At 35.4% G+C, this 144,179-nt stretch overlaps 1 pseudogene; it reads right to left on the bottom strand.

Annotated features, from left to right (window-relative positions):
- Window positions 1-26,843: 26,843 nt before the first annotated feature.
- Window positions 26,844-106,132, bottom strand: LOC102515055 (annotated as a pseudogene).
- Between the last annotated feature and the right edge of the window lie 38,047 nt (window positions 106,133-144,179).

Here is a 144,179-nt window from a genome sequence, read left to right as displayed (position 1 = left end):
CGTGCAGACTTGTTGACTCCTTGTAATCTTTCCCTAAAGTTACCTTATTCACATAGTTTGCTCATAAGAATACTGAAGAGGGGCTGGAAGGAAATATTTAGTCATCCATTAATTACTTAGTATTTACTTGTATTTTTTGATCTAAGGAAAGAATCAGTAGGTGAGACAAGTTATTGTGTAATCAAAAGATTTGAAAGATGTGCTTGGACCAGAGATGAGTGAGCACTAGGGTTCCTGGTTTAAATGCTAGTTACAGTGTGGGTTTGCCAAAGTGACAAGACAAAAGAGCCTCCTGCTAAGAGATGCTTCCTGCAAAGAGCTATTTCCCGCAAAGAGGTGCTTACAAATCCCAACTGTCAGACATCAGTTCATTTCTGTGGGATTATGGGCAAAGGTCCATTTTCTATAACTTCCTCATGCTGACAGAGGGCGCTGTATTCTTAGCATGGAAGATGTTGACATGGGTCTGCAGCACGGCTTTGCTGACAATTTTTAGTTCCCTGTTTACACAAGTGGGCAGAACAAGCCACAATGACGTTGATGCTCACAAAGATACAGAATGAGCAATAGTGTTAATCCCATTCTCCTGGGAATTAATCCCAGCTCTGGGAATTGCGCTAGCCATAGACTCAGTCAGTGCTCAAGATGGAGCAGCTTAAGTCTGCAGTCTGGTCAACATGCAGTTAGCGTCTTCCTTCTGGTGGCAGTTGAAGTTATCTGTAAAACAACTCAGGAATGTGCATCAGAAACATTCTGTGACTATTGTCCTAATCATTAACCACTTGAACCTGCTCTTTTGTGACTGAAGGGGGCCTGGGAAACGTTGGCTTTTCTACAAACAAGAGGCAGGGGACAGGGAGGGACCTTTGTATCGGGGAGTTCAGGGTTCTGCTTAGTTTCAATATAACATATATATATAAAAGAATGCTCAGAGCATAATTTGGTGAATTTTTACAAGTCTAGCACATCCATGTAAATAGCACCCAAATCAAAGAAACGAGACCCCACCCACACCCAGCAGCCCCGCTCAGAACTCCAAACCAGTCACAACCCACAAAAAGGAACCAACCACTATCTTGAATTGTGACACCATATATTAGTTATGGTCATTTTTTTAACTTTATATAAATGGAATCTTATAGTATGCATTATTTTGTGATCAACTTCTTCCTTTCAACATTAAGTTTGTGATGTTAAACCACGTTATTGTGGTATGTAAGTGTAATTTTTTCATCCTTTATTGCTGTGCAACATTAAATTGCACAAATATATCAAAACACATTCATTCAGTCTACTTTTAGTTGTCATTTGTGTAATTTAAAATTGTGGACTATTATTAATAGTGCTGCCATGAGCATCTAAGGGTATGTCTTTTCTTAGACATTTGAATGAAATACATTTCTGGGAGGCATATACACAGGAGAGGAATTGCTGGATCATGGTCTTCGTATATGTTCACCTTCAGGAGATGTTGCCAATGGCTTTCCAAGTGGCGATACCAATTTATACTCCTCACCAACTGTGTAGAAAAATTCAGTTTAAGGAGTTGGTTCTGTCTTGTCATTGTTGTTGTCAGCCATTCTGGAGGATGTTAAAGATTCACATTGTGCTTGCTAGATGATGATTGCTTTTGAGTGTCTTTTTAAATATTTATTGGTCCCTTGATTATCCTCTATTCTCAGGTCCCTAGTCTGGTCATATACTCATTTTTCTTTTAAGCTCTCTTTAGAAGTTTTGAAATTATCATTATTATTATTATTATTATTATTATTATTATTATTATTATTATTATTATTATTATTATTATTATTAATGTTTTATCTTTGTTAAATACAGAACCACACAGTTAAAAAATAATTCTGTTACAATAAAAGACATTACAAGAAAAAAACATAAGCCTTCTGCATTTTTATCTCATTGTTTTCTATCTCAGAAGTGACCACTTTCAACTCTTTGGTAGTCACTACTGGCATTTAAACCTGTATTTCTAAACAACATCCTAGTACAGTGGCATTTCTTCTCAATCTTTATGGATTCCTAGTGCTATTCTTTTAAGGAATATTTATTTTCTGAAATGTCAAAATAAGTTTTCAGGATAAGAGTTGGGAACAGGTGCTCGTTCACCATCTGGACACAGCTCTCACTTTTATATTTCTGAGTGTACTTTCACTGCAAATATTTAAGTTTATATTTATGTGTGTGTATATCCAGTCCATTATCTCAGTCACTGGAAGCTTGGCCTAGGAGTGTCTGGTAGCTATGGGTCATCCTTTTACAGATTCATTTACTTCATTGCAACTTATTTTCATAAAAGTACTTATGATGACAGTTTTGACACAATTTATATTAATTATAAATAAACATAATATTACTTATGTAAATATAAAGTTGTTTATTAGTATAGGCATAGACTAACCACTATATATGTCATATACTTCCCATTAAAACAAACTATATGATCAAAGCTTAGTATAGTTAATTATCATGTCATGCTTTATTTATGCTGTCCTATTCTATCACTAAGTATATATTGCTATTAGTTATAGTACTGTCATGTTTACTAATCTCAATATCAACTATGTTCAACTTCTTGAATAGTAGGAAAGTTATCGAATATTAGGAAATATTTTATTTTAAAAACCAGTGTATATCAATCAAAGTAGAAAGTCTGTAATAAATTATCAAGAATATTAATTAAATGTTATGTAACCAAAAAGCATTCATATGATCAGAAAAATATTGATGTGATGTTATCATGAAAACACAACTAAATGTGAATCAAACATAAAAGAAAGAGTTAGAAATAATGAGTCTATTATTAATTTTTTGAAACTTTATCAAGGTCTTACTAACCTAGGTGTATTTTACAAATGTAATGTAGTTGGCTTTTATCTTAGCTACTGGACTTCTCCCTAAAATATAGTGTTTAGTGTCCTTTGTTCTTTTTTAAATTAATAATATTATAGGTCAGAGACACTAAGAAAACATTTAAAAAAGAAAAGTTGATTTCAAATATAGCATTTAAAAAATTTTTGAATTCTCTTGTTCCTAGAACGTTCAGTTTGTCTAGTTTTCTGATCTTAACGGATATAAACTGATATTATCATCCTCAAAAGTTTGTAATTCTTCAGAGAATAGCTTTCAAACTGCTGCCTCAAACTGACAGATCCCAGGAAGCTGCACAGGTTAGATATATAGCCATTAATAAACTTGTAAAGCCACCAAGGAATGGTAACTGCTCCTCTCCACCTCTTCTTACCCTCTTCTCTTAGCTCCTTGTCTGCATTTCTAATAACCAAGTCCACTTCACCACCGTGTCCTAACTGTGATTGATCCCGCGAAGCTGACTGTCAGCAAAGACAGGGGCAAAACTGTTCAAGGAGACATCCATTTCTGGCAAATTTTTTAATCCTTTCAAAATAGGAGCTGATCGTCCATAAAGTCATTTAACCCTGGGATATATGGCAGGAACGAATCCAAAACGCCTGTCCATATTCAGGGCAGCTTTCTGGACAAGGTTGGCCCTTGTTTGATTTTGCAAATTTACCTAAAAATTCCAGTTAATGAGTCACAAGAATATGGTTAAAGACACAAAGTATCAACTGATACATTTAAAACATAAATTGTATTAACAGCACAGGGATCATTATCATGAGACTGTTTATACAAGAAGAGGTAGTGGAGCCAAGGTGATCTGTCCCTTCTAAAGGACAATTCTTAAATTATTATGCAGGAAAATTCCCAGTATTTCCACAATGTTTTCCCTATAGACTTGTGGTTCTGTATGACAACCAGGGAAATAGATTCTTGCTATTTCTGAAACACCAAACTGCAATAAAATATACATAGCTTTAAAAATCATTTTATATGGTTCCTGAAATTCACTAAATATCTCCAAATAATCAACACTTAATTTTTTGATGTCTTATCATTTATGATTTTCTCTTGAAGCTATGAAAGCTTCAAGTGGAAGAATACAACACTCTATTGTGGACAAAACCTGATATTTTATTTCACTTGACTTTTAAAATAAAGGTTTACTTGTATGTGATTAAGATTACACTAAAATATTAGACAATGTAATTTGTTAAAACTGTGTTCCTACTATAACATCTAATAAATTTTTAATGATATTCTGAAATATTTAGATATCTGTGCTCCATATTTTTTATTACTTGGCAATCCTAAATTTATTAATATCTTATGTAGGCAAATTGAAAGCATTAAAATTATAATTAAAATATTGATTTTAAAACATGTCACACTTTACAAATTATTTGTGAATTATTTATCAACATGAAATGGCTGCTTATAGAATTTTTTCATCACACAAAAATATTTTATAATCTACACAGTTTTGTGAAAAAGGGAATCATACATATTTTTATTTTAAATGGGAGGCAAAGAAGTAGACTTATGTAGTCAGGATGTAAATTGTATTACACATTGTAAATTATACAAATGGTGAATTATTGAAAGCATTAATATTATTACTGACATTTTTAATGATACAATTTTTCAGGAAAGGTTGAATTGAGAACTTGGGAAGTATTATATTTCATTTTGCCCTTGAAGAGCTAAAAATACATTATAAGCTGTTACTTTTTTTTTTCTTTTCTATTTTCCCTTCCCATATCAATTTCCTCTTGATGGACTGAGTCAATTCAAGAAGCAAATTATTTGACTCAGGTAATCTACACTTTACCTCCAAAGCAGAAATCATTGCTCCTAGATCTTCAGACTATTCTTTCCTTTTTTGTATTCATGGCAGATAATATAGAGAGAGAAGGCAAAATAAGAAAATAAAATAGAAGTTGTGTGTGCAGGTATCTGTAGAAGAATTAAGTATCTTAGGATGCAGTTTTTTTTTTTTTTTTATTTTCATGTGAAAAGATGTAAATGGTTTTTACTACATTAGGGATTTGAAAGTTGGCATGCTGTGCCAATAATCCAGTGAAGACTGGATGTTGGCATTCATTTTTGGATTTTAGAGGGGCCCTATAAACAGGTACCAAGTTCCACTTCAGATCTCCAAAATCCTTCACTCCTTACCTCGCCACAATTTTTGCAAAAGATTGAATGGAACATTAGAGAACTTCTAGAGAATTTGTAGTGGCCACTTTAAAGACACAAGTTGCTAGGAAGAAAATTATTGGACATGGTTTCTTACTGGAAATTCTTCTCTATACATGAAGATGCAGCAGCTAAATTTTTCCAAAATGATGAACTAACATTGCTTATTTGTTTTATTTGAAACATTTCTATACTGAAATAATCAATGACAGAAAAAGGAATTCCTGGGAGAGAAATCTATTCACTTCTTACCATATACTGTGGGCGCAGTGGCAGGGAGACAGCTTTTCTGTTCAGTTTAAGATGAGTGATTTCTACCTATCAAATCAATAGCAGCTATAGAGCAAAAATTATTATTTGATTTCTGAGATAGTCCCGAAGTAGCTGCATCCAATACCCAGTCAAAAACAACTAACACTTACCAGTGGTCAGATTCACGCATCACAGTTAGAATGGAACCATAGAGCCAAATTAATTGATGATGGTATTACAGTAAGTGGTGTCATACAGAAATTTCACGTTACAAGGAAATGTAAAGGTGGTCTATGATGGTGAATTTTAACCTCTTGTGAGGGAAGAACTCATTTATCTACTTGAGAAAAAGCTCCTGAAATTAAATTAAAAAGTGAGTTGTTTGATTGTAGCATAGCTTGGTAGCCCAAAGCCCTGCCCCACTCACAGGCCATGCCATCACGCACCTTTGGTGGTGAGCACTGAAGCTCATTCTAGAAGACAGGTCCATGGCTCTTCAAAGCCTAGTTTGAATATGTCAATATCCCAGACATATTAATTTAAAAAATTTGAAGTTGGAAGCCTAGAGATTCTTATTAACAAACTTTCCCATTGACTCTGATGTCCAGTTTGAGAAGCACGCTATAGTTGCTCTCCTTTTTGAAGTACAAACCCTTTCTATGTTTTTCTTAACAGAACATCTCCTGTCCTTAATTTGAATCTACAATAGACAACACTGCAAAGGATACTATTTCTTTATTAGACACTAAAACTACTGGGGAGTTTATTCTTAGCATAGAGTCTATGTTTACCTCACTAATAATTTCCACTCATTAGCTTTAGTTTTGTCTTTAGAACCACTGAGCATGTTTTCTTAGTTTTTCACTTTCATTACAAGATAGATACGATGAAGCAGTAACATTCTAACTATAATGCTACAAAACGCCCTCTCAGTACACACAGGTCATAATAACTGCAAACCTGTCTTTTCCAAGTGCTTTGGTGTTTCAAGCCATCAAGAGAATCAAATGAGCTCAACGAGATACGTGTATAAAATACCCTGCTGCCAAACAACTAGTCAGTAGCAAACGCTCAATAAAATAGTTCCAGAAATGCTTCTTTGAAGAATTTAAAAACTATTTTTCTCTCATCCAGCCACCTGTGATCTTGTTTCCTATGAATCCTGACCCTGGTATAACCTTGCTCTCTGTTCCGTCATCACTCCCTCACCAGTAAGTGTGTGCTCATCTTATGGCTTTAACAGCATTTCATCCTTTAGTACAATGACTTGGCTACCAGTACTCTCTCCTATTGCCTGTGAGAACAAGAATACCCTTTACTAATATTTGTATGGTTTTTGATGTCTAACATAGTTTCTGTTACATGTAATAGATGCTCAGGAAAAGTTCAATAAATGGGTAATTTATTGAATGCCTACTCTATTCCAGACACTGTGCTAAATTCTGGACATCACACGTCAACACAACAGACAAGGTACCAGACCATTCTGAGATGTAGACAATGACCTCGGCAGCTTCAGTTGAAGGTTTTCCTGAATCCAGTTAAAGTGCCCTGTGATTGAAAGCACAGAGGTTAGAGTGTATCACCGATCTAGAAAAGATTTCCTGGAAGACATTTTGTCTAACTGGGGACCTGAAGATATGCTGGAATTAAGACAAAAAGAACAGCCAATTATCTTTCAAACAAAGACTGGAAATGAGAAGTCCTGCCCATTAGGCAGGGAGCATGGCATGTCCAGGACACATTAGGGTTTATCAGGGAGAGGGTGAATTTATTTTGAACACATGTGTTGGTGGTGCTTGTGGGAACATGGAAGGAAGTGGCCGCTAGAAATTTGAATAGGGAATTATAAAGCCTCATTAGTTTCTGCTGAGTGGGGCATAGCAGTTTAGCCATCAGCAGCACACAATGGCAATGAAGCTTTCACATTATCTCAGAGAACTGAGGAAGATGAGAAAAGACTGTAGGACACAGGTCTGAAGGAAGAAAAAACTATTTCATGGGCAAATTTTCAAGAAGTGAATAAAATATTATACACATGTAAGTTTTACTCAGACTTTTATTTTATAATAAGATGCCCTTTGCTCAGAACTCTCTTTTTACCTACTTTTCCAACTGATCATATTCTTACTTCTTTTTACTAATACTTACTCACATATTTTATTTGCTCTTTTTCAATAGTATTCATTTCAGTTATTTCCTGAGTATTTGTTTTAAATAGAACTTTCTCTTTCATGAGGAATTTATTATCAGTGTATTCAGATTGTGTTTAATAAATGTTTTTGCCAGTTCTCCAACTCTTGTTGAAATAAAAGTAGAAATAATAAAAGCAAACACTATTAAATCATACACATAAAATTTGCCAGTAAAGCATAATAGTCTAAAACTATCATTATTGTCATTATTAATTTTTCCAGAACATCCAAAGGAAACATAGACTAACTGTACATATGGACAAAAACAATTTTGTAAACTGAATAGTAATAGAATTCCAAAACAGGAAAATTTCTATCTTTAGGTAATTTTGGAAGAGATATATGTCTAGTAATACTTCCCAGTGCCCATCATTATGCAATTCTAATAATTTGTGGAAATTTAATATATTTGGCAAGGAAGCAGAGGTTTTTTTTTTTTTTTCTTCCCTTAAGAATCCAATTTTCCAGTCACCTGTAATGATCTACAACTCTAAAAGCTGCCTGAACCTGCATGTTCCAGAGTTAAAATGATTTCCTAAACTCATGCTAATTCCCTTGAGATAATATACAGAGGAAATTAGCTTACCAGTCAGGGGAACAGTACAAATAAAGTATGTCTGAGTTTTAGCAAGGCTTGTAACAGACCTTATCTTTGTGATAAAATGGAGAAATGGAGAAATACAGACAGAACAGCATCGCAGTTAACTGGATCTGTAGGGAATAGAAGAAAAGTGCCCAAAGATAACTGTCTAATATTTGTTCTATTAGTAATAGACTAAATTAATAATTATTAAAATATCACATTTTTGTGTGTTTGCTATGTATCATTTACTGTGCTAAGTGGTTTACATGTATTACCTCATATAATGACACTGTGTATGAAAAATAGATTTTGGCCCACATGTGCCAAAAATGTCATGAGCTTGTCAAAACATGCAATAAAGAATTCAGCTGTAATAGTAAAATATCTGTTTGACAACAAAAGTCATTTCTAATCCCTGGAGAATTGGGGTTCAAACCTGAGTACCCTGCTTTTAAGAGTTCTTTGACAGGCTGGCCCCAGGAGTGACTTCAGTGATACGGGTATTCAAATCCATGTTGCGTGAAAAACAGGCAATGGCTGAAAAGACAGAATTATGTGCTCAGTTCTCTGGCAAGTATCCTGTGTTTTAAAAATCAGTTTACAGGACACATTGCTCCCCTCCCTGGGGGCCCATCCTACTGATGAACATTACAGACAAGTTCTTTCCTCTGAGACAAGCAGCATATGGATTGAAAACTTAATGAAAGCAGTGACAGAGCACTAACCAGCCGAGTGAGAGAAAAAACACGAAGAGGGCAGAGTGAAAGAGATGATGGTGCAGAGACCGGAGGCCAAGGTGAAGAAAGGAGCCTGGAGGAGAGAAAGAAGAAGGCTGACAACAGAGAACACCTTTGTTGCCTATCCATCTCCCTAGTGACAATACTTTCTGTCCCTGCCTAGCAACATTTTTTTGGAAAATATACTCATCAGTCATTTAGTCAACAGACAGTATGTGAGCACCAATCAAGTCTCATCTACTGCTCTAAGAGGAGCAGAAATACAACAGTGAACACAGATGGGAAAGTCCTTCCTCTCCTGCAGTGCCTGTGCTAGTGGAAAGATACATATTTGAAGTTGATGGGTCTGAGATACTTATTGTGGGCAGTATCCAAAATATCCAATGACAGTAGGAGTGAAGGAAAGAGCTAGAGATGAATCAAAGCAATTTCTAGGATATTGGCTTAAGTGCCTGGGTATATGGTAGTGCCATGTCATAATAAAGAGAAGGCTTAGAACTGAACAAGGATAGAAGGTGATCAAGCTTCAGATTTGAGATGCAGATTACACTCCCAGGAGGAGATGTAAATCAGTAGCTGGATGTATAAGTTTGGAATTAAGTGGGGTTTCCTAGACTGAAGAAACATATTTGAGAGTTGTTCACTTACAGATGGTTCTTATATATTTAGATAGAGAAGGCAGTACAGGACAGAATTCAGGGGCACTCCAAAGCTTGGAGGTCAAGCACAAAATGAAATTTAAAAATTGCAGCCTGAGAATTGGAAGGAAAACTACAGGAGTCAAGGTTTCCAGCAAGAAAGAAAGAATGTTTCCTGAGGAAGAGAATCATCAACTGTGTCAGAAGTTATTGAGAAGCAAAGAAGGAAATTAGAAAAGAAAAAAAAAAAAAGAGAGAGAGAGAGAGAGAGAGAATGTTAATTCAGAAACATATATGTCCTTGGCAATCTTTAGAGGGGCAATTTGTGGATTAATATGAATTAAATAGTCTGACTGGAGTGGGTTTTGAGGAGAAAATGTGAGTACATAGTCATCACAGATATTTCATCGAAAGCTTTATTTGAAAGACAGAGAAATGGGCCACAGCTGTATACACAGAGGTTGCTGGTTTCCCCTTTTTTCTATAAAGTCACTGAGACTAGGGCATATTTTGCACTTATGGACTGATGGGGACAATTCTGTAGAATGGGAGAAATTGATCCAGTAGATGAGGGTTACCAGCACGAGTGCGGTCCCTGTGAAGGACTGAAGAAGTAAGAGTTAGGAGTGAGGCACAGCAGACATGGCCAACAGCAGGCCTTGGACTGGAGCTGGGACACATCTTTGCAGAGGTGAGAGGAGGAAGGACACAAGAGGTCAACAGACACTAACCAGCTGGAAGTGTTCAAGGTCAAAGACTGCTGGAGCTTCTTTCTGTTTTAACGTGTGTTTGTTCCTTCATGGCTGTGGTCTTTCTCTCATGGCATAAGCTGGGAAGCCAAGCTCTGTGGAGCTGTGAGGGGACAGAATCTGGCTCAACTCAAATCCCTCAAATCAACCCCTTGAAGTGCTCTAAAGGGAACTCCCACAATTGGCCCTGACTGTTCATCTGAAGATCATCAATGAGCAAGAGACAGATGTGTTATCCTAAATGGGCAACAAGGCAAAGAAAAGTCAATGTTTAGAGTTTTAGTAGGGGGAAGGAGCAGATTAAAAGAAAAGACTTTACTATTTCATGAAAAAGAAGGATTTTGGAATGACAGTAGAAGACAAAACTAGAATTAATGGCTCTGAATTAAAGGGAAAGAGATAAAAAATAATAAAGGGAAAGAGATATTAAGATGATTTAAAATAAAACTTCAATATTGGCAGGTTATTAGTTTCAGGGGTCCAAAGTTATTTCAACTCTGACTGGTCAACCTCATGGAAATGCATTCAACAGACAAGCTTTAGGTGAGTGTTAGAGAAAACTGGAAAAGGGAACTTCTGGCCCCTTCCAGATCTGAGATGCTTGAGATCCTGCTATAATATAATAGACACTGGATTCCAAAAGGCCAACTGCAGCAGGATAAAGAATGTTAATCATCAGAATTTACACATTAATGGGACTGTGTAAAACAAAGTATCTATAAATTATAACATTCTTTACAAAGGAAGCTATTGTTATTATTTAGAAATTGCTTTTATATCTATTACCCCCTTTGACACATCAATTATGTGAATTTATATGGAAGTTACTTTTATCCTCAACTTTAATGTTTAAAAAAATTAAAGCCAATAAAACTTTTTTCTTCCCTCAAGTTCACAAATTTATCATTGTAAATCTAGGACCAGAATTGTAGTTTTCCATGACCTGATGTAAAGCAGTATTTATATTGTTAGGCTATTAACATTTTGATAGAAGGAATCAAAACTTACTCATCTTTTTACCTCAAGAGCATAGTATTGTGCCTGGAATTGTTAGTGCAATTAATGTTGCTAAGATAATAAATACAGAATAAAGTGATAATGAGTTTCAACCTCTAAAATAATTTATTTTTTGTAAAAAAAAGAAGGGGAGTTTAACTACATAAAGACTGAATTTTGCTATAGTTTTTCATCTATAATAGTTCCCTCCTGAACATACAAATTGTTGTATTTGGTTTACAACAACTGACTTTCATTTCCTCATGATGCAATTCATTAGAAGGCACAGGGGTGAATGACAGAATTTCCATTTTATTATCACAGTAAAAACTTCCGACTCTGATTGTAAGGTCTTCAGAAAAAAGGGCTAAAGTCTGCCCACTGAATCCTTGTTGCCTGTCTTCTCTCCATCAGTACTGATCACTGCCCCCCAAATGTTACATGAATCAAAAATAATGAATGGATAAGCTTTATGCAAGTACACATTGTATGCATATAGATAGGTCTTGCTTTTAGAAAACTAACCTGCTCTACACATCCATGCATGTGTTATGATGTGACTGCCAAAATATCTGTGATGATTTTTTACAACAAGAATTTTTAAATTAAACTTCTAATGGAAGTTTTAAAACATTCAATTAATAAAAGTTGAGTTCTGAATGAGTTTAGTACATGTATTTTTTTTTATCCTGCCACAAATAATTATTGAATGTTTCCTAAATGGCAGCACTCTCATAAACCCTAATGACGTAACAGTGAGCAAGATAAACAAAATTTCTCCTCTCTTAGAGTTCATATTCTTCTAGAAGAAGGCAATTTCCAAGAAAGACAGGTAACTTCAGTGAGTGCGACTTGGAACACCTGGATCTACTCTTCCTTTTAACATTTTACAATCTCAGTTTCCTCATCAGGAAAGTAAGATTGGACCAAATGATCTATTAGACTCCATCTAGATTCATTGTTTAATAATTCTAACTACACAATAAAGTAGGATTTTAAAAAATAGTACAATGTACTGTTGATGTTTAGACCAAAAAAAAAAAAAAAAAAAGTGAGCAGAAGATGTGCCTGGATTCCTCCTTCTGATGTTTGATTTTAGTTTTTTGTATATCCCTAAAATAGGATCTAGGGCTCTCTATCAATTTACTTGAAAAAATATACACAAAATATAATCATATTATTCATTTAAATCCTCTTCATTTGTATCTCTTGTTACTTAAGTAATTTAGGTTGTAAATTCAAATCTATTGATTTCCTTTTTTTTCCCCCTTTAACAGAGCTCTTACAAACCAAAAATGATTTATCTCCTCACAGCATAAATATTTCCATATTCAAGATGTATTGACAAAGAAGGGTAAAAAAGAAAAATCAATAGAGCAATTCCTGTTTAGTGAAATTTCTTAATAAGAAACATTACCCGTTTTTAAATGTATGATATTGACAGTCATTAACAAAAGCTTTACTACAGAAGTGTTATCATTCTCTTTGAGGACTAACACATTCTTATTTAAGGAGAGCATTTTAGGACTTAATTGTATCTAATTTTATCATAAGCACATCATGTTATCTTTCTGAATATGCTGGTGGCCTATGGAGGAAAGGATAAGAGAAAAAAATCAGTAAGATTGAATATTCTAGAAATCATCTGCACTTTTTAGCAGATATTCATAATGAGGAAAAAGTACTATGAGTAAGAAGCCAAATAGTATTAGATAAAAGTGGGATTAACAGAAGAAATTATAAGACACTAAATCCAAGGAATCATTGTTTCTGGAATATGATAATGAACATATCAGAGAGATACAGTTGCCAAAGAGAACAGTCAGGTTTACTGCCTTCACTTTTTTTTCTACCCAGAACCAGGGAGCTATATCAAGTTGTCCCTGTAGAAGCTATGGGATGTCACAGTTAGAGCAGAGCAGCAATTACATCAAACCTGGGCTGGTTATGGAACGGCCTTGAGCCCTTGTAACAGATTTCTGTACCCTATTGTCTTGCAGTTACGATTTTACATGCCATGTATGGAATTCAAAGATCTAAAATAGACTGAAGAATTTCCCTGGATGATGCAAACACACCCATGGTATAGACCATGGGTACCTTTGAAATCCTGAGGTGAAATGGAAATAAACTCCAATGCCTCTTGGAATTAAATTAGCCTATAATTTTCTAGAAACAGTGTTTCTTATCCTTTTTGTCCATTATCACTCCCTTAAGGAGACTTTTGAAACATTGTTTTTCCTAATTGCCCCATCTCCATGAGACTTAATACCAAAAACTATAAATCTACTTATGACCACTAATGTATATCTATGTTTTCTACATTAAAATGGGGGAGGGTTCCTGCTTAAGAACTAATTTTTGCCTTTTTGAGGGGCACTGTTGTCCAGTTGATAACACATATCCCAAATCATTTCAGACTCAGGCTGTGAACCAGACTCCACTTCAGTAGCTTTATGAACATAGATATTACTTGCACATAGGTCTCTTACAGAATTCTGGAGGCCATGAGGGATGGTGATATTCTCTAAACATTCACACCAAAGTAAACAGCACTTTAATAAAATGCCTTTTAGAAGAGTCCTTTAAAAGGATCGGAAACAAAGATCAGAAATAACTACATCAGTCATTTCCATTCAAAAGTCGGAAACCAGTTTAAGTATATAAAGCAGGAAGACATTTAATGTTAGAATTTAAGTGTTTATAAAACTTCTGAAATGACTTTAAGGGTGAAAGTTAAGGGAGGCCACCTGTGACTTTTAGAATCTCCAAATTAGGTGCTACCTAGAAAACCCAGAAGTTGCTATTGCTGTTGAGAAGTCAGGAAGCAAAATCACTGCAGCAACAAGGCAAGAGACTGGAAGGAGAAAAACTCGTATTTATTGAAGTCCACATATCCAATGCCACTGACAAAGGAACAACATACCTCCTGCTTCCTTTCTGTCTTCCAATTTGAGAGGGCAGTTGCATCACCTGACGCAAGGATTACCCTTATTTCATGTTTCTGCATCCTCAAAACAGCCCTGTAAAGTAGATTTGAAATTGAGTCTTATCTCTATTTATGAGAAGAGGGAAAAGTTCAAAGCAAACTGGAGTTCATTTTCCTATGGGAGCACAGTACATGTGCCAGATCTTGGTTCCTGATTCTGTCTTGCTTTGTTTCAAACTTAGTTCTTTTTTCTTCTTTCTTTTTCTCATCTTTTCCATCCTCTCTTCTTCCTTTTCCTTTTCTTCCTCCACCTTATTAGTGTTTTGGCATTCTCAACATCCCCTGATCATGGTTTTGCACCTTTGGAAGACAGTTAAATCATCTTGTTCTGGCACTTTCCTTGGATGTAGTACTTTGAGAACTTTTAAAGATGTATCTCATGTTATTGGCTTTTTCAAAATTATTCTATCATCTCACTTTTCTGAAATGATATATTATTTTAAAACGTCCATTGTCTCAATTTCTTAAATGAGGAAGCAGTTTAAAAAAAATTAGGCTTCATGTCTCCAAACTAAAGTTTAATCTACAGAAGTCGTCACTTAATTATCCCAAAAATGACTAGGAAATACCAGGAGATGAAGTTGTGAGTTGGGGGTGCCTTTTCCAACCCATTTTCCTCTGCCTCAAATCTAAGAGCCATCCCTCAAAGTTTCTCTGAGGCAGGTGGTATATGCTTTCTTTGTTCCTGGCATCCTTACGTGTTTCTCTTCTACACTGTTGTCACTTGGTCATTGCAGTGGGGGTTTGGTAGGGTAGAACACAGATCCCTAAACTGCTAACTTAACTAGCTTACCTGGGAATGTTCTTGGAACATTTTCAAGACTACAGAACTTGGTTGCAAATAATTATCTGTTAAAATGCAATGAACACAGAAAGATGTTCAGTTGAACTAAATGAGTTCTAAATTGGTAAAAATACATAACTCTTCTTGACAAGAGTTAAGAGTAAGCCCTCTCCAAAGCTGCCATTATGAATATCAATAGAAAAGAAATCACTGGGAGGGGAGGCAGTGAGGGGCCTCTCTTGCCCTTTTCTGGTCCTCCCCGTGAGCAAGATTTCTGTTCAGGCAACTGTTGGTTGCTACAGAGTATCTTTAGAACCACCGTTCGCAAAGACTCTTCTGTTCAGTGTTTCCAGGCTGCAAGGAAATAGGAACTCCCCAGTGAAATTTCTCTGGTACTAGCCATTTTCTTTTAATCACTTTATAAAATGGCTGGAACTTTCAGTTAGATTTTGAATTGCTTTAATTTGTGCCAAATCTGGTACACTACTTCTGATAATAAATCTACTCATGCATTTTGTGGTGCCTATCAACCTTAGTGTCTAGGTGATCAGCCAGAAATATTGAAATAGAAAGCAAGTTTGGAAGTGGGAATCACTCTACTGGAGCCTTGCTTACATAGCTCTATGTAGTTATACCCAGTTTTTGGACCCTTAGTTCACTTCATTTGAATGCATATTTTTTCCTAAAATTTATTTAATAAAATGTTATAAATTTAGACTACTACAATTATCCTTGTAAAGGACAATTTATCTTCCCTAAAGATACCCCGGGTATTACAGAAACAAAATAGTAACAGTTTATCTACTTAGAGTGCTAAATTTGGTAATAAAAATAGCAACTTTGTTTAAGCTAGTCCATCGGGTTGTTGTATTTGGGAGGGCTAATGGGACAGGAAAACAAAGTTGAGTTAATATCTGCTAAATAATGATGGCTCACATCTCCAAAATATGTAGAAAATACGTAGTAAGATGTATTTCAAAACTAAAGTTAATTTTCCTATGGGAAGTTGAATATTCTCTTTTAACTTGTTTCTCTATCTTCAAGCCCTCGGATATTGCACTACAAATTCCTCCAGAGCTTATATGAGAGCTATTTCATGTAGTAATTTTTTTTTTCTAATTTCTACTCTGGACAAAAATGAGATCAATAATTAAAGACACATGTCTGCATCTATCATTTACGAGTTGCTTTCCTCATTCTATTTATTCATACAATTGAAACCTGAGACATTTAGAAGAGATGAATACACATATACACAGTTTAAATTCTTTTCAGTTAAGCCTAAATATTTAACTGTTCTTTAAAAAAATTTCCTTCCACTTTTATTGGGATATAATTGACATAGAACACTGTATTAGCTCAGGTGTACAGTAAATGATTTGACTAACATAAATCATGAAATGATTATCACAATAAATTTAGTTAATATCCACCATCTTTTATAGCTTAAAAATTAAAGAAATAGAAAAAATTTTTTCTTTATGATGAAACTCTTTAGGTTTACTCTTTAGCAACTTTTATATATAACACACAGCAGTGTTATTTATATTTATCATGTAATACATTACATCCCTAGTACTTATTTATCTCATAACTGGAGGTTTGCACCTTTTGACTACCTTTATCCAATTCCACTCCCCCACCCCTTGCCTTGGTAACTACAAATCTGATCTCTTTTCCTATGAGTTTGTTTGTTTTTCTACTTCTTTTTGAAGTATAATTGACCTACAAAACTATGTTAGTTCTTGGTACACAGGATAGTGATATTTCTATATATTTAAAAATGGAAGCTCTAATTTGAAAAGATATGTACACCCTAATGTTCATAGCAGCACTATTTACAATAGCCAAGACATGAAAACAACCTAAATATCCATCAACAGATGACTGGATAAAGAAGATGTGAGATATATATAAAAAATACTCATCCATATTAAAGAATAAAATAATGCCATTTGCAGCAACATGAATGGACCTGGAGATAGTCATACTAAGCCAAAAAGAGAAAGATAATACCATATTTTATAACTTTATATGTAGAATCTAAAAAAAAATGCAAGTGAAATTATTTCCCCCCCCAAAAAAAAATCAGACTCACAGATGTAGAAAACAGACATGGTTATCAGTGTGAGAAGGGGGTGGAAGGGATAAACTGTGAATTCGAGATTTGCAGATACTAACTACTATACATTAAATAGATAAACAACAAGTTGAGCACAAGGAGTTGTATTCACTATCTTGTAGTAGCCTACAGTGAAAAAGTATATGAAAAGGAATATATGTATGTACATGTACAATGAAACATTACACTACACACCAGAAATTGACACAACATTGTAAACTAACTATATTTCAGTTACAAAATGATCACCATGATAAGTGATAAAAATCTCAATTTTTGGATGTTGAGTTTTGTGAAAAGTTTTTTCTGCATCTATTAAGATGGTCATCTGACTTTTATTCTTTAATGTGTTAATGTGGTGTATCCCATTGATTTGAGGATACTGAAACATTTCTTTCTGGGATAAATCCCACTTGATCATGGTGCATAATCCATTTACTATGTTGTTGAATTAGGTTTACTAGTATTTTGTTGAGAATATTTGCATCTATGTTCATCAGTGATACCTGCCTTTAATTCTATTTTCTGTGTGGTATCTTCTTCTGGTTTTGGTATTAGGGTGATGCTGGCCTCACAGAATGAGTTTAGAGACATTCCTGTCTCTGTAACTTTAAGGAGTAGTTTGAGAAAGATAAATGTTAACTCTTCTTTAAATGTTTGGTAGAATTCACCTGTGAAAGCACTTTTAATTTTTAATAGAATTAGTGTACATGTTAATGGCCATGAAGTGTCACTAACATTTACACAATTTATATTATATCCCTAAAACACAGTTCTATAATTAAAATGTCACTAAGGCCAATATAATTACAACATTCAAGTATATAATCAATCAAATATATTTTAAAGGAGTATTATTTAATCATAGATTAAAAATTAATATTTTGAATTAAGATATTAACACTTGAAAGTATGCCAAGAAATAATCCTACATACTTCTTTTTTGATGTTACATTGAATTAAATGACAAGGAAATTATGGCATGAGTAGGATCCAGGCACTTAGGTTTTATAATAATGAATGTGGAATGATTTTGTAACAGATTTATATCAGCTGCATTTTACTGCAGCAATTTTGTCTTTAGTTTCTCCAAGGGAAACTTGTATTATTTATGATTTGGCTGAAGATGAAATGGCTCCAGGGTTTAGCAGTGAGATACAGAAACTTCCATCTCAAAAATTTTAGTTCTAGCATATTATGCTTATGCCTAAGAGTCTGTATCACCTGTTGCTTATGGCATGTGCTAACATGAATTTAGAGAGTTGTTACCTACAATCAAATTTCATCTGTTGCCAGCTACATATTCATAAGTAATCAGTGACCCTTCTGGTAAACTGTGCAAGGACATCATAATCAATTTATTCTATAGATGCTCTAGCCTGTTTATGGCCTAAAAGCCAAACAGAGTTAATTAATCTGTCAGCCATTGCTGGTCCATTAGTCACTGTTGCCTATTCACTGTTGGTCATTTGGTCCCTGGCTTAACCATTAGTCTATTGCTATTATTATATTAATATATATTAGGTAATATTTATTAAGTATCTCTATCAGTTGGTTTACTTTATATGCATAAGATGATTTAATTATATCAAAAACCTTTGAAGTAGGGATTATAAGTTCCATTTTATGCATTGAGTAAATTGAAAGTGGGAGTTCATGCAGTTTTCCCAGAGCCAAAGAGCTATGAGATGGTAGGCTTTGACAAGAGTGGTTTAACTCACTCCCTTTGAATATTTCTTTGAATATTAATAAATTTGGAAAATGTCCAGAATTCAAGGTTATGATGTGCATACATTAGATTTACTTTCCTCCTCCCTACTCTCCACAAAAGAAATAAAAAAGAAAAAAAAAATTAGTAGCACTTTCTTTTATCAAACATTTAAATAAAGCATATCCAAGTCACTTTTTTGCACATTATCCCGAGGTTACAGATGGTAGATGAGCACTATTAGGACAGTTATTAGCAGTTTTAAAATTTTTATTTTAATTTATATATATATATATATATATATATATATATATATATATATATATATATACACACACACACACATATATCTGTGTATATATATTTTTTCAAATACACTATTTTAAAATTTAAATATATGTTAAACACAAAGCACACAGGCAACACACACATACATATTTATAATGTTAATCCTATGGCAATTTTCACTTTAAGAAGCTATAATAACATTTAATGTGATAAACACACTGTAATAGCAATTTACTAAATGGTGTCTTAGTGACATGGATTAATATATGCTTAGAAAAGACATAGGCAGTAAACTCAGTGAGCAACACACACAGTAAGAATAAGCACTGAGTTCATAAGAAAAGTAATTCGAGTTTTGCTTTCTGCAGAAGATGTTGTTTGCTATGTTACTTTCCATATTTCTCCCTGTGTCCCTCTCACAGCCGTTACCAAACAGGAAATCCTGTGTGCTCAGTATGCGCAGAGAATATTATCTTAGAAACTAATTATAGTACTCTAACTGACTTAATGAATTTTTTTGGAGGAACAAATACTCCATGAGTAATATCCTAATGAAGATTTAGACAGTTACTCCCTTTTAAAAAGAAATCAATTTGTGCCAGTTATTTTGTTCATTCATTTAACGTATAATTGTAAAGTCCTGTTTTTTGCAAATGCTACTGTAAGAGAATGTACTAATAAGCAAATAGTAAAATGTATTTGCATCTTTGTGTTTAAATTCTAATTGTCGGTAACAAGATGAATAAAATAAGTAAATAAGGAAGATAATTGGAAAGGAATAATTACTATAAAGGAAACAGACCTGCAATTTTTAGTATTTCTCATACAGATTCCTCTTGTACTAATATGGTAAATCAAAATAAAAATTATGTGAGTGCAGAGAATCTCAAAATGCCTGGTAAAATAATTCTCTATTTATCATAAGTAGCTGAGTACCTCTTTCCTGCAGCAGAGATAAAAAGAAGCTTCCTTGGAGAATTTATGGTAGTTTTTACACATTAAACAAAATATATACCCAAGCACTTCTCTGTTCCCATTCTCAACCAATTTATAAATTTAGCTTTCATTTTCCTATTATGTTCTCAAACGTGTCAGATGAGCATACTATATTGCATCAAAATTTATTATTCATGATTCCTGTAAAGAGGTACAATTTGTGGGAAAAAGAATCCTCAATATGTGTAAGATTTGAATCTGATGCTGTAATTTACAGAATAAATGTAAGCTAATGCCATAGATGTTGAAGTTGTTGAATTGTTCATAAATGCACAAAAATAACTTAGGCCTGGTGTTAAGATGCATTATTTTTTTGTATTGCATGTAATAAATTCTTTGTTGAAGAAAATATGCTGGAATCACCAAGAAAATTCAAGAATCAAAAACAGGAAATAAGAAAGCAGTATTTTTCAGGTTGATTCCATACCAATAAATCACTGTTGTTATCTTTACACACTAATAGTACACTTACTCAAAGTGGCAAACCTCTGACAGTCACTTTAATACATCTTGAGGTTAGTGTCAAGTTGTGTAACTTAGAACAAATTCCAGGTGGTGAATTCTGAGTCTCATGACTGGTGGGAAATGAATGACTGTATTTTTAGTAAACCTTTCAATCCTATGGAGAGTCTATCTGACATGAGAGGGTAAACCATAGATCACTGTGGCAAATGTGATTTGTTTGGGGAAAGAAAAAAACATTATTTACAATATCCTTTGAGGAGAAAATTTTTCCCTGAGTCTCTATTATATATGGTTTAAAAAATAATGTTAATGATTGTCATTTTAATTTATGTATAACCTCAGAAGGAAATGATTTTCACATGTGTTTTCTAGATTTATTATGCAATAAGATTTTCAATTGTTTTTAGCTGCTGCATTTTATTCTAAACAGAGAACTTTCTATCAGAATTTTTGCAGCTTTTAATCCCAAAACCCATCTGATATTCTTTCAAGTTTTTACAGAGTACTAACAGTTTAAAAATAACTTTAATTAAAAGAAAGAAGATGCAATCCTGTACCTTCAATAAGCTTACAGACTAATAGAAAAATATTTACGATTATGTAATAACTGTATTACAAGATACAATGTATTTGGCACAAAAAGTATGGATACTAGTTAGGAGTAAGAGTGCTGAGATCAGAGTGCCTGAAAGCAGACCACCATGGTTCATGAGATAATGTGAAGGTGTCTAGCTATACCAGTTGCTTCAATGGTGCAGGAAAAAAAAAAAGAAAAAATATATATTTGAACAAATAATGGACAGATGCTTCAAATTTAATCAAAAGCAGTAAGTATAGATTGAAGAAGCTCAATGAAGCTCAAGTATGATTGATCAAAAGAAAACCACAATTAGGCACATCACAATCAAACTCCTGAAAACCAAAGAGAAAAGTTTAAGAGAAGCCAAAGTAAAAAGATATTACAATAAGATGAACAATGACGAAAATGAGTGTTGACTTCTCATTAAAGGCAATGCTAAAAAGACAGTGGAATTACATATCTAAAATTTTTTTTAAAGAAGACTAAAAACTAGAATTTTATATTCATTAAAACCATCCTTCAAAATAAGTGCAACACACACACAAAAAAAGTTGTAGACAAGTGAAAGCTGAGAGACTTTATCATTAGCAGACCTGCTCTCAGAAAGTAGCAGAGGAGTTTTTCAAGCTGAAGGAAATGACACCAGATGGAAGTTTCAGTCTACAGGAAGGAAGGAAAACCACCAGAAATATGATATGGGTAAATACAAAAAACTAAATTTTTTCTCTGATCTTAACATCTTTAAAAGACAACTAATGGTGAATCTCAATATATGTAAATTATACCTCAATAAACTTGACTTTTTAAAAAGAATACTTGAAGCTACAATAATAAAAATGTATTATGGTGTTCATGAAATAGATGTAAAATATTTAGCACACTAGCACAAAGATTGGGAGGGAAATAAATGGAAGTGCTTTACATTATATTTGAAGTGGTAAAATCTTAATTCTAAGATAAGTGCAATGGGTTATGGATGCATATTGTAATCATGAGAGCAACTATTAATAATTTTTAAGTAGATGTATAAATGAGGTCATTTTATTCTGAGTAAAAGCACTTGAAGATCAAATTTGAACTTTGGTTTTAATGTGTCCCTGAGAAAGCTGTATTGAGAAAAAATTGCACTGAACACACTAACCCTTAGCTTAAATAAATTCTTCAATAAGCTGTATGTCAACTGCAAGCCAGTAAAGCGAAGGGCAAGAATGCATATGGTGCCTTTCCTGCAAATCTGTCTCACTCTTTGTCATCTCTTGATCATTTCTGGTGTGTCTGGAGACCTCTGCTTGCAGGTGGGTCACCTAGAGCTGCATGAGCAGTTGCAGTCACCTTTTGATTGTTTTCTGGCCCATCAGTCAGCTCAGTGCACCTGAAAGATCCTCAGGGAGTCTGTGCTGTCAATGCTCAGTATGATCTGGTCCTGGGTTTACATGCTGACTGAAATGCTTGGGCAGTAATGAACCCTCCTATTCTGTTAGCTTACAATCGTATCATCCAGTTCTGATTGGTTGTACTCAAAGTCACTTCATACATTACATGTATGTAAATTGTGTATCAGGTTTTGTAAATTGTGTATAACCTTGGGGTTACAGTGGACACATTTTTGGACAAGGTAGCCACTTGTTTATCTCAGCACCAGCATAAAGGCTCTTACAAACAACTTAATGCTTAGCAGTACATGGACTTACATGTTTACAACTTTAAGGCTTTTAGGGCAAAAAGTGCTTTTCACCTCTTTGGAGACATGTTTATGAGTGATTTTGGGAGAAGCATGTTCATAATCAAAAGAATATTTGTGTCAGGAAATTGTCTACAGTTTCAGGCACAATAAGGATATTTATCTTCACTCATAAGGAAGGATGAGGCTTTTTTTACATGAATTTATTTCACACATCACAGAGATATAGCTAAAAGCTAATAGATAAAAATAATATAAGGGCAATAGAAAATAGAAGAAAATAAACAGAAGTAAACAAAACCAACAATATCACTAGTTATATTAAACATAAAAATAATAGACATTTGAATTAACAGGCAGAAAGTGTCAGACTGTGTTAAAAAATGTAAGTTCTAACTCTAAAGTTTATAAGAAAAGTACCTTTAAATATTAAGTAAGTGTATGGGGAATTATATGGAAAGTAAATACATGGGAAAATACGTTATGCAAACTCAGATCATAAGAAAGTTGGTATTCCTATCAGAAAAAAGTATACTTTAAGGCAGGAAGACATATTTCAAAGCTACGAAATGGCCAAGGCCAATTACCCTAGAAGACACAGTTATTCAAAATACAAAATACAAAGAACTTAAAACCAGAGTGCCTAAGTGAAGTAAGCCAGAAAGAGAAAGAAAAATACCATATGAGATCGCTCATATGTGGAATCTAAAAAACAAAAACAAAAACAAACAAACAAAATAAAGCATAAATACAGGACAGAAATAGACTCACAGACAGAGAATACAGACTTGTGGTTGCCAGGGGGGTGGAGGGTGGGAAGGGATAGACTGGGATTTCAAAATTGTAGAATAGATAAACAAGATTACACTGTATAGCACAGGGAAATATACACAAAATGTTATGATAACTCAGAGAGAAAAAAATGTGACAATGAATGTGTATATGTCCATGAATGACTGAAAAATGGTGCTGAACACTGGAATTTGACACAACATTGTAAAATGATTATAAATCAATAAAAAATGTTAAAAAAAAAAAAACCAGAGTGCCAAAATGCAAAAATTGACAGAACTAAAAAGAAAAAGAATGCATCAATGACTACCTTTTTGGGACTTTTAACATTTCTCACTAATTCATAGATATTGTAACCAAATGTATCAGCAATTATGTAGAAAACTGCAACAACACTGTGAATTACTATTTTATTTCTTCCACTCAATTTACTGAGTGTATATTGAACCTGATAAATGTGTTATGTTCTGAATTGCAATGACTGATGATTCAGATTCTTTTTGAGAGGCTCAAATTTTCAATCAGAAGGCACAGGTGGAAACAGATAAATTGTAAGTTAATTTGTTGTTGCATATTTCAATAATTTAAGCACATTTTAATGTAAGCTGGTGCATAAGTGTGAACAGTTAATTGTACAGCAGTTCATTCTCATTAAGGAAATTAGAGATTTTATTGGGGAGATGATATTTGAGTGGAGTTGAGTAGATATTTTTAAGGACAAGAGCAGTTAAAGGAGTAGGATGGGTTATTCCAGTCAAAAGTAAGAGCATTTACAAACAAATTGAGTAGCAATGGGATTTGTAATGTCATGAAAATGCTGCACAAGAAGAGGAAGATGTTCCCAAATGAGGCTGTAATTTTAGACTGAGAATATTTTGCAGGTGCACGTATACCTAGATAAGTTATTATTTTAGCTTATTGGCCTAAAAGTGCAACAGAAAATTACAATGTCATCAGCATTTTTAGGATGAGAAGCCTGGCCACAATAGAGGTCAGTCCTGAATCAAATTAGGCTGGATGTAAAGAGACAATTAGGAGACATCACTTCTAATTTGGTGGTGAAATAACATGCTGGTTTGCTTCCATAAGCTAAAAGAAATGTCATTTGTTAACAATAAAGTACTGAAATTTATAAACTGTTTAGAAGAGATTCAAGGAAATCCTTATAATAAAAATCATCTTATTCTCTTACATTATAAAATATTTTTTCTTGAGTGGGAGCAAATGGATACTATTACAGTTAATAAAACAAACTTGTACATGAACTTTTGTACACCCATATGACTCTGGAACACACACAAATGTTGCCTAATATTTGTGTACCAGCTCTGACCACCGGTGCTATCAACATACCCCCAGATGTCCAAGTCAGTAAGCTGAGCATTATTCTAGACTCCTTTTCTCTCATACTATCCACACGTCAAAATGACAAATGCTACTTCATTAATATCTCTTACATTCTCATATAGTGCCTCTTTTTTTTAATTTTCACTGCTTCTGCTTTTATTATTTTCTTTATTATTTCTCATCTGAAATACTGCTGCTATCTCCTGTTGAATTTAGTTTCAATTATCAGCAAACCTAAATTAAAAGTAGCCACAATCTTTAAAATGATTGTATAAAAAAAGAGAAGTAGTTAAAGTTCTCAGAAACATACGTTACAATTACAGATATTATGTCTAATCAGGCTATAGGAAATTGAATACCATTGTAAACATTACATTCAAACTAATTAGCAGTTTTGTTTTGCCATTAAAATTAATAATGGTGCTTCACATCCAAAATAGGTGTGGGGGGGTTGATTGTTTCCCATTTGAGAACATTAAGTGACTTCTTGCCTCTACTTTTCCATCTTGTGGATTTTCAGGGGTTCACAGAGCAGGTGGGAGCCCTCTTCTCACTTATAGAATTAACTCTGAAGCAGCTCCAAATTAAATATAATCCTTGGCAGCTTTTTAGCAGTCACAGTACAGAAGTATCAGGTTAACTCACTGAATTTGTCAGTCCTCTAATCTAGTCTGCATATGGTTCTTAACCTGCCTCTTTGCTAGGAAAGATGAGAGGGGAGAACTCGCACCCACTACAACCAGAGGTCACAGAGAGCTGTGGGAAACAATGAAGTACAGAAGCCACGTTTCATCATCTGGTCTCACTGCCGATGTTTAAGTGATGACAGTGAGATTTCACACAAGTAAACTGTAATTGAAATTTTTTTCAAAAGATTGAAGATAGGCTTAATTCTCCCAGGCACAGATAGAATGGGTTCTCCTTACACCCTCTCCTGCAAACTCAGGGAGAAGAGATAGTTTCTTATTCTCTTAACAAGCCGTACTTGATTCCCTGCATTCCCTGGCCTAGGATCCATGCAGCAGGGGGCACAGTCAGCTCTGCGAAGTTCTAAACAGAGTGGGTAAATCAATGAAGGTATTATATAGTAGTGATCTTCTTAATCTGGTTATCAATACAACTTCATTACAAAGACATTTCAAAATACTTATGCAGCAAGAGGACAAGAGACTTTTCAACTAAGTACCAGTTAAAAATCAGAGATCTGAATGCACTGACTAAATTATTGCCTAGTGTTCCAGAAAGGTGCCGCACCAACGTGCTGGAAGGCACCAAAATTTAGTGTGAATGTAAAGAAAGGAGCTCAACATATGGGATGGGGCAAGCAATACTGAAACACAATTTGCCAGTCTCTCCTCCTTTATGGCTAAATATTAATTGAGCAAAGAATTAAGACCAGAAAAGAAGGGAATCTCAAATACTGCTCTTTTTGTTTCCATTTTAAAAAGCTCAAGTTTTATAACTGTTATGGGTGATTCCTGGAAACTGTATTCTATTTTGTAAGAATTCTGTATTCACAAGGTGCTTGGTGCTGTTCTTCATGGATGCGATGTTCTATTCACAGTCCGAATCATTTAAATCTAGCCATTACATAGTTGTTGGGTATTTTAAAATAAATGGTTATCTATTTCTTAATTGCCTCTCGAATTAGAAATTGTAATTACATGAGTCTCAAAGTCTGGCTCTTTGTGTTTTATTAATTATTTTTATTGGTCTCCATCACAGATGGAAGTTTTCACTGGTAATTCCTCAGAACTAAATTCAATCATACGGAATTCAGTGCAGGGAAAATAAATTTCATGCTGTAGAGTAGGAAACGCAACAACGAAAAGGAGCAGGAGGGACCTGGGGGCAGCCAACAGGCCAGCTCACTTCTCCACTGGCATCGGGTTTTGCAAAGGCTGGCTCATTATAACCTGTACAACGTAGTCCTCTGGGATCTTCAGCTCTTCCAACTTCATTTTGTCGGTGAGCGGTCGACCAGAGAAGAACCACCGCTGACCACTCGGTTCCACTCCTTCTGCTGCATGTAGCAGCTTCTTCATGTGGTTCACTGTGTCTGTGCTGCGGGCCATGAGTTTGAGGTCTTTGCCAGCGGAAAGGCACAAGCGGAGCTGAGATTCACATCCAGAACTGGGCGGCGGCTCAGGCGTATCCAGTCTCTATGTTGCTCTTTTCCTCTATCATGTTGATTGGTGGCGCCAAGCAGCAGGCTGGAAGCTAGTATCTATTCCCCAGTTCATCATGGCACTCTGTAAGTGCACCATGTGGTAACGTTATATTTGCACCATAAATGATTGCTTGTGCCAGTTCATGATCGTTGCTCTCAAAAGCATGTGCTGCAGCCTTCAAGGTGTCCCAAATCTCTTTAAGGCCTTCAAAAGCTGGTGCAGTATCCCAAAATTCGTCTCTCTTGCTGCGCAGCTGTCCATCTGCCATGGGATAATCACTTTTCCATTTGGGTTTCTCCTCTTTCAAAGGCTGGTTACGACCTAAAGCAACTCCGGTGCCCTCCGAGTTCTCGCTGAGGCTGCCCGAGGAGTCGAGCTGGGCGCCCACCCGCCCATGGGGACCCCTGGCGCCTCGGCCGCCACCTCCGGGAGCCCCTCCGGGCCCGTCGCAGCCGCTCTGCTCGCCCGCCGCGGCCCGGCCTCCGCACCCCGCCACCACGCCCCGCTCCACCCACCGCCTTGGCTCGGCGCCTGCCGCCGCTCCTGCCTCTACCCTTCAATTTCATTTTAAACAACTCCCCAAATATTCCTTTTCTCAAGCAAAAATGTAAATTTAATTTTTGAAATTTAATATCCTCTTCCGTGCTCTTTTATTTCCTATTTACGCTTTATCCTCTCCTTGGGCTGTTGACTGAATGTCACCGATATTTATCTGGAAAATTCAGAAATTCTCAAATATGACTTACGTCTTACACACAAGGTTATCAATAAAGTTATACACACAAAGAACAATGTGTGGCAGTAACTCCTAAAACAAGAAATACTAGTGAAGCTGAGTTGGATCATTAATTTAAGCTCAACACCCAAGCAGATTGTCTCCTTATCTGAAAGTCCCAGGCTTACCACTAACTGACCACCTATGGATGAGAGCACCAGGTTGCACAAAAGAGGGAGAAAGAAAGAGAAGGAGGGAGGGAGGGAAGAGAGGAAGAATGTTGAGTTCTATGTATTCGCCCTACTCTCCTGAAAAACGCAGTCCGAAAAGTGAGTATCCTGGAAGAAATAAACCCACTTAGCATCTCTTTCTTGACGGAAAGTATATGGGGGGTGGAGGGGTAGTTAGGACATTAGTGCGGAAAAAACATTTGAAGAAATAGTGGCCAAAAATGTCTAAATTCAATGAAAAACGTAAGTCCATGGATACAAGAAACTCAACAAACCCCAAGCCCAAGAATCTTGAAGAAAATCTAGTCAGAGAATATCATAATTTAATTGTTCAAAACCAGGGATAAAGGGAAATTTTTTAACATCAGCCCCCAGAGAAAAGATACATTGCATACAAGAGAACAAACAGAAGATGTCCGCAGATTTGGTTAGAAACAGTGCAAGCAAGAGTACACCGGAGCAACATTATTGAACCACTTAAATAGATTCTGGCCTAGAATTCTACACTGATATCTTTCAAAAGCAAAGGTAAAAATAAAAATATGTTCCAAAATACAGAAGCTGAAAGAATTCACTACCAGCAGACTAGCACTACAGAAAATGTTACAGAAACTACTTCTGGCAGAGCCAAAATGATACTAAATGGAACTACAGATCTATCTAAAGAAATAAAGAGCACAAAAAAATGGCAAAGACATGGTTTAACTTATATAATTCTGTTCTTATTATTCAAAATTTTCAAAAAGATACCTTTTTAAACAAAATAATATAAATGCTTTGGTGTAATATTATATACATATACACCACAATAATAGCATAAAGGCTGGGAAGGAAGAAATAGAAGTATACTGTTGTAACTGTCTTACACTATACATGAAGTTATATAATGTCTCTGAGATTTAAAGATATATTCTGTAAACCAGTATCAACCACAATAATAACAAAAGTACATTATAACTAGGAAGCCAAAAAAAGAAGATAAAGCAGAAACATAAAAGGTACTCGATTAATCCAAAATAAGACAGACAAAAAACAAGTACATAACGTATGGTTTCACTTAAATAACATTGTAGAAAATGCAAAGTAATGGGTACTAACAGGAGGCAGATCCTGGGGCGGGGGGAATGGAAAGGCAAGTAGAGATTACAAAGGGATATGAGAGAATGGTGTAGGGGGAGATACTGATCTTTGTGATGGTTTCTCTGGTATGTAAGTATGTCAAGACCTATGAAATTATACACCTGGATTTTGTTCAGTTTATTGTATGTTAATTCTTCAATAATGCTAGAAATACATTTCTAAAATAATCAATAAATATCCCCCAAAAAACTGTAGAGCTGGGCAGCTGTATGGACAAGAAACATATTGATGGTATACAGGAAAACACAGAAAATAAATGTCAGTTTAGGCTGACTCATATGGATTAATAATGGAAGGAATAAAATAAAGATAAGATGAGGTAGTGCTGTCCAATAAGGTAGCCACTAGGTATGTGTGGTTATTGAGCACTTGAAATGCAGCCTGCCCAAACTGAGATGTGCCACAATTATAAAACACATGATGAATCTCCACCTTCCAATTTTTTTAAATAGAATACATTATTAATATTTTTATATTAAGAATTAAAATTGCATTTTAGATGTATTGAGTTAAATAAGATATATTATTAAAATTAACCACCTATTTTTATATTTTTTAGTATGGTTACTGGAACATTTAAAATTTTATGATTGTAAGTGTGGTTTGCATTTTATTTATATAGGACAGTGTTATTATGGGGAGAAAATCTATAAACAGCTAGATCAATTATCTAAGTAGAGGGCAGGGTATAGCTCAGTGGGAAAGTGCATGCTTAGCATGCATGAAGGCCTGGGTTCAATCCCCACTACTTCCATTAAAAAAATAACAACAGTAAGTAAATAAACCTAATTACCCCCCCAAAAATTAAAAATTTAAAAAATAAATAAATTAAAAATTAGCTAAGTAAAATACAGTCACAGCAAAGTTCACCAAAACTAATAATATTTAAGCTACTCAGAGAGTCATTTGGGACTATACAGGCTAATATTTAGCATCGCAGCATTTTCCTTATAGCATCATTTATTAAATGAAAGAGGAAAACTTAATTACTTTCTTTCTGTGTTGCAATAAAATATGAAACTCTTACTAGATACTAATTCTAATTTTCAGATAATCCATAATAAAATGAATAGTATTATAATGAAAACTAACTACATTGAATTGCTATTTATCAGAGATCAAAAGGTACATAAGAAATTTGCCCTGATTTCAAGTTTACAAGTAGATACGGTAATTAAACTCTGCTGTCCCCATTCTTAATCATCATGCTGATTCTTGGGTTAAGCCCAGATATTTTAGATATTATTATCATATCTGTATTCCTGATATAACATCACCAGACACTCCACCATTACTACCTATTGTGACCATTTAAATCATTAGCAGTTAGCCACATAGGAAACTGAAGTTACTAGACAGCCATGATAACCTCAGAGCTCTTCCTGAGCAAAGCCGACTCATTCTTTTACATTGGTTCCTGTCCCAGACAGCAAACTTGAACTTTATATTCATGCTTCACTGAAATAGCTGAGAACTTTCTCTGTTGGTGTTAGATAGGAAAGCCTCTGCCCTCAGCAGGAACCCATCTCTCAGATGAGTGGTGTGTGCTTCAGTACATGTAACAGGAAAGAACACCAGCTGCCAAGAGATGAACGGTACTTTACACAAAGCATAGCTGTGAACTGACTTCAACTGCAAGTTGTGAAGTCAGGACCACAGAGTGCCAAAAATAACTGATCACACTGTTTTTGCTATATGAATACTTATAGAATTGATTGACAAACTTATAAAATTAATCTTAATGTTCCTTAAGGCAATTTGCTTCAGTGGAAGATGTGACATTCATTTTGATTTATTAGTAGCCTGCAGAGTTTTGATTCATCAGCTATATGTTTATATTCCTAAAAAAATTTTAAACAAATTTCCACTTTTTTTATGTGAACATTTAAGGAGATTTTGCTTTAAACTGCCCTTTGATTAAACTGCTACCTAAAATTAGTCAGGATAGGAAAGGCTATGTAGCAGTAACAATCAACCCAGACATTTCAGTGGTTTCACACAGTAAAGGTTTGTCACTCATGCTAGAAGTCCACACAAGTTAAAAAGCAATTTCACATCAACTTCTTATATTGACATCACTCTACTGAAAAAAGAAAAAAAGCAAACAAACAAACTGAAACACTACTACAGATCTGAGTACATCCGAGCTTTACCAGATGCAGGAAAGAGGGATGACGGGAGAATTAAGTTTTTGCAAAAACTTCCAAATCTCTAGCATTAGCAACAGGGTTGTTGGTGATGATTTTAAGTAAGAACAAGCTTAAAGGTCTAGATTACCCAAATTAAACCATAAGCATACTAGAAGAAAACATAAGTGAATCATTTGATAATTTTGTAAAGGAAAAAAATTGTTTGAAATAGAGATATGAGGTACAAACTATAAATGATACATTAACAGATTTGACCTTCAAAAATTTCGAAGACATTTTGACAGAGACACTTATAAAATCAAGATAAAATGAAACCTGGCAGAAAGTATTATCAAAAAATGTGATAAAAACATATCTTCACCAAATAAAGACTTTTACAAATCTATAAGAAAAATAAACTATAAACAATTTTCTAACATCCAAAACATCTGAATATATTATACAAAAATTTTTCAACCTCATCCTAATCAAACACAAGTTAAAATGTTTGAAATATCAAATTGACAAATATTAAAGGATAATATGTAATACCATTTCTATAACAATATATGAAAACAATCATTCTTACACTGTTAGTGGATATGTATAATAGAAAAGTCTTTCTTCAAAATAATTTGGTTCTACATACCACAAGCTTTAAATATGCACATACCCTCTGGCTCAGTGATTTTACTTCCATATTTACCAGAGAAATGTTTTACTTACTATATAAGCAATGATCTGGAACTTAATTAAATGCCCAATAGAAGTGATGGGTTACATTAATATCTGAACATGTATGAAATACCATACTGCTATTGAATAATATGAAATTAATAATAATTGACATGCAAAAAGTTTACAATATGTAGTTAGATGGAATAAACTTATACACTTACAAATAGTTTTAATAAATAGCTTATTAATAAATAGTTTTATCTCATTGGCTCCTTTTTATAAAACTCTGCATGTATATTTAATAAAATACAAGGAGATCCTACCAGAAATCCCCTTGTAAAAATACAATATTTTACTCTGTCAGTCAGGATCCACCAGGAAATAAATAGCATGTCCTATTTGAATAACACAGATTAATTTAATTTTAAAAATGTAAAATATAGCTGAGGCCGGAGGAAGAATCCAGGAAACCAGGAATGGCATCACCTGAGCTGTCACTACTACCTACTGTACTGGCGGGCTGTAAAGAGAGAGAATGGTAGGCAGCCTCTGAGATGACCCCCGATAATCCTCACTCCCCTGGTATTCACGTCTTATGTAATGAATCCCTTTCCCCATGAATGTGGACTGTGCTCTGTGACTGACTTTAATGAATGAATACAGCAAAAGTGACAGGCTATCCCATCTAAGGGTAGGTTTGGAGAGGCTGTGGCTTTCATTTTGGTTTTCTCCTGCTCACTCTCTCTCTCACCATGTACCATATTATGGGCATCCCAGTGGAGAGGCCCACGTGGCATGGTGAGGGGCTGATACTCTCAGCCCAGCAGCTGGCGAGGAACTGAAGGCTGACAACAACCACAGGAGTGAACTTGGAAGAGGACTTTTCAGCCCCTAAGTCTTGGTGATTGAAGCCCTGGCCAACAGATTGGCTGCACCCTCACGAGAGACTCTGAGCCAGAGGCACCCACGTAAACCAATCCTGGATTCCTGAGTCATGTAAATTGTGAGTTAATGAGTTTTTACTCTTTGCTAATGCTTACTGGGGTAATTCATTATGCGAAGATATTGCCAAAGAGATATTCTGAGCCCATGAAGAAGAGCCATGTCTAGCAGACGACCTTGAGAGGAGCAGTGACCAACCATTGAGGGGCCACAGTCAAGCCCACACAGGAAGGAAGGCAGAGGAGACAATTTCCTCACCTCACTCTCTCCCTCTAGCTGATCTAGCTATAGACAGGAAGATGTGGAACAGTAGCAGTTAATCTGGTGAGGCAAACATAGGGTGCAAGGCATGATGATATACTGTATCTATTATTATACATTATGTACTGTCCATAAAGAGGTCTGGAAGGATACAGAATACACGTATTTAGGACATTTATCTCTGTAGTGAGATTATGGTTATATATATTTTGTTTTTTCTCAGTTTTGTGATAAAAATACAATAAAATTAAATTAATTAAGTGAGAGTTATTAAATGGCAATGCAAAAATGATATGCTTACCTTGATCAATCATGTTGATATATAATATTATGACTTAAGATTTCCCTTATATCAAGTCAGTTACTTTACTTTCCTGAAGTAAAATCTTCATTGAAGTGTTCCTGACTGCTGTCTACTCTGATCTTACCTGACTGTTCCATTTTTCATTTCTAAAAGAACATTGGACTATAGTTTTGCTTTTATTGCTGTCATCATCAGGTTTTAGCATCAGTAATGTACTTGGGAGACATCTTATCCTTCCTTCTATTTAGGATCAGATTTGTTTAATAAAAGAAATAGTTATCAGGAATTTGAAGACAATTTCTCACATGGTTATACAGTCGCATTGGCATTTTTAGGAATTGATCATTTTTCATTTGTCTTTCCCTGAGTTAATTTGTTCAGCTTCTTGATATCTTGTTTCAGTTTGATAGTTTTTATTTCTCTAAGAATTACACACTTCGGTAGTTACAAAGTGTGTGTATTGTATTTCAAAATAATTGCGAAGTAGATTTGTATTGATTGCCATGTTTTTTTATTTCTAAATGTTTTATTTGGTGTAGTATTCACAGGTTTATTGTGTCAATGGTGAATTAATTATCTTAATGCTTTCCAAATAAACAATTAGATTTTGTTTACCAGTTCTGTTTCTCCCCTTATTTTGCAATACAGGCATTTTTGCCTAAATTTCTTTCCAGAATTCAGTAGGCCTAGTTTATTTCGTTTATCTTAAATTTTTTTTTGATAAATACATATTCTGCTACTTCTAAATATTTCTAAACTCATTTGACTGAAAAATACACAATTTATACTACAGATTATTATTTATAAGTTTTAAGAGTTGGAGAAAATGTAATTGCTAGCATTTCTCAGTCTCAGGTTATAATTCATTAGGGCAAGGGGAAAACAACTTAAAGCATGATAGAAATCTTTTTTATAAAGAAATAAAGTAGAATAAAAAAGATATGAAAATAAAGTACATTACATATGGCAAGAGTAAATGTTATTTCATAAAATATTTATTTTGGTTGTATAATATTAGCATGTTTGTCATGTGAATATATACGTGTGTGTGTTATTTGTGTGTACAGAGTGAGAATTTATTTTACTTCATAAGTAGACATCAAAAAAAAAAAACCCACAAAGTTTGAAAAACACTACTATAGATAACCTGATCCAAATTTTCATTTTAGATATGAGAAATTTGAGATCCAGAAGGTTATTGTGTTAACCTAGTCACACATGGCAAAGCTGACATGTATCTGTAGAAAGAAGAACTGATCTTCCCTTTAAAAGGTAACATAAAAGAATTACTAAACATTTATTTTTTAATTAATATATTAAATTTACCAGGGAAATACCTTACTACTGTGATTTTCATTAAACATTGTAATTTCTCTGAGTGTCTCTTAAATGATGTTAAAGGTTAATTTGTTCAAACCACAACCCAAACCAAGATCCGCACATGGTAGTTAGTTGATACGGCTCTTATGACTCTTAGTAAGTAGATCCCCATTCCTCTTTTTCCTGGGCATGTTATTTTTCCCATCTACTGAAAAACTAGATCACCTTTCAATGTGAATTATTTTGCATTTTGCATTTTGCTGATTGTATCCCATAGTGTGATTTAAAAGGTTCGTCTATCCCCTGTATTTTCCATAAACTAGTAATTAAATATAGAGGGTTTGATTATTTGGGGTAAGAATAATTTATAAGGAATACTGTGTATTTACATTGTATTTGCATAAATAAGGAGTCATATAATGCATAGTTGTGATTTGTCTACATAATTAATTGGTGGATTCAGCTATAATTGTTTCATTCATTATAAAGTGACAGTTCAGCTTTTTACTTAATTATTCAGCAGTCATCAGGATTATTGCTTAGATTCATTATATCCTTGGGGTTTTAAAATCGATTTTCTTTCTAGTATTTCTTCTTCATTTTTTTGTTGGAATTTTACAACATAGAGGAATGTTGCATCATCAACTATTGTCAGCTCTGAGATTTTGTACAATATGCAGGATAAATGTGTAGTTTGTCTATTTACCAATGTTCAGAAAAAATGAGTTGGTTTCATGGCATCCTTCCTAAGTGACAGATGAGGGATTTTTTAATATCATTATGAATTCATGAATACATTTTAGCATTTCAATCAGCTTTTTGAATAATTATAATCTATTTTGTTGGTATATATTTCTAGCATGTCTTCATTAATTATATTGCTATGTTTCTCATTATGTTTCTTTTAATTATAATTTTAAATGACCTTTGACTACAACTCATTTCTGGTGATCACACTAATTAAGATGGGATTTTCCTGTACTCCTAGGAAGGTGCACATGTGTAAGCAACTGGGGTGACCAAGTACAGCATTTCCAGTGTCATAGTTTGAAGGCTCCTTTTGTTGTTAACAGTCTACTTCCCTTTTCTTTTTCACTTAATGTGAACTTTTTTCTTCCTTTCTCATATTTTCTACACCATGCTAAATTTGCACTCTACTCACATCATCTCATAGTAAGCTTTGTCAAAAGGAACTTGGGCTGATAACTTTTTAGATACTTCAGATCAAGTCTATATGTCATCATGTATTTGTCAAAACCTATAGAATGTACAACATCAGGAGTGAACCCTAATGTAAACTATGGACTTTGGCTGATAATAATGTGTCCATGTTGGTTCATCAGTTGTACCAAATATACCTCACTGATGAGGGATGTTGAAGGTAGGGGTGTATATATGTGTGAGTGGGGAGGGCTATGTGCGAACTCTGTATTTGCTGCTCAGTTCTGCTGTAAACCTGAAATTGCTCTAAAAAAATAAAGTCTATTAAAAAAAAAAAAAAAAAAGACCCTCTCAGTGCTTTCCAGTCTTCTTGCACTCATCCATGACTGTGAGCCTGAGAGGTCCCCTGGCAATTTTGTTGATATTGTTTTGGCCTGCTGAATTTCAATTTATGAACAAAGTTTCCTGCTTTGGGGAGTAAGTGCTTGTCAATGATGTATGGTTCCCAGGGCCACCATAATCCTTTCTTCTGTGTCTTCTTCATTTGAGTCTGACCACACTACTGGCTCCTCCCAGTTGAGACATTCAGAAGATACTTGCATCTAGTCTTGGTGAAGATGCTATTTTGTGGTTTTTGATTTGATACACTATTTATTCTGTCTGTTTCTATGTACTGATTCAAGATTAAAGAATCACAAAAGTGTCCCTGCCATGACGAAGTTGCTTCTTTCCCCTGATAAAGACTTTGAAGTGTATAAAATTTTCACTGAATTCTATTTTATTTACAAGAAAGCCTGCAATTGTGGATTATAAAAGCTACATGGAATATTGCTATTGTTATTATTTACATATACCTCTTTAATTTGGAGAATCCTTTCTTAAAACCTGCATTAATATTATAACCACATTATTAATAATTACTTGGACAGCAGTATATATTTCCTGGTTTCTTGCTCACCAACATTTTCTGATTACTTGTTCACCAGTGTTTCTTCTTTATTGGATTGTATTTTAAGCCTTCGGGGCTATATCTATGTACTTAATTTTTATGAAACTGTGTACTCAAAAAAAATGAAACTGTGTAAATGGAATTCTTTCCAAGTATTTTTTAATGTTTAGAATGTCTTGATTATATTCTGATACTTGGATAATGGCTTGAATGGGTATGCATTTTTAGGCTGAGGTCATTTTCTTTCAAAATTTGAGACACAGTTTATTAGAATTAATGTCATAAGAAGAAATCCACTGTCAACCCTATTTTTATTCTATAATAGATTTATTGTGTTTCCTCTTTGGAATCTTACTGAATTTTTACCTTTTTCATTAGTATTTATAATCTTTATGAGATCACATCAACATATTCATTTATTTTCAAAAATCTATTCGATCTTGGATCTCTCTTGAGTCCTTCAAATAGAAAAGTTAGTTTTTCTGTGCAATTCACATAATGTTTTTTATTAGATTATTACTCCCATGCCATATTTTTAAATTTTCTAACTACTAACAAGTACTAGTTATTATGAAAATTCCTTTTCTTTTTTCCCTTTTTCATCATAATTTCTGTTAACTTTGAACAAGGTCAAAGAAGAGTTCATGTTCAGGCTTGCTGAATTCTCAGTCATATTTCATATTTTCTCTGTTATTCTGCTATTCAATTATACTTATTATTTGTAATTTTTGTAAACATTTTAACTCTGATAATTGTTTAATTATACAACTTCTATTTTAGATAAGCATTTTCCCCTTATATTTGTGGAAAAAAGTATTCCCTTGAATCTCTCTGAGGATACTAATTTGAATTTTTCAAAGCTTTCATTTTTTTTTCACATGAGCTTTATTTTCTTACTCAGTTTTTTTTTTTTTCCTGAGATGCTTTCCTTTCACTGTATTGTATTACCATATGTGTCTGGTGATTTTGTTTTCTTTTGTGTGTATGTGTGTATGTATTCATGTTTACATATACAGTTATATATAGATGTTGGTTTTTCAATTAATGTTGGTATAGAGAGATTTGATAGACTCAATACATAGAGGGAGAGATAGATAGATAGATAGATAGATAGACAGATAAAATTTGTTTGCATGAGTAACTAACATGTAATTACTGCTAGTAATGGAGACTGATTCTGTTTTAGACTTCTGAATGGAGATTCTAACCATATGGCTCCGTGAATATATAGACAGGTTGTACCAACAGGTTGGCTTTCTTTTAGAATAAATGGATTGGGTCAACTCAAGCAAAACTGAACCCTACAGTTTGTTTTGTTAAGCAAAGTTCTTACGTAAAAACAGAGAACTTTAGTGAACTTTCCTTCGGCATACTGCATCGGTCCCTCTCTATCCCAATGTGTGTACCTCAAGGGCTTAACACTCTATTTTCCCTTTCCCATCTGATGCACATCCTAAGATGCCCTGAAAGTAGAATGCACCAGCCATTAATTATATAGCAGTGTTTACTAAGCTTTTCCTGAAGCCAACGTCTCAGCAGTTTCACTGTGTACACTAAGCCTGTGCTCGCCCAGATCTAGCTGTCTCTCAATTAATTATCTGGTTACTTGCCCTAAGGCCTGCCCTTACTTCCAGTTTTTGCTCACTGTGAGGCTGAATTTTTTTTTCCAAGTTTTCATTTGGGTCGACCTCTGATACTCAGATCTGTGGCAGCCTACTCCTCCACAAGGGCTGTGATGCTGGTTCTTTGCCTTCATTTCCAGGTCACTTGCATAATAACTACTGTAAGACACACACACATGCAAATATTGAAATATGACTTTCTATGGATATCGTTCTTCTTTATTTTCTAGCAGTGCTACAGTTTTTTTTCCGTATCCATTTCATTTCAGTGTGATTTAAGAAATCAAAGGCAGCTAATATATAACCAGTGGATTACCATCTTGGACTAGAATCCTGCCCATTGCCACAGGTAAAATAACAAATGTTGAATATTCGTTTATGTTTACTATATCATAATGTGATTACTAATGAAAAAGAGTCAAATGTATTTTATTAAAATTGGGTGCTTGTTTTCTCCTTGAGGCTCTCTATTTTGTCTATTCCCTATTTAATGCTCTCAATCCTGCAACTCAAGGAAAACTTGAAATCACTTCGGAATACTATTTCCTAAAGGATGAGGTTTAGCAGAGGATTGAGATCTTGGAAATTAAATTATTCTACTCCAAGTTTTGCCAGACCTGGTTTTAATCTTGATTCTGTAACTTATGAGGTTTGTGATCTTGTGGAAATAACTTCTTTTCCCCCAGTGATACCTACTTGCAAGGATTATCGTAAAAAAGAAATTAGGTAATGCCTGGAAACCTTTGGTATAGTGCCTGGAGAATGCTAAGTATGTAATCAATGGTTCTAGATACTATGTTAACTATCATAGTCAAGTAAGAAAAGCATTTGAATTAGAATAGTTCAATCATGTCAAAACCTGAACCTTTAAATGTGGAAAAGGAATATTTACCCTTTAGAAAATAATTGTCAGAAACCAAATAGAAGCTTTAAGATACCCAATGGTATATTTAAATGGTAACAGCTAAAACACTAGGCTAAAGATGGCTTGGGCAAAATTGTTCTATTTATAAATAGGTGTATCTTCAGTTCTACAATATCTAATTATCTTCCCCATGATCTGACCTTGATTTCATGATTTTATTATAGTGCCCTGGATAGGCTCCTGGCCCACTGTATACATCTATTCTTACAACACAGCATTTTTTTCTACCTTTAATCCGCCAAAGGTATACTGTATGGGATTGACCCACTTCTGTCGTTGGCTTCTCCTTCTATACAGTTCTTTCTCTGTTGCACTGGGCTCAGCGATGCTAATGCTGCTGTGTTTCTGTTACAAACTGCCTGGTAGTATTTAAATTGGAATTACTAAGTATTTCTGTTCCTTTACTCAGCTCCTATTCAAAGCCAAGGACCTATCATCAGATTGTCCAAAAAGCATTTTGGAACTAAATTGTATGTGCTTTGTTTTCATATAAAATTACTTCTTACTGAAAGGTTTAATAAAGTAGTGAAGGAAAACTGCAGTATCTTGTCTAAGCATTTTGATATAAATATTTCTTTTCTACAGAAACACATCACTAAAATATTTGTCCTACACATGGTGGCATTAAAACATAGAATTATACCTAGAAAACCAGTTTTGGCTATATGGTTGGCTTCCAAGAACATTAGTTCTTTTTTGAAACTCATATTCAAAGATCTTCAGTAGAGAAAATGGGCTTACTCTCAAAAAAAAAAAAGGGGGGGGATAATAAAAAAAAAAAGAAAACAGAATAGCTATTTTTCTCCAGTTTACTGTATTAGATAGTGATATACATGAATCAGTTTAAACAAATGGCTGCCTGTCTTATATTCAGATACGTCCACATAGTGTTAGGAATTATATGTTCTCCCCAGGTAAACTACTCCATTATTTTATTTTGCAAACTCTGCCATAAGTTGAACTTACATTAGCAACTGGTATTCTACTTAACCAATAATGGCTTATTTTTCTTTTATTTAAAAGGCATTTCACTGAAATTACATTTTGACACTCAAACTAATAATTTACATTCTAAAATGATGGCTTTAAGTCTGTTTAGTTTCAAAAACATTGCTTTAGTTAATCTTGTTGACATTTGTGGAATTCACTCTTGCTACATTTGCTAGAAAATGAGATGAATCTTTCAATGCTAAAAATATGGTTTTAGTAATGTTCACGTGTATTTGTAATTAAAGATCACTGTTACTGGGTGTTGGTAAACACAGCTCACAGGTTTTTATTAGCACCTGTCACTTCCTATTTCTGCCTTAGACCATCCTTCAGCCAGCCCACAAACAAATCTGTTTCAAAATTGGCTTGAATAAAATTTGTATTTCATTTCTCTCAGTGGGGTACATAAATAATAAAACCAATGTAAAGTCTTTCATGAACTGACCCTGGTTTATCTCTCAAAATTGTCTAAGAGGGGAGCCTACTCTGTTTTTGATCACTCAGCATCAAACATTTTGGAATACTAAATGCATACAAATACCTCACTCCTGCTATTTCTTATGGCTATAATATACTTCATGTGCACCTCCTTTTTGCTACCATTGCTTGGATAAGAAAGCCATGTGTACATGTTACTTTCCAGGAGGGCTCCCTGACATCTGCCTCCTCCAGACTCTATCAGATACTCTCGCTCTGTGTCCATAATGTTGGTACAATTTTTTTTTCAATGTTTATATCCCTCATAGACTCTAAATCCTTTTGAAATAGGGATATCTCATAATTATTATTTTACTTCCGAATAAAATCACAATGCTTGGTGTGTATTAAGGACCTAATGTAAATGCATTAATCTGTTAACTAAGGTTCCTTTAATACACAACTGTACTGACTGCCAGAGTGTTACCAAGTCCAACCTCATTCTGCTTGCTGCACAACAGGCAATAAATCTGCAGACGGGGTGTTGGGGCAAAGAATAACAACTTTATTCAGCAAGCTGGCCAACTGAGAAGATTGGAAACTAATGTCCTAGAGAACCATTACCCCAAGTCAGAATTCAGGCTCCTTTCATACTAAAAAGGGGAGGGGGTGTGGTTGGTTGTTGCAAACTTCTTGGTGTCAGAATCCTTTGTTCTTTCAGCTGTCCATGTAGGTCAGGCCATGATGTTCCTATCAACTTCCAACAGGACAAATGTTATTCTCTGTTCTGCAACTTTTTATCTTTACGTGAATGGAAAAGTGTTTACCATTAAAGGTCAGAGCCTTGAGAATGAGCTCTCCTGTCTATCTCAGGATGTAGGCAACATTCTTTTACAAAAGGTGCAGAACCAGCATGACTGAGCCCAGGAAACAGAGCACAGGGTTAGAGCTAAAGGAACAGATCTTACATGGAGTCAGATTTGTTCTTCCCTATTACAAAAGTAAGCAGTGTCTAAAGCATTTGTACATTAGTCCTGATCCTACCAGTAAGAAAAAAGTCCCACCCGAATCAAGAGACATACGTTTCTGAAAACTCTTCTACCACAAGAATAGGCAGTAAAGAGATTTTATAAGAAATTATAGTGAGAGATGCAGATTTCCTCAGCAAGTATATGAAAATCTTAGGAAAGGTGTTTTATATGTTCTTAAACATTGCACAATTATAATTTCTTAAATGTGTCATAGTAGTATTCTGTATTTGTCATCTGTATGGCTTTATTAAATGCCAATTTTGAGGTTCCAAAGTTAGAGTGTAAAACAACTCTATTCCCCTCAGTTCAGTGCACCTGTACAGAGAGACAGACTCACAGAGTGTGACAAAAACAAAGGCAGGTTTCACACTTCCTCCTCTTCTACCCAACCACAAAGAAGAACAGAAGAAGTGGAGCTCAAGGCAAAGAGTTACAAGTCTGAGTCCCTACTGGTAGATGGGTGAATGCTGGCGGAGAAGGGAAAAGGGCATAGTTCTGAGGACAGCGGTCTTACCAAACCATACTGGGGTCTGGCTCACCCACATGCAGTAAAGTCAATCTACATGGTGGTGGTGAAGGGAAGTGCAGCCTACAAGTAGTCTGGGACAGCCAGTGCTTAGAAAGCCCAAACTCCTTGATGGGTTGCAAGAAAGCATATTTAAAGGCCAGATGAGGGGAGCAGGGAAGGAGGGCTGCAGAGTGTGTGATCAGCTGGTGCACAATTCTGATTGGTTGATGGTGAGGTAACAGGGCGGTTTCATGGGGGTTAACATTATCAATCCCTAGGCTCCATTAGGCCTGGGTCATCAAGTAGTTAACTTCTCCCATTTGGTGGGAGTTTTAGCATCTATAAAACAACTCAGGAAATGTGCGTCAGATACAGTTATCCAGGTACTTCAGAGAGGAGCTAAAGCAGAGGATATGGGCAAGGTGTCTGTCACAGGAAGACCCCTTAGGGTCTTTCTCAGTTCTTTTAGGTCACCAGAATGTTGACCACGGTAGCAATGGTCCTGAAGACAGCCAGAACTTCCTTTGGGTCCATACTAGCAGTGGGGGGAGAGAGCACTTCCTGTGTCCTCTGGCTGTATTTGGGAGAAACAGACATATCCGCACCTGGCACCTGCCTCTAGGACAAGCTGGTGTGACTTTCAATGGGAATGGCCAAGTAAGTGGAAGACAGAGACTAATCAAATGAATCACGAGAGAAGAAGAAGAATGACCAGGGCATGATTTAAGATTTAATCACATCAGAGGCTACCAGCAAACAGGCCTCCCCAGTCAGAATAATCACCCAACTAACTACCGACCTCATAATTCCCAAAGCTATCATGCCCAGTTCCAAAAAGTTATGATCCATAAAGCTACATCAGTCATTTCATTTTTTTTGCCTACAGGCTTCAACAAATTCAGGGGATAGTCAACTAAGAAAGTATGTCTTTACACTATATTTTGGGGGATCTGTAAACCAATAAAAGAGAATCTTACAGTTAAGAGTCACTCTTTCCTTGTTGAGAACTTGGATTTCCCAGCTCAAGGAGGGAGTGGGAAAGTGGGATGCAGAGAGAAAAGATAGAGAAAGAAAGAGTTTGGCCCTCCCCTGCCTTTTTGCTCTGTTCCTTCCCTGGAGGGACTGGATGATGCCTGCCTGGTGAAGGGGGATCTTCTTTACTCAGTGTACTGATTCAAATGTTAATCTCTTCCAGGGATATCCACACAAACACATTGAGAAATGATGTTTTATCAGAAATCTGGGCCTCCCTCAACCCAGTCAACACATGAAGCTAATCATCACAGGATTTGATACTCAGACACTCTAACTCCTCTCTTACAGTTTCAGTGAAGAGAATGTTTGTGTTGCTTTATTTAAGATAATAAGCATTTTATTTATGAACTTGTTTATGTTTAATACTTGAGTTTATGATATAGAGTTCTATATCTCCAATTTTCAGAATTAGAAATAATAATATGGGTAGAAAAGGCCATAAGTAACCTTTACGTAAAAGACTCGATACAGCTCAGTATGTGTTTTCCAACCTCTGCTCATTATCAGTGGCCCCATTGTCTTTGGCAGGAAACCCATGCCAAAGCCCTTGTATTTCAGCTTCTTTCCTTCCAGGTACAGCAGTGCAGTTTTAGGGTTTAGGTTTATTTATTCCTCATTTTATTTTATTTCTCCTAGATCTTCATTCCAAAATCCCTACTCCATCTCCCCTATTTTACTTATCTTTTCTAATTTCATTTCTAGGCCTCTGTTCCCAATAACTGCTAACAAGAGTGACTTAAAGTTGGAGTGTACTGCACTCCAAACTAAATAAAAAATGTTCACAAATAAATATTAGGACATTAGAATTTTTATAAGTGAGGGTTTTAACTAGTGCAGAATTATAAAACAAATGTTCTATATTCTAATGCATTGTGAATGTATATACCACAAAATATAAACTGTACTTTAGGAAGAATCTTCAACACTGTTTATCATGATTATTTCCACAAAGGGGAAATCAGTAACTGTTACTGGACCAAACTTGGGTCTGTTTACCCACACACAGTAAAGCTAACGTACTGACACTGAGTTGCAGTGAAGGTAAGTGCACCATTTATTGCAGGGCACCAGAAAAGGAGTCCAAGGCAGCTAATGCTCAGAAAACCCAAACTCACTGAAGGGTTTCAAGGAAGCATTTTTTAAAGGCAAGGTGAGGGAGGTGAGACCTAGAAGATTACAGCTTTTCTACAAAGATGAGGCAGGATGAGAACATGGTGGGAGGGGTCTATCTCAGGAAGGCCCTATAGGGCCCTGCTCAGTTACATAACCTAGAGTTAAAATGGAGAAAATAATTTTTTCATATTTCCACATTTGAGATTTTGTGTCTTGTGCTTGCTTTATCTATTCAAATGCTAAATAAATGTTTTCAACTGAGTATTGGCTCTTTCAGAATGTCAAGTTGGTTAACAGAGCACCAACAGGGATAATTTCCTATTTTCAACCTCTTGACCAAATGAGAGACTGAAGATGTGTACCCCCCTCCATAAAAGAGGAAAGATACTGTAATCAGTATGAGTTTCTAAAGGCAGGGCAATAAACTGCTTCATTATGTTTCCACATAGCCTCGCCTAGTCTTCAAATCAGCCATCCTCTGAAAATCCTTCCACGAGTAACCTGAATTTTTTCCCAAGCTTTTCATTTTTGTAGCATCAGTGAAATAGGTTGGCTCAATAGCAGTTTGCACTTATCCTGTTAGATGAGGTATATTTCCTTTCTGTCTCCCCCCAGGATAGTAGACATCTTAGAAGCAGTGATAGTGGCAGGTTCCAGAACAGTCGACAAGGTCACATTTATCTGGGATACAGATGTGAATTCTAGGTCAGAGTTGTCTAGCCCAAGGAAAGCTGTGACCTTGTTTACATTTCTGTGTTTGATAGCTGGCCTTTGGTTGAATTTCTATGGACCAGTAGCTAGGTAAGACATATCTATTCAATTTAGGCTCTTGTGAATTAATAATTACAGAGTTCAGAGAAGTTAGTAAAAAGGATGCATTTTGTTGAAATACAGATCTAAACAAAAGACACCACCCACTACCTATTAACACAGCATTTCTGTGACTTCCCTGGGTATTATAACATGCTAATAGTTAGGTCTACCTAAAACAGTCATCTCAAGCAGAAGAGATTCTAAGGAACAACAAATTTAGGTAGATATTTAGAATTGTTTGATTTTCCAAAAAATTTTAGTTATTCTCAGAAAAAAAATTCTAGCAGTTGAATCTTTATCACGTACAAAGATTACTTATAGCATTACTTTTAAGTCAGAGACAGTCTGTTTACAAAGATCTTCATGCTGATTTATTACTATTGACATGTGCTGTTTATGCTAGTGGTCTATGTTTTTCTCTATACCAAACACTGTGTTGGGGGTGGAGGTGGAGATGGAGAAAAGAACAAAGATGGAATAATGCCACTCCTCAATGGTCAAAAGTTTACTTTTGGCAGTCTCTCCACACTCAATTTGTGACCTTCAATACATCGAGAAAACTTAAGTATTACTTCTTACAGTTTTGAAACTCCAGCCTAAGTGTGAAAATGGGTAGGATTATAAGGGTCATTCATTTTTTTTTTCAGAAACTATGTCAACACCATCATAGGCAACGGGAGTCCAGGAGAAAAAAAGAGCCCAGGAGAACACAGATGGTGCAGTGTAGTGTAAAGTACGTGGGTCCAGGCTCTGTCACCTGTTAGCTGTATGACCTTGACAAGTCAGTTAAGTGTTCTCAGTGGTAACATTTTTATCCTTCATCTGAGGATAATTAACATGCCTGCCTTTTCTTCCTCATGCCATTAGTGTTAGGCTCAAAGGCCATGGCATGTGTAAAAGCACTAAACATCACTAAGATCTGTTCAGATGTTAATTGTTATTATCAATAGCACAACTATCACTTGGGATTGATTTAGGGGCTGGATGAAGCAGTAATTTAATTTGAGTGAAACAACACTTTTGTCAAATTGAAAATAAAAGTCTTCAAAGGGAAGAGTAGCAAAACTTGAACTGATTTCTGTGCCATTAGGATTAGCACTAATGGTTAGGGTTAGCACGGGTCTGATTGTATAATGACCTAGAAGCCTAGACAAGCAGCTTCAATGTTAACACTGGGAGCATATAACTTAGAATTTCTGAGTATTATCCTATTAAAATTAATAAGCCTAGACCAATAATCCTATTTAGAAGATCCTTGCTCCTAAAGAAAATATATCCTATGATGAGTCAAAAAAAAAAAAAAAAAGAAAAAGAAAAAGGATTAATGTTGATAAAAGGAATAGATTTACTCCAAGAACCTATGCCTGTTCTAATATGTTCAGCTATTGAGACATTCCTTTGATGCTGTGGAAAATTGTTCACTAGATTGTAATTTCTGGTGCTTTTATTTTATCCAATTTAAGCATAAAAGTGACAGAAATTTCATTGTTAAAATGTTTAAATTGACCAAAATGTCCATTACCATCCTTTGAAGCATTAAACAGCATTGTCCAGGATCCTGGAAACTGCTGGTATGTAAATGGGACCAATACCCCAAATCTCCAGTTAGTGACTGAACCAGCAAATGGTCCCATGTTAACTGCCAAATTGTTAGCAATGACACAGTGGAAAGAAAAGAACATACATGCTGTAGGTCTCTCGGTATCATTAGGTATTTTTCTTTCCACTTATTTCTGTAACAGACACCTTTGGTGGCTGAAAAAGTAGCTTGTGGCTAGGGAAAATATTATTATAGTTTTTAATAGTCAACTTATTTCATTTTACATAAGTGTAACAAGCAAAAATTTTAGAGCTCTTTGTTTACTTTTGAGTTTCAGAAATAAAAAAAAAACTCAGAACTCAACTTCTTTAAAATGAGAAGTAACAGTTTATAAACAACTGATTTTAAAATTTGAATCTGGGAAAGAATAATTAGTTGGAGCCCTTTGGATTTTAAAACCATTTACAGTTGTCCCTTGGTATCCGCAGGGGATTTGTTCTAGACCCCTCAACCCTGCTCCCAGGCAGATACCAAAAGCCATGGATGCTCAAGCTCCTTATATAAAATGATAGAGTATTTGCATATAACCTACATATATCCTCCTATATACTTTTTTTTATTGAAGTATAATCAGTTACAATATGTCAATTTCTGGTGTACAGCATAATGTCCCAGTCATGCATATATACATATATTCATTTTCATATTCTTTTTCATTAAAAGTTATTACAAGATATTAAATACAGTTCCCTGTGCTATACAGAAGAAATGCATTTTTTATCTATTTTTTTTAATATAGTGGTTAACATTTATGAATCTCAAATTCCCAAATTTATCCCTTCCCACCTCCTTTCCCCTGGTAACCATAAGATGAGTTCATTAGTGTTCTCTCTTTCTTTTTTATTTTTTTTTTTAGATTCCACATATGAGTTAAGTCACATGGTATTTTTTTCTTTCACTTTCTGGCTTACTTTACTTAGAATGATAATCTCCAGGTCCATCCATGTTGCTGCAAATGGCATTATTTTATTATTTTTTTATCAGGGAGTAGTATTCTATTGTATAAATATACTACAATTTCTTTATCCAGTCATCTGTTGATGGACATTCAGATTGCTTCCATGTCTTAGCTATTGCATATAGTGCTGCTATGAATATTGGGGTGCATTTATCTTTAATAATAAGAGTTCCCTCCAGATATATGCTCAGAAGTGGGATTGCTGGATCATACTATAAGTCTATTTTTAGTTTTTTGAGGAATATCCTCTTATATACGTTGTTATCTCTAGATTATTTATAATGCCTAATGCGATGTAAATTATAGGTAAATAGTTGCAAGTACAATGAAACCTGCTATGTAATTAGTTACTGGGTATATAGCAAACACAAGTTTTCTCTTTTGGAACTTTCTGGAATTTTTTTCCAAATATTTTTGATCTGTGTTTGGTTTAATCAGTGGATGCAGAACTTGTGGATACAGAGGGCTGACTGTACTTGGATCCACAAATGATAGATTTAGAATTAACTGGGATATAGGATTTAAGACTGATAATGTCTTCTTGTTTATTTGCTCCACCCTATTCAATTTCTGGTAAATAACAGAAATAATGTTTCTAAAGAGGTAAAGCAAGTAACATTACTGTGATAACCAAAATTTCTGAAATAAATCAGATACAATTCTAAGATTTCACAAATCATATTTAGGTAAAAAAAAATCTGTATCTAATAGTACTAAATTTGTTTTGATTAAAATCTGTGGGAGAAGTGAAGTGATTTGTTTTCAACTTGGAGTTCTCTTTCCAGAAATGTTGATAACAGTGTGTGCTTTATAGTAGATTAAATTCATTTAATAGATTTCAATAAATTCATAATTTTCTTTCTCTATAAGTTTTGGTGGATTTTATTTTTCTGGAAATTTTGCTATTTCATCTGAACTTTCAAATTTATTGCCTTAAAACCATAACAGTGGGTACCAACAGAATCTGGAGCTATCCTGGGTAGCTTGACTACCTCAAACAAATGACAATAGCCAAGGATTTTAATGACCATTATAGAATGAGCAAGGAGGAGGGAAATTAGAACTAAGTTTTTTCCAGAAACTTGGTACTCCTGGTTTCATAAGAGGGATGATTCCCTATTGTGTCCTAGACTCTGTAAGAAAATATTTCCCCTGAAAATTTGCAATCTATGAACCATTTTGTTGTTAAATAAATTTAAGTTTGAGTTTGTATTACTTGTGGCTGAGGAAACTTCTAATCAGGAAATTGACTTATAAAATAGTCTTTAGCTGCCACTACCACTGGAGTAACTAAAAAAAGAGGAAGAAATAGGACCTCTTGCAAAATCAGCATACAAAAAGTGAACCTAATTTTAGTTAGTATAATGAGTGAAAATCAGAATATATTTATCAATTAACAGATATTTATTGAGTAATTTTAGACATACTTCCCACTTTCTCAGATCTCAGTCAGGACATTGAAAGATTGAAGGATTTTGAAGAAAGTGACTTAAAGAAGCACATCATAGACACATTAAGGCTAATGATGAAATGTAGGAGTTAATTTGTATAACTTTCAAAAATTTTTGTTTACCTAATTATTATTTACTTTTAACTGAAGTATAGTTGGTTTACAACATTGCATTATTTTCTGGTATACAGCATAGCCATTCAGTTATACATAAATATGTTCTCTTTTGTATTCTTTTTCATTATAGTCTATTGCAAAGTTTTGAATATAGTTCCCTGTGCTATATAGTAGGATCTTGTTGTTTATCTATTTTATATATAGTAGTTAGTATCTGCAAATCCCCAACTCCCAATTTATCCCTCCCCCAACCCTTTCCCTTTGGAAGCCATAACTTTGTTTTCTATGTCTGTGAGTCTGTTTCTGTTTTTTAAATAAGTTCATTTGTATGATTTTTTATCTATAAATGGTATCATATGGTATATATTGTTCTCTTTCTGGCTTTCTTCACTTAGTATGACATTTTCCAGCTTCATCCATGTTACTGCAAATGACATTATTTCAGTATTTTCTATGGCTGAGTAGTATTCATATATATATATGTGTGTGTGTATATATATATGTGATATATATATGTATATGCATATATATATATATATATGTGTGTGTGCGTGTGTGTATATATATACCACAATTTCTTTATCCATCCGTCAGTGGACATTTAGGTTGCTTCCATGTCTTGGCTATCGTAAGTAGTGTTGCTATGAACATTGGGGTTCATGTACCTTTTCAAATTAGTTTCCTTCAGATATTTGCCCAGGAGTGGGACTGCTAGATTTTATAAGTCTATTTTTAGTTTTTTTAAGGACTCTCCATACTGTTTTCCATAAAGGCTTCACCAAACTACATTGTCATCAACAGTGTGGGAGAATTCCCTTTTCTTCACACCCTCTCCAGTATTTTGTTTGTGGACTTTTTAACAATGACCATTTTGACCAGTGTGAGGTAATACATCACTGTAGTTTTGATTTGCATTTCTTGGATAGTGATATTAAGCATTTTTTCACATGCCTATTGGCCATTTGTATGTCTTTATTGGAGAAATGTTTGTTTAGGTCTTCTGCCTATTTTTTGTTGGGTTGTTTATTTTTTTATTATTGAGTTGTATGAGCTGTTTGTATATTCTGGAAATTTAGCCTTTGTCAGTTGCATTGTTTACAAATATTTTCTCCCATTCTGTAGGCTGTCTTTTTGTTTTGTTTATGGTTTCCTTTGCTGTGCATAAGCTTATAACTTTAATTAGGTCCCATTTATTTTTTGCTTTTATTTCTATGGTCTTGGTAGACTGCCTTAGGAGAATACTGCTAAGATTCATGTCAGAGTAAGCTCTGCCTATGTTTTCTTCTAGGAAGTTCATTGTGTCTTGTCTTATGTTTAAGTCTTTAAGCATTTTGAGTTTATTTTTGAAAGAATTAATATTGTTACAGTTGCTCTACTACCCAAAGTAATCTACAGACTTAATGTGATTCCTATAAAATTGCCCCGGATATTTTTTGCAGAACCAGAACAAATAATTCTAAAATATATATGGAATTACAAAAGACCAAAATCACCAAAGCAATACTGAAAAATATGAATGGAGCTGGAGGAATAACTCTCCCAGACTTCAGACAATACTGCAGAACTACAGTAATCAAAACAGTATGATATTGGTACAAAAACAGACATACAGATCAATGGATCAGAATAGAGAGCTCAGAAATAAACCCACACAACTATGGTCAATTAATCTTTGACAAAGGAGGCAAGAATATACAATGGAGAAAAGAGAGCCTCGTTAACAAGTGGTGTTGGGAAAGTTGACAACCACATGTAAATCAATAAATTTAAAACACTCCCTCACACCATACACAAAAATAAAAAATGGGTATCTTTTTTTTTTAATAAATTAAGAATGTTCCAAACAGAAGTAATAAGATATTTAGAGGTCTCAAACTAGAAGAAATCAGGGCTCAATGTGTCAGAAAGTCTAGAACTTTAGTAGAAATAGAAATTAGGATAGTGGTGTAAGATGAGGCTAGAGAGGGTGGGCAAAGGCAGAATTATCCAGGGCTTTTAGGCTCAAATTTTAGAGCTAAAACTGCTCAAATTTAATAGTGTAAATAATATTGTTTCTTTCTTCATAGACTTTACAACTGTGAAAAACAACACTGAAAGCAAATGGAGATAGAGAAACATGGAGTGGAGAGGTAAAATCATGGAGTTACAGTCAATTTTCAATTTTCCATTACTTTCTACTGAGTCTATAGTTTTGAATGCCAAGCTGCCAACAACTGCAGTAAACCAGAGTGAAGATATGACCATGCATTGGGTGACTAAGGAATTATCATAGATATGAATATGTGTGTGTGTATGTCTATGTGATGGCACCCCTTTGTCATTACATCAGCTATAATAGACTTGGGTGCATTTATGATGGATGATGCCATAGCTAATGATCTCAGATGGGTGAGACTTAAGAGCTTGCCAGGAAGCCAAATGTTGCCCTTATAACATTAAGGAAAAAACTTCTACTCAGAGACCAGCTAAAAATAAGACAAGGTGAAGCAAACAAAGATGTAGAATGATCCCCACTCCTTTTCTTGGCAGATAATTGCTCATCTTTCTCTGGACACAGCCCATTTTTTCCCAATCCCCATCACTTTTCCTGAGTGAATGTGCTGTGCTCTTTACTCCCAGAAATAAGAAATAACTTTTATTTAGCCTAAGCCTTAAGCACTCATCAAACCTCTTGAGTGATCTGATAGAGTCATCTGACATTTCACTCCTTCCTATACTTTCATAGCTCCTGTGACTAGCTCAGGCTTCTTTACATTTCTGACCATGAGAAAAACTGAAAGATCTCCAGATATCAACCATGGCTATTTCTTGACATTCCTAAGACAAGGTTCTGGACTCAGCTTTCTTCCAGTAAAGCCAACCAGGACACTTAACATGTAATGGAGAATAACCACCATTTTCAGATCTGAGATCCACAGAAGTGCTGGGGATCCTAAGGAGAGATTATGCAAAAGCTGATCACATACCCTGAGATCCCCACTTCCTCACCTGGCTTTTAAAAATACTTTCCTAAAACCCTTTAGGGAGTTGAGCACTAGCTGTCCCTGGACTCCTTGCTTGGTGCCCTGCAATAAACACTGCACTTTCCTTCACCATAACTCCATGTCAGTAGATTGGCTTTACTGGTGCAGGTGAGTAGACCCAAGTTTGGTTAGGTAACTGAAGAGGTATGAAAAACAAGTGACTCACTTCATTAAAGTGTTTAACGTGAAAACAGTCTATTCTCCCAAGAGTGATGCATGAGGGGCAGTTGTGTAGTTACGTTAGCTTGCAAAGACAAACAGGACTGCTTTTCACCACAGCAGAATCTGTCAGGGCTTTCTTCTAGTCCACACTTCATTCTTTAACTCACAGTTGCATGACTTATGTATGTTTTTCTCCTTGTTTTACATTGTTTACTATCTCTTCCTCTCTTGACTCCTATTCCACTAACTCGTCCTTAAGCCTCAAAACCTCCCACCTATACCATTACGTTAGCCACAGAGGCAATGCTTAGGGCAGGTTATAATATAGGGAGAGATTGCCTTTATCTGGCAAATTCCCTTTGTGCATACTTTTCAAACATCTTTGCATGTTTGCTGCCTTCCTCATGCATGATCACCAGTTATGCCCATGACCTCAAGTGAAATCACTGTAATGCTTGTACTAAGTGTTATGATAGCTTGGACAGGATGGTATTATGGGACTCTTTAAAGGAAATAGCAAACCATTATGCAAGGCTTTCTAGTGGAGAAGAAATCTCAGGTTAGGCCAAAGTGATAATCTGGAGGTATCCAGGCAAAATGTTGAGGTAAATAAATGTTGTCAGAAGTCATGGAATAAGAAAGCATTCAGAGGAGAAAGAACTGGGGGGTTTGAGGGAGCTGCAGGTGACTTGGCAGAGATGGCGTATGGGCAGTGAATCTGGGATGGGCATGAGTAATGAGGCTGGCAGGGTAATCAAGGCCTGGATTGTGAAAGGTCTTGGATGCCATAGCATAGATGGTGTCCTTCATCCTGAAGGTAACAAGATGCCACGGACAAATTTTAAGGAGGAGTGTCATATGAAAAGATACAAAGTTTTAGGTAGGTTTTTCTAGCTGCAATGTAGAGAACGGGTTAGTAGTGCTCACAACTGGAGATAAGGAGTTCAGCTAAGAAGCTATTTTAATATTCTTAATGGGAGATGACAGAGGCCTGGCTTAGAAACTGGGTAGAGAGGACTAAGTGAATAGGAAATCTCCAGCAATATTACAGGACTAAAATCAACAGGGTTTTGTGCTTAACTGGATGTGAGAAGTGAGTGCAAATAAAACCTAGTCTCTGAGGATTAAAAACTGTAATATATGTCATGTTTGTTCAAGCCAGTGTTCAAAAACATTAGTTATAATTTTAATTGCGCTTATACCATGGTGTTCTGTCCATTACAGAAATAACACTTTGTGTAATTTTATAAAATTGACTTCCTCATAGTCTGAACTTGTTTCCAGTATATGTTTTCAAAAGAATCATCATACGTGTATAGTTTGCTGAATTCCTATGATAACGTTTGTCAACTGTCTTTATCCAAGTATTACTAGACTGGCAATGGCTTCTCCTTCTGTTTATGTAGCTTCATAGTCTATCTCTCTCTCTCTCTCCTCTCTCCCTCTCTCTCATACTTCCAGTTTATTTCCCAGGTGGTGATGAGAGGGATGTTATCCTGATTTGATCCAAGCTGAAGCTAGGTCCTTGCTTTCACAAATTATGGACCCTGTTTCATGTCAATCGTTATTCACTTTTGTGTGTGTTGGGCTGGGGGAGTATTTTTCTGCCTCTTGTAAGGTGGGCTGCATAAAGACAATACTAGACATTTTTAAAAATAGATTTTGTATGAAGAAATAACAGCAATCTAGATTCTAGAAGAAATGTATAAGCAAGGGTTTCTTTCTCCTTTAGTTTATGCCAAACTGGCAAAGCTGTCATGACCTAAAAGAAGGGTCAGCAAAATGATCTGAGACAGCAGAAATGAGCCTGCTTCTTATACTGAGACACAGGCTTTATATATAATCTGCTTTATAGATTCTGTCAAAATTTTAATTTTAAATGGATTTCTAAATATCCTCCCCTTTTCTTCTCTTACAATCAACATTTTCTGCCTCTTGTCTGTATTTTTTACGTGTTAACCCACAAATTGAATACAGCCTGTGCTTGGCAAATGAATATTAAATGCTTTTTCCTGGAAAATGTGTTTGCTCATTAAATTTGACAGTCATTGCTTATGTGGTAAATGCTGTCAGTGCCAAGAACTATCTGGCATGGCTGCCAGCTACAGGTCCATTATTTTAATTGCCTTTAACCTATAATCAATATTTACTGCTTTCCATAGAAAGAGACTGCATAGCTAAGCAATATGAAAAGTAAGTTTATTCTTCTGAACCTTAGTTTTTGCTTTTACATCTAAAAGATAATATTAAATGCTTCCTCTGGGCACTACTTTTTTTTTTTTATCAAAAGTGTTTCCTACCACTTATTTTGTGAAATGCTCACATCAGCCAAATCATGTCTATTTGAAATAAAACAGTTTGAATTTATGGTTAAGTGAGATCCAAATTCTGCTTCATCATGAAGTTTTCTACATCTTTTTGTTTTTGTCATTGGAGGAGGATTCTGAATTTTAATAGCATTTATTGAGGGATACATACTTTTAAGCATAAAACCACCAGGATTTGCTCTGGGAATTTGAAGAACTAAGCCTACAGGTAAAAATCAAGAGGCCCTAATTGGGAAAAGGCAGAATACAAAGGCTAGAAAGATGCCTAAGATCTTTTAAACATGCAAGTTGACAGTGGGGAACCACTGAAGATTATTAAACTGAAGAGTGGAATTTCATAAATGTCATTATAAAATGGTCACTCTGATGGTAACGTGAGAAGAGACCGAAATGGTAGAGTCAGGAAAAGGGGGTTTAATATAAATAAACATAGTAAGTAAAAGAAACACTGCCATATACACATCAGGAATATTATAATAATGTGTGTCTATGTGTGTGTGCAGACCTGGGCACATGAGTCTCCACTGCAAGAGTTTTTTATAATAACAAATATTTGGAAAGAACTTAGATTGTCAAAAATCAGGGACTGGTAAAATTATTATGCTGCAATCCAGTTTTATGAAGTCATTGAATTTGACTTCTAAGAAATATATTTAGTACATAAAGTAATGCTCATGGTACATAGTTGACAGAAGATAATGTTCATGACACACTAAGTGAAAAGTTGAATATGTATATGATATATTCTTATTATATATAATAAGCACATCCAGAAGGAAACACTAAAATATTATCCCTAAATGACCAAATTATAGTTTATTTTTCTCTTTTTACTCAGCTTTATTTTCTAAATTTTTACTGCAAGTGAGCACTGCATGCATAATTTCTGCAATTGCCCATAAGATGAAAGTTAATGCTACGCTATGGATGTGGTCATGAAATTTGAGAGAAAGGCACAATTTTGGAAGTAAATGTTAGATTTAACTGGAATTCGATGAACTCCTTGAATTCATCTAGATCCCTAAAAAATTTCAAGTGATTGACAATTGTCACCAACAGTGAAGCTCTACAATGTAGTCATTTCTCAAACTTTACACTGAAGTATATCATAACCTTACTTCATTGGAGAGGAAATGTTTGAAGAAGACATAAGCAAGGGACTTCCGCATGGTAATTCTTACTGTATAGTTCCTAGCTACCTGGCATAATTATACTAGGCAAGTAATATCTACCATGAGCAAATCACTGAAGTCTTCAGCTACAAAAAGAAATTAATATCTCTTTCCAAATTAAAGTTTAAACTAACTTAGATTCTAACAATGTATTTCTGGTTAAAATAGACAATAAATTAAGTGAAAAATGCATGGCATCAGACAAACCTCACATATGCTTAGTATAGAAAAAAGAATATTTTTTCCAGTCACAGACAAAATGTGCTAACCAGTGCATTATTATTTACTTCATTTAAAAATATATGTTTCATTATCTGTCATGTGCAAGGCACTGTGTTAAGCCCTGCAGGGCATACAAAACTTATGAAATACACTCTGATCTCAAGGTGGTAACAGTCAAATAGATGAAATGACATAAAGGTTGACAGCCAGAAAGCAAGACAAATACAGCAAAGTAATTATAATAACAATAAGAATCATGCAGATCATCTAATTAAACTGGGTAGCAAACAAAACTCCTTAAGTCTTAGATTTTCATAAGAAGCTGAGAACAATACAATAGGTATTGGGTACTGTCCCATTTCAGAGAGGAGCAGTAGAAACAGGGCTTGCCAAGAAATTATGAAACCTGTTATGCCATTGTTAGCCCATCATGTTCCTACAGACAAAATGGAACCCATTTTATTGTTTGGAAAAGTTTCAACTAAAAGGGGGTTTATATAGAGGAGGATTTTAAGAATTACTTTATTAAGTATGTAATTGGCAATTGATAGCTACCAAGAAACCCTGATAGATCACCCCCTCAACAGTCCTAGGTCTTGAATGAGTAGAAGTAAGAATGTGGGTATATAAACACTTTTAATTTCCTTAAGAAAATATTAATTTCTCATTTTGACTATAGAGTATATGTTCACAGTGCCAAAATCAAGTGATTGCTAATGGTTTCAGAGTACTGCTTCATTTAGGTAGATAGAAAACTCACATCCACATGAATCACATAACTACATCCTGAAGAGTTCGTCATATGACACATGATGGCATAAACAATATATATTGTTCCTTTTAAAGACTGAGAGTAATGATTCAGTGGCATATAGAGTTAGAGAATTTTTTCAAAACAAGCTTTGTTCTTACAGGGCATATGTATTTTATAATAACAAGCAATTATAGGAATTTCAGAAACAATCTGTTTATTCTTACCAGAATGGGGTAAAACGCCACCATTGTGCATTTCAAAACAGGGAAAGGAAAGTTGAATTATTTAATAAATATTTTTGAGACAACTAGCTCACTATTTGGACAAAAGAAATAAAACAAAATCCCTACCTCATTCTTTGCAACATCCAAATTGTTCAAGTAGGTAAAACATTTAAATATAAAAGTAATCCATAAAATAATGTAAGAAAACATCCTAGACTTTAGTTTTTTAAAAGTATTCTAAGAATAAGGAAGGCCTGAGGATAGTAACAAATTCAGACAACATGGAAGATAAACTTGAAAATATAAACATTTTATGGGATGCATGCACCAAATCAAATACATAGAAAAGATTGCTCTGCATCTGTCATAGGTACACAGTTTCTGAGGTGGTTCATAGTGATCCTTATCCTTGTGTATTATCCTCCCCTTATGTTTGCGCTAGATCTGGTGACTACTTTCTAACAAATAGAAAAAGAAAAAATGATGGATGTTACTTCCATGATTAGGTTACAAAAGGCTGCAGCTTTCTCTCTTTCTGGCTTCCACACCCTTGGATCACCTGCTGCCGTGTCATGAGGACACTTGGGCAGCCTGTGGAGAGACCCATGTTACAAAGAAAACAAGACTTGCCAGCAACCACTTGAGTGATCTTGGAAGGAGACTCTCCTCCAGTTGAACCTTGAGACAATGGTGGCCTCTGCCAATACTCTGATGGCAGCCTGCCTGAGACCCTGAGCCAGAGGCTCCCAGCTTAAGCTGCACCTGTCTTCCTCTACCTGTTTCCACAGAAACTGTGAGATAATGAATGCTCGTTGTTCAAAGCTGTTAAATTTGGGGGTGATTTGTTACACAGCAATAGATAATTAATATAACTCATAATTCTTAAAATATAAAACATTAGAAATAATTATTTACACATCATATTGACAAGGATTGAAGGTTAATGATGACTATTCTTGATAACGTGTGGAGAAAAGAGACTTGCTTACTGTTCGTAACATGTAAATTGGTTCATTTGGTTCATTTTTTAAGGGAAGATAATTTATTGATGTGTTCTAAAGTTTTAAATGTTCATACCCACTCACTCAGTAATTTATCTGACAGAGTATCTACACAAGTATACAGACTGTGTCCACCAGTAGATGACTGACTGTATTAATTATAATTCACACAGGCAATGGAATATTCTGTGGCTCTTTATAAAGAATAGGATATGTCTAAATGCTTACATGTAAAGTTGCCAAGAAAAGAATACTGTTACCTTCTATTATATTCTATTTTGCTTTGCTCAATTTTCTCAAGACTCTCTCCTCTGACCCTGACAGTGTTTTCAGCAAAGTTTATTCTACCTGTTAGTAGGATAATCTGGAGATTAAGCTGTTGACTCTGGAAGGAGACTGTCTGGATTCATCTCTTCTCTGCTACTTCTTTTGTGACCTTGGACAGGTTACTCGGTGGCTTTATCACCAGTTAGTGGTAACTGTCTCATAGATATGTTGTGAAAATTGAGTTAACGTAAGTCAAGGATCGTGCTTGGAACACAGTACATGTGTTGATTCTTTTCTAAATTATTGTATTTGGATATGGATGTTTCCTCTAGATTAGATATTTCCCAAAAAATAATTTGGAAAAGTTTTAGGGGAAGGTTGGGCAGCAGGCATTTTCAAGGATGTGGTCTTAGAGGAGTCTCATCAGATCTCTGCTTGGTACATGTCTCTTTTTAGTTCCCTCTGGGTTTAATGTTTTCCTCCTTTTTGGTTACCAGGAAAGCTCTGTGGACTGAGTTAAGCCCCTCTTTTAAAAATATTATTTTCACCAATCCTGGAAAAATACACTATTGCATTTTCTTTTGAAAAAATTAAAAAAAAAAGAAACAAAGTGTCATTTGACCCCACCAACAGCTTCATTCCATTTCCAGATAAAACCACCCTCATCAAAATGCTGGTATCCAGACACCACCCTTAGTCTCGAGATGAACTCGGAAATGCTTATGGAAAACTAGAACCCTAAGGATGGAATTGAATATGACTGACATGCAAGGGGAACACAGCTGATGGGGCAACTGTTTCCATACATGGGAATAGGAAATTATGCACAGAACACACGGCATAAAAGATATTAAGAAAGTGGCCGGTGGCCAGAGGGAAACTGGAAAGAAAGACTGGACTTCAGTCAAGCTTAAATGTTTGAAATGACTCTTATATCTAAAAAAGAAAAATGCCAATAATAATACAATGTTTAGATGATAATTACGAAAGTGGTATAGAAAAAATGTTAAAATTGCATAGAGATTGATGGTGAAAAGTCAGAGAAAGGAGGGTGCAGGCCTAAATTAAGGCAGTGGCAGGGAATGGGATTGGATTTCAGAAACTAATAGGAGGACATACAAATGAGATGAGGGTGTGGATATAAATATATATGAATCTGGAAAATTCTACTATATATCTAAAATAATTGATTTATTTAATTTGTATTAAATACCTAAGAAAACACCTCTTAATCATGGTTGTATGTACATAAAATACAACTTCTACTGTGCAAGGTAAAAGAAGTGTATGGGTAACAAAATGCAGGTTGGTTTCACTATCTAGTCTGGAATCATTTTAAAATAAATTATCTAGCCTAATCTTTAAAAAATAACATATAATGTTGGTACCTATTGCAATATTAAGATGGATCTATATTGCTAGCATATTTATGTCAGCCCAGATGATGTCAAGTTTCTTTTATGTAATGTTAAAGGTAAGTTGCGCATTTCTGGTTTTTTTAACCAAATTTTTGGTGTTACTGTTAGGCTTCCTTAACAACACAAACCTCTGAGCTCTCACAAACTGTTTCGTCTAGGTGGAAGAGGTTCAAAGTATTGATATTTCATTACATAACTACATAGATGAGTAAAGTAATACATGCAAAATCTCTTATAGAGTGTATTGCAAAATATAAATGTAAAGTTTTTATCAACGTTACTAACATAGTAAACATAACTTACTTTTCACTAAAAGAGTATTTAAAATGTTATCTATTTATAGCAAGCACTATTCTTTCTAGAGCTTTCTACCCTAATTGTCTAGATCAATATAGCATTTAGAAATATACTATAAAATTATTTCTCAACTTTCTACAATGTAAAAATCCTAACAGCTTAGACTAATTTTGGCTTGGAAATATTTTCTGTAAATAAGTTTTATATATACATATATAATGTACACTACCTATATACATGTTATATATTATAGATATATTTTTCAACAAATTACCAATGTCTCTATATGCTGTTATATTAATATTTTTCTTCATATTTAAATGTGTGTATATGTCTGTGTCTATTAACTTATCATTAGATATCATGATTAGAGAGCTCTTTAAAATTCAGTAAATTAAATTAGCCTTCAGGATACTGTCAAGAGCCATGAAAGATCTGAGATTTTGTCCTGTTTGCAAGTTAGCAAGTTTCATAGATACTGTCAGTTTCATAGATACTGAAAACGGACAAGACACCTGGATCAGAAAGAAAGGACCTGATCACTTGTGGCAAAGTAAGCAGCATGAGCACATATTTGTGTCATTTCCCCTTGTGCCCAAGTTCACACACAGTGTGAATGAGGGGAGATGGATGCCTGCTCACGCAGTAGCTCTAGTGCAGGAGAGGAACTCTGAGCTTACCCAACCTGAATGTTTCTGAATGGGCAGTAAGCCTGCCACCCTTTGCTCTGCAGGAAGAGATTCTCTTTATTCTACTGCATAGTAAGCAAGCCTGCTTTTGCTCCAGAGGGAGACACCATTTCTATCAAAATCCTTGAAAATACAATTTGTTAACAACAGCCAGTTAATTATAAGTAACCCTTGAACAACATAGGTTTGAACTGCAGGGGTCTATTTATATGCAGATTTTTTTCAATAATAAATACTGTGATAATACATCCACCCTTGGGAGAATCTGCAGATACAGACAGCAGACTATAAATTGGCCCACAAAAAGTTATGTGCAGATTTTCAACTGCTAGGGGGTCAGGGTCCTAACCCCTGAATTATTCAAAGGTCAACTGTACTTGTTTGTAAAGCATGTACAAACGTGAGTGACCCATGGAGAACTGTCTCCATGCACAGGATCACATTGCCAAATTCACAAATGTTGTTCTAGTGACAGAATGTTAAACCGCCAAAGGTGATAACAATCACCAGTTTAAATAAACAGTTTGATTCAGATGATTATTATGAATAAGAAAAGAGTATTCTAATTTGGTGACCTCTAGTAGATATTATTTATTTATTATTATTCATACTGCCCCAAAAGTTTGATTTAGTTACTCTATTTAATATAAGAGAATTCAATAAAGATCAGCTTACAAAAATAAGAATACAGAAAATTATGTTCAACTGGATATCTATGCAAATATGACATTAGCATGAGACACATATGACTCCTGTTTTTATTTCTTCCAACATTCCAGTATAAATTTTTTCAAATAAAAAATAGAATAGCACACTGAAAACCCATGTAGCTTTCACATGAACTGGTAATTATTAGGATTTTGCCATGTGCCCTCTTTTTTTCAGAGCAATTTAGAGGAAAGTTATATATATTAAAATACTTCACACTTATGGACTCCAATATGATTTTATGTTTTTTCTCTTAAACTGAAAAACCTCACTTCTCACAGTACTAATACATTTACTTATTTTATTCATCTTGTAATAAACACAATATGGTTTCAAAACGACAAATACATACAGATTTTTATTTTTATGGAGGTGTATCTTCAGTGTAGAATCCTAGAAATGTGTTTGCTGACTCAAAAAATAAATGTATAGATAATTTTGTGGGATATTTCTAAGTCTCTTTTCATTAGTGGTGTAACATCTGGAACTCACACCAATATTTGAGAGCAATGATTTCTCTGCAGCCTTACCATCAGATTCTGTTTTCAAGCTTTTGAATTTTTGCCTATCTAATAAAAAAAAAAAAACTTTTTATTTAAAAAAAAAAAACTGCCTCAAACTTAAATACTCAGATGCTAACAAAATCTAGCATTTTTTCCTATGTTTATCCAATATATGCTTAAAATATATTAACTGCAAAAAAATTACTATATATATCACAAATTCAAGGGCAATGCATTTTGGGGAACAGCTTTTCATGGCACCATATTGATGGGAAAATCTTAACTTTTTAACTTGCTCAATTTATCTGTTTAGATATCAGTTGATGTCACTGAATAAATCAATAAAAGTGGTAGTATTTGAAGTCTTTATTAACCACAGTCCAGTGATTGGTCTGGAAAAACATAAAGTAGTAAAAATTGAGGGACCACTTATTTAAGTAATTATATATGCTGTTTGAGAAATTTCCATGGCTTTATACTGAGGGGGAATGAATATGTGAAAAGAGAAGTTTACTTCTTTTTATATCATCATTTGGCAATTTTATCAAGTGTTTTACTATTAAACTTAATTAAATTAAGCCAAAATCCACTTTTGGTTTAGTTTTTTTTTTTTTTTTTTTTTTTTTTTTTTTTTTTTTAATAAAGACCTTTAAAAATGCCTAAGTACTTTTACACTTTGAAGTACTTTTAGTCAGTGGCTGCTTTCCAAATGTCGAGGTCATATTTGAACTTTGTAGCTTCATTCTATTCATAAGTATGTCTAGAGTGAATGTCATGATGCAAATCCAAACCTGAAAATAAATCCTCTTTTGTGATTCTTTCCATTTACTGCCCAAGCCTCTGTGGCAGCTGGCTGGAACATCAGCTTATTCTTAATGCTGGTAAGAGCTTGGAAAGAGAAACGATATACTTACTACCAGGGAAGATTTTATAGATCTTCAGATGTGGGTAGAAATGTAAGGATTATAAAATTTAAATCCCTGGTTTTTCAGGTTAGTAAACTGAGGCATGGAAAGGTGAATTATTGCATATATATAAATGTATATGTGTATGTATATATGTGTGTATTTAAATATATCTCTCTATCCACCTATCTACACACATGTATTTCCTAAATCTGATGAACTTCATATGCAATATTTTAATAATGGATTTAACAGTGTTTTTGTGTTTGTGTTGATTTCCTCATAGTAATAATATATCTATTTTTAAATTTTGTAAAGTGTAACACACTGAAACATGAAGCTTATTCAAACCATCTGAATATTATTTTCAAGCCTCTTTTATGAGTAAGGTTGCATGGTTACAATTTTTCCATTAAGGGAAAAATATCTTATTTCTCCTGTCATCTCCATGAACTAGCAAGATACTGTCTTATCCTTTCTTCCATGATATGTTTAATAGATGTAATGTAATGAATGAACTGTACTATGTAGTTATTATAAAGGCAGAGGAGGGATGGGAACAGACAATAACTTCCAAATTTCTGGTGACCAATACTTCTTTTTAAGTATTATACTTTAGGAGATAAAAGATTTACTTGGCATAAGAACAGGGAAAGTTCCATGTTGGGTCATATTAAGATATAACTGATACATAAGTTAACTGTAATTCAATCCATTTGTCCTTCAAGAGTCAAAGAGTAATGACTGCTTCTAACATTTAAATTTTAATAGTTAGTAAGAACTTAAGTCCAGTTTGGTCACTTCCTGCATACTTGATCAAGTTATATCACTTTTCTTAAACTCCATATCTTCATCTGTAAAGTTGGAATAATCACAGCTTCTTTATAGTTTTGTCTTTTGGAAAACTCTATGGAGATGGATATAAAGTAGCTAACTCAGAGCTAATTAATGTTATTTACCTTCTTATTCCATATTCTGTAACATTTTACAGACACTGACTGTATTCACTTTATTATCTACCTTAAAAGAATCTCAACTCTTCAATGACAACAAAGCCTCAACATTTCCTGAAATTTAAATTGAGTGTATTATAACAGGACATCAGAAATGTCAAAATGAACAGCTAATAAAGATTTTTAAAAAAATCTAGTCTTATGAATATGTTCATGTACTTCCAGGATTCTCTGTGCTTTACGTTACCTCCTCCTCTTCTCCCACAATTAACATATCCCTGATGATAGAAATAAATCCATTCTAATTTTAAGGGGAGGAAACATTTAGTTCAGAAGTTGAGGGTTGTGTTGATACAGTTTTCCAAAGAGAAGTTACAAATACTCAGCAAGCACAGCGTTCAGAGCCTTTTCATGTGGAGTTCTTGTTCTGAATTACATGGCTGAACTTCCCAATGTTTAACTGCAAAATCTTCATTTGCCTAGCTAATGTACTGTGATGTCAATTCTAAGTGGGCCCATATAGCTTTTAAGAATGAGATGCAAAGAGCTTGCCTTGTAAATGAGATCTTTACTTGCAAGGTGTTCTTAAACTCTGTCTACCTAGCTGAGAGTAAAGTGGAGATTTGATATTTTCCCCTTTGTTTGTAATTGCACAATCATTCATTTTGATTTTCTCTGCTCTCTCTCTCATTCAAACCTTTACTATTCCATGTTAGGACAACTGCAATAAATTCCTGTTTTATCTCTTAGGTGCATTTCCTCCCCTCTTACGTCATTCTACACTATCACTAGACATCAGAATGTGATCAGATTACTCCTTAGCCATCTGTAGGTTGATCTGGGGACTCCTTATGTGGCATTTAATGTGTTTCACTGTCACAAGCTCTCTGGGTCTCTCTCTTACACAACTTTTGTGGCACAGTCAAATGACTCATCCCTTGAAACCCAGAATAAACATTTTGGTTTTTGCCTTATAATATTTTCTTACTGTTTTCTTTATCTTTTCCAGCACTAAATCCTAATCACCACATATGCCCTAATTAAGTTCCTCTTTACCATCCACACTCACTACATCCTTAGCCTTTTCCTCTTATATCAGTAGTTCTGAACCTTAGCTAAATAAAGGACTCAACCTTAAAAAGAATACTGGTACTTCAGTGTCACTTCCACCGGTGCATATTTAATTTGTCTGAGGTATGATTTGCGTGTTCATATTTTTAAACTCTCCCCAGTTGATTCTGTGCAAAGCTAACCACCAGAGTCATATGCATTCCAGTTATATACTACATGCACAGTTCATTAAGCAATTTAATAAGATACACACCATCTTTGTGAGATTTGTGAATTTTAAATGTTTTCTGGGTGCTCATTTGCATCTGTATAAACTTCTGTATATTTATTACCCATTAGTGTCATACATAAAATTATTACTGTATAAGTTTTCTATATTGTAAGTATAAGAAATATAGAAAACCAAAATAATTTGAATCACCAATAGACTTTTTAAATTTTGAAATTATATAAACTAAGATTAAAATTTCTCTGCCTGTTTCTATTGCCCCTTGCCACCAAAATCAATCATCATCATAAACTATTACATAGCATTATAGAGAGTTTTGTAAAAGGCAAAAAGAAGACCAAGTTCAAAGGTTCTGACTGTGCTCGGTAAGTTCAGAGAACATCTAGGAGGCTAGTGTGGCCGCAGAGAAGTGAGCAAGGGGACAGTGATGGGACAGAATGAAAGCCATAAAGCATCATGGAGGGAAAATCATTACGCACTATGGTGTAGGACTTTGTGGGGTTTTTTTCCCCCTATTTTTTTCTTAATTGAAGTACAACTGACCTACAATACTACAGCAATACCTTAGTTCCAGGTGCACAATGTAGTTATTTAATATTTTTATACATCAGAAAATGATCAACCTTCCTTTCAAGATGGCAGAGTAGAAACAGCTGGAGGTCACCTCCTCTCACAGGCACACCAAGACCACAACTACCTGCAAAACAACTAGCAATAAAAATGACTGTCAAACACCAGAAAGGATCTTCTATGGCTAAAAACTGAGGGCAGAAGCCACCACAAGAACAGTAGGAGGGATGGACTCATGATATAGTCAAGTCCCATTCCTCCTGGGTGGGCAGCCCACAAGTTGGAGAATAATTATATTGCAAAATTTCTCCCACAAGAGTGAGAGTTCTGAATTCCATATCAGGCTTCTCAGCCCAGGGGTCCAGCACCAGGAAGAGACCCCAGACTGTTGAGCTTTGAAAGGGAGTGGGGCTTGATTACAGGAATTTCACAGTACTGGAGGAATCAGAGACTTGAGTCACACAGAAAATCTCATGCTTACTGAGACCAAGGACAAAAGCAGTAATTTCATAGAAGCCTGGGCTGGACAGACCTGCTAGGCTTGGGGGTTTCCCAAGGAGGTGTGGGGTGGCTGGTGCTCACCCTGGGGGTATGGACACAGTGGTGGACATTCAGGGATGTTCCTCTGAATGAACTCTCCTTCCAGGAAGCTAACATCTTGCTTGGACATTAGACATGGCTCTATCAAAAAGCTTTAGGCTCCAAAGCTGGGATGCCCCAGGCTAAACAACTAACTAGGAGGGGACATATCCCCACCCATCGCTGTTTAAGACTGACCCCACAGCTTCCTCTAGACATAGCCCTGCCCAACAGGCCAAGACCCAGGTCCACCCACCAGTGGGGAGATACCAGCCCCTCCTACCAGGAAGCCTGCACCAGCCTGTAGACAAGCTTCACTCACCAGGAGGCAGATATCAGAAGCTAGAAAACTTTGATCTCTTAATATGCAAAACAAGTCTGCAACACAGTCCAGAATCTACCCTGGAACCAGTGGCCCACGGGCCCCTAGGTGATAAGAGGGGAGTACTGCTGGGACACATAGGACATCTCCTACAGAGGGCCACTTCTCCAAGGTCAAGCAATGGAACTAAACAACAAAAAATATGAATAGAAATTCAAACAAAATGAGGCAGCCAAGGAATATGTTCCAGGTAAAGGCACAAGATAAAATCCCAGAAGAAATATGTGATGGGGAGATAAGCAATCTACCTGAGAAAAAAGTTTAGAGTAATGATTGTGAAGATGATCAGAGAATTTGGGAGGAGGATAGAATCACAGAGCAAAGTTTTCAGCAAAGAGAAAATATAAATAACGCCCAAACAAAGTTGATGAACACAATTACTGAAATGAATAATATACTAGAAGGAAAGAAGAATAGACTAAATAAGGAAGGACATATCAGTGAGCTAGAAGGCAGAGCAATAGAAATCACTACTGCACAAGTATAAAAAAGAAAAAACAATCAAAAGAAATGAAGATATTTTAAGAGAACTCTGGGACAAAATGAAGTGCACTAGTAATCACATTATAGGAGTCCCAGAAAGAGAAGAGAGAGAAAAAGGACCTGAGAAAATATTTGAAGAGATAATAGCTGAAAATTTCCCTAACCTGGGGAAAGAAATAATCACCCAAGTCCAGGAAGCACAGAGAGTCCCATACAGGATTTATGAAAGAAGAGCACACCAAGACATGTTATAATTAAAATGTCAAATATTAAAGGTAAAAAAAGAATTAAAAGCATCAAAGGAAAAGCAATAAATAACATACAAAGGAACTCCCAAAAGACTATCAGCTGATTTTTCAGCAGAAACTCTGCAGGCCAGAAGGGAGTGGTGAAATATATTTAAAATAATGAAAGGGTAAAACTTACAACCAAGAATACTCCATCCAGCAAGGCTCTCAATAAGATGTGATGGAAAAATCAAAAGCTTTACAAGCAAGCAAAAGCTTAAAAAATTCAGCTCTACCAAACCAGCTTTACAACAAATGTGAAGGGAAATTCTCTAGGCTGAAAGGAAAAGGCCACACCAAGAAACAAGAAAATTATAAAGTGGAAAAACTCACTGGTAAGGCAAACATACAGTAAAGGTAGGAATAATTCCTGCACAAACTAGTAGGAAGGGTAATATACATTAATAGTAAAATCATCAGTTTCCACAACAAGCAGTTAAGAGATACACAATACAAATGTAAAATGAGACAATAAAAACAGTAATTGTGAAAGGAGAGTACAAATGCAGGTACTTAAAATGCATCTGAAAATAAGATATCAGCAACTTAAAGCAATCACAAATATACACAGAATGTTTTAGCAAAACTTCATGGTAACTGCTAACCAAAAATCTATAATAGATATACACACAAAAAAGAGAAAGGAATTCAAGCATAACACTAAAGAGAGTCACCAAATCACAAGAGAACAGAAGAAGAAAAGGATGAGAAAGACCTACTAAAACAAATCCAAAACAATTAACAAAATGACATTAAGAACATATATGCTGATAATTAGCTTAAATGTAAACAGACTAAATGCTCCAACCAAAGACAATGACTGGCTGAATGGATACAAAAATAAGACCCATATATTTGCTGCCTACAAGAGACTAACTTCAGATGTAGAGACACATACAGACTGAAAGTGAGGGGATGGAAAAAGCATTCCACACAAACAAGTTTTTTTTTTTTTTTTTTTTTAAAGCTTGAGTTGCAATACTTGTTTCAGACAAAATGGCTTTAAAGTAAAGACAGTTACAAGGGACAAAAAAGGACACTACATAATTCTCAAGGGATCATTCCAAGAAGAAGCAACAATTGTAAATACATATGCACCCAACATAGGAATACCTCAATATATAAGGCACCCGTTAACAGACATAAAAGGAGAAATTGGTAGTAACACAATAATAGTGGGGACCTTGACACCTCACTTACATCAATGGACACGGTATCTAGACAAAAAATCAATAAGGAATTACAGTCTTAAATAACACATTAGACCAGATGGAATTACTTGATATTTACAGAGCATTCCATCCAAAAGCAGTGGAATGCACATTGTTCTCAAGCGCACAGGGAACATTCTCCGGGATAGATCACATATAGGCCCACAAAGCAAGCCTCAGTAAACTTAAGAAAATTGAAATGATGTCAAGCATCTTTTCCAACCACAATGCTATGAGACTAGAAATACACTAACTACAAGGAAAAACACCTGTAACAATCACTAACATATGGAGGCTAAAAATGTGCTACTAAACAACAAATGGATCACTGAAGAAATCAAAGAGGAAATCAAAAAATGCTTAGAGACATGACAACCCAAAGCCTATAGGATGCAGTAAAAGCAGTTCTCAGAGGGACATTTATAGCAATACAAGCTTACCTCAGGAAACAAGAAAAATCTCAAATAAGCAACTTAACCTTACATCTAAAGCAACTAGAGAAATAAGAACAAACAAAACCCAAAGTTAGTAGATGGAAAAAAAATCATGAAGATTAGAGCAGAAATAAATGAAACAGAGACCAAAAAAAAAAAAAAAAAAAAAAAAAAAAAAAAAAGAAAGGATCAATGAAACTAAAATCTGGTTCTTTGAAAAGAAAAACAAACTCAGTAAACCTTTTGTCAGACTCATCAAGAAAAAAATAGAGAGAGCCCAAATTAATAAAATCAGAAATAAAAAAGGAGAAGTTACAACTGGCACTACAGAAATACAAAGGACCATAAGTGGCTACTGTAAGCAAATATATGTTAATCAAATGGACAACCAAGAAAAAATGGACAACTTCCTAGAAACGTACAATTTCCAAGACTGAATCAGGAAGAAATATAAATTATTAACAGACCAATTACCAGCATTGAAATTGAATTAGTGTTTAAAAAACTCCCAACAAATGAAAGTCCAGGACCAGATGGCTTCACAGGGGAATTCTACCAAACATTTAAAGAAGAGTTAACTATACTTCTGAAACAATTCCAAAAAACTGCAGAAGAATGAACACTTCCAAACTCATTCTATGAGGCCACCATCACCCTGATACCAAAGCCAGACAAAGGTATTAAAAGAAAAGAAAAGAAAGAAAAAAGAAAAGACAGTTGCAGGTCAATATCACTTATGAATATAGATGCAAAAATCCTCAACAAAATACTAGCAAATTGACTCCAATACATTAAAAAGATCACACACCACGATCAAGTGGGATTTATCCCAGCAATGCAAGAATTTTTCAATATCTACAAATTAATCAATATTTTATACCACATTAACAGACTGAAGAATAAAAATCATATGATCATCTCAATAGATGTAGAAAAAGCTTTTGATAAAGTTCAACATCCATTTATGATAAAAAAAAATCTTGAGAAAGTGGGCATAGAAGGAATATAACTCAACACAATAAAAGCCATATATGACAAACCCACAGCTAACAATATTCTCAGTGGTGAGAAACTGAAAGCATTTCCTCTAAGATCAAGAGCAAGACAAGTATGCCCACTCTCACCATTATTATTCAGTAGTTTTGGAAGTCCTAGCCACAGCAGTCAGAGAAGAAAAAAATAAATAAATAAAAGGAATCCAAATCAGAAAAGAAGAAATAAAACTGTCACTGTTTGCAGATGACATGATACTATACATAAAAATCCTAAAAAGTCTCCCATGAAACTACTTGAGCTCATGAATGAATTTGACAAGTTGCAGGACACAAAAGTGATACACAGAAATCAGCTGCCTTGCCATACATGAAAAACAAAGCTTCCTACCTAATTTATCTTAGAAAATATACAAGCAAAATCAAATCTGAAATTTGAGTAACAGATTCAATATCTAGAAAATGAATTTGTTATAAAATCCTAATTGAGGCTTCTGTAGTTCCGCAATATTTGGACCATGGCAACTTGGCAGGTGATGAGAACACCCCACCTTCATAGCACTGCCAGCAAGCAACACTGGCTTACAGCAGCCTGTGTAGACATATTGTATGAGACTGAATTCTGCACATGAAAGACGATTTAGAACTGGGTTGGACTATGTAAGATGTAGATAAAGCCTAGAATTGAATATGTAACATGAAAACTTGGTGTGTAGAAGTGAAATAAAATATGGGTGATGATACAATTATAGTAAGAAAAATAATTATTATTTAAGGTGTGCTTATAGCTTCCTTTAACCTTTCATCTCTTTCTCTTTGATAATGTCAACCCCATTATATAAATACATTTGAGTCTTGTCATTGAATCTACCAAAAAGCAGTGCATTTCCCTGCTTACATATTGCACTAGAATTCCACTTCAGTGACACCTTGAACTGAGGATTCTTATGGGAAACTGAAAATGGGCCTCAAATGTTGGGTTGAACCCTAAGAGCAAAAATTATACATATATCTATTTAAATATGACCATTGAAAATAAGACATATCTTCAAGAAAGGCATCTTGCCATTCAGATATTAAAACACTGGTTCTCAAGAATATTTTTCACAACTTACCCACATCAAAAATGTTCATTTAAATCCATATAAACATGGACTTTAGTTGCCTTGCAAAGGGTTCCAGTTAAATCTTCAGAAAAGGAAAGAGTAATCTAACAGAGCTGGGCAACTTTCATGTATTTTAGGGCCTTACCTGCAAGGCCTTTCTTTGGGCATATCATCAGATCTTTGCTAGCTGAAAAATCATTTTATTTGAGGGCTTAAAATGTAAGCCAGTGCTATTTTTCAGTTGATTTATAAGGTGCCTGCGCACTAAGAGCTGAAATTACCTGCCCATGTTTACTCCATTTTCAGTCAGGAAAGCTCAGGTTAGTCAGTTGCTCAGTCATTCTCACTGCAGTGAAGTAGCTCAAAATTTGTTTTCTATTTTTATTTTGACTCTCTTGTCAGTGTTCTTTATTTTACCCTTTACATTCTGCCAGGGTCAAAGTCTAGACTTACCTTAGACAATGTAACTGAAAATGTTGCTTTACACACATCTCCTAAATATAGTTACTTTCTGTTGTTATGAAGTAGAAGAGACAGGTGAGTGGGAGTTTGTTTCTTCATTATCTGCACTTTAAAAGGCTTACATCAAAAATCCTGTTATGATAAAAAAGAATAATGTCTTGGCACATGTGAATCATGACTATATCCACAGGTGCTTGTGTATTACTGGATTCAAGTAAAAGTATTAAACTGAGTATGTGAATGGAATAAATATCATAGGGACACCATGAATATGACTTAAAGCAATGCAGGACAGCCCTGCTGCCTGTGCTGGGAGCTACAGCTGATAAAGAGTATGAGGCACTCTTTATAACAAAGCTTCATTTATGCAGCCCTTTATTTATCAATTATTTATACCCTTCTTACTTCTAGAGACCATTTATAATACAGACCTATGGAGGTAAAAACATTAAAATAAGAAAAAAGAAGGAAGGCAGTAAAAAGAAAAATGTCTAACAGGAAAGATTTGTAAAGAGAATAACAAATTCAGAGAGGATCTATTGTGCTAGATGCACTAGGCAAAAGCATGGAATCACACATTCAATTCAGGGTCTTCTGGCAGCCAATGTAAAAAGGGAAACAGATGTTTCTCATACTTTTCATTGTCTATTTATAGGGTGTATGCCTATTCCTTCAGCAAAAACCACTTTCCCAGTATTGGCGGAGAATAGGTTCTTGTCTCCCACAGGAAAGAATTCAAGTGCAAGGTATAGTAAAGCGAAAGTAAGTTTATTTAGGGAGCTACACACTTCATAGACAGAATGCAATCCATCTCACTCAGAAGGGAGAGCGGCTTAAGAGAGACACTCCATAAACAGAATGCAAGCAATCTCAAAAGGTTAGTGGGAAGAGGCCGAGGGGTGTGGGGGTGTTTAGTTTGAAATATAAGTAGATACGTACTTGGTAAACAGAGTGCAGGCCATCTCAGAAGTCAGGAGTGGTACAGGGTTGTTAGTTTCTATGGGCTCAGTAATTTCATACGCTAACAAGTAGGAGGGTTATTCCAACTATGTTGGAGAAGGGGAGGGATTTCCAGGAATTGGGCCCCACTCACTTTTTGACCTTTTATAGTCAGCCTAGGAACTGTCATGGCCCCGTGGGTGCATCATGAGGCTCAAGGCCTACTGGAAGTCAAATCTTTCACCATCTTGGTTCTAACCAGTTCATCCTGTCCTCAATGGCTGTGTAATTACTTCAGTGCTTGTGCCCTGCCCCCCTTCCCTCCTGTCTCACTAGGACTCACTTTTAAGAGGAATTTGTTCCAGAATATTCATAGAAAAAACACTGAACATAAGTGACAGACTTTTAAAAGCAGTATTATAAAATATTTAGACAATTTTTATATATATGATTATCATGTAAAACAAAAAAAACAAAGAAAAAACTGAAATAACAGTAACTGTTGAAACTGAACAAAAAGCATGTTTCAGGCATTCATTATGCAGTGATAAATATTAGGACGATACTTTAGTTTCATTAACAGTGCTACTTTTAAGGTATGAATGATATTAAGATGTGATATAGAAGTATATTAGCAAACCTTAAGAGCTTTAATAATTTTGATATTTTAGTAACTCTATTTGATATTTAGAATCTGAAAAAGAGCATATAAATTATGACGTGATGTTTATACATAATTGCAATGTACATATATGTATACACACATACACACACATGCATATAATCTTTCTAGGCATTTTGGCATCTCAATCACCATGGTTATAAGGAACTAAATTGAAATCTTGTAAAATTGGTAGACAGAAAACAGTGAAAGTATGCTCAGAGATTAACTGTTTAGAGAAAAAGTATCTTTCAATTTCAACCTAATTATATGCCTATACAAAAGAAAATGAATTCATATAAATTACAAATATCAAATGACAATTGGCACTGTCACATCATATATCAGATGATGCTGAGTAGATAGGACTCTTTAAGTGTTGCCAGATGTTTCTGATCAGTGTTTATCTTTTTTTATATAGTTCACTGAGAGCTTATATGTTAACATCCAGCTGAAGTAAGTACTCTACCTTTCAAACTCAACAAGCCCAAGGAATGTTTCAGCTGACATGGCACACAATGGAGCTGGAATTACTAATCTTTGGAGAAAAAGGAGGAAATGAGGCAATGCTCAAAAGAAAATTTATACAAAGTAACTTTATTTCTACATTTGAGATAGTTATTACTAATTTTTGCATTAAACTTCTTTTATCTTGGCATCTTCTTGCTTTTCAGTCAAGCTTGGTGATCCTGAACACATACATTCTATGATAAATGTAAGGGATATGAGTCATGGGAAATTTTTCCGAACTGAATTGAGATCGTAAGGAACTGAATCCAGTTTGGGAGAAAATACTAAGTGAAATACAAGAATAGTAGTGAAGGTAGATCTAGGAAAATGAGCCCCTTAGAGAGTCCTCTGTACATAGGGACTACTTCCACCAGTGACCTCCTTATTCATGGAGAAACAATTTTCCACTTTCTTCAGACTACCTTAGCATGTATATGCTTACTATTATCTGTACATTCAACTTAGGGGGAAAAACAAACTCTTCCCTGATTCTTTTCCCTGGTATTATAACCCATGTAGTGATCTATAAGTAGCCTTATTGGTTACCTAACTGTATCCTCATTTGACAGATGATAAAACTGAGACAGAGAAGATAAAGTATTTGTTTCAACTCACAGAGATAAGAAGTGTTTGATCTGAGATCCAAACCTATTTCAGACTGGAAGTTCTTCCTACATGTAAATAGAGTGGAACACAAAACCAGATTTCTCTGCTTCATTAAATTTTTTTTCTAGAAACACATTATGCATCTTCATAAAAAAGTATGAAGTTCAGAAAAATTTATTTTTTTCATTTGTTAAAACAGTAACTCTCTGCAGTTACCAAATTTACTGCCAAAGTATAATTTGTGAGGACCTAACAAAAATTTTAAGTGTTTTTTAGAAAAAAATTCAATATTGATCCAAAAGATATTGTCTTATTATCTTCATTGATCCTCAAATGAGTTAAAAGAACTGAAATATTCAGTATTTTCAGGAAGTTAACTAATAGTTAAGCACTAGTTCTTCCAAATGTGATCTTGACTTCCGTTCATTGACGCATGGAAAGATTCATCCATCTTTGAGTAAAATTTTGCTGATGCAAAATTTGTTCATTGAAGAAAAAAAAAAGAATATATTATCAGTACAAAGCTCTAGAAATGGTTATAACACTAATCTGGGATCCCACAATGTCCTCTTGCCTCAATCACCAGGCAGTGAACTCTTTGGAGCAAAGAAAATTCTTAAAAAAGAAGACAAAGTAAGACACATTTTCAGTCACACTTGTTTTGCTTTATTGTTGTTTTGGTTTCTTATAACAGAACAGACTGATGACTTGCCTTGATTAGATTAGGCAAATTAACCTCATTCCCATTTTCCAACTGTGAATTTATTTGAAAATTGAGATAAATAGAAGATGAGCTGAATAAGCCAGTTGCTTGAAAACTTCTTTGCATGTTGATTTTATACTGAGTAAAAGGGCCAAGCTCTCTGTTGTGTGTCTTCCCTACTGTGCAAGGTTACTGAAGATATGCAGCAGATTCCAGCTCATTTCCTAGAAAGTGTATGAAACCATACACTTCTCCCCAGACAAGAGCACTTTCCTCTACGAGACTCAATTATTATTTTTGCCTGACACATCACTGAAACTAATAATGAGGAGAGTCATGTAAAAAGATTTTGTCTATGCAGAATCTTAGAGCTTGGAAGAAAGTAATTGAGAATTTTCTTGATTTGTAAACTATGTAAGACCAAAATGAGAGTGCTTAACTGAACTGCTTAACTGAAAGAGTGTAGGGGAAAATTAAATAAATGTGTATACAGGAAATAACTAGAAGAGTAACTGGCATGGAGTAGGGACTCAATGAGTCCTTTTTTTCTTCTCAGAAGGAAAGGTCCATTCTGTATTCCCAATACACTTTTAGAATTATCTCATATGTTGTAATCATTTATTTTTTCATCTGCTACATTCTGGGAGCAGGAGACTTGGCATTTCATCTTTGTCTTCCTTTGTCTAACTTGATATTTATACATAACAGGTTCTCAATAATTATTCTTTGAATAAATTAATTAAAGATAAATAAGAGCCTCATAATTAGATGCAGTTTGTCACTCACAAATTATACTGTCAATAAAGTTGGTAAGAAATTAAATAAAAGCTAGGGACAAACATAAAAAAGTATTGCCTTCTGCTCAGACAACATCTCAGAGAGGCAGAATTTAACTTATTTCCTGGTCTACTTCTAGAGTATATCATCCCCACATGCTTAGGCTTTGGACAATGTGTCATGCTGTTTAATGGAAACTGGAATTCACGTTTTTTGTAAATACGATATATGAATGCAAAGGCAAACTCAGTGTAAGATGTATAGTTAGACCTTTCTGCCAGTTAGCAAATTGGTAACATTCAGAATTCCAAAACAGGGCTTTTCATGCTTTATGTATAATTTATTTCTATTCACCATCCAAATACAGTCAGCAAGCATTTTTTTCTATAAAACAGGAGTTAGTGACCCTATTATGTATTTGCATAAATCTATCATGTATAGATCTTAATGCATTGCTTTTATAAATAAAAGTGTCCTATATTAAAGAATAGACTTGATTTGGGACATGCTGTGCTCTGCTATAGAATTTTGGAAATCCATTACCTGCTCTCAAAAGAGGCAAAAGTAAAAGCCTGGAAACAGCTCATAATTTTGCAACTGGCAAAGGCAGATTATAGCATCTGGCACCCACTTATCATGTAAAGGTTTTAAATTACAATAAGATTCATTTATTAAAGCATCGACTCTCACATGGACATATTAGAATGAGTCTCAAGTAGCAGCCCCTCCAATGGACAGGATTATGTTTACAGACTGTATATACCATTTCATATGCAAAACAAGCTTCCTGTTATTAATACCTCCCTTTTCACCATAGCTTACTTCACAACTTGATAAGTAAAACACTTGTATATGTAAATATCACAACATATACAGAGAGAACATGTTGCTTAAGTATAACATATAGGTATAAGAATGTCAGATATATCAGCACTTCAGTTTTTAATTGATGTGTAAAATACTACAGTAGAATAATGGTATTGCTTTTATAAAATGGGTTTAACTCACTGCTGGAAGAGTAAGCTGTGGCAGACATGCAAACCCAAGGGCCCTGAAAAGTGGACAATGCCATCTGTATTGAAAATTCTTAGCAGTCCTTGCCCCTTAATGACTAATAATTCCCTATCAAATTATTTAATAGTTTGAAGATGATGCAACTATCCAAACAGAGGAGAATTTACCAAATTAAAGTAAAGCAAAATAAACTTTAACTTAATGGAAATACAAGTCACCATATTCTGGAACAGATATTTTGTCACAAGACAAGGCAGTGGCTGCAGCTCCCACAGTGAAAGTAACACCTATAGAATACCTTCTATTGATCCTATGATTTTCTGTGTTTTCTGTTTTAGAATATTACCTAACTACCTGAAAAAAATGATTTTAATGGGCAATTTAAAGTATGTCTCAGATACCAAGTTGTGGGGAGACCCAACCCCCCAAAAGTGATATCTACTAGTGGGAGAGTTCTTGAAAGAAATTCTTGAATGTAGAGCATATTAATCTGGGCGCCTGAAATAAGTAATGTGCTGAGAGGCATCAAAAAGTTAAACCAAAGGAGAAAATCACAGACAGGGGACTTGGATGGTATAGCAGCTATATGTAAGCAGAACCCAAGAGAACAAAATAGAGAAGCCACAAGGGAAATCAAAACGGCACTCTACTAAGCACACATAAGTTTTTGGTGTTTTCTGATTGTCATCCTGGGGTTCATCACAGTTTCCTGCAGTTATCTCATGAAATCATCCCTCAGAATAGTAATTACTCATCTACAACTTTGGTAATTCAATAGACACAGTACCATAGCTACCCATGTACATATGTGGAAGTTAAATAATCATGTGTTGACTGAATAAATGGTACTAATTTGGGGGTATAAGAAACTCATCAACTTCGGTACCAGTGGATGAAAATAATTTATGACCTATACAAGCAGACAGCATCTATGACAAAGCTCAGATAGCTCTGGGGGCACATTCACAGTTGTACTGCAATGAGAGAAGGTCTCTTCTAAAGAATGCTTTAAGGAGATGATGTCTCAATAAACACTGTGAACAGAGAGAGCATGCAAAATATATGTCTTCATTCATTCATAATGGAAGTACCTCAACATGACAACACTTACTATACAGCAAATACATAGAAAAGAAAGACCCTGAAAGAAAGTTGCCATACTTTCTTCTTTAAATTTAAACAATAAAACTAGATATTTAAATAGGACTAATTTTGGCAGATAGCTATCTCCTAGATATTGAGAAGATTTAGCTGACAAGGCGATTGTACCGAAATAAAACATTTTTGGTGACTTTGAGATTTCTATTTTCACTGAATATAAGCACTGATTTTAAGTAGTCTGTGAAATCTGAAGTATTTTCTTACAGGGTTCTCTGACTCTGATACTCTGAACTGCCAAGGTTGTTTAACTCATTTATTTATTTTCACAATCGCTTTTATAAGATTGATAAAATCACTTGAAAATTTAGTAACAATTCCTACTTCTTTTACCAAAGAAATAAATGAAAAATGATAAGCTACAGAGCAATTCAGTAATATAATCTTATGGTTAATGCATTTTCTAATAGTCAAAATTTAGGTGAAATAGTGAGAGTTTTAAATATTGTTTTTTCTACTTGAGGTAATCATAAATGCATTTTATGTATTTATTAATATGTGGTCATTTAATGTTCCATAGATTGTGAGAATAAAATTCTGGAGATTTTTAACCAGTTACTAAATGGTCATTATTAATGTCTCTAACAATTATTATTTTTAAATAAGTAATTTGGCTTGCATTTAGTATCTCAGGGATTTCCAAATAATATTTTTAATAGCACTATTTTAATTGTATTAATCAAATATCACCAATATAAACTAATTCAGTATCACCAAACATTTAACACCAAGTAAGTATATAAAGAATTGATTTATAAAATGTTGACAGAAAGAGAAGAAAGGAGAAGAAAAAATATTTTAAAGGTCTTATTTAAACAGTGTTTTTATGTATTCTCACTCTCCTGTCCTCCTTTTTCTTTCTACCATAAAGATCCATCTTATTGCATGATTTCTTATGTTATATTCTTTCACTGAAGCATGTACATTTCACACATGGCTATAAATCAAAGTTGTTTTGTGATTAAATTGATCTCTTTACTCCTGATTTCTGAAGTCATTCCCGGAGAGTAAAACCATCAGACTCATAGTCTGGAACTGACAGGAGATAGCAGATATTACAACTTGCTCCATTCACAGAAGAGAAAATACAAAACAGATGTATACATATGACTAGTCTTTAGTAACAAAGCATATAAATATGAGAACACAGAATGAGCCCAAGGACTTCTGAAGTGTCATTCAGTAGGTTTTCAAACGCCATACTTCAAAATATGGGTGATTTTTCAGACATCACATTGAGAATTGTATCTCAAGATGACCTAGAAATATTTCCTAAGATTGTTGATCCTTAAGTCTGTGTTCATGTATGACTTTTTGATAGTCAGTGTCTCATGTCTTCTTGGGTGGCACATGTGGCTTCTTGGAAGCTAGCATTTAAGGGAACAAAGCACCTTCCTTCTCTTCAACTGGTAGGCCTATGCCAATTCCTGCTATGGGCTAATTGTATTAGAGATTATCCATCACTTAGAAACACACACATGCTTAATATCCCTCTATTCCATTTTCTTGGACAATGACAAGAAAAAGACATGCCATGAGCAAATAGACATTTGAAGGAAGGAAAAATAACAAGCAAGAAGGTATTGCACTATATAGGCAGCTGCAAAAGACAAGTCCAACACTTCCTTTCCTCTGACAAGAGAATCCTGAATTCTCTGGAATGTGTCCCCCAGTCCCGTACTCCATGCATCTCATGGTAGGGTAATCTGACTCCCAGCTCTCAGAGGGAATGTGTGACCCAGGGCCTGTTCACTTTGATAGTTCAGTCCTTCACATGTGACCCTATGTGGGCTGAAGAAGAGAAATCTCAAGACCATTCATGAATCTGTAAGAAAGATGCACTGTCATTCCACTAAGTATGCTGAACTGGTAGAATGTAAATGTGAAACTGATTCTAGACATGCTTTCACCAAAGAGAGCTTGATTGAGAATAAATCTAACACAGAGAAAAGCAGAGCTGGAAGATGGCGGCAAACTGTGTTCCAACACTACCATTTGAGACCACAGTGATGTGAAGCAGGTTCTGCTTCTGAGCTTTGTGGTTCCACAAGTCAGTAAATACATTCATTTCTTCCCCCACTGCCCCCTTTCTCTTTCTCTCTCCTTCTCCCTCTCACACACATCTTTGATTTCCGTCACAGGCAACTAAAATGGTCCAGGCAAATAAAAAAGCACCTTTCCAGGTGCCTAACTTACTAACAGGAAGTGACTTAGGCTTAAGATACATTTTTAGCCTCAATACAGTTGTTTAAGACACCAGAGGAAACATACATTTATCAGTGCATCAAAGCCATATGTTATTCCACAATCTAAAATGAGCATTTGAGTCTCCCAAAAATACACCACGGGCCATAAGAATTCAAATAAACCATGATGCTTTACATTTAAGGAAACAAATTTTTAGAAAGAGAGAGAGAGAAAAGAAAACTCCTGGAAGAACAAACCAGTTAAAAGTTAATTTACCATTGAATGTCAGCATGTGATTTTGTTAAATAAAAGATCAAAAGCAACAAAAGAGAAAAATCAAAATTCTGCTGTGCTGTATTAGTAGTTTGCTGCTCTGGCTCACTGCCAAAGGTGTTTATTTGCTCTAAGAGAAAATCCATTGCATGATATAAACAGAAACAAAGACTGACTACAAATTACAGAAACATGCATCTAGATGCTGCATATCATCTAATAGTTAAACAGAGACATAAAAGATTGTCCATTGATTTAAATATAATTACTTTGTGATCTAGTCTCTACCAGTCTTATTTATCAAATATTTTCAAGGGGAAATTTCTGGGTAAGAATGGAGGAAAGGGCAAGATGCTTTGTTTTCAGATTATAAAAATAAAATCTGAGGTGAGACTATTGTTCTGCTTACAGGAGACATTCAATAACCCTTTGTATTTGACCTGAGCACAAACCCAGAGTAAACCTCCACAAAAATGCAAAGTAATAAAACAAATGCTGCTAACACAAAAAGTCTTTTTTTTTTTTTTTGTCCACTTTTCTGAACCACTTCACCTTTCCACCCTGCCAGTGAACTTCACTCCGTTGGCCAGGCCCTCACAATCTGACTCATCTGTACCTAAAGTTACTCTAATAAAACTAAATAACAGAATCATTAACATTAAGGAAGAAATTTGTAAATGATGCTTCCAGAGCCCAAGTTTCCACATGTTACTTCAAGGACTGCTGTGAAAAATAAGAGTGAAACCAATAGGAAGAGGCTCCAGGCTTTCCATTCTGGCTCAAACACACTTGTTCAGCTTTCATATACTAAATTTGGAGATGCTCCACTTAAAATCTTACCGGGGGTAAAAGAAAAAAAAAAAAAAAAAGGAGGGTGGTTCTAAGCTGCTGCTGCTGTTAAAAAAAAAAATTGTAAAACCTCTATACCTAAAAACGAGTTCATGGGATGTAACATAGCATACTACCTTATATGAATTACCATAATTTAAAGGCAGAAAATGTTTTCCTCCAAAGCAATTAATTTTCAGTGGTGAAATGCTGACATTATTGAAATGAGACAGAGTGGGGTTTATCTTTCTCATCCTCCTGCTTTCCTTCATTCCTCTCCTATCTTCCCTCTCATTTTATCCGTCCTTCTTTTCCCTCTCTTTTGCTCTTTTTCTCTCCTTTTTGCTTCTCTTTGTTCTTTTGTCTCTTTCTCTCTGCTTTTTGTTTTTCCCTTTTTTTTTGTTTTCTTCACGAAAAAAATATGACTAATTTTGGCATTCATCACATAGATACATAACATATGTTCTTACTCAACTTACTCTCAAGGTGTATAAGACCCCAGAAAGAAAAAGGGATGCCAAATTTTTTGTTGATAGAGAAATGATTCTTCCTAATTCTTCAGAAAAAATTTATAAAAATTAATAAAAAACTTTTGATATCTGTGTCTTGGACGTTTGTAACTGCTCTTCCCTGTTCCATTCCACTCTCCTTGTCATCAGCTGAGTAGGGGACCTAAAATTAAACTTGATGCTGTTACTTTTCTACTTAGAAAGCTTTTCTGGCTTCATAAAAATGCCTCTATTGCTTTCCCGGACTATCAAGGCCCTTGAGCTTGGTCTTTCTCCTTTTCCAACCTCATGTCCTGCCACCAACAACACTTCCCCAGTGCCCTACACTTCCATCAAAGCAAAAGGATCTCAGATCTGTACAAATGCTTTTTTGATATCAATAGCTTTGCCCTGAATGAACCTTCTGTCAGAACATATAGCATCCCTTGGTGTCTGTAAGGGACTGTTTCCAGGATCCCACCAGATACCAAAATCAGAGATGCTCAGTCTCTTATATAAAATGGTGTAGCATTTGCATATAATTTGCACATATCCTCCCATATTTATGGTATCTCTGCATTACTTATAATACCTAATACAGTGAAAATGTTATGTCGATGTATGAAATGTAGATACAATTTAAATGCTATGTAAATAGTTGCTAGTATGTGACAAATTCAAGTCTTGTTTTTTGGAACTTTCTTTTTCTTATTCATGGTTGGATGAATCCTCTGATGTGGAACCTGAAGACATGAATGACCAACTATAATTTGCCCTCCTTTCCCTGTAACTCAAGAGACATATCTAAGACAATAAATGTAAATTAGAGAAAAAAATCTTAATGTAAAATTCTCAGCCAAATATTTTAGTTAAACAAATTACTGCAGAAAGTTATTTTTTCCATTTTACTGCGGTATAATTGACAGATAAAACTGCAATGTATTTAAAGTGGACAGCGTGGTAATTTGACACATGTGTACACGGTGAAAAGATTCCCTCTGCTGAGCTCATTAGCATATCCATCACTGAGCTCATTGGCATATCCATCACATCACCTCACCTCACTTAGCTACCTTTTTTTTTTTTTTTTTGGTGAGAAAACTTAAGTTCCACACTCTTAACAAATTTTAATTACACAGCACAGTATTACCAACCACACTCACCCCGTTGTACATTAGATCCCCAGAACCTATTTCTCTTGTAACTGGAAGTTGTCACCCTGTGACCAACATTTCTTCATTTCCTCCACTCTCCAGCTCTTGGCAAACACCAAGCTAGCCTCTGTTTGTGAGTTCAGCTTTTTTAGATTTCACATATGGGTGAGATCACACATCTGTGTTTCTCTGTCTGACTTATTCCACCTGGTCCTCCAAGTTTACCTATGTTGTTGCAAATGGCAGAATTTCATTCTTTTTAAGGCTGAACAGTATGTCACTGTTTGTGTGTATGTGTGTATATTACATTTTTTATCCATTTGTCTGTCAATGTACAGTTAGGTTGTTTGTATATCATAAGCAATGGAATAATGAATATAGGAGTACAGACACCTCTAGATAATGATTTCATTTCCTATAGATATGTTATATGCCATAAGTAGGCTTGCTGGACCGTGTGATAGCTCTTACTTTTAATTTTTTGAGGACCTTTCGTACTGTCATCTCTTACTGGCCATAATAGTTTACATTCCCACCAACAGTGTAAAGCTTTTCCCTTCTATCCACATCATCACTGGCCTTTGCTCTCTCTTGCCGTTTTGATAACTGATATTCTAACAGGTGATATCTTACTGTGGTTTTGTATTTCCCTTGTGGTTGGCCCTCTTTCATGTATCTGTTGATCAGTTGTATGTCTTCTTTGAGGAAAATAAAAACTCTACTCAAGTCTTTTGCCTATTTTTAATTGGATTATTTGTTGTTTTGTTGTTGTTACTGAGTTGTATTAGTCCTTGTATGTTTTCAACATTAACCCCTTCTTGGGTATGTGGTTTGTAAGTATTTTCTCCCATCCCATAGGCTGCATTTTGTCCATGATTTTCTCTATTGTGCAGAAGCTTTTTAGTTTGATGTTGTCCTATGTGTTTGCTTTGCCTTTTTGTGTGTGTGTGTGTGCTTTTGGGGTCAAATTAAAAACACTTTTGCCAAGACCAACAACAAAGAGGTTACCCCTACGTTTAAATTGAGAAGTTTTAAGGTTTTAGATTTTAACAAATATTGCTTACTTTTAACATTTTCATAATGCTCAAAGTAATTTTCTTCTTGTATTCAGTACTTAGCACAGTTGTTTCCAAGGAAGAATTTTGTGCATGCGCATAATCAAACTGCTCAATAATAGAAAATGACATTTTTAAGGAATATAATAATAATTCTACTTAACTGGTAGATGTTCAGATGATGCTGTGAAATTGTAAAGGTGCCCTCAGCCCTCCTTGGCATTTATGAAAGGTGATGGAAGTAGAAGTTATTTTGCCAAGAAAATATGTTTATAGAGTGTATGGGTTTGGGCCTCCAAATAGGTCCAAAAAAGTTTTTTCAACACAAAATATTATTTGACTTTCATTTACTTATTAGCAAAATATAAAAATTTCTGTTTGTAATAGGAAAGAGTTTCCCTTTCAAGTCTGTCTTTAATGACTAGATGCTTTGGATGCAAATAGAAATTTTTAAAAATTCATAAAAGTCTGGTCATTACTTATTTCCAACATCTTTATTATTCACTTTGTTGATAACATACAGTTGGCTCTTCTCTGTATTTAAGAATGAGAATTTTCTTTTTTCTAGAGAGGCATTTTTGAATAAAAAACCTATGAGCAGTATCACTTGAAGGGATGGTTTCCTTTAAAGACTAGCCTTATCAGTGAGCTTTTTGACTGATTCCAGGAACAAATTGCCTGTGCTCTCCAGTACCTGGAGCTATCCAAGCATGGAGCAGATGCATTTTGCTTGCCCAGAGAGACAAGCTGGTTGTTTTATATATTAAGTGCTAAAACCTACACAAAGATAAAACATGTAATTCTATTTTATTGCACAGGCAAGGAGGAAAGAAGAAATTGTTAGTTTAACCACCCAACCTCTTGCTGAATTTATCTGCTGTGAGAAGATAAATTAAGTGCTCTCCCTGTTTCACTTCAGTTTCATTTCCTCTGCTTCTCATATTGTTTCAACTTAACCTTTACAATTCAACAAACTTTTGGAAAAAGTATTTAGCAGTCATTGGTGGAGAAATATAGGAAGGGGAGGTCTCGGCTCTGAACTCTGCAGTTCAAGGTAACAGAGAGACTAACAGACACCTTGCATGGTGACACAAATACTTGTACCTATATATGTCCTAAAATCAGGGCAACTGTTAGAGATATTGACACTACTCAGTACTATGGACATGGACAAAAGAGTCTTCAGAATAAGCATCTTTTCTGCGGGCGCTAACTCAGTCTAAGCAAATTTAGGAAATAATTTGGATTTCCTAAGGTAGCAAGCTACCTGGGCACTGAATTAAGAAAAAAAAAAAACCTAAAAAAATTCTAAAAAGCTGGAATATTCTTGGATCCTGTGTGTTAACTGGGTTCACAGAATTGACCTTATCACCCCTGTCATCACCACACACAAACAACTTTTTGATTCCAGGTAGCATCTGTTAGAAGTCTACATATACAGAAACTAGAAGCATGAATGAGCTCTAAGATAAATTCCATCATAAAGATCATTTCAGACATCTGTTGAGTATTTTTATCTGCTATTCTAATGCCTTACATGAATGATCTCATTTTTTTCTTTACAATAATTCTATAGAGTTGGCCTTGGTATTACCCTCATTTTATAAATTAGGAGACCGATGTCTCTGAACTGTCTGAAGGTCAGACAGTTTAAGGGGACAGTTATTATTTGATCTTGTCACGGGGAAGAGGAGGGAAAAAGATACCCTGCTTCTTTGTCACCTGAAAAAAATGATTTTTTAACAAGAGACAGAAAGCATGGTATAAACAGAAGATTTTATTAGTAAAGTAAAAAGGTAGTAACATATAGTACATCTTTGAGAACTGGGGGCAGGTCAACCCAAGAGAGGACAAAATGAAGCCACTCCTGTGTTCCTCTTGTCTTATATCCTGGCTTAGGGGGCCTTTTCATGATTGATTGATTGATTGATTGACAACTCATGTTTCCAGTGCTCAGACATGCCCATCTCTTTGGGGCATGTTTTTACACATTATGCACACAGAGAAACCTATGGGAGGTGGCTCAAACTGCAATGTTAATTATATTTTAATGAGCATTGGGTCAGGTTAAGCTGGGTTCTTCTCTCTACTATGGAGCCACAGTCTTTGATTCTAAGCTGGTTCTTTACTGGCCTGCTTTTATTTTCTAGGCTGCTCCCTCCCTCTTCCTCTCCCCTTGCCCAGTGCTCATTTCTGTCTAACTGCCTAACAGCCTTACAGCCCTTGTTAATAACAATTAGCATCTGTAGAGAAAAACTATGCCTTCTGGAGTTAATCCATTAGCCAACCAGTAGAAGACTTTTATTCACCATATGAGGATACCAAATACAAATATTATTTTATATTCGCAATCCACATTGGTAAATAGGAACCCTTGGTACCAAGACTTAGCCTTTCTGCATTGAAGAGAAACTGTTTTTAGCAAATAAAGTTGGCATCTTATTTGAAATTAAATTACCTCTACATGCAACTAAAATCAACTGGCACTACTGCCTAAGTATTAATTTAGTTTGGAGTAAAAAATAGCACATTTCCTAACAACAGAACTGCCTTCATCTCACATTGATTGAATTAAATTACTACTGAATTAAGTGATCTTAATCAAATATAATGTAAGATTTAATAATAGTGACAAATTTCATCTTTTGACACTGGATGGGTAAAACTGAGTTTGATTTTCTTTTTTTTATTTAATTGAAGTACAGTCAATTGCAATGTATCAATCTCTGGTGTACAGCACAATGTCCCAGTCATGCATATACATACATATATTTTTTCATATTTTTTCCATTAAATGTTATTACAAGATACTGAACATAGTTCCCTGTGCTATACAAAAGAAAAATTTTAAATCTATTTTTATATATGGAGGCTAACATTTGTAAATCTCAAACTCCCAAATTTATCCCCTCCCACCCCCTTTCCTCAGAATCATCGTTTACTAAGTCTGCAAGTCTTTTTCTGTTTTGTAGATGAGATCATAGTGGGGTTTTTGTTTGTTTTTGTTTTATTTTAGATTCCACGTATGAATGATATCAATGGTATTTTTCTTTCTCTTTCTGGCTTACTTCATGTAGAATGACAATCTCTAGATCCATCCATGTTGCTAAAATGGCATTATTTTGTTCTTTTTTATGGCTGAGTGGTATTCTATTATATAAATATACCTCAACTTCTTTATCCAGTCATCTGTCACTGGACATTTAGGTTGGTTCCATGTCTTGGCTATTGTATATAATGCTGCTATGAATGTTGGGGTGCATGCATTTTTTGGAATTAAGGTTCCCTCTGGATATATGCCCAGGTGTGGGATTGCTGGATCATCTGGTAAGTCTATTTTTAGTTTTTCGAGGAATCTCCATATTGTTTTCCATAATGGCTGCACCAAACTACATTATTACCAACAGTGTAGTAGGGTTCCCTTTACTCCACACCCTCTCCAGCATTTATCATTCATGGACTTTTGAATGATGGTCATTGTGACTGGTGTGAGGTGGTATCTCATTGTAGTTTTGATTTGCATTTTTATGATAATTAGTGATACTGAGCATTTTTTATAAGTCTATTGGTCACTTGTATGTATTCACTGGAGAAATGCTTGTTTAGGTATTCTGCCCATTTTTGGATTGGGTTGTATTTTTTTTTGTTGTTGTTGATATTAAGTTGTATGAGCTGTTTATATATTCTGGAAATTAATCCTTTGTCAGTTGTATCATTTACAAATATTTTTTCCCACTCCATAGGTTGTCCTTTTGTTTTGCTTATGGTTTTCTTTGCTCTGCAAAAGCTTATGAGTTTAATTATGTCCCATTTATTTATTTTTGTTCTTGTTGACACTGCCTGGGTAGACTGCTCTAGGAGCACATTGCTAAGATCTATGTCAGAGAATGTTTTGCCTATGTTTTCTTCTTGGAGACTTATTATGCATTGTCTTATATTTAAGTCTTTAAGCCATTTTTAGTTTATTTTTGTGTATAGTGTGAGGGAGTGTTCTAACTTCATTGATCTACATACTGCTATTCAATTTTCCCAACACCACTTGCTGAAGAGATTGTCTTTTCTCCATTGTATATTCTTGCCTCCTCTGTCAAAGATTAATTGACCGTACATCTGTGGATTTATTTCTGGGCTCTCTATTCTGTTCCATTGATCCATATGTCTGTTGTCATGCCAATACCATGCTGCTTTGATTATTGTAGCTCTGTAATGTTGTCTGAAGTCTGGGAGGTTTATTCCTCCAGCTTCATTCTTTTTCTTCAATATCTCTTTGGTAATTCTGGATATTTTGTGATTCCATATAAATCTTAGGATTGTTTGTTCCAGTTCTGTAAAAAAATGTCTTGGGGAATTTGATAGGGATCACATTAAATCTATCGATTGCCTTGGGCAATATGACCATTTTAATGATACTGATCCTTCCAATCCAGGAGCATGGGATATCTTTCCATTTCTTTACGTCTTCTTTATTTTCCTTAGTCAGTGTTTTGTAGTTCTCCATGTATAAGTCTTTCATCTCCTTGGTCAGATTTATTCCTAAGTATTTTATTGTTTTAGATGCAATTTTAAAAGGGATTGTTTCTTTACTTTCTTTTCCTGTTGAGTCCTTGTTAGTGTAAAGAAATGCACCTGACTTTTGTACTTTAATCTTGTATCCTGCTACCATGTTGGATTCTTTTATTAACTCTAGTAATTTTTTTGTGGAGTGGAGCTTTTACGGTTTTCTAGATATAGTATCATGTCATCTTTATACAGTGACAATTTTACCTCTTCTTTTCCAACTTGGACCCTTTTATATCTTTTTCTTGCCTGATTGCTGTGACTAGGACTTCTAAGACTATGTTGAATAGAAATGGTGAGAGTGGGCAACCTTGTCTTGTCCCAGATTTTAGTGGAAAAGTTTTCCATTTTTCACTGTTGAGTACTATGCTGTCTGTAGATTTATCATAAATAGCCTTTAGTATGTTGAGATATGTTCTCTCTATACCCATTTAGGTAAGAGTTTTTATCATAAATGGGTGTTGAATTTTATCAAATGATTTTTCTGCATCTATTGAGATTATCATGTAGTTTTTGTCCTTTCTTTTGTGGATGTGATGTATCACATTGATTTGCCTATGTTGAACCATCCTTCTGTCCCTGGGATGAATCCAATTTGATCATGGTGTATGATATTTTTATGAGCTGTTGCATTTTGTTTGCTAATATTTTGTTGAGGATTTTTGCATCTATGTTCATCAGTGATATTGGCCTGTAATTTTCTTTTTTGATAATGTCTGCCTGGTTTGGGTATCAGGGTGATGGTGGCTTCATAGAATGAGTTTGGGAGCACTCCCTCCTTTTCAATCTTTTAGAAGAGTTTGAGAAAGAGCAGCATGAGTTCTTTGTATGTTTGGGAGAATTCCCCAGTGAAGCCATCTGGTACTGGATTTTCTTTGCAGGGAGGTTTCTTTATTGCTAATTCTATTTCATTTCTAGTGATCAGTCTGTCCAAATGGTCAATTTCTTCTTGATTCAATTGTGGTGGACTGTATGTTTCCAGAAACTTGTCCATTTCTTCTAGATTTTCCAGTTTGTTACCATATAGTTGTTCACAGTATTGTTTTAAGATATTTTGTATTTCTGTGGTATTGGTTGTAATTTCTCCATTTTCCTTTCTTTCTTTTCGATGTTTCAATTTTTAATTGAGTTATAGTCAATTTTTTTGCATGAACTACATTATTCTATCCTCTCACCTTCAATCTATATGTGGCCTTCTCCCTCAAGTTTCAATTTACTGTTTAAATAATTTTCTGTCTCTATTCATAATCTTTTAGTGCTTTGATCACTCCTTTTTTGAAATCATGATCTAGTAGACTATCAAGGTCTATTTCATTGATCATTCTTTCGGGGGATTTCTCCTGTTCTTTTAATTGGGAGTGGTTTCTCTGCTTCTTTATTTTACTTCTATCTCTCTGGCACTATGGATTATGGAGTGTCAGTTACCTACTGTGGTGTTGAAAGGGTTTTTTTTTGTTTTTTTTTTAAAGAGGATTCAGAAGTAAAAGTTGAAAACAAACAACAAAACAAAACAACCACAGCAAAACATAAAAAGAAAAATTAAAATGTAAAAAAACTTAAAAATTTAAAAAATAAAAATTAAAAAAAGTAAAATAAATAAAAATGAGAAAATTAAAATAAAAAACAAATTATTTTAATTTAAAATTTAGAAAGAAAAAAGATTTTAAAACAGATTACAATAACAGAACAAAACAAACAAAAACAAATTAAAAAGAAAAAGAAAAATTAAAAAACATTGAAAAATAAAAAAAATTTAAGATTAAAAAGTAAAAATAATTAAAAATTAAAATCAAAAAAGAAGAAATAAAAGAGAAAAAAAAGAAGAAAGAAAGAAAAAATGGAGGATGTGTTCCTGTGCAGACTCTGTGTTCCTAGTAGTTTTGTCCTGAGGTCTGTTTTAAGAATGGATGGTTGCTAAGTCTTCCTTCCTTGTCTTTTGGTTGTTATCCTTTTAATTGGGGTTTGGCCTGTGTTGTGGTGGACAGAACCTGCCTTGCTATTGATCAGGGCCTCATTTTGGTTCTGTGGTTGTCCCTGCTCCTGCCCTCATCCTGATGAATAAACTCTGCTAGCTCATTCCAGAGGCCCGTGAGTCACCCTACTCAGTGCCATGTCATCGCTCCATAGGCAGGCTCACAGAAAATGGCCACACCAGCCCTCGTCCCTGCTGTGTGCCAGAACTCCACTCCTTGCTCCTTTGTCTTAGAGGCAAGCATCCACAAAGGCACAAAAGCAGAATGGTCCCCTCTGCCTGATGCTGTAAACAAATCAGTCCTGCTTATGAGATTGCAGAGCCCTTGGCTAAGGATTCAGGTTTCAACTTGGCCTCCACCTGGGAGCCACATACCAACTAATATGGTGGCTGTGGCCAAGCCCTGCCTCTCTTCTCCTGAGAGCTAGTCAGCAATGGTGCCACAGGTCTGCAGAGACAGACTACAGAGCCCCTACCCCCAGTGCACACCAGCAGTGTTGCTTTGCTCTTTTTTTCTTAAATGGGGGACCCAGGCTGCTCTGTTCCATATACCCTCCCAGCCACAGAGCACAGGACACTCCACATCCCCTGAGGCTGCCACTGTACCATCAACCCCAGTCCTCTGCCTGGCTCAGGTGGCTTGTCCCATCCCACCCCCACCAGTTCGTGTCTAGGGATGGGGGTTGCAAGGACCCTTTGTGCCTGTTTCATTTAGTTCTGTCAGTCAAGGGCTGTTCCATACAGATCCAAGCCTCAGAGGTTCCCCCTCCACCCCACTGACCTCTCCATTGGAGAGGGAGAGACCCAGTATATGAGTGCTATTCCTCCCTTGCCTCTCCCTCTCTGCAGGACTGGTCCCACAGTAAGTTCCTTTTTCTTCTTTTTTCTTTTTGTCCTACCAGACTTGTGATGAATTTTGTCTTTTGAAGAAGGCAATGTTCTGTTAAAGTTCAGCAAGTGTTCTGAGTGAATGGGTGAGTGTATGGATGTCTCTCTTGGTGTATTCGTGGGAGAGGGTGAGCTAAAGAGTCCTTCTACTCCGCCATCTTGGCCACTCCCCTGAGCTTGATTTTCTTTGAATCATATAGAGATATGACTTGGGATTAAGTTACAAGATAATTTTGGTTATTTACCATAAATATAACACATTTTAATCTTACTTAAATAGAAAGAATCATACAATTTAGCAATATGATGGCAAAATGACAGGTAGTTTGCCTCCCTTCTTACATGCATAAGTCATCCCAAATGAAAATTCCTCTTTCTTAACTGATATGTCACCAATATTATTTCTTATTATTAGTTTTGGTAAAGCTTCAGAAGCTTATTTATAAAATAATTTATGTAAAAATTAACTCAATTGGTCAACTCACTGGGGCATTCTTTTAAAAACTTGCTTCTCAAGGACTATATGCTATTTGTCAGCAACTCAGTCAAAAGTTAGCAATGAAACTACTTGGGAAAAGTATGGGCAATTCAGGAAGTTTTCACCAATTCTGACCAGTATTAAAGGATGCGATACGGTTGACCCAAATCACTTCTAATATTCTTCCTTTTAAAGAAATGTTTTCCATAATAGGATTATAGAAATGAAAATTACACTCAATTACAGCTCAAAAATTTTTGATAATTCTGAGCAAGTCCTCAGAAACAGATCTTGACTGAGACAGACTCAGTCCTTATCAATGGAACAGTGTGTCTTGGGAGATGTTACACTCTCCATAGGAGAAATGGTAGTAAGCAAGTTAACCTGATTCTCAGGTTCCTTCCAATATCCTTAGAATAAAAAGGGCTATCACTTCAAGGAATACTGGGAGGGAAAGTTATACCTCAAGTTGTAAAATGCGTGCTAGGTATGCATGAGGCCCCTGAGTTCAATCCCCAGTACCTCCATTAAAAATAATTAAATCAAAAGCCTAATTAGTTCCACCTCCCCACCAAAAAAAAGACAAAACACTGCCAGATAACCCAGATTGTTTTTCAGATGATATTAGAAAATGTATTATACATTGAGGGCTATTATGTGCTTTTACATGTTGGTGTATATATGCATTTGTATTACATAAATAAAAATAAATATAAATATAAATATACTCCTGCTCACTTAATCCTTACAATAACCTTGGAAATAATGCATTACCCCCACGTTAAAGTGGATAGAAAGAAAGTAGAATCAGTTTTACCAAGGGCAAGGAAAGTGGCCATTGATATTATTTGGAAAATTCACTAGGCTCCAGTGAAAAGACTTCTGAGCCTTTTCAAAAATAGGTTTAAACCCTGTCTCTACCACATCCCAACTGGGAGGCCCAAACAAAGAAAAAAGTAATTTTAGGGAAGGATGCCCAGAGTAACTGACATTTGAGAAGAACAGGTCACAGAACATCTGTTCAAAATCAACGTGCATAACACCTGGCAGAAAAACTCACTGGGGATTAAAATCTCTTTAGAAAAATTTCAGCAAAATGTCATTTATGATCTGTTTTCTTCTATCTCAACTCCATGGCAATAGGGATTCTGGCAATGTCAAAATAAGCACAGCTTTCAAACAAAATTAAAATTGAATTTTTTGTCAATTACACATATTTGGAAGCTAATATTTTAACGTGGCTTCTGACCACAATAGCAGCTCCCTCACTGGTAGATGAATGTTTCCAAGAAGAAATTTCTTTGAAATCTTTGCATTTTTATTGTCTAATCTACCTTCAATTATCATTTTCTCAAAAATGCAGATGTTGGCTTGCACTTGATCTTAATTGTTGACAATTTTAGATGGGGCATTTTCCCTATGAATTTTAGCTGGTGAATATACTAAATATATAAAAATATATATGTGTGTGTGTGTGTGTGTGTGTGTGTGTGTGTGTGTGTGTGTGTGTATTCCAAAATAGCTGATTTTCTCTTCCTGTTCCAACTAAAAATTGGCACTTGCTATCTACCTCTGCTTGGGTTAAATTGTGAGCTGCTGCTGCCGTGGACCTCCAACACATCTAGAAAGGAGTTCAGGGTGGAGGTCAGGTATGAGGCACTCTGTGCTCCAGGAAAACTGGCAGAGCAGGCCTTCAGATAATTAGATATTCTCAGAAGATGTTATGAGTCCAGATTCTTGTGTCTCCTCATATCTAGAAAAGCACTAAAGTCATTAATGGTGACATCTGCTCCTCGTGACTAGCAGCAAGCCTCTGCCTAAGTGTGTGCTTGACTGCAGGTACCCCTTCACTAAACTCATATAATACTGAATCCCTCCCCTCCCCCACTTGGGAGCAGTTCCTCAGAGCTATCTGAGATGCTTTCTCCCAAGTGATCATCCTCATTTAGCCCCAAATAAAACTTAACCCACAACTCTTACATTGTGTAATTTTCTTTCAGTTGACACTGGATTGGTTTTTGGAATATTCCTATTGTTCCACTGCCACCACTACTGACAAAAGGCAAAAATACAGTGCTTCTTTCCCAGAAGCCATGGGCAACTTGAGAATAATGATAATTTTGATTCTCTCAGTACTCGCTCTATAAAAACTGCTAAATAAATGTTTCCTAGATGACTAAATAGCCCATCACTATTGATGTTGATGAAGGTCATCAGTAAGTTACATTGTTGATGGTTATCTATTAGACACAAAATAATCTAGAAAACTGAATATGAGAGCACCAACCACTGAAAACCCTGGGGTCAGACTGTAAGCACAGTTGGGCAATCGGCATAGATTTGAGAGGTGTGTGTTTCTGTGTCCCACTTTTCTTATCAGCAGGTTACTTCTGTTTTATGGTATCTCCACCTTTTTTCCCTGAGATGAAAATCACGGTGCAATCTTAGAGTCTGGCCTTGGTTATCCTTAGAAATTTACCAATTTGTGTATATTCACTCAAGGTCCTTCCTTTATAAGCATTGTAAGGGAAAAAAATCAAATTCATGTTGAAATTTTAAAAGTAGAAAGTAACTTTAGTTTACCATCTCAGAGATAGTATTTGTATTCATCAGGGAACTAAGGAAACTTGAATCATTTTAAGTGAAAATGGAATTTTTGAGTGAAATTTCTGGCACCACCTCCACCTCAAAGAAGCATATTCCAGCAGGAGTGTGTACAAGTATTATACCTCTAATTGCTTGTCTGGTAAACCAAAGCTCTGCAAGTAAAGACTTATAGTGTAAGCAATTTTTCTATATTCAACCTAATTTCATGCTAGACATCCATTGTTTATCTTACAAGCAGTAAGTTTGTGTTAGCCACTATAACAAAAAAAAAATCAGAAAAATATGTAAGGGTCTCTGAAAAGAGAGGCTGTCATAATACCTATTATATTGTACAAATGTACAAATAAGAATGAGCAACAAAAATAAGAAGAGAGTAAATTTTTACTATGATCCATCTCTGATCAGTAATTTGTATTATATTTTCTGAAGTGGATTTTAGACTGAAAAACACCATTGAAAATACCAAATAATAGGCCTCATTTCTTTGGAGTAAGATCATATAAATGTCTGATCTTTCCTAGTATTAATTTGAAAATTAAATGGACAATAGGCAATAGTTTGTAAGCTATGACATATGTAAATGTGATGCAATTTTTTTTTTTTTTTGTAATTCAGTTCAGTTATTTTCCTAAAAGGAGACTAGAGAATGAAATGTCCAAATCTGGAGTACTCTATTGCATACCCCATGGTTTGGGCCGCTCATGACCAAATGTCCACATGTGGTTAAAAACACAGGACACAAAGTCAAATGGCTTGAGTCAGAATCCCAGGTCTGGTTACCACTTAAATTTTCTATTGCCTAAGGACAAGTTACTCTATACCTCAGTTTTATGATATTATATGCAGATGACAAAACCTCTCATATGAATTCTCTGAGGAATTAATAAAATAACATATAGAGAGAATTTGGCATGTGGTAATTGTAAGACAAAGAATAGATCTTAATTATCATAAATGTATATCTCTATTGCTTGTACGTTTTCTTGTCTCTAATTTCTGTGTACATTTTTAATACACACATATTCAATATAAAATCATCTTTTGACTCATTAAGATATTAATGCTAAAATCTTTAAGGAAATATACAACTACAGTGTGTGTGTGTGTATGAGAGAAAGATCATTATAAATACATAGGCTTAATGATATTCAATAGAATAAAAAATAATGCAATGGATTTGTAATAAGAGCTTTGGATTAAAAAGCGACTTTTTACAATTGAGGGAATGCTTCACAACAAATTACAACTGATTTTTCCTGCCACAACCCACCAGGTCACTGAAACATAAATGAGAGGGAGGCTCCTTCTGGGAGGCCAATGATTTGTCTATGCCTCTCTTGTGGTACTTGTCACTTCCAGTCTTATTTTACGTTTTCCTTTATGCCTCCTTAATGCTAAGTTCTCAGCAGCTTTGGTTTTCATCTGATTTGCCTTTTTATCTGCCCCAGTTCTTAGCATATTGAGAACATCTATAAATATTCAAGTAGTAACTGAGAAATCAGAGCACTATTGACTTGTTCATTTACTATGGAGCTTCTCAGAGAAGAGAGAAAAGAGGCCTCACCTCTCAATAAGCTCCCTTCAAAAATAAGATATAAAGTTAAGAATCAAGGAAACCTTTTGAAGCAAAACAGGAAAATGTAGAGGCTATAGAGAAAAGGAAAAGGCATATCTGAATGTATACAAAAATGGAATTGTTTTGTATGGCAAAAACACACAACTAACAAAAAACATTAGTAGAGGGATAATTGGAAAAAATAGCTGTTATGTAACAGATGAATTTATATCTGCAGTATACAGAGACCTTACAATGTACAGGAATACAAGACAGTGAAATAGGCAACAAAGCTGAAAAGGTAATTCATGGATTAGGAAAGGGCTCAGCTTCAATAATAATTGGTAAAATGCAAATTAAAGTAATTATGGGATAGCACTTTACCATGGAGATTGGTAAAAGATAAAATGCTAATACTAACTACTAACAGAATATAGAGGAATTATGCTGTCATATATTGCCAGTAAAAATAAGATTCATGACAGCTTTGGGGAAAATAAATCTAGTAATATCTCCAAAAATTAAAAATACACGTAACTTTCAATCCAATAATCTCATTCTTAAAATAGAGGTCATAAAATTAAAGTGTTGTCACATATGGGAGCAGGGAAGTTTACCACAACAAAGTTGTAGGGACAAAACAAACAGAACAAAAAACCTAGAAGTAAGTTGAAAGCTACCAAAAGGGAAATAGTTTAATAAATTAGGAAATTTTCACACCAAAGATGGTTTATAACTATACCAGTTAGCTTGAAATAGGTCTATAATATATTTTAAGTGACAAAAGCAATATGGAGATAAATATGTTACAATATGGAACAATTTACATGAAGCAATGTAAGCAAGAAATATATCTGTATTTGTATATATAAAAGATTATCTGAGCATGTTTTTAAAAAGCAGTGGAAGTAAATGTACCAGACTATTTACACTAGTTGTCTGTAGTGGATGGGGAAAAAAAGGCTGAGATAAGAAAACCATGATAAAGCATTTGATTTTGTGGAATATACATCTAAATGCTGTCTGCAAAATATAAGCAGGATGATTAGACTGTTTTGAAATTAAAATTTTAAATATTTGAAGTGTGAAAGGGCTCAATCAAGATACAGATTTTGAAAGAGTGTATTCAACATTCACATTATCCTCAGGAAATACCCAGATCCTACTGGATATATATATATATATACACAGGATATCCGAATAAATTTCTAAACTGTGCCAAAAAAAGATCTTGATGTTCAGAAGCCCTAAGGCAACACCACTTATCTACACACACACACACACACACACACACACACACACACACCCCACAGTCTATTTATGCCTTTTTGTAAACACTGGAGCAACATGAGCCAGTTGTCTGCCCCCATGGGGGGTTAGTTTTTCCTCTGGAATAAGAGTGATCAATTGAACTTGATTTATATTTCACCACCTCCAGTCCACAATGTCACACTCATCTTCCTTGTCTGGGTACTAGGTTCTGTAATGTAACCTGACAGGAGACACCTGGAGTTTAACTCTGGACAGATTTCTATAGCAATGGGTTAGACAGGGAGACTAAGGAATCTCTCTTATTCCCACCTGTCTACAGCTACAAATAACCCCCAAATGCAAGACTCAATTTTCAAAGGATACAAAATATGTGTCGGACTATCTTACAGTAGGAAGAGGGGAGTGGGTAATGAATTACAAGCAATGGAGAGCTATTTGTTGGGTGATTTCTCCCCATTAAATTTTCTGAGACAGCTTCTTGCCTAAAACACTCACAAATATCACAGTAAAATGTGCTGACAGCATGGATAGAATAGCATTTACTCCATTGTCTTACAGTAAGCATTATTAAGTATTTTCAAGTGAGATAATAATTGCCTCTTTTCTGTAGGTAATTGTAAATGTGGACAGAAAGATCAAGAAAATTGTTGAACACAGTCTGAATACCACTACCATCTCCATCATCTCCGGTATTTAAACCTCAACATGGCAAATCTTTCACAAAGCATATAGAAAAAAGTGCCAAAAAAAAAGACTTTTTTTTTTATGTTCCACTGAATGAAACTAGAATAAATAAATTGCTTAGGCAACAGACAATTATTTGAATACTGAAATCTCAAAGGAATAAAGAAATCTAAATAAAATCAACTCATCATAACCCATGCCAGTAGAGGAAAATAACACACGGGTAATCAATATTACAAATGAGCACATATCATTTGAATGTTGGGAGTTTTTTTCCATAGAGTTAACACTGGTATGGAAAATTACATCTACACGTACCAGCATATGTATGTGGGCACGCATGCACACACGTTCCGTAACAAGGTATTGAGAGGTTGGTGGAAGTCACTTTGGAAAGTAAAATCTGCTATAAATAATATCTATGAATAGGAATGAATAAATTCTCATTTTCATTTCTATTAAATAAATTCCTACGAAATGTAGCAATTTAACTTAAAACAATTAAAAGTAATGTGATATTTAAAAGGTAGCTTTTGTGAATATTTGAATGAAGGGAAATGGATATACTCAACGCTGTATACATTTCAAACTTGTGGGTGAGGTGTTTCTACTTACACTCACTTCATTTCCTGACATCATGAAGTAACCCTCAGGAAAGGAGAAAAACTCTAAGAAGCCACACTTTTTTACAAAAAGCACTGACTATCACAAAGTCACTGGGACACATGGAATATAATAGCACTGGTCTATAGACATACCTCTCCCCCCACACACACATACACACAGAAACACAATAGATTTCTTCATCAATAGAGTTGCAGAATAAATCATTGAAGATAACACACGACCAGAGTCTAGAGTTGGGATCAGTCACTTTCTCACTGCCACTTCCAGGAGAGTACTTGGACTGTCTAGAAAACACTTTGGTTGAATCATAATCCATCTTTATCAGTTCTCAAGACACTGACATATAACACACAATCATCCTCTTTACCCCAAACTCATCTTGGGTGACTTTAACAGTCCAAGTTAACAATCAATCCAATAGATAGTTTTTACGTTTCTTAATCTCATGTCTAATGATTTTTATTTCTGTATCACTTCAGCCAAATTTCTTTCACCCTTATCCTTTCCAGATACAACTTACAGGGATATCTGACATTGTTGACGTACTCCCTCTCTTTCCTTGGCTTTTATAACTATCCTAATTTCTTTTGACTTCTCTGATCATCTCTTTCTAGTCTCCTTTACATGAGGCATCTTTGCTCTTTTTTTTTCTTACCCATCCCTTAAATGTCTCTGTTCCTCAAGGCTCTAATCTAGCTCCTCCATTTCCCTTAAGAGATGTCACCTACTAAAACTTACTGTCTGTATGCTATCCAGCCCAAAGCCTAGTCCAAACTTCTCCTGTGAGCTCTACATTTATATATTGCATTTCTTTGAATCCAATATTCTATGTAGTTTAAGATTCACTGTTATTTTGTCTATAACTTAAAAAGTGTCTTCCAAATAACCATGCTGAAGCTTTCTTAATATTTATTATACTTATTAATATACATTTTAGATTTATTTATTAAATATTTATTATTTACCAATGTTGAGCATATGTCAAAAATTTCTGGTGAAATTAATTGATTAAAGGATCCTAAAACATCTTTATATTAAAGACACTTCCAAATCATATTTACACAATCACCAATGTCTGAGTTTTCCACACATCATCTTTTGTACTATCAAAATTATTAGAAATACAGAATGTCTAAGTGCTCCAGCATTATCTCAAAAATATCTTCCAGACTGCTGACACCAGTATTCCAAGTTTGATGCTGACACATTCTAGAACTTCAAAGAAGATGCCTTTATACAGTTCTTAAGACAGTCAGTGATCAGAATTTGTATCCCTATCTCACATGGCCCCTACATGTTTTGTCATCTGAAACATTACAGGATTGCAGATGTCCTTTCATAGCAGTAGGAACTAAGTTCACTACACCAGGAATGACAACTACAATGAAACTGTTGCTTGAGCAATTGTAATTCTAAGATGTCATTGATTGAGATGCATTCCAATAACAAAAATGGAAAAATTTCTAAAACATAGATCTTAAAGTCACTGAAATATTTATCTGCTTTTTCTACCTTTCTCCTTAGCATCATATTGGAAATTACCATACAAAACCTGCTCCTCCACCAATGCTCCCTATCATAATAAATCATTCCTTCATCCACTCAAATGTTCAAATGAGAAACCTGTATCTTTGGTTTCTTTTTCATGTTCTTTATGTTCTATTCAGCCTCTTGATAACTGGAATGAACTGCTTTCTGCATATTTCTTCTTCCACAATCCAATTCCAGAACACCCTTGTCTCTCTCTGACTTAGCAACTCTTAAAGACTCCCTTTCTCCAGCATTGTTTTCTCTCTAATTAAAAGTTCTTATTTATAATCACCTTATTAATATTCATATTTCAAATGTAACAAAATAAGGCTAAAATAAGTTATTTCCTTAAGAATTCCCCTTTATTATTTTAAATACTGTGCTATTTTGCAAAGTAGAATTTTTTTTTTAAATGGAAGTTAAGGGATAAATAAAGCTAGTACATGAGAATGAATGTGAGGAAATTCTGTAGAGTGGTTAGAGAAAGAGCAAAGCTTTAATGCCAACTTCTCTGTAGTTGTAAGAAGAGAGAAAAACATAGTCCTAAAATGTGCACAAAAAAAAAAAAGTGAGGTAAAACTAAAACACATGCTCAAGAGAAATTTATCTTTTTCTGTGGCTGAAATCTGAGAGAAAATTTTTCACATGGAGAGTGATAGAGGAGACAGGTATGTTGTACAGAACCTCTTTCCCAATATTGTTAAAGTAAATTAAATGGTGAATTATTTTCAAGGTTTTCTTGTAAAAACCTTCAGTGAGAGAAAGTGAAATAAAGTATGATTCTAAAAGAAAACTTTGATAAGCTAAAATCATATCATACAAGCTCAGAACTTTTATATTATCTGAACTTATTCAAGAGTAAAATTTAGAATAGTCTGAGAAATAATTATGGAGCAGGGGCTGTTAAAAATTCACCAAAATCCATATTCTCTTCATCTTTTGGGCACACAGCTTGACTGCATCCCCAGTCTCCCTTGCAGTTAAGTGCAGCCATGTGATTAAGTTATAGGTAATGGAATGGGATAAAAGTAAAGTATTCTAAGCCTCATTCATTAAAAAAACAAGGACAAAATCTCTAGGCAGGTTCTTCTTTGCTTTATTCACCTTCTAGTTGTCTGGGCATGTGTGGTGATCTTGTAAGCCAAGTCATTTGTTGTAACTACAATGTAAGCAAAAATAATCTTCTATTGTGTTTAAGACATTGTAGGTATCAAGGAATATAAATATATTCAAGAAGCTAGGCTATAAAGTCTAGGAGGACAAAAAAAATTATATATGGATAACACACTTAGAGAAAAATAAAAATCTCCTTTAAAAATTAGAAATCTTCTCAGATAAAGACCTAAATATATGGCCTACCTATTCTTTATTCAATATTTATTGCAGATAGATTTTGACAAACAGAGTAATGAGTTAGGTAGTAAGACCTAGCCCCTTTCTTCAAGGAGCTTATGGCAGACAACATCAATAATTCTCTCAGATGCCATTTGTAGTACTGTTCTAAAGTAAGAAAATTGGGTAATCAAAGGTCCCAAAAGTCTACACCATTAAGCCACGGGCAAAATAATTTTAGCCTAAATAACCCTCAAAACACATAAAGCCCCAAGTGTTCATCTTGATGATAATAAATCTCCAAAAAGTATTCAAGAAGTCCAAAATTTCAGAAGTATTAGTGGGATTTTTCTGAAATGCCCTTCAAGCTAAATTAGTTGCAAAATATATCACAAGATAATTGGATTATCTGATTTACTAGATTTTTTTTTTTTTTTTTTTTGCATACAGGCCAACTTAATCATGAAAGCCATTATTCAAAAATGATAATTTGGGCTTAACACATAATTCTTTGAACATTTCTTTCTGACAATAAAGAGTGAGACAATGATCCACTGAGGCTCAATCTAGTTTGTGACAATAAAATATTATAGTAGTTAATATCAAACACAAAGAGCGACCAGACTTGAAAATTCCCTGAGGAGGCAAAACCAGATAGTCATGCAAGTAAAGCTTAATTTAGCTTATTTTACCAGATAGTCATACAAGTAAAGCTTAATTTAGCTTATTTTGCAAAATAAGCAAGGTTAACTTGACCTGTGTCACTTCTTGCTTATGCCTCTAAAATCATAAATTGTTCTCCAAAATTGATAATGTGCTAACCCCACTAACCAATTCCCTCTTGTTTAAGAAAATCCTCACAGTGTAACCAATCACTATAAAGAACAGACACTCACTGCCTTTACATTATACAGGCAGCTTTAAAACAATACACCTCTGAACATCATCCCGTGTTTTGGTCTGAGTGCTTCTAGTTTGCAAACTGTCTTTTTGGTGTATGCACAATAAACTTTTACTAAGTGAGTGATTAGTACCACAGAGTGGTTTTACCTCTGTTTTTTAATGAATTTTTGACAGTTAATGGTTTCAGATGCAGGATACTTTAGAGGACAACCCCCTGCGACCCCAAGGCCAGTGAGCAAACCATGTGCCAGTATCCAGAGCCCTTCAGGGCTCACTGATTTCTTGCCACCTGAAGAATTCTTTGTTAAGTGACTCTTGGATCATAGCTTGGCTCTCTCTGCATTCTAAGCTCTTCAACTTTATTGTGCATACTCGCTTTGTGTTTGTTTGTTGAATCTTCTTGGTAACTCACTGCTGTGTTTGTAAGGGGAGAAACCCATGATTCCCTGGGTTTTAAGCAGTAGTAGAATTACTAGGCTCTCCATAGATTATTTGTTTTAGGGAATCTAAAGACAGAGATGGATTCCACGTGGTCTCAATCTCCTCCCCCTCCCATAAACAATATTGCCTCTTATACTGTGTACCATATTCTTGTGCCTTTCTGAAAAAAAATAGGTGAATTTACAAAAGATAATCTGGAATTGCAGTGGCCACATTGGGAACACAGTTTAGAAAAGATGATCCATCTTAAGAGCATCCTTGAAAAAGAGGGATCCTAAATCTCTCAAAAACAATGGAAAGCATTTTTGGATTAGTTTACAGAGGCCTCCAGAAGACAGAGTGACTCTAAAAATAGTCTTTCTCATAGATTCATTATAAAGAGCCAATGACAAACTTAAGATGAAAGCCTTGACTGGGATGAAGTACATGTCAGGCCCTCCAACAAGCCCCTCTGTGCCTTGTTATGCTCCATCACCTGACTTTTCTGATTCTAATAATCCATTTGATCTTTTACCCTTTCCCCTCAGTCTCCTAAGCGCCAGATGTTTCTTGAGAGAAAGAGTTTCCATGAAACCTGGGTCCCAGCTGCAACAGAATGTAAACCCTGGTCTTGACCTGAACTCTGAGCAATTATAAAGGAGTTTTCAATCCCAAAGAAGGACTGAACTAAATTTATAGAAGAATTTAAGATTCTTGGAGCTTATGTCCCTGGTCTCCCTAATTTGTACCAATTCACTTATGTGGTGGTAAGTCTAGGAGATGCTCAAAGATGGCTCAAAGTTATCCCTCTACAGACTTTGAGGATCCTACCAAGAATGCCTCAGAAGAAAAGTAGGTCAATCACTCCTTGAAGTTATACCATTTTCCCTGTGAGAATTGGCCATAATACAAACTTGTAAATAAAATGGAATGAATTAGTTGCATTTTTAATTCACTGAGAAGAAATATTTGGACAGCATTCTTGTCTCAGGGAATCTGAAGCTAATATTGCCTTGTCTGTTCATTTTGTTAATGGGATTCACTCTAAGCTTAGTAATTTAATAAAGAAGAATAAATTAGAATGAGAGATGACTCCCCTTTCTGTGTGCCAACATTTTTGCTGACCCTTTTTAAAGAAGTTAAGAACAGGAAAAGAGTGATTCAGTAAATAAACTTGTGATTCTATGATTACAGCAACTGTAGTTGCCTCAACCAAACTTTAGAACTAATTTGCCCCTGCTGACAAGCATACTTGTCAATATTATAAATAGAAGGAACATGGGAAAAGAAATGGTCCTCTCAAACAATATAACTCTCCAACAAGAGGGAAACACTCAACCATCAGATCTCCAAGATAATTTTCAACATTGATGGGGCTCCAAGGAGCTGCCTGGTAAGCTATTCGCAATAATTTTTATAAATCATCAGGGTGAAATGAAACTTGAAATGAATGGAGAAATCTGTACTGTGCTAGAAGATACCATAATGACTCTTTCCACTTTGAACTCCACTATGATACATCAGTAACTTCCTTGGAATAATAAACATGTTTCATGGTGAGAATGTCCAGTCAAGTTCAAAGGGTGACTGTATCAGAGCCTATAAATGTTCACTTAGTCACTTCTGTGAACACCATACCTTTTCTATTATGTGGCACTGCTTCTGTAAATTTCCTGGGAAGAGATCTAGATTATAAATTAGGAGGCCAAATAAATTTTGCTGCAGGAGAAGTTACCTTGGAATTGCCAGACTCAGCAACTGCCTGAAGGGTTATGTTTTCTGTAAGCCCAAACTGATCATCCTGAAAGGCTAACAAATCCCCTGAAGCCCCTAACAGTCTATGGGCCTCTTTTTCCACAGATATGGGGAAAAGTGAGGCTGAACCAACTAAAAATCAGAATGATCCTTTGAAATCTTTTCCAAAACTGCTTCAGTCTCCATTAAAACCTGGTCATACAAGGGCTCCCTACCACAATAAAAAGAAATTAATATATCAGAGACTAAAATATTCCTTATACCAGTCCTTGCAACACTCTTGTTCTATATATTAAAAAAGCCCCATGGTGGAAGATGGGGACTTGTACAAGATCCCAGGGCCATAAATAAAAATCTTATTCCAAGGTTTCCTGCAGTACTCAACCCAAACACTTTACTGGCAACATTCCAACCAAATCTGAACAGTCTGTGATGGCAGACCTTTGTTCTGCATACTTCAGCATATCAGTAGATAAGGAAAGTACTATTTGTTTGCTTTCACATGGAAAAAAATAAGAGTATACTTGGATAGTTATGCCTCAATTACTCTCTGAGTCCCCTTCACATTTTTCACAAGATCTGCATCAGGATTTTAAATACACTACTTTTTTTTTTGAGTGATTGCCTAAGAAGGTGAAATAGAAAGCCCCTGGGCTCACCTCCTCTCATATGCATACCAAAATCACAAGTATCTGCAAACAACAATCCATGAAAAATACTGGAACCTACCATGAAAGATCTTCTATAACTAAAGACTTGAGGAAGGAACCACAATGAGATGGGTAGAAGGGGCAGACTTTCAATATAAAGAAGTCCCACACCCCCAAGTGGGAAACGCACAAACTGGAGAATAAGGACACTGCACATGCCCTCCCCACAGGAGTGAGAGTCCTGAGCCCCATGCTGAGCTCCCCAGCCCAGGAGTCCTGCATCGGGATGCAAGCCCCTGGAGCAGCTGACTTTTAAGGGCAACAAGGCTTAACTTCAGGAGTCCCAGAGGACTGGGGTAAACAGAGACTTCACTTTTAAAGGACACACAAAAAACCTCACACACTATGGGACCAAGGGTAAAAGCAGTCATTTGCTAAGACACTGAGTCAGACCTACCTGCTGGTCTTGGAGAGTCTCCCAGAAAGGCAAGAGGCAACTACAGCTTACCCTGGGGACACAGACATGGTGACAGCCATTCCTGGGGACCCCTTTGACCACATCATCCCTCGAGGTTATTAGCCCCAGGGCCTACCCTGGCCAGGCCTCACAGCCTGCAAGCGCCAGTGTTGGGAGGCCTCAGGCTGAGTAGCTAACCTGGTGGGGACACAGCCTCACCCATCAGCAGGCAGGCTGCCTTAAAATGCTCTGAGCCCACAGCTGCCTATGGACATGGTTCTGCCCACCAGAGCGCCCGGAGCACAGCTCTGCCCTCCAGTAGGCAGGCACCAGTCATGAAACAACCTGGGCCTCAGCCTTACTCTCCAGTTAGCCTGCTCTAGCCTCTGGACCAGCCAGACTTGCCCACCAATAGGCAGACAACACATGCAAGAAAACCAAAATCCCACAGCCTGGGGACCCAGCCTGATCGCCAGTAGGCCAGAACTTGTGCCAGGACCAGCTGGGCCCTGGCCCTGCCCTGCCCATCAGCAGATCAATACAAGCTTTGGGACACACTAGACACCATACCAACTGTGTAAGAAAACACCACTCATTACCAGTGATCTGACAACAGCTCTGGGACCTCTGGGCCCTGCAACTAGACTCCACAATAGGCTCTGCCTGCCAGTAGTCCAGGACTAACCCAAGGACCTGGCTTCACCAGTGGTGGGCAACAGCCTTGGAATCTTCTGGGCCCTGACTTTACCCAGCAGTGAGCCAGCACTAGGCTTGGGGCATCCTGGGGTTCCACATTCAGTCACCTCATGACCTGGCCCTGACAACCAGCAGCTGGCAGCTTCTGCATAAGGCAAGGGCTTGGTGACCAACTGGACCAGGGGCCAGCCAAGCCAGCCAGACTGCCCACACAGTCAGCCCACCACAATGGAGGAACCCACACAGCCCACATGAGGTGAACCCCTAGAGCAAACAGCTTGGGTGATGAGGGGAGTGCACAGCTGGGACGCATAGGTCATCTTCCACAGAAGGCCACTTTGAGGTGACAGAGAAACATGTTCCAGATGAAGGACCAAGATAAAACCCCTAGAAGAAGAACTAAGTGGAGAGAGGCAGTCTACCCAAGAAGGAGTTCATGTTAGTGATTGTAAAGATGATCAAAAACTTGGGAGAAGAGTGGATGTACAGAATGAGAAGTTAGAATTTTTTAACAAAGAGTTAAGAAAATATAAAGAACAATCAAATGGAAATGAAGAATACAATAACTGAAATAAAAACTACACTAGAGAAAATCAACAGTATGCTAAATGACACAGAAAAACTGACCAGCAAACTAGAAGACAGAGTAGTGGAAATCACCAGTACTGAACAGAAAAAAAGACAAAAGAATGAAAATAAATGAGGACAGTTTAAGAGACCTCTAGGACAAAAACAAATGCACTAATACTCAAATTACAAAGGTTTCAGAAGGAAAATAGGGAAATTTGAGAACATATTTAAAGACATAAAATTTGAAAACTTTAAGAAAATAGAAATCACATCTAGCATCTTTTCCAAGCACAATGCTATGAGACTAAAAATCAACTACAAGGAAAAAAAATGCCAAAAAAACCCACAAAAATGTGGAAGTTAAATAATATATTACTAAAAAACCAATGAATCACTGAAAAAAGTCAAAGAGAAATTAGGAAAAAAACCTAGAGACAAATAAAAATGAAAGCACGACAATCAAAAACCTATGGGATGCAGCAAAACCAGGTCTAAGAGGGCAGTTTATACCAATACAAACTTAACCTCAGCAAACAAGAAAAATCTTAAATAAATAATCTAACCTTACACCTAAAGGAACTACAGAAAGAACAAACACAATCCAAAGTCAGTAGAAGGAAAGAAATTATAAAAATTAGAGCAGAAATAAGTAAAATAGAGACTAAAAAAAGCAGAAGAAAGATCAATGAAACTAAAAGCTGGTTCTTTGAAAAGATAAACAAAATTGATAAACCTTTAAGCAGACTCATCAAGAAAAAAAGAGAGAGGGCCCAAATCAATACGATCAGAAAGGAAAAAGAAGATACAAACTGCTACCATAGAAATACAAAAGATCATAACAGACTGCTATGAACAACCATACACCAGTAAAATGAACAACCTAGAAGAAATGGACAAATTCTTAGAAAAGTACAATCTTCCAAGACTGAACCAGGAAGAAATAAAAAATGTGAGCAAAGGGGGAAGAGTCCAAGATGACGGAGTAGTAGGACACTCGTAGCTCACCCTCTCCCACAGATACACCAAGACTCACATCCACAGACCGACTCAGCCAACCAGAGCACCTGCAGAACTCCAACAGAACATTATCCTCTTCAACAGACAAAGACGCCAAAAATCTGTTTCATTTCTACATAGGCATTAGATAGATAAATAAACTCCTTTAAGGACCACAGTAAATAACTGATACTCAATAAGCCACAGTGCCAGAGAGATATAAGTAAGATGAAGAAGCAGAGAAACCATTCCCAATTAAAAGAACAAGAGAAATCCCCTGAAAGAATGATCAATGAAATAGACATCAATAGCCTACTAGATCAAGATTTCAAAAAAAGGAGTGATCAAAGTACTGAAGGAACTAAAAGAGATAAGTGTTTAGAGATATAAAATATGTCAAAAATGAAATCGAAGCTATAAAGAAGAGCCAAGTAGAATTGGAAAATCACTGGCTGAGACTAGAATGGCTCTAAAGGCTGTGCAAAGCAGACTAGATAATGTAGAGGAACAAATTAGTGACCTAGAAGACAGGACAACAGAAAGCACCCAATCAGAACAACTGCAAGATAAACAAATAAAAACAAATGAAAGCAACATAAGGGACCTATGGGATAATATAAAGCATGCCAATCTTCACATAATAGGGGTCCCAGAAGGGGAAGAAAGATCAAAGGTGATTGAAAAGGTTTTTGAATAAATCATGACTGAAAACTTCCCAAACTTAAAAGAAGGAATCAGATATCCAAGTACAGGAAGTTCAAAGGGTCCCAAACAGGAAGAACCCAAACAGACCCACACCAAGACATATCATAATCAAGATGGCCAGAGTCAAGGATAAAGAATCCCCATAAGGCTCTCAGCTGATTTCTCTACACAAACACTACAGGCCAGAAGGGAGTGGCAAGATATATTCAAAGTCCTGAATGAAAAAAGATGCAGCCTAGGATACTTTATCCAGCAAGGCTATCCTTTAGGAAAGAAGGAGACATAAAGAATTTCACAGACAAGAAAAATCTACAAGAATTTAGCAACACTAAACCCATGCTAAAAGAAATATTGAAAGGTCTACTCTAAATAGAAAAGCAGCAGGATGCTACAGAAATGAGAAACTCATAACTAGAAAGGTGGTAATTTATGAATTACAAATAAAATAAACATGAAATTGTAAAAGAAGACATCAAAATCATTAAGAGTGGGAGAGGGAAGCAAGAAAATATAGAGAATTTTTTTCTTTCTTTTTAAATTTTTTTTGTTTTTGGTAGGATGGGTTTGAGATATAGTAAAGGGCTAACAGACTTACCGAAAAGGGTAACCACAAGCCAAAAACTTACAAGGAAGTCACAAAAACTAAATAAAATCCATGATAATACAAAGGAAAATTACCAAACCACAAAAGGAAGAAGAAAGGAACAAGGGGGAAATACCAAATCAACTACAAAGATAAGTTCAAAATGGCAAAAAACACACAACTATCATTAATTACTGTAAATGTTAATGGACTAAATGCTCCAGTCAAAAGACACAGAGTGGCAGACTGGATAATAAAGCAAGAACCTTCAATATGCTGCATACAAGAGACCCACTTCAGGGAGAAGGACACATATAGATCGAGAATGAAAGGATGGAAAAGGATATTCCATGCAAATGGAAAAGCCAAAAAAGCAGGTGTTGAAGTACTGATTTCAGACAAAATAGACTTTTAAAACAAAGGCCATAAAGAAAGATAAAGTAGGACATTTTATAATGATTAAAGGAGGAATACAAGATGAGGATATTACACTCATTAATATATATGCACCCAATATAGGAGCACCTAAGTACATAAAACAATTACTAACAGAGATAAAGGGGGATATTGATGGGAATACATTCATAATTGGAGATTTTAATACTGCATTAACATCACTAGACAGATCTTCCAGACAGAAAATAAATAAGGCAACAGAGAAACTAAATAATACAATAGAAAAATTAGATTTGGTGGATATTTTCAGAGCATTACATCCCCCCCAAAATAGGATATACATTCTTTTCAAGTGCACATGGAACATTTTCCAGGATTGATCATGTACTTGGGCACAAAAGAAACCTCAACAATTTTAAGAAGTTAGAAATTATCTCAAGCATCTTTACTGACCACAATGCCATGAAACTAGAAATCAACAACAGAGAAACAAAGGAGAAAAAAAGGAAAGCATGGAGATTAAACAATATATTATTAAAAAACCAATGAGTCAGTGAGGAAATCAAAGATGAAATTAAAAAATACCTTGAGGCAAATGAAAATGAAAGCACAACCACACAAAATTTATGGGACACAGCAAAGGCAGTGCTAAGAGGGAAGTTTACAGCGATACAGGCCTTCCTCAAAAAAGAAGAACAACCTCAAATAAACAATTTAACCCACCAACTAAAAGAACTAGAAAAAGAACAACAACAACAAAAAAAAAACCCAAAAGGCAGCAGAAGGAAGGAAATTATAAACATCAGGGAGGAAATAAATAAAATAGAGATTAAAAAAAAAATAGAAAAAAATCAATCAAACCAAAAGCTGGTGTTTTGAAAAAGTAAATAAGATCAACAAACCTCTGGCCAAACTCACAAAGAAGAAAAAAGAGAGAGCACAAATCAGCAAAATAAGAAAGGAAAATGGAGAAATTACAACAAATAAAATAGAAATACAAAATACAATACGAGAATATTATGAAAAACTATATGGAACCAAACTGGATAGCCTAGAGGAGATGGACAAGTTTCTGGAAACATACAGACCACCAAGACTGAATAAAGAAGAAACTGACCACTTGAACAAACTGATCACTAGAAATGAAATTGAAATAGCAGTAAGAAAACCTCCCTACAAATAAAAGTCCAGGACTGGACGGCTAAACTGGGGAATTCTACCAAACATACAAAGAAGAACTCATACCAGTCCTTCTCAAACTCTTCCAGAAGATTGAAAAGGAGGGAATACTCCCAAACTCATTCTATGAAGCCACCATCACCCTGGTACCAAAACCAGGTAGACACTACCAAAAAAGAGAATTACAGGCCAATATCACTGATGAAAATAGATGCCAAAATCCTCACCAAAATATTAGCAAATAGAATCCAACAACACATAAAAAAGATTATACATCATGACCTAGTGGGGTTCATCCCAGGGATACATGCGTGGTTCAACATACGCAAATCAATCAATGTAATACATCACATCAACAAGAGAAAGGACAAAAACCACATGATCATCTCAATAGATGCAGAAAAAACATTTGATAAAATTCAACACTGATTTATGATGAAAATTCTCACCAAAGTGGCTATAGAGGGAACATATCTCAACATCATAAAAGCTATATATGACAAACCTACAGCCAGCATACTACTCAATGGTGAAAAACTCAAAAGCTTCCCACTAAAATCTGGGACAAGACAAGGATGCCCACTATCACCACTCCTATTCAACATAGTCCTGGAAGTCCTAGCCACAGCAATCAGGCAAGAGAGAGAAATAAAAGGGATCCAAATCGGAAAAGAAGAGGTAAAAGTGTCACTATATGCCAATGACATGTTACTATAATATAGAAGATCCTACAAGGTCCACACAAAAACTACTAGAGCTGATCGAAGAACTCAGCAAGGTAGCAGGTTACAAGATAAACGTTCAAAAATCAGTTGCATTTCTTTACACTAACAGGGAATCAACAGAAAAAGAAAGTAAAGAAACAATCCCCTTTAAAATAGCACCCAAAGTAGTAAAATACCTAGGAATAAATCTAACCAAGGAGGTAAAAGAAGTATACACAGAAAACTATAAAACACTGATGAAGGAAATTAAAGAAGACTTTAAAAAATGGGAAGATATCCCATGCTCTTGGATTGGAAGAATCAATATTGTTAAAATGGTCACATTGTCCAAGGCAATCTACAGATTTAACGCAATCCCTATCAAATTACCCAGGACATACTTCACAGAACTAGAAAAAATCATAATAAAATTTATATGGAACCATCAAAGACCTAGAATTGCCAAAGCATTACTGAAGAGAAAGAAAGAGGCTGGAAGAATAACTCCCCCAGACTTCAGACAATACTATAGAGCTATAGTCATCAAGACAGCATGGCATTGGTACAAAAACAGACATATAGACCAATGGAACAGAATAGAGAGCCCAGAAATGAACTCACAAACTTTTGGTCAACTAATCTTTGACAAAGAAGGCAAGAATATACAATGGAATAAAGACAGTCTCTTCAGCAAATGGTGTTGGGAAAACTGGACAGCAGCATGTAAAGCAATGAAGCTAGAGCACTCCCTTACACCATACACAAAAGTAAACTCAAAATGGATCAAAGACTTAAAACATAAGACGAGATACAATAAACCTCCTTGAAGAACATATAGGCAAAACATTATCTGACATACATCTCAAAAATGTCCTCCTAGGGCAGTCTACTCAAGCAATAGAAATAAAAGCAAGAATAAACAAATGGGACCTAATGAAACGTACAAGCTTCTGCACAGCAAAGGAAATCATAAGTAAAACAAAATGACAACCTACGGAATGGGAGAAAATGTTTGCAAATGAAACCAACAAAGGCTTGATCTCCAGAATATATAAGCAGCTCATACAACTTAATAAGAAACAACCAAACAACCCAATCCAAAGATGGGTAAAAGACCTAAACAAGCAATTCTCCAAGGAAGACATACAAATGATCAATAGACACATGAAAAAATGCTCAATATCACTAATTATCAGAGAAATGCAAATCAAAACTACAATGAGGTATTACCTCACACCAGTCAGAATGGCCATCATTCAAAAATCCATAAATGACAAATGCTGGAGAGGCTGTGAAGAAAGGAGAACCCTCCTACACTGCTGGTGGGAATACAGTTTGGTGCAGCCACTGTTGAAAACAGTATAGAGATTCCTCAAAAGACTAGGAATACACTTACCGTATGACCCAGGAATCCCGCTCCTGGGCATATATCCGGAAGGAACCCTACTTCAGGATGACACCTGCACCCCAATGTTCAAAGCAGCACTATTTACAATAGCCAAGGCATGGAGACAGCCTAAATGTCCATCAATGGATGACTGGATAAAGAAGTGGTATATTTATAAAATGGAATACTACTCAACCATAAAAACCGACAACATAACGCCATTTGCAGCAACGTGGATGCTCCTGGAGAATGTCATTCTAAGTGACGTAAGCCAGAAAGAGAAAGAAAAATACCATATGAGATTGCTCATATGTGGAATCTAAAAAAATAAACAAAAAAACAAACAAAAAAAACCCCAAAAAAAACCCCAAAGCATAAATTACAAAACAGAAACAGACTCATTTACATAGAATACAAACTTGTGGTTGCCAAGAGGGTGGAGGGTGGGAAGGGATAGACAGGATTTCAAAATTGTAGAATAGATAAACAAGAGTATACTGTATAATACAGGGAAATATATACAAGATCTTATGGTAGCTCACAGAGAAAAAAATGTGGCAATGAATATATGTATGTTCTTGTATAACTGAAAAATTGTGCTCTACACTGGAATTTGACACAACATTTTAAAATGATTATAAATCCATAAAAAATTTAAAAAAAAAATGTGAGCAGACCAATTACCAATAATGATTGAATTAGTAATTTAAAAACTCCCAACAAACAAAAGTCCAGGACCCGATGGTTTCACAGGTCAATTGTACCAAACATTTAGAGAAAAGTTAACACCTACCTTTCTCAAAGTACTGCACAAATTACAGAGGAAGGAACATTTCCCATCCCATTCTATGAGGCCAGCATCACCCTGATACCCAAACCAGACAAAGATATCACAAAAAAGTATACTATAGACCACTATCACTGAGGAATAGAGCTACAAAAATCAACAAAATAGTAGCAAGCTAAATCCAACAATATATTAGAAGGATCATACACCGTGATCAAGAGGAATTTATCCCAGGAATGCAAGGCATTTTCAACATCCTCAAATCAATCAGTGTGATACTTCATATTAATGGAGTAAAGAATAAAAACCATATGATCATCTCAATAGATGCAGAAAAAGCTTTTCACAAAATTCTACATCCACTTATGATAAAAATTCTTCAGAAAGTGAGCACCAGAGGGAACGTTACCTCAACATAATAAAGTCTACATGCGACAGATGCACAGCTACTTGACATACTTGACAGTGAAAAGCTGAAAGCACTCCCTCTAAGATCAGGAACAAGACAAGGAAGTTCACTCTTGCAACTGTTTTCAAAATACAGTATTGGAAGTCCACAATCAGCCAGAGCAATGAGACAGAGAGAGATAGAGAAGAAATAAAGAAAAAAGAAAGGAGGGAAGGAAGGAAGAATGAAAGAAAAAAGAGAAAGAGAAAAGTAAAAAGAAAAGGAAAGGAAAAGAAAGGACTCTAAATTGGAAAGGAAGAAGTAAAACTGTCACTGTTGCAGATGACAATACTACACATAGAAAATCCTGAAGATGCCAACAGAAAACTACTACAACAGAAAACAGCTCATGGATGAATCTGATAAAATTGCAAGGTATAAAATTAATATACAGATCTGTTGCACTTCTATACACTAATGATAAACTATTAGAGAAATTAAGGAAACATTCCCATTTACTATCACATCAAAATGAATAAAATATCTGGGAATAAACCTCCATAAGGAAGTAAAAGACCTGTACTTAGAAAACTATCAGACTCTAATGAAAGAAACTGAAGATAATACAAACAGATGGAAAAACATACTGTGTTCTTGGACAGGAAGAATTACTATTGTTAAAGTGACCTATTCCCCAAGGCAATCTACAGATTCAGTGCAATCCCTTTCAAAATACCAGTGGCATTTTTCACAGAACTAGAGCAAATAATTTTAAAATTTAATGAAAATGCAAAAGACCCCAAACAACCAAAACAGTCTTGAGGAAGAATAGAGCTGAGGGAATCAAACTCCCCAACTTCAGAGCTACAGTAATCAAAACAGCATGGTACTGGCACACAAACAGACATATAAATCAATGGAACAGAATAGAGAATCCAGGAATAAACCCACGCACCTATAGTTAATTAATCTGTGACAAAGGAGGCAAGAATTTACGAAGAACAAAAGACAGCCTCTTCAGTAAGTGGTGCTGGAAAAATTGGACAGCAAATGTCAAAGAATAAAACTAGAACATTCTCTAACACTATATACAAAAAACAAAAAACAAAAAAACCAAAATGGATTAAAGACCTAAATATAGGACTGGAAATATTATATTTCCTAAAGGAAAACATAGGCAGAACACTGTTTGGCATAAATTGCAGCATTTTGTGGGGATTTTTCTCCTAAAGCAAAGGAAATAAAAGCAAAAATAAACAAATGGGATCTAATTAAACTTAAAAGCTTTTGCACAGCAAAGAAAGCCATCAACAAAACAAAAAGACAGACTTGCAGATTTGGGGAGAAAATATTTGCAATTTATATGACCAATAAGGGGTTAATGTTCAAAATATATAAATAACCCATACAACTCAATAGCATCAAATCAAACAATCAAATTAAAAAATGGGCAGAAAACCTGAAGAGACATTTTTCTGAGGACATGTAAATGGCCAAAATGCATATAAAAGATGTTCAAAATCACTAGTCATCAGGGAAATGCAAATCAAAATTAAAATGAGCTATTCCCCTCACAGAGTCAAAAAGAACACAGATAACAAATATTGGCAACAATGTGAAGAAAAATGAACCCTAGGTCACTGTTGGTGGGAATTCAAATTGTGGCAATGACTGGAGAAAACAGCATGTAGGTTTCTCAAAAAATTAAAAGTAGAACCACCACGTGACCAAGAATTTCTACTCGTGGGTGTATATATTCAAAGAAAATGAAAACACTAATTTGAAAATACACATGTACTCCCATGTTCATAGTAGCATTATATACAATTGTCAGATATGGAAGCAAACAACGTCCATCAACAAATGGATGAAAATGTGTGTATACACACACACACACATACACACAGTGCAGTACTCACTCAGCCACAAAAAGAAAGAAATTTTGCATTTGCCACAACATGGATGGGCACTGAGGGTATTATGCTAAGTGAAATAAGTTAGACAGCAAAAGACAAAGACTGTATGACATCCTTTATTTGTGGAATCTAAAATGTACAACCAACTATTGAAAATAACAAAAAAGAAATAGACTCACTAAAATAGAAAACAAACTTGTGGTTACTGACGGTGGCGCGATATCATGTACACATGAACACCGAACACCGCGCAGAGAGAAGCGAAGCAGTTCTCTGTTTACTGATTCTTGTAAAAGGGTTTATATAGGACATGCATGATGCCTCACATACCATCTAAGTTATAATGATGTTAATAATCTTAAGCTATTTAGGTTCCCAGGCTCCAGGTTCCCAGGCTCCTGCAGTAAGCACAGGATGTTACATGATCAAGGACAGATTGTTTTAAAGTTCGTCATGAAACTTCATTAAGTAGGCCATCTCTTATCTAGCCGGCTGCACCTGTCTTAGGTTGTCCTCCTCTGAGGAGCTTACCCGTCATTGGCCATCCAGTCATCCATACTGGACACATTACTTTGGCCATCTCTTATCCAGCCAGCTACGTGACATTTCTCACAGCTTGTTTATCCATTCAACCCATGGCTTATTCTCTAGAGCCTTCAGGCGGGGGCCTACAGTTACCAGTGGGGAGAAGGAATGGGGAAGGGACAATATAAGAGTAGGAGACTAAGAGGTGCAAACTATTATACATAAAATAAGCTACAAGGATATACTGTACAACACATCGAATGTAGCCAGTATTTTATAATAAGTATAAATGGAGTATCATGTTTTAAAATTGTGATTCACTCTCATGTACATCTATAACTTATATAATATTGTACATCAACTACACTACAATAAAAATAAATTACTAAAAAAGGAAAAAATAAAATTACACTACCATTTCCCTGAAATTCTAACTTTATTCTAAGTGTAGATGACTTCCTTCTTTGCTCATCCAGAAAGAACTCAGAAATTAACTCAAAATATCTTACACAGCTAGTTTATAAGAACATAAGTCCTCTCAAAGTAAACCTCAGTTGATACATGAAAAAGTATACTACCTTGGTCATGACTTATCAGAAAAAAAGATTCTTTCCCCAAAAAATCAAATACTATGCAATTACCCCCGGCATACAACTAAGAAATAATTTAGAGGACTCCTTGGGCTTGCAGAGTTTTGCTGTTCCAGGGTCCCCAATTTTTGCTTATTGACCTCTCCACTCTATGACCTGACTAGAAGTAATATCCAGGAAATTTTTTCTTTGGAAACAAAATATGACAGAATCTTTATTTAAGTCAAACAAGCCTTATAAAATCATCCTGAATTGGGATTCCCTGACTATACCAAACCTTCTACATTGTTTGCTCATGAGTGTAGTAATCAGGCTTTGGGAGTCCTGGCAAGAACATGGAGGGAAAAATTAGATCTACAGTTGATTATAGCTTACAGTTTGACCTGGTAGCCAGGGCATGTCCAAATTGCTTAAGGGCAGTTTTTGCAGCTGCTAAAATGGTAGAATCCTCTTCATAACTTGTTCAAGGAAGTATATTAAATCTGCAAGTTCCTGATGCTGCAGAAAGTTAGCTAAATACTGAGAGCTCTCAGCATTTCTCAGCTAGTAGACTAACATCTTATGAGATTCTACTCCTGTTCCTTCAAACCTGCACACTCTCTGCTGCAACTCCTTAAACTCTACTACCCTCCTATCCTTACCTGATGAAGGAGAAGCTCATAATTTTATTGGTCTCTCAAAATCTGACTCCCTGGTTAGACTTACAAGAAACTTCAATAACCAATGCAGATTTAATACTCTATGTTGAAGACTTTCATGGCAAAAATTCTGAAGGAAAATATCAAACTGGATGTTTTGCAACTATTCAGTATGAATTGTTAGAAATAGGAGTCCTTCCTCAATTTAACTCAGCTCAATCTGTACATTTCCCCTCACTCAAGCCTGTAAATCAGCAAAAGGAAAAACTGAAAATATTTACACTCACAGTAGTTATGCTCTCAGAGGGTCCATGACTTGTGTATACTCTGGAAACAGAGATGACTTTCAGCATCAAATGATGCAGCTATAAAAAGTGGACTTCTTTGCACTGTTATTACGTACACAATGACTGTTATCAAAATTTAGGCTCCTACCCACCAATCAGACCCTCAGTATCAGGGATATGTATGAGTCACTTGCATGCCAACTTCAAGAAAATTCTTCTGTTCCAACAAGTATTTATTGACTGTCCAAGAGGTACTAGGGACTTAGAGAATACAGTGTGAATACACCAGATAACTTCCACTCTCGTGGAGCGTGCAGGAGAGAAGCCCAGCAGAGACACAGTGCTCCATAAATTAAGTTGGTACCATCATAAAGGATGACCCAAAGCATCACATCATTACCCATCATCCCATCATCCCTTGGACCATCTGTAGTATCTGAAGATTCCAGGCTTGTGGCCGTCAGGGACTTGTACATAGACTCAAAGCCAGACTAGGGTGAGAGAGCAAGGCCACCATCTCAGGCGCAAAATTGAAGGTGACACACATACAAAAAAACTCTAATTAATGCAACATCATAAAAATAAAAATTAATGCAAAAGAATCCACGATGAACAAATTATAGAAATTTTAAATGAAAACAGGATCACCATAACTGAATTTTCCTCATGCCTCAGGTCCAAAATGCCTGGGCACAGAGGTGCACAAACTCATACCCCCAAGTCCAAGTGTACTCGTCCTGCTCTTGGGCACATGCCACCCTGTCTCAAGGCATTGACAAGTGTCTCCTGCTTCTCTCTGAAGCATAACTATCAGATGAAGCTCCACCCATTAAGCACATGTACAGCACAGACACTCCCTTTTTCCTCTCCCCTCTTCAGATGCCTCAGAAATGCAGTTTTTGCCTGTGCTTTGTTTTTTCAACATTTGCCAGAACATAAACCAGAGAACATCCAATTGTTACTGGCAGGGCCTGGGAAAGTAAAAACACGTAAATACTTTAAAGGGCACTCCACCAATCTAGGTAACACAGCCACAAAGGTCTGCGGGCCCCAGCAGGGGGGACTGAGATCTCACAGCCAGGCTGAAATGACCCCAGACTTCAGACCTACAGCAGAAAAGCCTCCTTGGCAGGGAGGGTGGAGGTCAGTGGTAGAGCACATGTTTAGCACACACCAGGTCCTGGGTTCAATCCCCAGGACTGCCACTAAAAAATAAATAAGCAAACCTAATTAACTCTGCCTCCCCCTAAAATAAAATAAAATTAAAAAAAAAAAAAAGCCTCTTCCTATCAGAGACCCGGGCTTCCAGTAGAACTTCATCTGTAACACTCACACACACATACACACTCACACATCTGCATGTTGTCTTATATATCTGAGTTTGCCAGAAAACTGAAACTCACCCTTTTAGGGGGCTAAAGCAACAAAAATCAAAATGATTTGTGTCATGCTGAAGATGTATAATGATGCAGCAGATTGAACAAATAAGGGGTGTGTGTGTGTGTGTGAGATAAAGAAAACCATCCCAGAAACTCCGTGGATCCTGACAAAGTCTTCTGGGACGTGGTAAAGGTGGCACAGATACGGCATTTCAGAGCCAACCCCTGGCTGCTGCCCCCGACAGTGAGCAGCCTCTAAATAGATGCTGACAACGCGAACAGCAGCTTCGTCTGTGACTCAGCCTGCGGGCCCAGCTCATTAGAAGGAGATTCACAGGTGTTCCTGTGCTCTGCTGTAGATTTTGTTTTCTCTGCTGCAGGAAGGAGAAAGGGAAGCGTGATGCGTCCAGTCCAAGTTGAGCCCCATGAGGATGAAGGGCATTCAAACAGGGGAGGGTGCAAGGAAGGAAGGCTCAGCTCGTCTGACTTCCCAAGGATTGAAAAGCACACCTTCAAAATCAGTAGGTGGCACCCCAATGTTCACAGGAGCACTACGTACAGTAGCCAAGATACAGAGGCAGCCTAAACACCCGTCACAAACACCTGGATAAGGAGGCTGTGGTATATATACATAATGGAACACTACTCAGTCATAAAAAAGACTGAAACAATGCCATTAGCAGTGACATGGATGGGCCTAGAGATTATGTGCTAGTTGTAGTAAGTCAGACAGAGAAAGACAAATATCACAGGATATCTTACATGTGGAACCTCACGATAAAACGCATCATTCACCCTCGGCAGGGCTGACTCACCGGTTCAGCGTCTGCAGCATCTGGAGTGGGTCAGATTCCACGACTTCAGACGCAAAGGCGCCGCGGGGATGGGCGCCAGGCCGGGTCGCGTCAGGCCAGACAGGTGGGAATGCTTTTCTTCACAGTTCTTACAAGCATGGCTCCGGTCAATCATACGCAGGAGCCGGTTCCGAGGAGCCTCCTTAAGTCGCCGTCCAGCCCAGGAAGGGCGCTTGCACTAGGAATCACGTCAGAACTGAAAATCCGCGGCCCACTTGGCCCTCACACGCCAGGGCTGGCTGGCTGCTTTCTAAAAGGCAAGATGCACGCGGACGCACTCCCACGTGAGCCTGCACACTCCTGCGCTTGCTGACTCACTCGGGCACTCCTGTGCATGCTGACGGACTCCCGCCTACGCAGACATCCTCCCGCTCATGCGCACCAGCTGTAGACAGGGCCCTCAAGAAATTCTTAATGTGCTGAAACTATAATTTAAATGAACTTCATAGCATAGATCCAAATGAGGTTACTTATGTCTGTGTAACAGACAAAAAATTGTGTCAGATAGTGAAAATGGAAACGGCAAAAGAAAAGATCCAACTTTAACATAAAACGGGGATTCTGGGAAGGCCAAACCGCCATCTATAGCTTTCTGAATGCCTCAGATTTTCACTCTTGTGAGCACTTCAAGTGCCTACCCACCACGGAATTGAAAAAATGATTCAAATTGTGAAAAAATGTTGGTGTTGATTACCCTAAATTGGCACAAGTTTATAATCAGTGTTTAACATGTTAATCACATAAGCCATGTAAAACTATTGAAGTAGCTCAAGGGGTTGGTTGCTTCTCCATTAACCACACCATTCAAACGTCAAAAGGGAATTAATTTATTTTGCCCCCTTCTATGAGTTATCACTATGTACTTATAATGATATGACTCTTTTTAGATGGGCAGAAGCTTTCCCCTGTCAGAAAGCTGGTGCCACTAGTGTAGCAAAGAAATCATTAGAAAACATTTCCCCACTTTGGAGAATTTCAAGCCAAATTTGAAGTGATCAAGGGACTCACTTTAATGAATAGGTTATAAAACAGTTAAACAAGGTTATTCAGACACACTGGCACTATCATTAATGCCATTTTCTCTATCATTTTTCTCTATCATCCCCAGCCTTCAGGGCAAGTTAAATGTACCAATGGTATTCCAAAATTGAAACTGGAAAAACTAACTGAAACCACAAGATTACCTTTTTGGGAAACATAAATTGACATCTTATGAAATCATCACTGGGCAATCCATACCCTTGAGATGGAACTCCCTGCACACCCTGCCTTTGTCAATTCTAGTATGAACTAAAACCGTAAGCTTCTAATACAATATTCTAAAGCTTATTTTCTACAGTGCAAAGAGGTATTCAGAGACCCTTAACCCAATGAGGACTTTGCACCCCACCCCTTAACACAATGAGGACTTTGTTCTGGAAGACATATCAAAAAAAAAAAAAAATGATGCTTGAACCTCAATAGAAACAGCCCTACAAGGTTCTTTTATCTCCTTACACAAAAACTAAGTTACAGAATATTAAAACATGGATCCATGTCTCTCAGTTAAAGAGATGTCCCCAGACTCTTGGACTTACCAACCTATAGCTGACCTGGCTTAAAATTAATGACTTTCAGAAAAAAGTCTTCCCCCGAAGCAGAAGACAGCATGGTGTAAACAGCTTCTGTCCAAGGTCACAGAATAAAATTTTACCGAAGTCGCCACTTATTTCCAGGGCTTAATTTTATAACAATTATTTATCACTGCTTTGCAAACTAATTCAAATATTTCAACTTATGTTTCTCTTTATGTTGGGAATTTTTCTCATCTAGACTAACAACCTACTAAGGTTCACCATCCAACAACAGCTTCTTTTACTAATCACAATGATTACTGGTTATGTAGCCATTTAAACCTTCAGGAAGACTCCCAATTAATATTAGAACCAGCTCTTATATGTACTTGGATGACCAATTCAGGAAACTGGCTTTATGAAAAGGTCTAGAATCCTTCCTTTGGCCATTCAATTAATACTTACTGGACAATTAATCTGACACTGGGAAGAAGCCTTAGGGTCCAAGGATGGCCCATGAACACTGTAAACTTCATTACTGATAACCTCTACCTATACATAGAGAAATTTAATGGTACTGAATCTGATTTGGGACATGTTCCAGACTTACTCTGTAATCAAACCCTTTAGTTTGATGCAGATGAAGGAGATTGGACCCCTATATACAATGACACAGAATAAAACTGATAATAACAGCAATACCTTTACTTACATTGTCAGGAAATTACTGAAGCTGTACACTGGTTTAATCAAAAATCAGTAGGTGAATGAAGTGCCTCCATAGTCCTGTTTTAAAAAGTAAATAACAGTTTTACTTATTGGATAGGCCAAATTCAGGCAGCCATTGGAAAGGACATCAATCATTTATCAACAAAAATATGGTTTTAGACTTTCTGTTATATCCCATTGCTTAATTTGTTTATCCCTGCACAAATGCCATTTTATTATGTCTCTAATTTAGTTAAATAATATGTTGTGGTTTTCAGCATAGACGGCTTACAGAGACTTTGTTAGATATATATATATTCTTAGGTATTTGATGACCTTTGGTGTCTATCGTCATTTTTAAATGTGCGTTTGGTACAAAAATAAATAAATAAAATTCAGCAACCACAGGTTTATGCTGAGACTGCAGCTAGTTCTTTCAAGTAGATTTAACATCCAAGAAAAAGTTAAGTGAATATATTAAAAAGTCAACTTATTGTTCCATACAAATTTTTAAGGAAGCATGTAATAGTTGTGAAATAGTAATAACTGCATTCCAGGTATAGAACAGAGAAATCAGACTATCAATTTAGCAAATGAACATCCTTCCTAGTGTTTAATAATCCTAGGTGATAATTTGATATTTGGGGGAAGTGAAGGAATTAGTTTTTAAAAAAAATAAGATTATTAAAATTGTGAATTTCTATACTTGGGAAAGTATTTGTAGAAAGCTTACAGAATAAAACATTTAAAATTATCAGGGCCACCATTCAGTGGCACTTAATTCTTAATAGGAACACTAATGGTAAAACAATCTTAATCTCTTTTTTCAGAAATGTGATAAACTGGGCATTTGTAAAAACCTAACCAAAAATAACATCACTGAAAAATGTTAAAATAAAAAAATTGATTTCTTGTGTCTATAAACAATAATGAAAGCATGAATCATACAAGATAAGCAACATTTGGTTAGACCTTTGATCTGGAGATATTTATTTGCTGATTTTGAGTGCCCTTTAAACCTGTATATCTATGTATACAGGGTCAGTGTTGGTGGGGGGTGGGGGGGAGTCAGAAGATTGGATCAGGAAACACCAGGTAAAGTTAGGATCCATGAATGATGATGAAAAAATATGCACATTGGAATAAAAAAGTATAAAAGGTCTGCCTTGAAGGTAAAGACAGTAAGAATAATTGTTAGTCTTTGTCTTTTGTTTTGGGTCTTTGTAAAATTGGAAAAAGAAAGAAAAGAAAACATTCTACCCAGAGAACTTATGACACCAGCCAATACTTATACATCTTTAAGCCAAAAACTTAGTTTAAAGTGGTCTTGAAATGATAGTGTCCCTCAGAAATTGCAAGAGGAAACACAAGTATGTTTAGTGTAAGCATTTTAAAATTTGTCTATACTTAAACTCTAAAAGAGTATCAGTTCATAGCCTTTTATGAGTTCATAAACATAAAATGTAATGCATTGCCATAAACAAGACATTCAAAGTCAGTTTTGAAAAAAATGAGTAATATTGGAATTGTTATACATAGAATATAAATGTTTTAATATGCTTAAGTAAATTAAGGCATTGTAAGTACTACACAAAGGAAATAATATTAAAATAACAGGAAGAATATCATTCTAAATGAAATAAGCCAGAAAGAGAAAGAATAATACCATATAATATCACTTATATGTGGAATCTAAAAACAAAACAAAACTTATTTACAAAACGGAAACAGACTAACAGACATAGAAAACAAACTTATGGTTACTGAGGGTTGAGGGAAGGGGTTGGGAAGGGATAAATTGGGAGTTCAAGATTTACAGATACTGACTGGTATATATAAAATAGATAAATAAGTTTATACTGTATAACACAGGGAGCTATATTCAATATCTTGTAGTAACTTATGGTTAAAAGTAATATGACAATAATATATATATGTTTCTATAAAAAATAAATGAAAAATAAAAAAATAAAAAATAATAAATGCATTACATGTTAGGGGGATTTTTTGCTTGTTTGTTTTTGTCTTTTGGCAGAGGGGAGGGAGGTAATTAGGTTTATTCTTACAGGAGGTACTAGGCATTGAACCCAGGACCCTGTGCATGCTAGGTGTGCATGATACCACTTGAGCTATAACCTACCCTGCCAAACCACAGCCTATTTTAATGTGAATTCCTACTAACTACTTTGCACCACCACCTAGCTGCCATAGCCTCTTGCTGGCTACTGAGAAAAGAAAGCATGACAAAGTAGATATATTTTTAATAAAGGAGATTAAAAATTTTCAAATTAACATAATGACAATCACAATTTAAAATAGAATAAAAATAAAACAAGTTCTTAAAATAAGAATTAAAACTGAGTTGAGGAAGTATAAATAAGTGTAAACTATTATAAAATCAACAAAATAAGAGAATAAAACTAATAGTAGAGGTTAAAAATTAAAATATAAATAACTTAAGAAAAAATAAAGGCAATTTTTAATACTTTTAAAGAAGCATTTTAAAGAAGTAAATTGGGTGAAAAATGAATAATAAAAATCAGTCCAGAAAAAATAATTCAAAATCATTAAATATGAAAGAATAAGCTTTTGAAAGTATAAAATAAACAAAATAAGATAAAAATATGTTAAAAGCAAGAAAACTAGAAAAATGTATTGTCAAATGTAGTAAAAGAGGCAAAGGAAAGTCAGTTAAAAAAACATGGATGAAGATAACAAAATATACTGAAACATGCATGAAGATAACAAAATATACTGAAACAATACTGAGATACAAAATCATTTAGTGAAATATATCCTTGATAAGGTAGGGGCAGGATAGAGAAGAAAAATCATTGGAGCTAAAACAATTTGTTAAGTGCTTAGAATTTTCTCTGTTGGAAACAACTTTGGACTGCAGGTGCCTAATGGCTAAGGGTGCTCTGGTTAGAGAACAGAAGACCTCTCATTCCTTTGCCTTTCACCCCTTACCAAGCTGCTGATGCAAGCGGGACTCGCTGCTTTTTGTAGCACTTGTCAAATGAGGGCTAAGTCCCTTCAAGCTGGCCCAGCCATGTGTAAAAATGTCAGCTCAGTAACCTTGTCCTATGATACACATGAGCACACACATGACATGTAGCACACATAGGGAAGGAAAAAATACATTTCAAAAAGAGAAATGTGAGGCTGTGAATCAGGACATTTTAATGAAGTTTCTTAAACTCTAATTGCTTTTTTTATTTAGAATGAGATGAAGTAGTTATTAATCCTGTTTTTATTCTATTAATTAAAGCCTTTAAATAAAGACAGGAGACCCCATTTACCACAGCATCCAGTTCTCTGCACTCAAGCCATTATTCTTGTGTTTAATTTCTCTATCTGCTTCCTTTAGCCTGGTTGTAGTTGTTTGTTAGTTTTTTTTAATTGAAATACAAATAGATAAATGACCACACAACAAATATTATTGCTATGCCCCATCAATAACATTCAGTGGGATTAATCTCAAATGCAAAGCACCCCTGCTGTTGCATATTTTATAGGGATAACTAATTGAGCAGGAGAATATAAGACATTTCCACAACCTGCTTCTTTGCCCTTCCTTAGTATATCCTTAACTCTTCTTCTGTTGTTCAGGGTAGATTACATGCCAGTAATATATTATTAAGAAAATCAAAGAAAAAGCAAAGATACTTTCTCCAAAACCTTTGTGATTTGCCATCTCCTGCTGTTGCCGCATAAGCCCCCTGCTTTCTTCTGGTTTTCTCATCACTCTCTGGGTCAACTTCCACAGGGATGAAAAGAGGGAGGGTTGGTCACAGAACAGGAGAGTTTATAGCGGCGAAAAAACAAACATAATAAAAGTAGGCCAAGTAACAGTGGTATGTCCAGAAGTTCTTGTGAACAAAACTTTGAGACATGGTAGCACTGAGACAGGGTAGTATTATTCAGGGTCTCTCTTCTCAAATAGCTACACAATTATGGAGACATGCAAAGGCAGTAAAAATATTGTTAGCCTAGCAGTTTTGTGAATTCAAGCAGGAAGTGACAACTAACGTGAAATCTTTTAAGATAATCACTTTGAGCCATGAGTTTTCCATATTTTTTTTTATGAACCACTAAATTTGTCATTTTTTCCTTTACTCGTATGCAATCCTGACAATGGTCAAGGTGGAATCACCTAAAAGCTTGTTGTCGCAGTATGTGCTGGTCTCATGATGTAAAACCAGCTTTCAAATTGGTGTTACTAAAGGAAATACCAGCTTTTTCATAGTACTGTTTTCTCATATAAAGAAAGGCAATATTTATATACATCCAAATATAACAGAGAAATCTCGAAGGGATCAGGTCCCTTCCCGAATGAGGCAATCTGTATCTTGTGTTACCTTAATAATTTTAACACTGCATCTTGACCTTAATCGCTCAACTAATATTCATTCAGTTCCTGCTACATATCCATCTATCAGTGTGGCAGGTACAACGGTTTAAGACCAGTTCCTTGCACTCAAAAAGAATATAATTGTGAAGGTGAGCAAGACTAACTTTGTTTTTGATTAGATGTTTTTTCCTTCTATTTTTATTGAGACATAATTAACATATAACATTGTATACATTTAAAGTGTACAACATAGTGCTTTAATATATGTGTATATTGCAAAATGATGACTACACTAAATTCAATTGATAACAACCACTTCTCTTCATAAGAAGCCAGATTAATTTTGATAAAAATGTAATATATGATTAAATGTTTACTTTTTTGATAAGACTAATCAATCTTTACGTACAAGTTTGAAAACTAGAGGCCCACAATCCCCGATTATTATAAAGATGTTTTATTTGGCCAATGCTGTCTTTGTTGTTAAAACTGGGCCATTATTTTTAAATCAGGTAATTACAATAAAATAAAGATGTCCATCTTTTCAGAAAATGTAGAATATCTGTAAGTATTTGCACCATATTCCTGTATGACAACAGTAACCTGGAGCTAAAGAGTAGTCGCTCTGATGCCTTTTGATCTGATGATTTTTGTTGTAAATGATCTAAGAAAAGCTAAAGAAATGTCAATAAAGACCCAAATCTTTTAGCTTTCCTAACTGATCTGGCTATTTGTTGTGATTTCACAGGTTGCCATTAGTTTATGGGGGGGGGGGACCTTTCATTTTATGAGGATAATAAAATAATACAATTGCCAAGAAACCATAATTTTTACCTCCTTTTTCTTTGCCCATAGATGCAGAGAATACTTAAATAAGTATTCCAGAAGTTCTTCTGGAGAATTTTAGGTTGGCCGAGGTGACTTGGTGTTAGGGACCAAAACTGAATCCATGTTCATCAAAGCTATAGTAATTCTTACAGAATTCTGATGGGGGTCACTTTTAAGAAATCACTTTGACCATTCTCAATATTTCTCACAGCTGTCACTTGGAATATGGACTCCGAGTGTGTAGTGTGTAAAAACATGTAGGGTTGTTTTCCCTAGATCATTCCAGTTTATGCATATTGTTCAGGTGTAATTTGGCAGAGCCTCCTTTCATACTCCAAAGTGTCCTAGTGCAGATAATAAAATATATAGTCATCTTATTCACTATTCAAGTAAATTTGAAAAACACAGGGTTAACAAAGGAAGATAGCTTCGTTTACTACAAGACTCTGAATCTTCCCTTCTTACTTCTTAGCCCTAGGGCTGAATCTAGCTCATAGTTTCATTCCTTGCTCCTGTCTTTTGCTTCCACCTCCTCTTTCTCTCTTCCTCTCTCTCCTTCCTCTCCTTATGTTTCACCCTATGCTATATTTTCAAATTTGAAAGCCATGTGCTTTTCAGTTTGCCACAGGCCTTATCACTCTACATAAAGGACTGCTTCATTTTACAGCAGGACATCATAGTCAAATACTTCAATATTATGGATATTATATGACTTATTGATAAAATGATACAGGATACTATACTTGCCAAGCCTATTCTTGACTGAGTAAACCTTTTGCCCAAAAGATATCTTGTGGGAACCAATATTCCTTGGAATATATTTTAAGAAGACCTGGTTTATCAATTCACATTAATTTACTGTTTTTTTTTATTTACTCCAGGCAAATATTAAATTCTACTTTGGGCTAGGTAATGAGCTAAAGATACATTACCTCTATTCTATTTTTGAGTGCCATGATAGTTTTGTGAAAAAGAAATGAAACATCTATATCCACTCAGCTTTCTCTTAGACAATCTACCCTGACATGACTTTACTTTTCCAGGAAATTCTCGTCTAGGAAGATGAAGTTACAAACAAACTGCCATTTCAGAAATTTTTTGCAATTCATTTATTCAAAGAACAGGCTGCTTAATTTTCTTTTATCACTTAACCCCCCCCCCTTCTCAGAACAGTAAATAGCTCACCTAGGCTTATCAAGAAACTGGTTACTCTTCAAAGATATGGTTACTATTATAACATGATATACCAAATTCAAATCAGACCTTTCATACTGAAAGACCTGTCTTAAATCAAAATGTTATAAATAGCCTTCCTTTGACTGCCCCTTTTAAGGAGTTACTAATATTCTGAAGGTTATGGCTTCACTTTCTGCAGTAAGCAATAAACTCACCTTTCCTTGATGAACATTTTTGTTTTGGTGTCGTCTTTGAGATTTGAGCCAGCCACCACAGAAAAGCATAACTGAGTAGGGAAGTAGTGTTCACATACACAATGTTCATATAAGCAGTACTTCAGCTATGGTTTGCTCTGCCAAAATGTATGTATTGTTGTCTCTTCCTATCTAAATTACAGTTCAGATCCACAACATAGTGAAAAGAGCATGGGACTGGAAATTAGACCCTAGTTAAAAGACCTACCTTGTCACTATCAAGTGTTTTATATTTTGAACAGTTCATTTAATTTTTCTGATCCTCAAATGATTAAAATAGTATGAATATCATCTTCTTCACATGGTCATTCTTTCATATGGGATAACATATATGAATGTGATTTGTAAATATGTAACAAAATATGTAAACAATTCTTAGTTGCTCTTAGAGTTGATTTCTATTATGCTCTATTGGTTTCTGGAATTACAATTTTCTTTGCAATCTATTTACATAATTCCTGTCCCTTATATTTTAACATCTATGGGGCAATGGAAGTTATTTGAGGTTATGAGTTCTATACTATCAACAGCCTGCGGTGAGGAATCCTGGTGATGACACCACAGGTGAAGGTGAGATAAATTTAAAGAGAGCGTTGGAACAAACCAACGTGCAGCAAGCTCCAAAGGTAGGCTGATGTTTAGACTTACTGTTCATTTAGTTTCAGATACAAAACTTGGTGTCAGTTACACAATTCTGTGGGGGTAGAAGATGATCTGACAGCTGCCCCAGCCTCCATTCTTCAGTCCAGAGTTTGAATGAAGAGTAAGTGTTCTTTTAAATACACACTTGGTGTAGTCTGCTTTTCCCTTATTGTCAAAATAATTAACTTGGGATGCCAGCTGCATCTTGACACTTGTGTCCTTCTTTGTCTCCTGCCTGGATAATTATCCCATTTTGCTTTCAGGCTGTCTGATCTGGTATTTCAGTAGGTATGCTGCTTTTAATAACCACACATTGCTGTCATCATATAATCCGGTTGGGGAGGAGACTGAGATAGGAAAATGAGCAGCAAGAGGGGCCAGCTGCAAAAGAAGCAATGTTGACTCAGTCCTGCTGCCTCCCAGTCCCCCTTGGAGTGAAGAATAGGTAGTGTGCAACTATCACTTTAATTTGCCCCTTCTCTCTCACAGGTAAAAGTGACTGGATTCAATTTTTAATAAGTCAGCTATGGAATTATACAATGCAGTTAGAGTTTATCTAGAAATTGAAGACATTATTTCAAGGCAAAAAACAAGGGCTCCATGAGTGTGCAGAACACGGGAAGTAAACACAAGAATCTGGCAAATACTAATATCACACTTTAACTCCGTGTATCATATTCTGACCTTGTGTTTTCACTTGTGCTACTTTTATGGCTTGCTCTTGGATTTAAAACCTGAGATAACAACCATTATAAGTATCTAGACTCTGATTCAAATATTTCTATTAATGAAACTCTTATGGAGATCTCAAACCAAAGAATTAGCTTCTGTTCACTCCCCTGCCCTTACAGTCTCCTACCAGTTTATCAAGATTTGGCTGGTTTCTCAAATCAAAGTGCGAGTTTTGTGGGGCAAGACCAACCTGGGGCCCAAATCTTTGGTTGTAAGGAGCCCAAGAGAAAGATACCACCCTTGATGCCTCTCTTATTTCCCTCCAGTCATACATCACATAGCTTGCTCTAATGCCTTTCAGTCAGTCTTAATATCAATTATGTCAGCATATCGACTTATAAAAACTATGGAAAAGATGCCATTTTTAGAAAATGTGCTCAATAAATGTTTTCAGTAAAAATCAATATTTAGTATCCCAGGAAAAGGGAAGGTATTTAAAATGTTTTACTTTTTTTCAACCAGCTGCTGAGTTATTTTATTGATATGAGCTTTTACCTGTGCTTTAAACTAAGCATTATCAGATATCTTTTTGCTTCTAACTAACTATAAAATATTCTATTCTTCTCATAAAAAACTGGAGTTAATATATTTGTTTTTATAAGTCAATTAGTTTTGGTAATTATTTGCAGATTATTGCTTGTCATTTATTCTTAAATTTACTATTTTAGATTGAATAACATTGTTTTTAATTAAGTTAAATTTTGTGATTATATTCCATTAATGATGTTTTGAAAATCATTATAAGAAGTATATTTCAAAAGTAAGTGTATTTAGCAAGAAAATTGTATAGTTTAATAATATTAAAATAGTTTTAAAGAGAAGTAACAAGCAAACATGGCAAATATGCATATGCAAACATGAAAAATCTAGCAAAATCAATAAGGAAAGACACATATGACCTACATTTAAAACATACTGTAGCAGACTTCTAAATTATACCCTATTCTTTATGCACATCTTTATTTTTCTCATCACTGTACTTGCTCATGGTTCTCCCTACTGTTGTAATAGCCTCTTTCTCCTGTGCTAAATCTCCTCTCAAAATTCTGTCACCAGCCTCCTAACACATCACTCCTTCCATGAAATCTGTCATTATGTCACTGAATGAGTGTTTCTCTCTTTTCAACCTATATTTCAGGCTTGCATACTTTTTAAGATGTTTTGTTTCCTGCATTTCCTGTTTTATTTATTTATGTGGTTATCATATTTCTCACATTTGATCATGAGATTGGAAAGTCATCTGTACAGGATTAAATCTTATTCTTAGAATATATACCATAGGACCTTGGGCTGGACCTATCATTTAATATGTGTTTAATAAATCCATATTGAATTTCACTCTTTTAAAATTCCCATACTTTTTTTTTTTACTGTTCAAATGTTAAAAAAAATAAAACTAGAAATATATTTATGGCTACAGATTTTAGATTGTACAAGTTAGATAATCAACTGATTCTGCATAATTGAGAAGTTGAAAAATAATCACAATGTAGTTATTTTTAAAATACATGCATGAAAATAAGTTCAATAGTGAGAAAAATTGAATTAAAATATATTTGATATATTTGGCTTTAAGTGTCTTAATTTAAGTAACAGGTTAAGAGAGATCTGTACTTACAAAGGGAAAAATATATTTAACGCTCTTTCCAATAGGATTGGCACAAACAAGTACTAATCAGAACTGATCAGAGTACCTTCTCCAAAAATGACATCTTTCTATCTGTTTTTAAAAGTTGTATTTAGTATAATCATACAATCATGTGAAGATAATGATGAGATTGTATTAAAATCACTTAATGTATAGATCCTGACTGGGCTGTAAGTTGCAGAAGGGTAGGGACCATGTCAGTTTGGTTCACACTGTGCTGAGAACATAGTATAGTGCCCAGTTCAGAGCACTCGCTTTTGTTTGCTGAATAAAGGAACAAATAAGGCAGAAAATATGGTACAAGGGTATTCCCAACCAACCAAAAACTCAAACAACTGTCTGACCTAATTTTGTAAAGAACTCTCAAACTTGGACCCTCTAATTTTTTTTCCAACTGAAGTAAAATTCATATAACATAAAATTAACCATTATCCACTTTAAAGTGTACAATTTAGTGGCATTTAGTATATTCACAGTGTTGTGCAATCATCACCACAGGATCTAGTTTCAAAATGTTTCATCACCCTGAAAGGAAATCCTGTCCCCATTAAGCAGTCACTTTCCATTCTGCCTGCCTTTAACCCTTGGCAACCACCACTCTGCTTTCTGTTTCTATTAATTTAGCTATTCTGGAAGTTTCAAGTAAATTGCATCATATAATTTGTGGCTTTTTATGTCTGGTTCTAGGCTTTTGAAACAGAAAAGTCTGAAAAGAAAAAGCTTCCTTTTTTCCTCTGCTTTGGTCTATAAAGTCCTATAAAACTTACTTCTTGTGGTCTGTGACTCCCTTGTTCATAAAATGCTTAACTTAGTATCTCCACAATCAAGGCAATGATTAAAATTGAGAAAGACTTTGGTGGGCTGGTGAGAGGACACCAGGGAAAAATGTAATAAACATCAATTCACTTCTTTGACATATTACCTTTATATATATTTCTTTTTTTCTTTAACTTTTTTTTATTGGTTTATAATCATTTTACAATGTTGTGTCAAATTCCAGTGTAGAACACAGTTTTTCAGTTATACACGAACATATATGTATTCATTGTGCATATATTTCTTGAAATTATCCACTCATTTACCCTGTCCTGAAATATATATATTTATTCACCCAGTGAACAAAAATATTAATTGCTTTTATTTGCCAAACACTGCTAAGCTCCAGAAGTTCCAAAGTGGAACAGGTTTACCCCTTATCCTTGAGGAATTTAACAATTCAAAAGGAGATCAGTGGACCTGCTCACAGGACCATTTTAACATGTAATTTTATAATCAGTAAGCTGGAGCCTCTCACCAGAAGGTCCTTTTGGGGAAGCACATCCAGGCAGAGAAAACATTCAAAGAATGTTCAAAGAAGGAAGAATAAATAAGGACTTGCCCATTTGAGGGATGGTCAGTTTTACTTATTCTCTTGTTTCCTCATTTGGCTGCAATCTTCACACAAAAATAGGTTCATGTCTTTTTTTTTCCCCCACCACTGTATACCCAATATTTTGTTCAGTGCCGAAGTGAGCATTTCATTTCCTCATTCATTTGGTAAGTAAAAGCATCTACTCTGTGCTGAGCACTGCATTGGGGTCTCAGCAAGATAGAGTGAACAAGATAAATGTGATTCTTACCCAGACGGAGCTCACAATTTAACCAGTAATATATGAATTAATCAAACAGCAATCACTAAAAATAATACAAGTTTTATTCTTATTTAAATTCCTTTCTGTTACCAATCTTAGCTGAGAACTAATGTAGTCCCCAAAATATCTGAAGCTGAGTGATCAGACCCTACACATTGCCGAAAGATTGGTGCCCAGGTTGTGCCAAATTCTCCCGGATTGTTCTCTCCCTTACTTGCTTTAAGCAGAAAAGGTGCAGTTGGGAAAGCCCATGGTAACTGTCATTCCATAGACTTCTAATCCCAAACAATTCCTTGTTCAAACATAAACAAAGCAAATAATCCATTAGGAACCCTATCATCCCATTCTCACTGGGGAAGGGCTTATCCTAAATCTAATAGTTACTGTTCATAGGCATGAATAAACCCAGCAGTATTTTGTGGTCAGTCTGTATAATTAGAAAAGGGTTTCTCTAAATATAGTCTGGAGACATCTGGGGAGCCATGAAGACACTTTCAGGTTCATAAATATATTAACATGTTTGCTTTTTGCACTCAATCTCACAAGTATACAGTGGAGTTCTGAAGACGCTACAAGGCCTGTGGTAACATCATTGGTCTGACATTTTTATTCTGATGGTCAATGAAGTATGTGTTTACATGTTCTTGCATTGTAAAAATTTCTATTTTAATTTACAGCATGGTAGATAGCAATGTAAACTTACTGTAAAGGTGTCCTAAGACCAAAAAATTTCAGAACTGCTGAATTAAACTGTTGTTTTGGTTTCATGATTGAGCTATTTAGTTCCTCTCCAACCACAATTCATTTGGCCAGGCCCATGATTTTCTACCTAGCTATTTCTAGTCATTCTTCTTCACTGGGATATAAATATATTAAATTCCTCATATGCCTAAAAGCAGCAGTTGAATTGCTTCAAATAGTCAGTGATGCCTGTCTGAAGCACTGTTGCCTGTTCAACATTTCCTATGGTACGTACCAGCTTGAATTTCTACATTAACAAAGTATTTAGTGCAAACCTGTCAGAGTTGGTCCTCAGTCAATGGTTTTAAGGAAGAAGGAAGGAAGACAGAAAATACATCTGAATCAAGCCTAAGGTTTCACGCCTCCTAGAAATAAAATTAGTTTTCTTCTTCAGTCTGTGAGATGGAATTTTCAGATGCAGAGATTGGTGTAGTGGCCATGAGAATGCATCTTTCAGGTTTCCAAATGCAGGGAGAATAAATGACCAATGATTTCAGCTGCTATGTTCTCAAAAATCCATCACTAAGTTCATGTTAAGGCCACATTTCTCCCAGGCAGCTAATGAGCAGGGCAGGGATACTGAGACATGTCCACTCCGGGGAGGTGCTAGACAACTGTGATGGCCAACTGAGACCTCAGGTGTCCCCCACACCCCCACCAAAGACCTTGGCAACTTGTCCTTAGAACTATACTGATTATTTTTGACCTACCTTCCTTCCTTCCTTGTCTTTCTTACTCCTTTCTATATACTTAATGCCTGCATCTGAATCAGACTTACACTGCAATCTGATGGTTTTTCCAGTATCTTCTGGCTCCCTCTCTATTTTCTTTCACAGATGTGAGAGAAATAAATGTGTTACATTTTTGATCCCATCTTGGTATTTGCTTTATGGAAGACTTGGACTAATTTCTCTGTTCTCCAGCCTGACCATCTTCCTTGGGGTTTGTTCCACCTTATTTAGATCCCCAGTCCTCACCCATGAGAACCTGTGAGGAAGTTGACTTACTTCCCAGTATCTTCTATGACTTTTAAAACTGAGACTTACTAATCTTGTGTACCTTCCAATTGTTTACACTCACTATGTACTTACTAAATGTTGTTCACAACAAATTTAACCTTTAAATGTGAGGGGAGGAATGGGAAATAGACACCAGAGTTCTTTCCTCTTTATCTCCTGCAAAAGAATCTCTCTGAATTACATTTCCAGGCCCCCAAATTTTGAAATTCTTTTGCTAAACCTCCTTGCAAACCCACATCCCAGGCAGCCTCCTTCCTCTGGGGTCTTCTTATCCTTTTTCTCCAGAGAGAAAAGCCTGTCAAAGGGGTATTGTTTTATCAATTTCTGGTCCCTTTTATTTCTTGTTCTTGCCTGATTGCTGTGGCTAGTACTTCCAAGACTATGTTGAATAGGAGTGCTGAGAGTGGACAACCTTATCTTGTCCTGGATTTTAGTGGGAAGGTTTTCAGTTTTTCACAAAAAAAGGGGGGTAATGTTTTGATCACTCTTATCACAGGTAGAGAGCCCAAGCTACCCCTCTGGCCATTGATGGCAATGATGCAAAGCATATCCTCATTTCAGACAGCTTACAAACAAAAAATGCAAAAAAATGGGGGAAAGGTATGGGCTTTATAGTTCTATTCTTTTCATAATAAAGTAATTTTCATATTAAATATTATTTTCCTATTTTAATGGGTTTTAACTACTTCTTCAGGGGTATTTTGAGGAAGGCTGGAGCTGCATAAGAGGAAAAGTGATGGAAGTCCCCATGTTTGGATCCTTGTATCATTGTAAATTACTTCTTGCCATTTAATCATAAAATAAATATCCATTACACTTCAAAATGCTACAAATAATTGACAAGCTGAGGGTTACCTCACTGCTTATGAGTACACTTTAAATAAGCCAAAAATTTAAAAGAAAATCATCAGAGTCCACCTCATTCAAATTAAGTCCATAGTGCTCACCTTGTGCAATACATTTGCACACATGCTCAAGCTTACCCAGAACGGAAAGAAATTCTGATACAAGATTTTCTGATGACAATTTCAGTATAGGATTTTCCCCCCTTACCAAGAATCTTAGGCATTTATTCTGACCCTCATTCCTTCATCTTATTTGCAAAGTCCATTGGAGCAAAGAGGCTGGGCATTGCAGTCTATGATTTCTAAATAGACTTGGTATAGAGGTTTTCTGGGTCACATATGCTCCCTCAGGTTCCTGCTACAGTCTGATATTAAGCATGTGGGATTCATGGAGGAGGAATCTGCAAACACTATTTTTTTTAACAAAAGGGATCCCAAACTAGGTTACTCATTAAAACCTCTTCAATAGAGAAATGATCTGAAAAGGGGACTGGAGCTAAGAAACTGCTGAAAAGGAATGCGCTGATTCCCATGTGTGAGAAATACACATTTGAATATTCCACTGAACAGGCTACATTTTCAATGTTATTTGTCAACTCAGCATAGCTATTATCTTCCCCTGTTCCTTCTCTCTTCATCTTTTTTATTGAAAACCTAAATTTCACTCTATTATACATGTAAATTAGAAATATTAAGAGTTAAATAATTTTGTTCATTTTAAGCAACATGAAAAACTCTGTGACAGAAAAATTATCTTTTTCATGTAGTGTAATAATAGTGTTTGAATTCCACCATTGCTTCTCTTCAACTAGATGTTCACAGTAAACACTGTAGGTTGGTTTACTCTAAATATCTGTTTTGCTGAACATGATTGAGAATACAAAAAGCAGTTAAATCACTTTATTAAACGATTTCTATGTTTTATCATGGTTCATCTCTAGGAGGTGGTTAGTATGTTACTTTGCTCTATTTGCAATTGCTGGATATGTTAGCGACAATGAATCTCCAACATATGTGCCCCTGGGGAGATAAAACTGAGCACCATGTAGCCACCAGACTCTGCTCCTACTCAACCTTCAAGATGCAGCCCAGTGTCACCTCTCTGTGAAGTACTTCTCAACAACCTCAGATCGTAGTCATCCCTTCTTCTGGTCTTCCACAGCACTTCATTTAAAATTCTCTTAAAACACTTGTTGCTAGATTGCAATGTATCTGTTTCTGCTTCTGTTTTCTTGACTAGATTGTAAGTTATCGAGCTTCTTAGATGGTGTTTCAGTTATCTTTGCTGTTTTCACAGTGCCCAAATTGTATTGATTTAATTTGGGTAAACAACTCCCCTAATTTGCCAAAGACTGAGAAGTTTCCTGGGAGGCAGGACTTTCAGTGCGAATACAAGGACAGTCTAAGCAAATTGGGAAACTAGTTATCTTATTAAGCATTTACTATATACAAGATACTTTATAATCGCAATTCTTCTAGGTCTCAAAGTTCATTCTTCATTGAGTAATACATAACCATCCTGTGGGCTGTTCTAGGGACTTGGTCAATCAGTACACAAAGCAGACAAAGACCATGCCTTCAGTAAGCTTTGATTCTTTTGTGAACTTGGAGATAAATATTTGCTTTCCATTTTGCAGATGGCAAAAATTTTGTTCAGAGAGTGGAAGTAGTTGCTGAAAGTCCCTTAGTCAGTACGTAGCTCACATTGGTCTCTTTGATGTTAAGTGAAGGCTTTTATTTCCCCTGAATTCATGTACTTCCTTTTACAGAAGAAATCTATTTCTTAGAATGACTACCAAAGAAGTCTTTAAAGAGTCTATGGATTGTTCATAGTAGTCTCTTATGATCCTTTGTATTTCAACTTCTTTTTCCTTTCCAATTTTATTGATTTAGTCTCTCCTCCCCGCTTTGTTTCTGGATGAGTCTGACTAGGGATTTATCAAATTTGTTTATCTTTTCAAAGAACCAGCTCTTAGTTTCATTGATTTTTTTCTATTTTTTTAGTATCTATTTCACTTATTTTTGCTCAGATCTTTATGATTTATTTCCTTCTACTAACTTTGGATTTTGTTTGTTCATCTTTCTCTAGTCATTCCTTTAAGTATAAATTTAGGTTGTTTACGTGAGAATTTTCTTGTTTCCTGAAGTAAACTTGTGTCACTATAACTTCCGTCTTAGAACTGTTTTTTTGCTGTGTCCCATAGGTTTTGGGTCATCACGTTTTTGTTTTCATTTGTCTCTAGGTATTTTTTTGGTTTCCTGTTTGATTTCTTCAATGATCCATTGGTTGTTTAGTAGAATATTGTTTTGACCTCCATATGTTTGTGGTTTTTGCAGTTTTTTTTTTCTTGTATTGATTTCTAGTCTCATAGTGTTGTGGTCAGAAAAGATATTTGATATAATTTCAATCTTCTTAAATATATGGAGGCTCATTTTGTGGCCTTGCATGTGATCTGTCCTGGAGAATGTTCCATGTGCACTAGAGAAGAATGTGCATTCTGCTGCTTTCAGATGGACTTCTCTCTATATATATATCAATTAAGACTATCTGGTCTAATGTGTCATTGAAGGCCTTTATTTCCTACTGATTTTTCTTTCTGGATCATCTGTCCATCAGTGTAAGTGGGGTGTTAAAGTCCCCTACCATTATTGTGTTACTGTCAACTTATCCTTTTATGTCTGTTAATATTTGCCTTACAAAATGAGGTCCCCCTATATTGGGTGCATATATATATTTACGATTGTTACGTCTTCTTGGATTGATCCCTTGATTATTATGTAGTGTCCTCTGTCAGTTGTAACAGTCTTTATTTTAAATTCTACTTTGTCTGACATAAGTATTGCTACTCCAGCTTTCTTTTGATTTCCATTTGCATAGAATACCTGTTTTTATCTTCTCACTTTCAGTCTGTGTGTGTCTCTAGATTTGAAGTGAGTCTCTTGTATGCAACATATATAGGAGACTTTCTTTAATATCCATTCAGCCATTCCATGTCTTTTGGTTGGAGCATTTAGTCCATTTACATTTAAGGTAATTGTCAATGTATATGTTTTTATTGCCATTTTGTTAATTGTTTTATAGGTCTTTTTCTTTTCTTTCTTTCTTCTTTTGTTCTCTTCTCTTCTGATTTGATTACTACCTTTAGTATTATGGTTGGATTCCTCTTTCTTTTCTGTGCGTATATATCTATTATAGATTTTGGGTTTGTGGTTGTCGTGAGGTTTTTGTGCAGGAGTCTATGTATATTTATAGACTATATTTATATATTTGAATGATTATTTTAAGTTGTTTATCTCTTAATTTCTAATACAATAACAAAGAATCTATGCATTGCCATGAGTAAAATTAGGTATTTCTTTCACTAACATCTAAATAAAAGCAAACATCGCTATTGAAGACAAAATGTCCAATCTCCACACTTACTAAAGTCATACTTATTATTTAAAGAAAATACTCTGCAAATGGTGACTTTGTGAATTTGATGTCATAATCAGTAGATAAAGCATCAGATTTACCCAATTCTAATACCAGTTGGCCTAATTATTTCAAACCCATTCTGAACTGGAAATGTTTTTAGAACAATGAGAGCAGACAAGCAACAAGACTTTTCTCTAGTGTCTTTTACTTTTTTTATCTTTAAATTTTTATTCCTATTTTAATATAATAGTTTACCATGGATATTAGTGTAACAAAAATAAATATGGAAATGTACAAGATTAAATTTGGAAAAAGAGGAGGAAGAGGCCCAGCATGAGGGAAGTCTCATCTAACACTTAAGGAGGCAAGGAAAATTTGGCTCTGCCTGTCTAAGCGTATAGAGGTTCCTGTGCTCACCTCTGGCCACATGGAGGGGTATTCTCTCCTGCATCATTAAATTAAGGAGGGAATATAACCAAGTGAATCCCTTCACCCTACTGCAAAACTAAATAATATACAGGTCATTAAAAGGGGAAAGATCTCCAGTTAAGTTTATTGGAAGATAGCAAACATGTCTCCTATCTTCCTAGGTAGAACTGGTTCCATAAATCTGGTTAGTTAACATTATGTCAATATATAAAGGTTACATTTTATCAATTCCGAGATGCACATTTCTAAAAATCATTGCTGAGATAAAAAGTCATCCTATAATCTACAGCATTTTACAGTCTCTGTTTGCATAGAGATACTCCTGGTGCCATTGTAACTTACTTGTCCATGTGTGAGCCTGGTGGAGATTCCTGGAGCCATTCAGGGGCTCCTCAAATGTTCAGACTTGCAAGCATTTGAGGGTAAATGACTAGGGAGTATGCCTGTATTTATAGCCAGGCTATTGTCTGAAAAATTTCACTAACACTTTCTGGTAAGTTTAGGAAAGCACCAGTATTAAAACTTGCAGAGTAGCTGTCAGTTGTTTGGAAAAAACATTTACTGAGACAATAGTGAACAATTTTTAAATAGGTGCTGTATCACCAACTTTCTTTAGAACACAGTGTGAAAATGTACTAAAAATAGATACGGCACTGATTCATAGGAGAAGAACTACGAATGTAAAGAAGTTTTAGGATTTCTTACCTACATTATCTTATGTTTTCCTTTGTAGTTTGGAAATTATACTATACGGTTTTTAAAAATCATTTTAAACTCTCTATAGCATTTTCCACTAAAGGAATAATGTTGCTAAGTAACAGAAAAATAGTACACTAGCTCTACTAGTATGTTTAAAACTTCTTGACTCTTCCCTAAATAATAGTGTGCTGATTTAATGAACTAGTGTTTTTATCATCCAGATGACATCAAAAAAGGATTTTTTCTAAATACTACACTAAACAAGAAGAGGGGTAATAGAATTTTACACACCACTTGAAGATAGAGAAACTGAGAGAAAAGACAACATCATGGGGTCATGAAAGCATTCTAAATAGAATAAAATTTTTAAAAAACCCACCTTTTTGAAGAAGCCAAAGAAAAGCATAATAGTGACAATAATTACTATGGAAAACTGATAAAAATTTTGAAAATCATCTATTTTAGTTTCAATAAAATTGAAAGAATAAACCTAAGAAACGAGAAGTAATGAGTGTGATGGAAATCCAGTAGAAGTAAAAGTCAACTAAGAAAATCTTTTGAGGAAGCCATATGATAGAATGATAATCAGCCTGCAAGCACTGCAGACAATCTAATCAGCAATGTAAAAGACAAACCAGAGTCATTATTCCAGAATTCACAAAAGTAGAAGTGTTTTTTCTTACTCTCCCCAATGACAATTTTATAGAAACATTCTATCTCATAATTGAATGTTGTCTGTGCTCTAACTGTCAATGAATTTAGCTGTTCTCTCCCTATGAATGGATAATAGTTCAGAAAAGGAATATCTTGGGAAGTTTAGACAGATACACACCAACTACACACAAGCTACAACTAATGGTTGTAGACTCTTTGATCCAGAAGGAGCAGGACTGAGGACTGGAAATAGAGACTGAGTCTGAGGGCCGGAGTCTCAGTCCTTGCATCAAGGGATACAATAAGCCAGCTCAACAGTAAGACTTTTCAGTTACTCAGGCCAATCATTTATTCTTTTTGCTTCAACCAGTTAAGGTGTGTGTGTGTGTGTGTGTGTGTGTGTGTGTGTGTGTGTGTGTGTTTGAGAGAAAGAGAGAGAGAGCCTGAGGTACTGATTCTAAAAAAAAAAAAAAAGGTAATAAAGTTGGTAATGCCAAAATAAGAATAATACATCTAACAGACAGGAGAGCACAAGGGAGTGTGCCAGGTCTCCAGCACCACTTTTCTCCCAAAGGTAATTTAAATTTACTGGTCAATACTGTCCTAGTTTAGAAAACATTTGCAAATGAGATGACTGAAAAGGGCTTAATTTCCAGAATATGCAAGCAGCTCATACAACTTAATAACAACAACAACAGAATACAACCCAATCCAAAAATGGGCAGAAGACCTAAACAAGCAATTCTCCAGTGAAGACAAACAAATGGCCAACAGACTCATGAAAAAATACTCAATATCACTAATTATCAGAGAAATGCAAATCAAAACTACAATGAGGTATCACCTCACACCAGTCAAAATATCCATCATTTAAAAATCCACAAATGATAAATGCTGGAGAGGGTGTGGAGAAAAGGGAACCCTCCTACACTGTTGGTGGGAATGTAATTTGGTGCAGCCATTATAGAAAACATTATGGAGATTCCTTAAAAAACTAAAAATAGACTTACCATATGGTCCAGCAATCCCACTCCTGAGTCTATATGCAGGGGAAACTAATTCAAAAAGATATATGCACCCCAATGTTCACAGCAGCGCTGTTTACAACAGCCAAGACATGGAAACAGCCTAAATGTCCATCAACAGATGACAGGATAAAGAAGAGGTGGTATATTTATTTATACAATGGAATGCTACTCAGCCGTAAAAAAGAATAAAATAATGCCATTTGCAGCAACATGGATGGACCGGGAGATTGTCATTCTAAGTGAACTAAGCCAGAAAGGGAAAGAAAAATACCATATGATATCACTTATATGTGGAATCTTAAAAAGAGAGAGAGAGACACAAATGAACTTATTTACAAAACAGAGACAGACTCAGAGACATAGAAAACAAACTTATGGTTACTAGGTGGGAAGGGGATGGGAAGGGATAAATTGGGAGTTCGAGATTTTCAGACTAACTACTACATTTAAAATAGATAAACAACAATTTTATACTCTATAGAAGGGGGAATTAAATTCAATATCTTTTAGTAAACTATAGAAAAATATGAAAAGGAATTTATGTATGCATTTGTATGATTGAAATATTATACTGTACACTAGAATTTGACACACTGTAAACTGACTATTCTTCAATAAAAAAAAAACTGCCCTAGTTTAAAAAAAATAGTAACAATCTATAGCATTAGCCTAATTTTATCTAGAGTATTCTTGAAATTATACCAGTAAACACATCTTTGCTTATTTTAATTGAGTAGGCTGGTCTAACAAATGCCCAAGCTTTAGAAGATGAGAAAATGTCAGAAAGGCTAAGTCACTTATCCCAATTAACAACACTAGTCATTCAAAACTAGGTTTCTCAGGCTTCTAAGTCTGTCTCTCTATATTCTTTCCACTTCAAGGAAATATGTTGCTTTGAGAAACTATTTTTGGGCCACTTATAATGGCTTCTACATAGTCATTTGCCACATGAAATTTTCAAATGAATGGAGTGTTACTTTAACTATCACGCGTTACTATCCACACACATTACTTCAATGTGGATTTGAGTTAATCAGTTAAATACCAACCCCAAATGCTTACAAGGACCTTCTCTTTGTAATATGGGAAAACCACAGTGTAGTTTTTCTTACCTGCTGACAATAGCAGCATTATAAAATCTCTAATATCCATGTATAAAATTTTTTTCTTCTATCTCCTCCATGAAAGTAAGACAAAATGCAAGAGTTACATGCA

The sequence above is a fragment of the Camelus ferus genome, chromosome 29 (genome assembly GCF_009834535.1).
Source record: "Camelus ferus isolate YT-003-E chromosome 29, BCGSAC_Cfer_1.0, whole genome shotgun sequence".
Classification (NCBI taxonomy): domain Eukaryota; kingdom Metazoa; phylum Chordata; class Mammalia; order Artiodactyla; family Camelidae; genus Camelus; species Camelus ferus.
Note: the sequence above shows the minus strand (reverse complement) of the source record. Positions and strands in the feature narration are given on the sequence as shown.